This window comes from Myodes glareolus, chromosome 7, assembly GCF_982192425.1.
Source record: "Myodes glareolus chromosome 7, mMyoGla1.1, whole genome shotgun sequence".
Taxonomy (NCBI): Eukaryota; Metazoa; Chordata; class Mammalia; order Rodentia; family Cricetidae; genus Myodes; species Myodes glareolus.
In genome coordinates, this window is record NC_142032.1 from 14,208,464 (window position 1) to 14,315,030 (window position 106,567).

At 44.2% G+C, this 106,567-nt stretch overlaps 2 protein-coding genes across 4 annotated transcripts; one reads left to right on the forward strand and one right to left on the reverse strand.

The window, feature by feature from the left end:
• Positions 1-5,170: 5,170 nt before the first annotated feature.
• Positions 5,171-49,112, forward strand: Col17a1 (collagen type XVII alpha 1 chain). Its single transcript, XM_085694081.2, has 54 exons — positions 5,171-5,677; positions 9,880-9,942; positions 12,637-12,681; positions 13,856-13,960; positions 15,050-15,181; positions 16,087-16,134; positions 17,032-17,067; positions 17,927-17,974; positions 18,504-18,647; positions 20,042-20,200; positions 20,798-20,869; positions 22,151-22,222; positions 22,873-22,941; positions 23,933-24,094; positions 24,473-24,553; positions 24,989-25,033; positions 26,025-26,255; positions 26,833-27,048; positions 27,280-27,309; positions 27,651-27,677; positions 28,510-28,536; positions 28,647-28,709; positions 29,245-29,349; positions 30,133-30,195; positions 30,753-30,788; positions 31,335-31,388; positions 31,623-31,658; positions 32,177-32,212; positions 32,731-32,793; positions 33,719-33,754; positions 34,009-34,080; positions 35,284-35,310; positions 36,162-36,197; positions 37,723-37,758; positions 38,028-38,108; positions 39,009-39,044; positions 39,583-39,660; positions 40,441-40,494; positions 40,610-40,651; positions 40,825-40,878; positions 41,473-41,532; positions 42,256-42,306; positions 42,781-42,903; positions 43,607-43,744; positions 44,219-44,281; positions 44,631-44,771; positions 45,177-45,266; positions 45,364-45,474; positions 46,023-46,169; positions 46,406-46,762; positions 47,290-47,427; positions 47,656-47,718; positions 47,850-47,930; positions 48,228-49,112. Exons 2-54 carry the CDS (start codon positions 9,891-9,893, stop codon positions 48,278-48,280), a joined length of 4,425 nt encoding a protein of 1,474 aa, XP_085550207.2. The 5' UTR covers positions 5,171-5,677; positions 9,880-9,890; the 3' UTR covers positions 48,281-49,112.
• Positions 49,113-50,790: 1,678 nt separating this feature from the next.
• Slk (STE20 like kinase) lies at positions 50,791-103,616 on the reverse strand. Of its 3 annotated transcripts, none has more exons than XM_048438981.3 (19): positions 103,339-103,616; positions 86,711-86,875; positions 84,154-84,202; positions 83,314-83,463; positions 80,644-80,716; positions 80,309-80,503; positions 78,707-78,788; positions 77,291-77,419; positions 75,705-77,021; positions 74,027-74,157; positions 73,695-73,818; positions 68,792-68,971; positions 66,545-66,637; positions 60,174-60,303; positions 59,380-59,504; positions 58,743-58,931; positions 58,109-58,234; positions 57,147-57,260; positions 50,791-54,220 (listed from the first exon to the last, which is right to left on the reverse strand). In XM_048438981.3, the coding sequence occupies exons 1-19, from the start codon at positions 103,486-103,488 to the stop codon at positions 54,074-54,076; spliced, it is 3,669 nt and encodes a 1,222-aa protein (XP_048294938.3). In that variant the 5' UTR covers positions 103,489-103,616; the 3' UTR covers positions 50,791-54,073. The 3 variants fall into 3 exon arrangements, with proteins under 3 accessions (XP_048294938.3, XP_087763950.1, XP_048294940.3); XM_087907824.1 differs by lacking the exon at positions 103,339-103,616 and adding an exon at positions 94,815-94,869; XM_048438983.3 differs by lacking the exon at positions 66,545-66,637.
• Positions 103,617-106,567: the final 2,951 nt, after the last annotated feature.

Sequence of the window (106,567 nt, forward strand, 5' to 3'; positions counted from 1 at the left end):
CTGGATTTGAATTTCGGACCTCATACTTGAGTGGCAAGTGCTTTACCGAGTGAGTGGTCTCCCTCTGTTTTCTGTGCCATCTCCCTGAAGTCTCAGCACTCTATCCCACCGAGCTGTGTGTGCCTCGCTCTCTCGTTGTCGTTGGTCATTCACCCCTCACAGAGCTCACCGCTTCTTTTCCGCCATCACCTTTTGGAAGGACTGGGCTGACGGATCCGAGCCTTCCAGCCTCCCCCCTTCCACTCTCCTTCCCTCGCACGACGCTCAACCACCCTCCTTCAAGCCCTGTTCTTTCTGCTGTACCCTGAACTTGAAGTTCTTTCCCCAACCTCAGTTTCTAACACCACACCACCCTTCAGATCCAGCTCCAGTGATGTCCCAAGCTAGAGGAAAGTCTCCAAAGTTCTGAGCAGTTCCCTCTCCTCTGTGAATACATCTTCCCTATTTGTACAACTGAGGTCCACCTCAGCTGACTCCAGGCACCTTATAAAGACCTGTGGTACACACTCAGTAGGTGGTGGTTTCCTCATTCAGCAAAAATGTGTGCGTTTGGGGTGGATACAGGAATGAATAGATCAGAAGTTGGAACTGGAAGAAAGGAAACCAGGTCCTTTGTTATTATAATGAAGGACGCAGGGAGCCCAGCTGGGGACAGACTGTTCAGGAAGCCTTATAGACGGGAAAAACAGACCTACAGCCACACAGCAAAGGAGGCTGTTCTCAGCTACATCCCCACATCCTTCTGCTGGCCAGACTTCTCCACAAACTGTAACATATGCCCTTATCTTAACCCTTTTTAGATAAGTTCTATTACCCAGAAACAGGCCGTCACCAGGCAAACGTATTGTCACCTAGTGGTGATCATAGCAAAGCACAAAAGGTACAAAATATAAAGAGCGGTTTTTGTATTATATTTTTAATATTTGGGGAATTAGTTCTTTAAAAATCGGTGGATTTGCTGTTCAGTAAAACAGTTAAATCAACAGATACAGAGATTAGAGTGGTCTCACAAATTTTGTAAAACAATTCAAAACTATTCCCCCCCATACCACACACACACACACACTCCCCTCTCAATGTCTTTTACTTTTTTGTTTTGCTTTGCTTTGTTTTTTGAGACAGGGTTTATCTGTGTAACTTTGAAACCTGTCCTGGAATGCACTTGTAGACCAGGCTGACCTTGAACTCACAGAGATCTGCCTGCCTCTTCCTCCTGCGCCTGGGATTAAAGGTGTGCGCACGAAGTCCAACAATGCCCTTTACTTTTTATTGTCTCTTAGGAACAGTGTGCAATGGAAATACTATTAGCATCACTACCAAATGATGCGGCTTTATGGGAGGAAGTACCAGAGCATCTCTACCAACTGATGCTGTAGGACACAGTGATCAAAACCAACCAAACAAAGGAGATGTGTATGTATGAAGATACACGTGTATTATGAAGATAGATGAAGATAGATACATATATATATAGGAGGTGTTTAATAAAAGCCCACCATGACCTGGGTTTATCTGTCACTTTTTAGAAACATGTCTATCATTGACAGTTGAGTCCACCTGTTCCCATGCTGCTCAGTTAGAGAAGAGTCTGGTCATGTGATATCCACCTGCATCACATGTGCAGGCATGGGCTCACCACATGTGAGTGGGCATCCTTTCCCTCTACCTGCTTTAAAGTCATTGGATAAATTTAGGAACAGGACTATTTTTCTAGATGCTTTTTAAGGAACTTGGGTTAGACTCCTAGCCAATCAAAAGCTAAGCAAAAATTGGCCGGGCCGTGGTGACACACGCCCTTAATCCCAGGACTCGGGAAGCAGAGGCAGGCAGATCTCTGTGAGTTCAAGGCCAGCTTGATCTACAGAGCGAGTTCCAGGATAGCCAGGACTGTAACACAGAGAAATCCTGTCTTAAAACAAACAAACAAACAAACAAAATAAATAAATAAATAAATGTCTAATAAAAAAATTAATGGACCTAGCCAGGTAGTGGTGTCACATGCCTTCAATCCCAGCACTTGTGAGACAGAGGCAGGAGGATCTCTGTGAGTTTGAGGCCAGCCTGGTCTACAATGGCTTCAGTTTCCAAAGCTACATCAAAACCCTATTGCGAAAAACCAAAAGAAAAAAAAAGGCCATTACTAGACCTACAGTGATGATCAGTGTTTGTTCAGCTCTCACTGCTGTTGCCAAGGACCAAGATTTGGTTCCCAGCACCCACAGTATCTCACAGCCATCAGAACGTTGGTTCTGGGGGATCCAACTCCATCTTCTGGCCTCAGAGGGCACCTCACACACTGAGTACCCATGTGCATATAAAATGGAAACAAATCCACCTCTTTAAAAAGTTGACTAGTGACTCATCAACATGAGTCTGGCTGTGGACAGGAGAGACGAACACTTTTCCTGCCACGGGGTCTTAGTCACTTCTGCGTCCGGAAGCTGACTCTCTGCCTCTTCATTTCAACAGGAATTCCGCTGTTTTCCAGTTACTCTAAAATATTCCTGGGGCTGAGAGTTTTGCACATGAATATTGACAGACCCAGTTCTCTCTCTTCGTGAACCATGATGAGTCCCAAACAGTTTTGTCAAGAGCTGGAAACTGAAAACCTGGGGGAGGTAGAGGGTGAATATTGAATTTCCTTTTTCTTCCTTTCTCAAAGGAAAGATTCTATACTTAGTACAATCTATACCTGCCCAGGCTCTAGAATAATCTACCCCTTCCCCTCACCTCAGGGATCTCTGTCGTGTATCGATCTAAATGTCACTTATGCAGCCCTACTCAAGATCATGCGCACTCGCAGGGTCCGGAACTACTTTTTTACAGTAGTTGCCGCATGCCTAATTATAGAAACCTACATACATGCTGTTGCTTGCAGATCAAATTGCGACATGCGCGCCCACCCAATCATGTGTGACATCTTAGTCACAAGAGTCTCGGGAATGTGACTGTATTGGATGAAAAGGCCACTAAAGAAGCGATAGATTTAAATGGGCATTGTGGTGGGCCCTCATCCCATGTGACTGGCGGCCTTCTAACAAGAGATGAGGAACTGTGTGGTTCTGTATCTACTACAGAATCTATGAGCGGGACTCAGACACACCCATGAATATGTGGGAACATATTGCTTATAGGTACACATAGGCTGATTAGCTGACAAGTTAGTTCAAGGGCCTGACATTTTTATGGAATGTGTGGAATAGTAATATTATTATTATAAGAACCAAAAGGTGAAAAGCCCAGTTATGTTTATGCAACAGTTGCTAAGCAAGCTCTAATAGCAGCCATAGTTAAACCAGTCAGTTGTCTTAATAAACAGATTTCTATCTAATCTTTTCTTATCAATATCATATCATAGTGCTACTGATGAAAAATCCCATGGTTTGCATATTTTTTATTTTAGGTTGTCATTTGCAATCAGTGTGATCTGTTTGCCTGTCTTCCCCTTTTTCAAAACCATGGATGTGCCGGGCATGATGCTGCACGCCTTTAATCCCAGCACTTGGAAGACAGAGGCAGGTGGATCTCTATGAGTCCCATGCAATCCTGGTAAACAGAGCAAGTTCCTGGCCAGCCAGGCCTATATACATCATGACAAAACTATCTCAAAAACAAACAAACAAACAATCCAACCATTGGTATACTTAAATTTAACAATCTACAAGGAGGCAGTCAAAGAGTTCAAAGGGCCAGGCAGTGGTGGCACACGCCTTTAATCCCAGCACTCGGGAGGCAGAGGCGGGTGGATCTCTGTGAGTTCGAGGCTAGCATGGTCTACAAGAGCTAGTTCCAGGACAGCTAGGGCTGTTACACAGAGAAGCCCTGTTCTGGAAAAAAAAAGGGGGGGGGGTCTCAAAAGTCAAGTGGAATAGAGGTACAACCCTCTGTGAGATATAGGGCCTTTGATCTGATGGCCCAGCTGCTCAGAACTTCACCTCTCTCTGCTGCAAAAGCGAGGACAAGGCCAGAGCGGCAGCTCAGCAAGTGAAGGTGCTTGCAGCCCAGCCTGACAGCCTGAGTGGAGAGAACCGACTTCCAAAAAGTTTGCTCTGAACCTTGGCATGCGTACATTTCTCCAGAGAGAGAGAGAATAAGTACATATAATAATAAAAATCAGGACAATAACAAAATCCAGTTCTTAGACTTGAATACAATTCTTTATGCAGTAGGGATTGTATAAGACAATTTGTGTAAAATAAATAGCATGTAAAAGGCCACGTGAAAATTAGTTCCATCTGTCTCTCCCCCTGGGATCTGCAATTCAAGCACTCAGAGAGTGCCTGTAAAGACTACAAGTGTAAGAACGTTATCCAGGTACCAAAACCCACTACCCTGCCTAGGCTGTGAAGCCACATGTGAAGAGGGGACCTGGCCTTTCTAGCTTCTCTGGCCACCACCCCCTTCTCTCAGTGCTGAACACAATCTGGCCTCATCCCTGATTCTCTAGCTCACCATGCTTGTCCCACCTCAGAGCCTTCTCAGCCACTTTGTTCTCTGTCTAGGCTCTAGAATAATCTACCCCTTCCCCTCACCTCGGGGATCTCTGTCATCTAAATGTCATTTATGCAGCCCTACTCAAGATCACGCGCCCTCGCAGGGTCCGCAACTACTTTTTTACAGTAGTTGCCACATGCCTAACTACAGAAACCTACATACATGCTGTTGTTTGCAGATCAAATTGCGACATGTGCGCCCACCCAATCATGAGTGACATCTTAGCCACAAGAGTCTCAGTAATGGGACTGTATTGGAATGAAAAGGCCACTAAAGAAGCGATCGATTTAAATGGGCATTGTGGTGGGCCCTCATCCCATGTGACTGGCGGCCTTCTAACAAGAGATGAGGGGCTGTGTGATTACCTGACCCTAGCCCTCTTGATGAGCATCTTTCTCCATTATCGGTGGCCGAATGTCCATTCCCAACATGCTGCTTCCTTTGAGGTCATCGTCACATATCAAGTCAAGTCTTTCACAAGAAGCAACCCTTAACCCACCAACTGCTCAACCTCCTCCATCTCGGGCATCTACTGACCAAGGTGAGTCTGGCCTGGCTTGGCCGGAACGGAGGAAAGAGGCCAAAGGCATTGATGGGAGGAACAGATCTTGAATACACATTCTTTGTGGTTCTTCCAGAGCTCAGGCACTTTGGCCACAGATCCCTCATGGGCTGAGTTGCCCTGTGAATCATGTGTGCTGGGATTCAGGTACCCTGTGGTTTGGAGGAAGGAAACTGCTAGGTTATGGTTATTTCCAGATACCTGAGGTAGGAAGAAGCTGTGAAGGGTATTTCCCGTGGGCCAGCCCTTTGTTCCCCTTTCCCACGGGTCTATAAATGGTTAATAAGCGGGCAGGAGAAGTCTTCTGCCTTCTGCAAAGTTTGATTCCTGGAGGCAGATTTTTTTTAAACCCAGCAAGTGTCAGATAATTGGAAGGGTGGAGTGGGGCGGCAAACCTCGGCACACCTTTGTCAGGACTTGTTTGGAAGCAAAGCGCTGAAGGAAACAAGAGGGAGAGAAGAAGCGAACATTTTTGAACGATCACTCAGCTTTAACACACCTTGGCTGGGCCTGGATAAAAAAAAAAGTGGCACCGCAAACTTCTAGAAGAAAGGTATCTGAGGAAGAAAGAGAGGGGTGTCCGCTTCAAGCCATTTCCAGTCCCTCCAGACTCGAAGCCAGGTGAGTCTTTTCCCTTTCTCTGAGACTTTGGTTTGAAGCTTGCTTTCAACTGTAAAATGTTTATCAGGGAAAAAGAGGGAATTTCTGTCTGGAGCTCTGGGTGAAGCCAGAATTGGTCACACACTTATGTATGTATGCTGCTTACGGTTGGTCTTCTAAAACAATACCAAGGAAGACCCACCTAAGGCAAGGAGAAGACCAGCAGAGAGCCACTGGACTCTCCCAGCGGCGACTTTTCTCCATTATTTTCAGAACCGAAAAATGATTATAGTAAGCTGCTCCTGCCAGGTGGCAGCCCCCTTCCCTCCGTCTCCCTCTTCCTACCAGCCTCTGCTGACTGCTCCAAGCCTCTTCTGGATGCCCCAGGCCTCTGTTGCTGCAAGGTTTCCATTAATCTCTGGGGCCTAAGCAGACATTGCTGCTCATCCTTAACTTGCGGAAAAGTGAAATCTTTGAATGGTATAATTGGTCCAGGGATTTCCTAGAGTCAAACTGGAGTGTGAAAGAGAAAGAGAATGAGAGGAGGGAGAGAGAGAGAGAGAGAGAGAGGAAGAGGAACACTGTTTCTATGTATAAACTCTCACTGGCCAATCTGGCCTCTCTTTCCTCTCCTCTCAAAGAAACAATCGCCTTGGCTTTGGACTTTCCAGCTTAGGTCTAACTGGAGCAGAGCTGTAGTAGCCAACACACTGTCCCTTCACGTTTGAAAGCCGGGCAAGCCTCAGCCATCTCACTCCTGTCAGAAGTGCTTACTCCGCAGTCTATAGTTTAGAACTGTTACGTCCTCGAAGGTGCAAAGTTTTTAAGGCTGTGTATCTGAACCCTGGTACTGTTTCGTTCCTCCTCTGTGTCCTCTCTTAGAGCTGAGGCGGAGACCTGAGTTAAAACTATCACATGTCCGTCTACTGATGGATGCCCTCAGATAGTTAGGGAGTCTGCCTTGCTCTCAGGCCCTGCAAAATCTCACAGGAGTCAGAGCAGAACGTGCATGGGTCAGATACAGTGAAAAGGCTCTTTGTTTGGGAAAACGGATCAGGCCTAACAAGTTACCAAACACAGACTGTAACCAACGGTAAGAAGCCTGTTGGCAATGTATGGTTTGTTCACCATCATCAGTGGCGGCAGTCACAGCAGCCAATGGGCTGGCGTAATCGCTGTCTTAGCTGTGGTCATGAAGATCTAAGGTGACCAAATGTACTAGGTTGTTGTTTTAAGATTTACTTATTTATTATGTTTACAGTGTTCTGCCTGCATGTGTCCCTGTAGGCCAGAAGAGGTCACCAGACCTCATTACAAATGGTTGTGAGCCACCATGTGGTTGCTGGGAATTGAACTCAGGACCTCTGGAAGAGCAGTCAGTGCTCTTAACCTCCGAGCCATCTCGCCAGCTTAAATGTACTAGGGAACAAACTCATGACACTACCTATGACATGACCCCATGACATGAGCACCAGGCCTCTGGTTTCCCTGGCCTTCAACCTGCTTGGCTCCTGTAGAGAGTCAGATAAAAGGCTGAGGCATGGTTTCCCCATTCTGCAGCAATTTCCATAATACTTTATTTTAAAATGTAAAATCTACAGAGATTGGAGTAACAAAAAAGCTGAAAAATACTGTGGTTATTTAGCAGAATATAGGAGCATTTATTCCTCTAATTAAAAGCTCAGAAATAAATAAGTGACGATTATCCTCATCATTCTCACCTCTGTATCAAGTATGAGTGTTCTGTGTGTCATTAGACGGTCACGGCCGTGGATTGTTGTCACACTGACAGGAGCTGGTCCTTCCTTGTGTGTGCCCAGACCACATCCCTGTCTGAACGGTCTTAAGCGGATGCGACCCCATCCAAAGAAAGCAGAAAGGGAAAAAATACTCATCAAAGTAGGAAACTGTTTTCAAATTTTGTCTTCCTGCACCAGAAAGTCAAGTGGGATTGTTTGGACTTTTTTTTTTTTAAAGCATTAGCTGTGAAATAAATATAAGGCAGCTCCTGAGAAGAATGGGTGGGCACGTTCTCACGGGGAAGCTGAAAGGTTGACCTCAGAGAAGGGGTGAGGACGGTGATTACTAGAGGCTGAGAAACATGGAGGGGGGAGGTAGGGGATGGGAAGAGACAGAGGCTGGCTAACAGTGGCCAGGCAGGTGGGAGGTATGAATGCTAGTGCCCCACTGCACGAGGGGCTGCCTGGAGCTGGCAGCGATTTCTTATGTAAGGAGCTGGAAATGGCATTCCCCTGGACTGCGTCAGTGCGTGTGTGCATGCGTTTAATCACAGCACACACTGACTGTGTGACTGGAAAATAAATCTGAGAGCCATGTCTTGAATCCCAGCACTCAGGAGGCCAAAGCCAGTGGATCTCTGTGAGTTCAAAGCCCGCCTGAACTGCATGGCAAATTCCAGACCAGCCAAGGCTATATAACAAGATCTTGCCTCAAAATAAACAAACAAAAACGAACAAATATTAGGGGAAATGCAGAAGGAAATCGGTACAACTTTGGAGTTAAAACTTGAGCTACGAATTCTGACTTCGTGCTAGTGAAGCAGCCCATACATCGAGGAAGTTAAGAATTATGTTAGATGACAAAGCTCCCATTAAGTGGTACTTTGGGAGCTCCAGAGTGCAGCCGAGCACTGCCAGGGGTGGCAGGCTCGGGCACGAACCTGACCAAAGTTCCTTTTCCCTGATGTTACACTTTAAAAACAACTACCAGCTTGGAATGATTCGAACAGAAGTTCTGTGAGGAAAACCTCTCTCCCGTGGGACGATGCTAGCCCAGGTCTGGCTCAAAATCACAAAAGTCAGGAAGCCACAAAAAGATCTGCCTTCACAGCAGGCTGTCTATCTCTTTATGCCTCTGGAAGCTGGGGAACCTGTGGCTTTCTGCTATAGGAACAGGAAGTTCCTTCTTAGAAGGAGTCGCTGCAGGGCCTGGGAATGCCTGTTACTGTGTGGATACAGAAACCCCAGCAGACTTGAGACCTCTGGCGCTCAGGAGACTGAAGCCTTACAGAGCTGTCACCCACCCGCCTTCAGTCAGTTCCATCAGTACCCCTCTGGAAGTATCAAAAATGATACCCGGATAGTAAAAGATTCAGACATTTTCCTAAGCTGTGATCTCAGGGTAATATTTCCTATTGATCAAGTACCATTCTAGACAGCCAGTCACTAACTTGGCCAGCATCCAGCTCTACTGAAATGTTTAATCTCCTCAAATCCCCCCGGCTCTTGGTAATGGTCAATTCGAAGAAAAATAATGATGGTGGCAGTGATAATAACACAACAGAGAACGCCTGCGGTCCTGAGACGATTAATTCTTAAGCTGAGGATTTCAGAGAGGATGTCAGCTCCGCACAGACTGGCATGCACAGTCCTATAGGGCACAGCCAGCCTTCCTGCGCAGTCACCAGCCGGGTTTGCTTTAATGAGGCTAGATTTCCTTATTAAGCTGTGTATGGAGCTGTCCCTCTTAGTCCCAGAAAAGACATTTGATGGCACCTCAGGTGTAGCTACGTTTTTTCCATGACGCCACATCCCTTCTCTAGAGCTAGGTTTAAGAACCACCAGTGAACAAGGAGCTGGCATAGCTATCCAGCCAGGCCCTGAAGCGAACACTCGCCAGTCTTGGCTAAGTCCAACAAACTGCTGAGCTGGTCTTATTTCGTCATGGTCTCACCAAGGAAGTCACCTCAGGCTACATTACGACTTGCATGGATGAGTCTTAGACATTTTTGCCCTTGTGTGTTCCTTCTTCCATTACAAACAAAACCAAAAACCTCCTAAGAAAAAGATAATCCAGATTAAAGTGTATTTATTTCCCTTCTGATTTTTAAAAGAAATTAAAATAACTTTATGCTTCCCAATCAACACACACTCACCACAAACAAACAAACAAACCAAAACCATGGTGTGAGGCTGGGAAGACAGTTCATCAGTTAAGAGCCCTGGCTGTTCTTCCAGAGGACCCAGGTTTGTTTCCCAGCACCCACATGGCAACTCACAAGCATCTGTAACTCCAGTTCCAAGAGATCTGATGTCCTCTTCTAACCTCCATGGGCACCAGGCATGCATGTGGTGCACAGACATATATGCAGATAAAATACCCATCCACAAAATTAGGCTTTGAGTGCGAGGGACAGGCTTTGGTTATGAGCGTGAACGTGTTGGGGCGTGGCTTGCTAACGGCAGTGACTTCTGTCCCTGCAGGTGGCTATGGGATGGATGTGACCAGGAAAAGCACGCGAGCAGGCAGCGACGTCACTGAGAGACGTAAGACTCTTTGGATTTCTTTCACTCAAAACTGTTTTAGCTCCTTTGGAAACAGCGGCAATCACCTGCTCCAAGCCCACTGCCACGGCGGCATCTCCGGAGGTCTTCGCAGGCAGACTCCACTCCTTCTCCCAGGAGCACTCTTCTCAATTTCTACTTTCACAAGCTTATAACCTAAGGAGTTCTGCATCTTGTTCCAGGATGAAAATTCCCACTCTGAGCCAGGCTCAGGGCACTGTCCCCAGTCTGAGAGAGAACAAAAGAGAAATAAGGAAAGGAAAGGAGGAAGGGGAGGGAGAAGGGAGGAGGGAAAGAAGGGTTTTCTTTTCTCCATAGTTTCCATGAGCAGAATTTCAACAACTGCCTGGTACTCTGTGGTTTAATGACTACCTAATTCTCTGTGGTTTGCTTAACTCCTTTATTTAACTTTTCTCTACCCAGGGATATAGGACAACAGAACTAAAATTCTAAAAGTAAAATGTCTTACTTATTTTGGGGACTAGGTTGAAATAATGCTGGTGTCACGCTCCAAATCTACACTAAAACTTGAAATCACATACATTTACTCTGTGGAGCTGTCCAAATGATAAATTCAGGGGGCGTTTAAGCTGTCTCTCCAGCAACTCTAATTTAGGAAACTTTTTCATTTATTGTGTGATTTTCATTTATTTCCAACAACAATGAAAAATCCTGGCTCCACAGACTTAGAACTTTAGGCTAGAAATAATTTATTTTTATGCATCAGAAAATCCCTAAGGTCGGTACAGTGAGAGGTTACTGGGAGCTCAAGGGCCATTATTCAAATGGAGCTGTCACCTTCCTATGACAAGCCCTTCCCTTTAATGTCCTGAGTGCGGTCTCCACAGCATTCATAACCCTGTGCTCCTGGGAGGGTGAGAGAACTAATTAGAAACATGGCATGTGAAGGACGAGGATGGATGGACAGCAAGGCTGGAATCCCAGCAGCAACTGACTCCCTCCATGCGGCACACAGTGGTCTGGACCCTCTCTTTCCACCCTGCTCTTTCACCCGTCTTTCCAACAAGCATGCATGCATGCACTCTACACAACCACATCTGTACACATGTGCATGGCATGTGTACACAGAAAACTCTCCTTTAAAGACCAGTGAGGGCCAGTCAGGTGGCTGGTTCAGCACGTAAAGATGTCAGCCTGCTGACGGTTTAAATGTGAAATCCAGTCCCCACATGGTAGAGGGAAAGAACCAACTCCTACAAGCTGTTCTCTGATTTCCATACACATGCCATGGCACACACATGCCCCCGCACGCATGCCATGACACATGCACGTCCCCACACACGTGCCAGGCACGCAATGCCCCCACACACATGTCATGGCACATACATGCCCTACACGTGTGCCATGACACACACATGCCTCCCCCACGTGCCATGGCACACGCATGCCCCCACACACAGGGGCTCCAGCCAAGTGAGGCCAAAAGCAAGGGAGGTAGTGTGTTGATGGCCACAGTCAGACAAAAAGTTGACCCTATTATGGCTTTGGGAATCCACCCAAACCTCCTGTTCCTTCAGGGGACTGATTCCCGAGGAAAGAGTCCTGCTTCTGAACAGTGTTTTCCTGACTCCCGAGGAAAGAGGTCTCGCTTCTGAACAGTGTTTTCCCAGACGCGGGAAGCTGTTAGTGTCTCCGTAAGCTTACCACTAGAAAAACTCGTGGTTGTGTGGTATAAGGGAATGTTCCTCAAAGTCTGCCTCTGGGATTCATTGATGGCTCATTTTACTGACCTCCCAAAGTGGCTTACTCAGGCTTCCCTTCCTCTCTCTGCCTTCCACACTCACACACATCCTTGAGGGTTCCAGAATGAATCATGGTATCCTGGAGACAACTCCAACTTCATCAGGGCAAACAGAGTGAGATCAGCCAGGGTGCTGGCCCCAGCTGGCCCAGGCATCTCTGGGAAGGGACAGAGCAGGGATAGTGTATGTGGCTGTAAGAAAGGAGAGGCTGGCCCTCTTCCAGACTCAGACTTGTGCCTGGACTGGAGCGATCAGCAAGAGGCCTTGGTGCCAAGACAACCCATTCTAGCAATTGGTGGGGGAACTCCTTTGGTACTGTCTTAGTTAGGGTTTCTGTGCTGTGAAGAGACGCCATGACCACGGTAACTCTTACAGAGGAAACATTTAATTGGATGGCTTACAGTTCAGAGGTTTAGTCCATTGTCACCATAGTGAGGAGCATGGCAGCATGCAGGCAGACATGGTGCTGGAGATGGAGCTGTGAGGTCTGCATCCGAATCTGCAAACATCAGAAAAGAATGCCACACTGGGCATGACTCAAGCATCTGAGACTTCAAAGCCCACCCCCGTGACACAATTCTTCCAACAATGCCATGCCTACTCCAACAAGGCCTAATAGTGCCACTCCCTATGGACCAATGGGAGGCCATTTTTATTCAAATCACCACAGGCACCAAAGAGAAAACTTATAGTCTAGGTACATTGACTGTCACTGCTCATATTTCCATGTATATTAAATATTATACATATTTCCATGTATAATAGTTCAGATTTCTTCTCATAAAACACAGCTATGTAAAAAGCTTTGTTGAGCCTAACAATGGGCTTAATTTACGACAGACACTGGGCCCTGCCAAAACCCAACAATGTCAGTAAACGCCACAGTGTCTCCTCTTTTCCTTGTCTTTTCCAGTTATCACGGAAACAGTAACTACAAGACTCACATCTTTACCACCAAGTAAGTGGCTTTGTCCCAGTAGGTCCCCTGTGAAGGCTCCCTGCTGTGATCTTAAACACGAGAAAATCCAAACTTTCTGGAATATATTCTTGCGGGTGGGGGAGGGAAATGGGTGTGGATTGAGATAGGATTTTTCTGTGTGGCCCTAGCTGTCCTGGAACTAATTCTGTCTGTTGACCGGGCTGGCCTTGAACTCACAGAGATGCACCTGCCTCTGCCCCCTGGTGCTGGGGTTGAAGGCTTGCACCACCACGGCCTGGCTTGGGAGATAGCCTTTTGCTAGCAGTTAGGCTGATGTTGGATTATACACCACAACTGCGACCAGTCCGAGTCATGTGATTCGCTGCGGAAGTGCTCAGCAACTGCTTGTTTCCGTCTAATTCGAGGACATTCCCATCACCCCCTGCAATAAACCCCCTTGTTTATTCGCAGTTACGCCCCCCTCCCCTCTGCTACCCCTGACCCTTAAGAACTCCGTCTGCTGGGAACCATGTCTGCCGTCTGTCTTTATGGATTTGCTAGTAGAGTCAGTAAAATATGAGGAATCCTATACTCCCTGAGCATTTCATTTCACTCGGCTTTTGTTCGGGAGTTCTTAAGTGGATTCTAATCTTCCTGGTGGACTCTAATAACAGAGATTCCAACACTATCCCTGAGCCCACGTGGGCCGTGGGATGGGGAGAACCCACCCATCCGTGGCCAAGCCCACGTGGGCCGTGGGGTGGGGAGAACCCACCCATCCGTGGCCAAGCCCACGTGGGCCGTGGGATGGGGAGAACCCACCCATCCGTGGCCACAGCAGGGTGACAGAAGCAAGTCAAGTGGAACCCAGAGCCACACTAGTCCTCCCAGCACCTCTAGCGGCTGCTGTGTCTGGGTCCCAACTTCCATCTGAGATGGGGGCGGGGCTTCGCATCACTCAGCGGCCTGATCTGTTTTTCCTGCGGAATTAACCAGAAAGGTCTCATTCACATCAAGCAGGATATTCTTTCCAGACCTCTGTATTGAAAATGAGGAGTGGGGAAAGGGCCGCTTGGAATTTGGAGCGTGGTAGGCGAGACATCCCAACCAGCGGGATCCTGATGAGAAGGGGGGCGGGGAAGGCTCCACAGAGCCGAGGATGAGGAGACCCTCTGGACAGGCTCCACCTTGAGACTGTCACCTGCTTTAACAGAAGGGAGCACCAGCAATGGATACGCTAAGACAGGCTCTCTCGGTGGAGGAAGTCGGCTAGAGAAACAAAGTCTGACTCATGGCAGCAGCGGCTACATCAACTCAAGTAAGTGGTGTATGGCCTGAGGGTCAGGGTGATAAGCAGGGATAAGAAACAGTGAAAATCCACCGTCTGCTTCTGCGGTCATGGCCCTCTCTGTCGTTCATTCCACATGCCCCCAAGAGTCACCCAAATGACCAGGGAGGGATTGACTCTCAAATCACCAGCTTTGGACACCTACAACAAATGGATTCGATTTTCACTAAGTCTCCAGGGCAGGTGACACTCATCATTAGGAAGCCTGCAAGGGAGGTTGTCGCTCTCCCGTCAAATCCCTCTACCTAAGCCGCATCATAAAGGGAAGGCTGTGCGTGTTTAAGGTTTACAGTCGGACTAACAATGACTGAAAGGTGAAGTCTGATTTGCTCTGCTGAGAAACTCGAATGCAGTTCTCAACCTGTGGGTTGTGACCCTACTAGAGACTGAAAGACCTTTCCACAGGGGTCACATATCAGATATCCTGTCTATCGGATATCTATGTGATAATTCATGACAGTAGCAAATTATAGTTATGAAGTAGCAATAACAATAATTTTATGCTGGGGTCATCACAAAGGGTCTTGGCATTAGAAAGGCTGAGAACCACTGCCCTAATGACATGCAGTTCCGAGCTGCAATATTCTGCTGGATAAGCACCCACAATAGCTCCCTGTGAGGCCATCTTCCACGTGAAAACAAAACACAGAAAAAGTATGACAAAAAGAATAAACCCCCACATAACCAACTCTGGAAGCCAGTAAAAGGTGGCAGAGGAAGTAAAAAGGAAATGTAAGACTCAGGAGAGCCTGCCCTTGTCTCTCTGAGCAGGACTGTGGTCCAGCATCAAGTCCTCAAGAAAACTCTCAGCATCCTTACAACTCCCACGCACTCATGTATGAGGGCATCCTTACCTCTCAGTGTCTGCCTGAAAAGGCAGGAGCAGCAACCCTGCCCTCTCTTCTTCTTCCTGTGTCCCCTGGAGTCCCCCTGCCCCTCTCTCAGGGTCCTCGCTTACTAGCCTGGAGGTTATTTGGCTTATAGAACCACATTTGGATGTTGAGGAAGCATCTCTGGTGAGGTGGTACCACTAGAATTTATACTGTTTCCCCATGGCAGGTGGGAGCATCCGGGGCAACGCTTCCACCTCCAGCTACAGGAGAGCTCACTCACCGGCCTCCACCCTGCCCAACTCTCCAGGCTCCACCTTTGAGAGGAAAACCCACATGACCCGCCATGGAACTTACGAAGGTATCTGCAGAGGAGAGCCGCTCTCTTCCTGGTGTAATGCCGCTCATCCTTGGCACGTTGGCTTCTTAGCTTCTCTTGTGTCTGCACTCCACCCCATCTTCCTCCTCACTGCATGGCTGCTCTTACCGACTGCACTATTGGAAGAGCCTTGCATTCATTTACCTCTCTCATTCATTTTTTTATTCACTTAATCGCTTTCCAACTAGCACATTACCATGTTTTACGCTCTACGAAATGCCTTACGGATCTTGTCTTCAGGGTCCCTATAGTCTATAGACCTTAGGTGACAGGAAGAAGCAGGAATACTGAGTAGAAGGAGGTTCCTACTTTCCACTGAGGAAATCAAGGATGACTCCATGACGGTGGTGCTTGGCCTTGGCATCGTGGTTACACTCATAGATGGAAGGACAAGACAAGGACGGTCCAGGGCTAAAGAGAAATTGGGAGGCTCAGATTCTGTACTAGGCTTAGATTTTAGTCTCTGCATAAGAATACACAGAGGTTTTTGAGGCAAACAGGTGATCATATTTGAGGCCCAGAAAGCCACGGACAGGTGACAACTTAAAAGGAAATCTTCGATAGCTGAGAAGAGAGAAATCTGGGCCACAAGTAGGCTTCTAGCAGTGAAAGGGGGCTGGGAGGTGCGAGATAAAAGAGACAGAATTGGCAGGCTTTGCCACTGATGTGAAGTGTAAGAACCTGGAAATAGCTGTGCCCCTGGGCACAGAGCGATGCCCACAGTCGGGACAGGAAAGGCCCCTGCTTGGGTGAGTTCTGCTACAAGAACAACCCATGGCCTCCCGAAACACCTCCAGCTGTGGGGCATAGTAGCTAGCACCCCGTCCCGTAGGAAGCCTTACAGAGGTAAGCGGCCTTTTGTACTAAGTGTCCCATCTGCTCTCCAGGTAGCTCCAGCGGCAACTCCTCCCCTGAGTACCCACGGAAGGAACTCGGTAAGTCGGCTCCTTACATTTGCTGGTTAAATGCTTTAACGGGGCCCTAGGAAAATGCCTGAATGATGGGATGCTGGTCAGGGGTACCAGGAGCCAAATGGTTTCTTCTCAGAGTTTGGCTCCCGTTGACTTGCTTCCCATTCACCCTGAGGCATTCTTGCCAGTCTATTAACTTATGTCGCCAGCATTTGCTCAGGACACTGCTAAGATGGTAAGCCGTGTACACGGTTCATGCTAGGACACATGAGCCCCTAAGGCCCAGCAACAGCTGTAGGGGGTATTCTTTCCATGGTCTTCACAGAGACCTGCCGCCAAGGAGGAGCACCAGTCACAATGTTCAAATGCTGGACGTCTCTCTATAGCTCCCTCCCAAGGGCCACGTGGTAGACCTGTGCCACACTGAGCTGTGTTCACTTGACCTTAAGTGTTTCTCCTGACCTTAAGTCTTTGGTCTATATTCTTAGAATCTCAATGTACAAATGAACTGAGGTTAGGACCAGTGGTTACATAATGATTATAATTTTCTAGAGTTGCTTATGTTGGGAAAGCCAAGGCAGGCTTTAATAAACTTAAAGATTTAGCAGTCTTTTGGTCCATTTGACAGTGTTTCCACTTGTCCAAATGCATCACACACACACACACACACACACACACACACACACACCTCTGACACAACGCTCTAAGCATCAGCTAGCTCAACATTTGCTCAACTAAATTGCATAAAGGTGTTGCAAGAACATTATTTGCCCTTCAGCATCTGGGCATCATTTATTTAGCATCTTCTATACAGTAAAAAAAAAATCTGGATTTAGACACTGTGAAAATATCCCCGGGTTCAAAAATATTCAGCATATCAAGTCTTATCTGTGCCTGAGGTTACATTTCTCTCTTCCTCAGCATCTTCTGCAACCAGAGGGCGAAGCCAAACGCGAGGTGAGTACCATCACTGAATCCAGTTCAATTCACTCTGAGGAAATAGTACTTGTCAACCTGTAGCCAGGAAGCAGAGCACAGAAGCGTAAATAAGAAGAGCCTCGTCTTGAGGAGCCTGGAGTACGGCAGAGTCTCAGACAACTCCGTGAGCATAGGAGTGAGCATCTGAGAACGACCTAGAAAGCTCCATGGACAGAAACCAAACACAGTGGCAATCCGAGGGATACAGATGCCACATCTGTCTTCACAGCTGGTCTCCCAGACGTGCTCTGATTTTGTTCATAAATCAAGACAAGCAAAAGCCCTTCTTTTTCAAATTGTTGCAAGGGACAGTTTTTATAGCTCATCATCTAGAAAAGACAGAGGAGAGAAAGACTCTAGGAAAAGTCACCCTAGCAGAGGCCTGTGCAACCGTGGGAGCCTTGTATCAGGCTGCACTGAAGGCAGAGTCCTCCGCAGGCTCGGCTCCCACCGTGTGTCATCGGGAGCTGTACCAGCCCACTCCCTGGCTGAAGCTAGCTCTAAGCTGCCATCTTTCCGACTTCCTGTTAGATGACGAAGTGAACACCAGAGGTTTTCGAGTTCTCTTGTCCCTGTCTTAGGGGCTCTCGGAGGCAGAAAGATGCTGGCAGCAGTGAGGTGGGTGGTGGCAAGCGGGGCCTCCTTGCTCAGCCTAGGGTTTGTGAAGTCTCAGGCACCTAGGAGTGAGCTGGCCAGCGCTGTGGCAGAGAGGACATGCCTTCTGTAGCCACACACAGAGTAACCCAGTGAGTCACACTCTTCTCAGAACTCAGGTGCTGGGCAGGGATGCAGACTCCTTCATCCACAGCCTCTCCTTCTCTTCTCTCCCCTTGTACAGAGAGCGAAATTCGAGTTCGACTGCAGAGCGCGTCACCATCCACCAGATGTAAGTGGTCACTGTCCTACTGCAACGACAGCACCTAGGAAACTCTCAGAGTAAAACAGAAACAGAGGAATCACAGAGCCGAGGAGTTAGGGGATAACGTGCGCTCCCCTGAATCCCTTTCGACCCTGGCAGGCGTACCTGGTCACCCAAGACACCATATTCAGGGGAAAGCCAATTGTCAAGCTAGTTTCTTAAAAAAAAAGCCTAGCCCTCTAACTGCCCTATCCCAGATGACAGTGTCTTCCAGGCGCAGCCACCCTAATGAGTCTGGTGAGGAAATACCTCCAAGGACTCTGAGTTGTGTGTATGAAACACTGTATTTATGAGGCTGTCCCAGCTGCAGCCTGGCAGGTTATTAAGAGCTACAAATTGTCAAAATTCAAAAACTACAGCGCTAATGGAAAATGTCCCCACTTACGGGGCAGATACCAACTTCTCTGGTATCAGAATGCCATCAGCATTCCTTCCCTGAACTTTGGACTTAGGAAAGAGTCCAGGGCCTGATGGGAAAGTCTGGGGTTCTTCACAGGGACAGAGCTGGATGAAGTCAAGCGTTTGCTTAAGGGGAGCCGATCTGCAAGCGCAAGTCCCACCAGGAACACCTCCAACACTCTCCCCATCCCCAAGAAAGGCACTGTAGAGACCAAAATGGTGACTGCGAGTTCCCACTCAGGTAAGCGTGACAGCCCCAGGCCGTCATGGGGAGTTGGGGACAATGTGAAAGTTGTGCCTTTTCAGCTTTACCAGAGTTGGAAAAGCACCGAGTGCCTGCTCTTCCACCCTGTGAATGTCTGAGCAGGGCTTTCTAATCCACCTGCTGGGCTGTCTTCTGAGGATGTGGTACCCAGCTAAATCCCTAAGTGTCTCCCCAGCCGGTTCTGAGAGTTCTGGATGTGTTGTCCAGGAGAGGAGCAAGGGCAACGTTGTAGTGCTTTCACCATCAGTGATGAAGTAGTTCTCCTACGCTACTCTATGTCGACCCCTGAGGAAAAAAAATGGACAAGGGAGGCATAGTCAATGCCCTGGTGTGTGTGTGGGGGTCCTCTGGGGGAATTGGACAGGAAACCAAGAGACTAGGGTCACATAGAATGAGGGTACTCAGCAGCCTTATGGAGTGTGTCGTGTGTCTTCCATGAGGGAAATACTTCTTCAAGTGACAGGGAGAGAAGTTAGCAGGGGTGTGGGCAGAGACGAGGGAAGAAGCCATGTCTTTGGATGAAGGTCTCCTGCTGTTTCTGGAAAGTCTTGACACCATGACCTTCCTTGTGTGACTTCCCTGTAAAGCCAAACCTCCAAACACGCTAGTAGCTGTTGGCCAGCGCCCTTTCACGGAGTAATGGGCAGACATGATGTCAGATTGGAAGAGGCATGGAAAGCCGTCAGGACAGAATGCCTGCCTGAGTCTGGTTGACTCGCAGAGATGACTCAGTGAGTGCCTAACCAAGAAGGCCGCTGTGTCCAAGGAGTTACTACACCTGAGCACTCCTTGTCTGATGCATACCCCGCATTTGCTAGGGCGGCCAGAAGCAGCTCCTGACTGAACTACCCCTGGGCATCTTTAAAAATGGCAGAGCAATAAAGGGTTGTCCTCATTGGTAGGGAGAGGCCCACAAGATATAGAAAGAAATGCTTAGAAGAAGATACGATTAGTGGACACTAAAGTAAAATTATTTTCATATTTCACCAAGAACTAGCAAGAATTTTGTGATCGAAGAAATCGATGACTCCTGTCAAAAAAAAAAAAGAGTGCCTTAGGCTATCCCAAACTGAAGGAGTGCCTTAGGCTATCCCGAACTGAAGGAGTGCCTTAGGCTATCCCGAACTGAAGGAGTTCCTTAGGCTATCCCGAACTGAAGGAGTTCCTTAGGCTATCCCGAACTGAAGGAGTGCCTTAGGCTATCCCGAACTGAAGGAGTGCCTTAGGCTATCCCGAACTGAGGGAGTTCCTGGGATATGTCACCTCCAGTACTAAATTCAGGGAAGCTCCAGGGAGCCAAGCCACCTAGCTCCCCCAGCAGGAGTGTCCATCTCTCTCATGGTGAGGTACACGTGTGTTTCTCTTTCCAGTATCAGGAACCTATGACGCAACAGTACTGGACACCAACCTCCCCTCCCACATGTGGTCGTCCACCTTGCCCGCAGGGTCCTCCATGGGGACCTATCACAACAACATGACAGCCCAGAGCTCCTCCCTCCTCAACACCAATGCCTACTCAGCAGGATCAGGTAGGTGTGGGCTGCACCTGGCTTCTCCCTTCCGGAATGGGGACCAATGGGAGCAGCTGCAGCTCTCCTCTGCCATTGAAGAGCTCCCTCGGTGGGCACCATCCCCAGGGCCTCCTGGGAAGGTTTTGCTTTCGGTTTTGTTTTTTTATGCCCAAATATCCAAAGCATTTCCCACTGGAACATTGTTCATTTCAATTTAACCCAGAAGGTACTTTTTATAGAATGAACACATAAGACTTAGTATCAGAAGAACTATAATGTAAAAGAACACTAAAAATAGATAAGGACACCACATATCAATGAGTGTGAATTGATTGTGGAACTCTTGAACCATTCAAATAATATTTAGAGATCCCACTCTATAAAATGGAGCCACTAAGAAGAGAACCCTTAACTGGACCCACTTGTCTACTCCGGGTCTAGCTATCCCAGATAATAATGTAACAGAACACTAGAGCCAGCTCTCAGCATTTCTTCTAGTGTATACACAGCATGTGAGCCTTGCCAGCTCCCAGCATTTGTTCTGGCATATGCACAGCATGTGAGCCTTGCCTTACCCGGGCCTTGCCGTCAACTGTCTTCCCTTTTCCGCTGTAGTCTTTGGAGTGCCGAATAACATGGCATCGTGCTCTCCCACGCTGCTCCCCGGACTCAGCAGCTGCTCCTCAGGTCAGTGCCGCCACCTCGTCACCTCTTCCTCTTATACTATTTTGGAAATTATTTATTTATTTTTCTATTGCGTGAGCGAGCATTCTGTCTGCACGGATGTTTGTGCATCATGAGTGTGAAGCACCAGCAGGGGGCAGAAGAGGGATCACCTGGAACTGAAGTTTTCACATAGGCGCTGGGAGCCACACCAGTAAGGCAATCAAGACCAGTCCCCCACAGACAGGTCGGCAGACCAGCTCAAGGTAGACAATCCCTCACTGAGAGCCTTCCCAGATGATTCTAGGCTATGTCAAGTCGACAGTTAAGTCAACAATCAAGCCTAGGAGTCAAAATTGGGGTAAGGCTTTAGCAGGTGCACACCTTTAACCCCAGAACTCCAGAGGCAGAGATGGGTAGCTCTCTGTGTGGTGAGTTCCAGGGCTGCATAGAGGTGTGCTGTCTCAAAAGGGGATCGTCAAATAAACCACTTCAAACAGAACTCAGTGGTTATTTTATGCTGTACCACCCAGACCACTGTGCCTGCGCAGACCTCGGGGTTAGAGCAGGGGAAGGGGCGTGGTGACGCTTGGCTCCAGCACTCCACCTGCCAACCCCTTAGTCAGAGTAGAACACCCGACCCACGGGAAGCAATAAGAATCCTGTAAAACAGCAGGAATTAAGTGAAGAGCGAGGTCAAAGAGGACTTCCTGAAGGAAGTGGGCCGAGAAACTAGGAAAAGACACAGGAAATTAAGCCCTTCCCCCCACTGCTGGAGAGAGTTGATTTCCTGTGCCCAGCTGATCACAGGGTTCCCCAGCCGTAGAAGCCATCTTCGCATGCTGGCCCAGCTCCTTGGTGCTTTCTCTCCTGCAGCATACGGCTTGAAGAAGATACACTACCTCAAAGGGAGGGGAGACCAGGGAGTTTATGTGTTTGCGTCAGAAGAAAGAGTCCAAAAGAAAGGGAGAAGCGTGCTGTGTTCATGCTTCTTGGCTCAGTGTATCTGCATCCGGTCCCCGCACAGCGTACCTACTAGCCCTAGAGAGCGACAGGGACAGGATATTTTCAGGGGGCGGTAGTGTTTGTCAGCCCTACGTGACATACTTCTATTTACTCGCATGGCCTTTACTCTGAAACAATCATAAACAAAGTTTATTCTGGTAGATGATGACCGCGTTTCTAAGAGCATGCCCTGGTAAAAGCAGTTTTCTGGGAAATGATCCTGCAGCTTCAGGATGCTTGCGGCACCCCAAGGGCATCCTCCCACTCACGACTCTCGCCCGTTCTTGGTTTCTCTCGCAGTGTTTGGCATGCAGAACAATCTGGTCCCCAGCTCTTCTGTCCTAGCCCACGGCACAGCCACCACTTCCACAGGTCGGTAGCCCATGTCTAACCCCTTAGACGCGACAACTCACGACACACCTTTTCACAGAAAGTTGAAAGGACCAAAAGGCCTTTTCCACCAGTAAATCAGCCCCCCGCCAGCCTAAGATGTCAACCCTCATCCCTTACTGTCTCTGCTGCGAGTTAACTATGCAGGGGAGCCTGTAACATCAGCACGTCCACCCTGAGACATCTCGTTCCCATGTGTCTCTCAGCCCAACTCATCAGTCAGTCTTTTGCAGCCACTTGCGATTCAGATAAAGCTCCGTGGTTGTTTTTATGTTGTTCTGCCAGGCCACTGCGTCTGTGCAGACCTGAGGGTTAGAGCAGGGGAAGGGGCGCGGTGATGCTCGGCTCCTGCGTTCAACCTGCCTACTCCTTAGCTGGAGTAGAACACCCAACCCATGGGAAGCTATAACCATCCTGTAAAACAGCAGGAATTAAGATAAGAGTGAGGCCAAAGAGGACTTCCTGAAGGAAGTGGGCTTACGAACTAGGAAAAGACATAGTAAATTAAGCCACCACCACCCCCCACCCCGGCTGGAGAGACTTGATTTCACATGCTTTCTCTCAGCTGATCAGACTGCTCCCACACCACCGTACCACATTAGCCCAACTCATTGACGCTTTCTCTTTTGCAGCATATGGTGTGAAGAAAAACGTACCGCAGCCCCCCACTGTCACCAGCACCGGCGTGTCCACCTCTGCTAGTGAGTGATATTACCAACATCTAGGGCCCCGGTAGGCATATGGAAGAGGCATCATTACAACACACGGTGTCCTGGGAAAGATCTCAACCTGTGCATGGGTGTTCTGAGATCCACAAACGCAACTCCTCTCGAAGGTCTCAGGGATGTTTCTACAGGGATGAGCTGGCTTGATCTTCCTCTCTGGAGTGGGAAGTTCCACCCCCCTTACACCTGCCTGCTGTTATATTCCAGCCACCATACTTATCCAGAAACTTCTGTTACCTGGGGTCTTTGAGAAGCTGGGAGCCCCTCCGAAGTGGCCCGCGCCCTCACTGCTTTCTGTAGACTCTATGGATGTGGGTTCACCCCATGCAACGAGCTATTTCCTCCAGTGCTTAGGTCCTGCTGTGTCTCCTTCCGATCAGCAATTCATTCATTTAAAATAAAATGTTACCAAGCACCCATTTAGTATCAGACGGGCAGTTTGGTTTTCCAGGTGACAAGAGAGGGTAGAGTCGTGTAGTGTCGGGGTGAGAGCAAGACAGTGCCGATGGAGCAAGCAGATGACAATCGCAAAGACAAAGTGCACCAGGCAATGACATGATTCCTAAGCAAGCGAGCGATGAGGTGGACCCAGGGCAGAGCGTTAGCGGGGTGGTCAGAAAAAGCCTCCCCTGGATGGTAAAACCAATCTATTATGGTAGTTAAGGAAGGGCCTGGCTGATGAAAGAGACCTTGGCAAGATCAATAAAGACCCTATGTCTTCAGACAGAGAGGTGGCCCCATAGATCAGTCCCCAATACGTCCATCATTGACCCAACCTTATGATAGCCAGACCTAGCTGGTCCCCAAGTTACTTCACAGCGCTGCTGTCTAAAAGGGGAGCCCCCCCCACCAACACACTGGGGAACCCTCTTTCCTTCCTCTTCCCTGCTTCCTCTTCTGTTCACGGCTTCCTCTCCTTTCCTTGGCATCCTTCCCTTCCTCCTCACCCGTGGCTTTTCCGCTACAGCCTGCACCACCAGTGTCCAGAGTGATGACCTCTTGCATAAAGACTGCAAGTTCCTGATTCTGGAGAAAGACAACGTGCCTGCCAAGAAGGAGATGGAACTCTTGATCATGACCAAGGACAGTGGGAAGGTCTTCACTGCCTCCCCTGCCAGCATCTCTTCAAGTAAGTCAGAGCCTGGGTGCCGTGGGCTTCGAAAGGGCAGACTATACAGGAGGCCCAGGGCCCTCACAAGGCGGATGGAGCCGAGTTAGTCGTCAAGCCACCAGGATTCCATTTTGATGGAGAAATACCTGCTGGACCTGCCTTGAATGCAGATAAGCTAGGAAAACACGGGAGCTCCCACAGGGAGTGTGTGGACAGTGGGAGTCCAGCCACAGCCCCAGAGAAGGAGATTAGCCCAGGAACACTAGACTAGCTTCCTATCAGGCTAACCTGGGTCTTCCCAGGATGGAGGGGATTTGAGCAGGCAGGAAGAGTGGAGAGACAGGTTGGGGGTGGGGACGGGGGGCTAGACCAGGTTGTCACTGGTTCTGCGCACAGCTTCTTTTTCAGAAGACACCCTGAAAAAAGAAAAGCAGGCTGCATATGTGGCTGACACCTGCCTAAAGGCAGATATAAATGGTAAGAGAAATCCGACCCTGCCCACCTAACGAAATAAAGCCACACCTCATTTCTCTGTCTTCTGGGACCACAACGCTCAGAGTCCACTAGTAGTCCCCAAGAATGTGTTAGGAACATAGGATCCAGCCCTCCTCGGACTTGCTGGGTGGGAGGCCACAGCTTTTACGTGGAAATGTGTGTGTGTATGTGTGTTCCTGTGTGTATGGGTGCACATATGCATGGGTAAACACGTGTGTGGGTGCAGGTGGGGGGTACACCATGTGGGGTACACTGCGTGGGTTCATGTGTAGAGGGTGCATGTGTGGGGGTGCCCTGTGTGAGGGTTCACATGTGTATGGGTGCATGCGTGTGGTTGTGTGTGGGAGTACAAGTATGTGTGCGCGTGTGCTTTTCCAGTCCTCGAGTTCAACTCCCAGCTTGTGTTTGTACTTTTAGGAGACCTAAATGCTGCGTCCACAAAGAGCAAGGTCACCTCAGTAGGTGAGTAAGAATGGGGGACCCTGCTGTGAAAGATCTGTGTGGTTGGCCATAGTTAGCGGGACAGAGGTGGCCCTTGCCAGAGCCTGTGCATACATGAGCTACCCAGATCTGGCCTCCTACAGGCTCAAAAGGGAGAAAGATGGAAAATGGGAGTGGACAGGCTGCGGTCACAAAGATGATGCTCCAGGACCCCCTACGTGGCTCCTAATGGCCAGCCGCCACGGTCCCCGAGGCCCAGAGTCTCCCACCAGGGCAGGCACAACACAGCAGGGCCAGGATGATCGTCCTGTGCTTGCTCCAGCCCTCTGCCCTTTCCTCCCCTCCTCCTTCACCTTGTGAGAGAAGTGCATGAAGTTCCCACCTCCTAAGACAACTGCCAGCCCATACCTTTTAAAATATAATTTTAGGTTTATGGGACTAAGTGGGAACCACCAAAGGTGAGCTGTGTCTAGTGAGGCTTAGTGACTAGAGATGGGGGTTTAGGCCTAATCAGAGGTAGGCATCGTGCGTGCATGTGACGCTCCTAACAATGAAGATGTTTTAAAGATGCGCTAGGGCTGCATCTTCCTCTCCTTAAGAATCTCGTTTAACCCTTTTACGAAGCAGGTCATCTTTTAACCTCATTTTATAAAAATTGTCATGTCAAGAGTCACACAGCCCGCCAGGTGGTGGTGGTGCACGCCTTTAATCCCAGCACTTGGGAGGCAGAGAAGGCGGATCTCTGTGAGTTCGAGGCCAGCCTCCAGGACAGGCTCCAAAGCTACAGAGAAACCCTGTCTCGAAAACAAAAACGAAAAAGAAAAAAGAAAAAAAAAGTCGCACAGCCAAATCCCAGGGTTTTCAGACTTCCTTTCCATTCGTATCTCTCTGCTCATGAAAAGCCACACAAACTCAAACCCTCCGGAACCAGACCCACATGACGTCACCAATTTGAAGGGAGACGACGGGAGCATCCTGAATTCAACTCATCCTCCCTGTTTTTTTTCCACAGAAAACCACAGCTATGACCGAGGGGGCGGTGGTGGTGGAGGCAAAGGCGGCGGTGGAGGCGCCGCCAGTGGTGTTGGTGGTGCCGGCGGCGGTGCCGGTGGTGGAGGAACATGGGGGGCTGCGCCTGCCTGGTGCCCCTGCGGCTCCTGCTGCAGCTGGTGGAAGTGGCTGCTGGGCCTGCTGCTTACCTGGCTGCTGTTGCTGGGTCTGCTCTTCGGCCTTATTGCTCTGGGTAGGTGCCAAGGTCACAGAGCCTGAACGAAGTCCCTGAAGTCCCTGAAGTCCCCAGCCCTTCTCACCCTTCTTAGACAGGAAACGGCAAGCAGTCCTGAGTGTTAGGGCCAAGGAGCTGGAGATTGCTACCCAGCGCAAAGACCGTTTTCCTACAGAGAGGAAACAGCCCCTGGAGGCATCTGGTCCAAGTCTCAAGGTCACTAAGCAGGACACTGGGAATCTGAGGTCCTGGCTCCACCCTCGGCTCCTGCACTGATGGCCTTTAGGGCCTCACTGCCTTCTGGTCCTTTCAACCTTTATCTTTCCTGAGCATCTCCATCCTTTTCCCTGTTTCCTCTCTCTCCACCTCCCAGAGGAAGGAGAGCCAGCCTTGTATTCAGCTTGGGTAGTGACAGAGCCAGGCTTCCCTGAAACTCAGGAGGATGTTAGCGCCTATTGACCACAAGGATTTTCTCTGCACGAGTATTCCTGAAATATGTGCCCAGAAGTGTGCAGAAGCCCCTCCCCCCAGCCCAGGGCCCCAGGGCAAGAGCCAGACCCAGTCCTCACGGACGGTCCTTGTGTGTCCGTCACAGCGGAGGAGGTGAGGAAGCTCAAAGCCCGGGTGGACGAGCTGGAGAAGACCAGGGTGCACTATTCCGAAGACAAGATAGAGAGAAGTAGCAAGGACCGCCTTCTGAGTGAGGCACCCGGCCTGGGACCTGCATTAGGCAAAGCTGAGCTGGATGGCCGCAGCCAGGAGGTGATCTGGCTGTTCGTGAGGGACAAGCTGATGAAAGAACAGGAAAACGGTGAGAGCAGGCCAGAAACAAGGCCAGCCAGCCCAGAACTTGGGGCCTGGGGGGTCTTAGGCTTGTCCTGGGGACACTCCTCGGCCTCTCTTCTTCTCCCATCCTATCCTCCATCACCCTAAGAGACAAGACGGAGCTGGGCTGGGATCCCCGCTCTTGTTTGGGTGGTGGTGGTGGTGGTGTGTGTATGTGTTACTGACTGACTGACTCAAGGTCTGTTCTTTTTTGTAGGAAATCTCAGAGGAAACCCTGGTCCAAAAGGTATTGGGGTGATCCAAGCTTTCCCTTGCTCTCATATCTGCAGGGGAGGCGTGATTTCCCGGGATTGGAATCCTTTTCTCTTTATCCAAATGGGAGAGTGCAGATACCACCTGTCTGTCAGGAAGCTGGGAGTTAACTTTCCAGTCCGACCTCACAGCAGGGTTGGGAGCCTAGGCACTGTCCTAGGAGAAGCCTAGAGGTCTGCGCAGGAGGGCCCTAACAGGGCCCTGTCTTCTCACCATGATATGTGGTTCACATGTCGGCAATGACCCTGAAACATGGGTGAGAAAGCAGCTCTTGGTTAATATACCATCTCACAGTATCTGTCTTTCTGGTTTTAGGTGACATGGGGAGTCAAGGCCCTAAAGGTAACTAACTATTCCAAAGACGATTTACCTTAAGCCCTGGGGAAGAGGGGGTTAAAGCAAGCAGAAAAATCCTCAGGCTGAGAAAGGCCTTTTAATAAGTGGTAGTCGGCACCTGCCTGAGGAGGGAGCTGCCCGTCCTGTTGCCCCTCGCTGGACCCAAAGCAGCTTACCCTGAATCGTATCATGAGCGTCTTGTCAACTCTAGAGGGGGAAGGAACTACATAAAGACCCTGGCCCCTCCCAGAACCTCCCAGAATCTCTGATTAAGTGGATGTGGATGGGCCCAGGAACCTTCTGTCATCATCACGCAAGGGACCCTGAACTCAGAAAGGCCTAAGAAAGGCCCACCTCCATCCCTGGCTCCGTTCTAACTCACTCGGATATATAAGAGACCCCAGGCAGGAACTGGGTTCCTCCATTTGCCTGCCCTTCTCCCCTGTGTAGCTCCTTCATGGTTCCCACACACTTCCAACCTCAGTACACACCCTGGATCCCTACCTAAGTCCACCTCCCAAGATTTACAATTTGACAGCCATCCTGACCCTGTTTGGGATGGGAGCTGGCGGTTCTGGAGTCCAGCCTGATGAGTCAGGTAATATACAGGACTCCCGTGTACAGCAGAACTCAGGAAAACACCGTATTCCCACTCCAATTATGTCCCAAGCAACTCATGGAACCCAGTGATAGAAAAATGTATTTGTGGTTTTAGCAACAATTTGAACGTAACTGGATGTATTTGCTCTCTGGAAGTTCCAACCGAACCTTCTAGTGGCTCCTTAGGGGACCAGGCCATGTTCTCCATCTGATGTCTCCTTTTCTTTCACCCCTACAGGAGACCGAGGCCTCCCTGGGATGCCAGGTATGTAACCTGCAGTGATTACACACCTCTCGTGTTGGGCTGGGTACGCTCAGTCGTAGCTGCCAGCTTCTGGAGGAAGTACACGCTGGGGTCTTCTTATATATCCGCAGGTATTTCTGGGCCCCTAGGCCACCCAGGCCCAGAAGGACCAAAGGGACAGAAGGGCAGTGTTGGTAAGACCCCCCTTTCTACCCGTTTGTTTCCTCTTCGCTCTTTTTTTTAAGGATTAAGGAGGTCTTGTTTTAGAAGACAACAATGACCATAACAGAGAAAGGTGGGGAGTTAAATAGGGAATTTGAAGAGGGAGAGGCTGTGGCCGGCTTAAGACCTAAGGACACATTCTGAGCAGAGGGGGCAGCCAAAGCCAAGGCCCCAACAGCAAGTTCAAAGAACACTGGGTAGATAAGGAAGCTGGGCGCTAAAGAGGCAGAAGGGGTGGCCTCGGGCAGCAAGCCACTTGGGGTCTCAGGGTAAAGCCCACATAAAGTACTCCTGGTGTACTGCGGAGCCGCTTGCAGATTTGGGACAAAGACAGGTGGATTTTACATGCTCACTGGGTCACTCTGGTCCTGAGTTGAGCAAGGCTTCAAAGCAAGACTAACAACAGAGGCCTAAAAGAGGCTCTGGGCTATCACTCGGCTGTGGAGGGGCTGTCCGTGGGCCCTGGCATGGGATTCTAACTGTGAGGCTGGCCATGTCCATCTTTAGGAGATCCTGGCATGGAAGGACCCATAGGCCAGAGAGGACTAGAAGGCCCCATGGGACCTCGTGGTGAACCTGGGCCTCCTGGGTCTGGAGAGAAAGGGGACAGAGGTAAGAGGTGACGCCTTTGTCTAGAGGACTAGCTGCATCCTTCCTTCCTTCTGCACGCTTTGGGGCGGCCTGGGCCGAGCACTTGCGGAGGTGGATGGTGGAGAAGCTTGTACTAAATCCTGTAGAGACATCACTAACGATGGAGTATGGCCAGGCTAAGAAACAGGCTGTGATCTGGGGACTTAACCAGAGAAAGAGTCTCAGGGATGTGACCTTTCCAGAAAGGGTGAGGAGCAAAGCCAGGTCAAGGTAGAGAACAGAGGGCAGCAGAACCAGGAGCACAGCCAGGTGTGGGTGAAGGTGAAGCTCCCTGGCCTCTGCGGGCTGGGACTCAGCAGGGCCAAAGGCAGAAGGCCTGAGTCAGAAGCCTAGCACCTCAGAGGGCTGGGGAGGTTTGGAACTCAGTTCTTTAACCATGAGATTGACTTTATAGGGAAAGTGAGAAGGGCACCAGGAGCTGTTTGGTGCCAGAACACTGAAGGGAAGCTTTCGGAGCCACGTTCTCCTAAAAAAATAAAAGGGTCGCTCAAGTAAAGTCACTGCTGGACCCTCTAACGTACAGTCCTCGCAAAGACCCACATGGCCTTTAGACAGTATTTGTTGAGCGCTATCTATGTACCAGACCTCTCTGGGCGGGAAATGAAGGTTATGACTGAAGAGTGGTCTCGCAGGGGTACCAAATGGTCCCTGACTCATTGGCAGAGTGGAAAATCTCACTTCCAAACCTGACTGACAAACTGAGGTGTGGGCCTTTCTCAGCATGTTTCGTCTATCTCTCCTCAGGGATTGCTGGAGAACAAGGCCCTCGGGGCCTTCCGGGTGTCCCAGGTTCTGTGGGTCCCAGAGGTATGTCAGAAAGACCACCCCAAGCTTGCAGGGAGGGTCCACATTCAGAGGAGCAGGTCCTGGGCTCTCCAAGACTTGTACAAGATGGCCACAAAGTTTTCTTCAAAAAGGGAGTTCTGAGTGTCAAGATTCTGGGCTACAATTCTGACTTTATAGTGGGGCTTGGGACATGTTTCTGTTTCCATTCAGTGGCCACATTAAGTGGTGTCTAAGTAACTGGATGGATTATACAAAGACCCAGAAACCTGATGATACCCTGCCCTGACTGGGACCCAGATACACACACAATGCAGCAAGTCCTTGATGGCCAGCTGCAGCCTCTTGTCTTCACCTCAGATCTGCCCTCAGGATCTTAGGAAGAAGCGAATGTCTCTGGACCCTGCCAAGCTCTGGCCTCCCCTAAAGGGAGGACATGATACTAGGGTCAGCACCGAACCCTCTGGTGTACTGTCTTAGCAAGGACCCACAAGGCCCTCATACTTCGCCTGCCCTTGACACTAGGGTAAGTTGGCCCAGCTAGTCCATGGTCTCCTGATTGTCTCTCCCCTGTTTCTCAGGTCCCAATGGCTCTCCTGGTCCCCAGGGACCCCCAGGTAAGTGTGCTGCTTCTTGTGAAAATCCTCTGCTTCTGTGGTAAAGAAAGCGCTGTGAAAGGGAAAACCAAACATTTTTAAAAGCCAAAGAAGTGGTTACAGAGAGAAGCCTACTGTATATACAAAATGAAAGTCCACAGTGTACCCTGTGGCGAGCTTGGGTGTCCTGGCAGGTCCTGTCCAAATCATGTCTGGACTGGTATCAGGCCTGAGACCTCCCAGCAACTTCTCCAATAGGAAGCTCCCATCCTGCCTCTGCTTTGTCCCATCGGGACAGGTAGCCATGTGCTACCCCGAGAGCTTGAGCTGCAGGCGGTGTCCCTGTTAGGATCCTTTGGGGAGTCTAATCCCGAGCCTGGTAACTAGCAGGGACAAGGAATGTGGGCCAGGGTGGGCCAGCAAGAGCAGGGTGAGATGAGGAGTCCGTGGGAAGCAGGCCTCGACTTCATGTGTGCATCTGTGTGTGCACACACAAATATGCATGTGTGTCCATCCCTTCCAAAGATGGGACGCTCATCTGATTGTCTGTTTTCCTCTGTGGGGCAGGCTCTGTGGGTCCCCAAGGACTCCGAGGTGAAGTGGGACTCCCTGGTGTCAAAGGTAAGCTGGGGGAGGAGCAGGGAGTCAAAGGACTCTGTGGAGACCTCTCATTCAAGAGGGAAGTCGGGGTTCAGGGCTCAGAGAGAGCTGATGGACATGACCCACAAGCCACGAAGTGTATGAAGGGGGAGGTGAAACCAAGATGGACGGGAAACTGTCATCAGAGTCAGGCAATGACCCTTCCTGGTCATCCCCACATGAACTTCCCCACCAAGGTATCTGTTTCCCTTGCAGGTGACAAAGGACTTATGGGACCACCAGGCACCAAAGGTATACTGTTCCCACCGCCGCTCACTCTGCTCCCAGGCACCCAGACAAAGCCTGTGCACAGGATCCAAGAGCACATATGAGTCTGGCTCCTGGGCTCTGGGGACGAGAGGGAGCTGAGAGTTCATTCTTCTCCTCAGAAAGAGAAACTGAGGCACAAAAAGGGGAACACAGTACCCACATCACATAGGCAGGGTTGGGTGCTCTCCATGGTGGTGAGGCGGCACATTGCCAGTTGTCTGCCCTCTGGTTTTGCCCTCCTTGTGCCCAGGACACCTGTGTGTGCCCACAACAGAGGTTGTGGGGAACCAGTTGGTGGGTGGATGGTGGGTGGGTTGTGGGTGGGTGGGTGGAGGGTGGATGGAGGGTGGACAGAGGGTGGGTGGCTCCTCTAGCTTCATCAATGCAGGGACTTCCCCAGCATCCTGCTGCAGCTGCCTCACGGGGCCCCAGTCATGGGGGAAGATGGCTTCCCTTGCTTTCAGCTAATGCTTCCTTTTCCATTCCCGTATTTGTTTTAGGTGACCAGGGTGAGAAAGGACCCAGAGGCCTCACAGGTCAGTCCAACCCAGGAATTTAACTCATTTGCAATCTGTTAAGATCTAGCAGTCACCAGAAGTGGGACAAACACAAAAAGATGGGGGTTGAGCATGAATCCAGATGGAATCCATCTAGCCTCGATTTGTGTCTGTTTGGTGCAAAGGTTATACCTGTCTAGGTTTTTTGGAAATCTGACTGGGAAAATTAAGAATCAATTCCCAAAGCAGCACAAAGCCTGCACAGCTGGCCCTCTCAGCTGCTCACCTCCTGCCTGCTGCACGGAAGTCATAATGCTTTGACCACAAAGGGTAGCTTGCTGTTTCCAAGGAGATCAGACTTATACACAAACTTCCGGACCAGTCTGAGCCTGCTGCCCATGGGGTGGAGGGGATAGGCGGTCCTGACCGTGGCATCAAGGCAGAGGGTGTCTCTCTCAGCTCCTCTGGAGGAGGAGAAGCAGGCATATGCATTCTACCAGGGTAGGAAGCAGGCATAGCTTGTCAGCCTCTGGCAGCAGGTCCTTTGTCCTTTGCAGGGGAACCTGGCATGCGAGGTTTGCCTGGAGCCGTGGGTGAACCTGGAGCCAAAGGCGCAATGGGTAAGTGCCCACAAAGTCAGGAGACGGTTCTGAACTGGACACCCTCCTGGGCTCTATAGCCATAGTTTTCTGGGAATTTCTCCCCGCTCTGGAATAAGCAAGGTCCTTCCTTCCTGGTGACTTTCTGTCTGCTAAGAACTGAGAGGGACCCAAGTTTGGTGAACCCCCAGTAGCCCACCTCAGGTGTAGTGTCAAAGCCAGATCCAGACCACCACCTTTTGACTAGCCATTACTAAGGAGCCTATGCCAGGAGAGGGAAGCACCGGGAAGCCTGGCCTCAGGCTTGAGTCCCAGAGAAGCTCAAGCCCCACCAATGAGAATGAGGCCCTCACACCTCCATTCACTTAAGGAGACATTAGTAAATGCTTACTGCCCACAGGACAAGTAAACTACTGGCAAGGGGCACAGCTCGCCCCCTCAAGTTACCACAAAGCTTGTGACGGGTGACAGGGACCGTGAGAGGCACAGAGAAGGAGAATACAGTCAGAGAAGGGATTATGGAGGGCAAAGGAAGTGGCATTTCAGATGTTCCTAAACATTTAGGAAGCATTTCCTTGTGGCCACTTTGGAAAACTATCCCTGCCGAGGAGACAGAGGTGTGGCTAGTGAGACAGGTCCCAGAGGGCTCCACTTTAGAAGGTCAGCGGTTAGAATTAAGCTTAGAGCAGAGGTGACAAGGGCCTAAAGGGCCTCAGGTAGTGGGGACAGTGTGTCCTGGACCATTCCCAGCCGGGGAATGCTGTGAAAAGGAGGCTGTACCCGGGGTACCCCACAACAAAGCTTCTGAGCTTGACAGCCACAGTGATAGCTACATAAGCCTTCCAGCTAGGACGCCATGCACTCCAGACTTACAAGGACAGAAGAGAGAGGGTCACAGAACTACCCCCAAGAGTGTCTGACAGACTTCGCTTTTCTGCTTTACCAGGTCCTTCTGGCCCTGATGGACAGCAAGGCCCCAGAGGTTAGTCACTGCTCGGTGGTCGTCAGTCTCACCAGCCACCTGTGTCCGCCCCTCCCTGCTCTTCCTTCACCCCCACAAGCATACCTGGGCCCTTCATCCTAATGACAAAGAGGCACCCACCATGTGGCGATGAACACAGTCTGGGTTACCAAGCCTCTTCCTGCCTATCTGCCAGCATGTCACTCAGGAAAACCCTTTGACTCAGATGTGCTTTCCCGAGGGAAAGGCATCCCCATTTTTCATGCTCTCTGCAGGTGAGCAAGGCCTGACAGGAATGCCTGGAACCCGAGGCCCACCAGGACCCTCTGGAGACCCAGGAAAGCCAGGTAACGGACAGGATACGGAAGCCACAGTCTTTTGAGTGTGTGTGTGTGCATCTCAGGCATGCTCAGGTGTGTATGTGCACTCTCGAGGATGCGGTAGGCTCACGGGTGCTTCATCGTGTGTGTGCATAAGCCTTATCCCGTCACCCTCTGCTGCTTGGCGGAGGACTCAACAGCAAGTTGTGCTGACTGATGTGGGCCCAGCATCGGTCATCGAGTCTGGACATTTGGGAAAGAGAGACTAACAGATGAACGCTGGTTCTAGGAAGGGACGAGGGTGCGCTTAAAGTTGCAGACCTGAGCAGCCGGGCAATGGTGGTGCACGCCTTTAATCCCAGCACTCGGAAGGCAGAGGCAGGCAGATTTCTGTGAGTTCAAGGGCAGCCTGGTCTACAAGCAAGTCCCAGGACAACCAGACCTGTTACACAGAGAAACCCCCTGTCTCAAAAAACAAACAAAAAAATTGCAGACTTGAACTCAACCTCATATCTTGCCCAAGCTTTTCCCTGTCTCCTCTCCTGGGGCTGTGCCTAGGCCTTCACCAGTATCTACCAATCAAGAGAAGCCTTCTTAGTATCTCCACTGAGGGCCAGACAGCAGGATTCTCGGGTCTGTGGGAAGAGCAAATCAGAGGCAGGCAAGGCGACCATTTCCCCAGGCTCTGAGAGCACAGGACCCCTGACTCCTGGGCTGGTGCCTAGGTGAACTGTAATGGAGGGAATGGTGGGAGCACTTGGCATCGTGTATGCGTGTGTGTGTGTGTGTGTGTGTGTGTGTGTGTGTGTGTGTGTGTAGCTTTCTGGGTTCCTGGCTCTCTATATTCCTGAACCATCTATGAACCCGAATGGGCTTATATCCATTTCCATGATGATTCATAACAGTAGTAAAATTACAGTTATGAAGTAGCAGCGAAAATAGTTTTGTGGTTGGGGGTCAGCGCGGCATGAGGAGCTGTGTTAACAGGATGCAGCATTGCAGCGTTAGGAAGGTTGAGAACCGCTGGCTTAGGAGCATTTCACTGCAAAACTCAGAGCTGCCCCCTGCCGAGTGTCGAGGACTCTGGATTGTACCACTGTGAGGCTTGTCCTCCCGTGTCCTCTGACCCCTTTGGCTGTCATGCACACCAGCTCCTGCTGGCAAGGCTGTGACTCCTCGGCAACACTCCTTCACCCTTCAACTCTTGGCCCTGTGTCTTCTTTCCTGCAGGTCTCACAGGACCCCAAGGACCTCAGGGTGAGTCACCCAGTCCCTCCCAGCTGCCAGACACCTTGGCCAGTGCCTCTGGTCATGTGAGCCTGACTTCAGCTCACAACTCCAGCAACACAGACTCAGGCTCTGTCATAGTGAGTTCTGAGAAGCACCATAAGAAAAAAGCACACACAGAACAATCTAGACGGCTTTCTGGTGTCAGTGATGTCAGATCCTGTTCATGCTGGGTTCTGTCCCCATCTGGTGCAGGGATGCCCAGGAGAAGACCCAAGCCTCAAGGACTCTGCTGGCCAGGAATTCTCTTAGCCAGCTGACCCAGGTTCTCCTGTGGCATGGAGGGAGCACGTGCTGCCCCGCATGGCACTGGCTCTCGGGGTTCCCTCGGGGACGATGGCTGTGTTAAAGCCCCTCCTGTAAAACCTGCTTGGTTTTTATTATCTTCACCACGCCCAGGCCCTAATTTTCTAAAGGCAACTGGACAAAGATTCATAGTGAAATCGAGTCCAGGCTACCCAAAGGTCTGAGCTGCTGCTGCTCTGGACAGGACAGGTCCTGCCCTAGACAGGGAAAGGGACAATGGCAGCTTTGCAACCCAGGGGGTCGGAATCCCCCAGAGCTTCTGCCTGCTTCAACCCATGCCTGCTGTGCCTCCATTGCCCAGACACAGACAGGGCTCTGGGTGAGAGCCCCTCACTCTCACTCGGGGTACTCAAGGCAAGACCTGAGTCCTGCTGCCTGGATCAGGCAGCCAGGGTGGCCCAGCTGAGAGGCAGACCGCTGGCTACTGCCAGAGAGAAGAGAGGGAGGAGGGCAGACACTCACAACCGCCTGCCAGGCTTTGGTCATCCTGACTGACTTGTGTTTAATCACATTAGGACTTCCTGGGAGCCCTGGCCGACCGGGGACTAAAGGTATGTGGCTTTTCCCAAGAAGGTTTTTTTTTGGGGGGTTTTTTCCTTTTCATCAGCCATTTTTACAGCTGGGAGGGGCTGGCAAGAAGGAGAGCTGCTCTGACCAGAGCCTGGACCAACAGTGGCATCTAGTGGCTCCGACTGAAGGCGGGATGGTGGGAGTTCTGAGATTTGTGCAGAGCCCTCCTGGCCCTGAGTCCTCAGGCACCTGCTCTCGCCAGCTATCCATTCTCAGACTAAGACTCATTTTCGTGTTCCCAGGTCCCTGGGGCAGGAAGATAGGACAGGAAGCTGCTTCTCCCCAAGTTTTCCAAGCCCTTGTTTGCCGCTAAAATACCCCTGTCACCTAGGCTCCGTCCCCCCTGACCTGATGCTTTCTGAGACCAGAGCCACCCTTGGTCTCATCCTCCACCCTGTCCCAGGTGTGGCCAAGGATGTCAGAAACAGCTGTCTACACGGGAAGGAAGGAGTGTTTCCACCCCGCTAACAAAGTCAAAGGACTGAAAGGGGTCTGGTTAGTGCAGTGGTTGGCACAATGCTGTACCGCCTGAGCATATGGTGACACTCTAATTCAGTCCTGCCGCACATCAGACCCCAGCCCTGAGCAAGGCCAGGAATGCAGGGACTCAGGGACACACACTGTCTCCACGCTCCTGAACCCTGACATTCTGGCCACAAGCACTCATGGTCACCCTAGAAAAAAAAAATTAAAAACTATTATTTCCAATGAGCGGTTGAACCAAAAAGACATTTTGAGGATAAATGAATGTAACCCTTAAAAAATGACAGTTGAGTTCATACTTCCTAGGACAATAAGTTTCTGGTGGCTTCAGTAAGGCCTCATAGATTTAGGGATAGCGCCACAGGCATCCTCGGTGACTTCCTGTACAAGGGGGCTTCAGGCCCTCTTTGAAGGAGATGCACTACAGAGAAAGCTATCAATCTGACTGTGTTCTCAGAACAGACTCAAGTACTTTCTCCTGCTGTGACCTTGACACCCCACTGGAGAAACCTCAGCAAAGCACTGAGAGGAAACCAAAGCCACCCTTTCACTAGGAGTCCCTGGGAGGACCCTGGCCAATGGAGCTACACTCTTTAGTCCGTCCCCTCGCCCCAGGCCAGTCCGCCCCCTCCCCTCGCCCGAGGAACTAGAATGTACACCTGAGGTCGTGGCTTTTAAGTACCCTTTGACCTTCAGAAAAGTTCTCTACCTGTGGCCATCACAGGAAGGAAAGGTGGGGCGGAGGTGTTGAGAAGGAGTCTCCTTTTAGCCCCATTCTCATGGAAGGACGAACTCTCCACAGCCTCGCAGGAAACTCCTCTCTGAGAGACGAGTGATGCTCTGGGCCCTGGGTCTAAGATGAGAGATAAATGCTCAGTTCTCCTGGGCTCCCATCACTATTAAAATCCCATTAGTTTGAGGGCCAGAGAACCACAGGTGGCTCTCCAATGCAATCAGAAACGTGGAGAGTGATTTATCAAGCCGCTGATTGATCCTCTTGTCTACTCTTCTTGTCCTCCCCAGGTGAACCTGGTGCTCCGGGCAGAGTCATGACTGCAGGTAGGCAGCCCGGGAGAGCCCCTCCCTGAGTTCTATTTGCCTGGCCTTCCTGGGCCATCCAGCCTAGCTGGGCCTCAATGTCAGCCGCCAGCAGGTGGGTGGTGCTTAGGGAGGGACAGAGGTGAGCTCTGTGGGTTAGCACAAGGAAGGGGGGAGATGTCAAGGGTGAGAGGCAGAGTCTGGCCTGCCGCCCCTGCGGCCTACTGGGGTGCTGGCACCACTGAAGGGCATGAGTGGGGCTCAGTGTTCCATGTCCCTTCTGTTTCCAGAGGGGTCATCAACAATCACTGTCCCTGGACCTCCCGGACCTCCCGGTGCCATGGGACCCCCAGGACCTCCAGGGACCCCAGGTCAGTCTGTCTGCTTGCTCTACCCCCAGTCAGCAGCATGGGTGCAATGGATTCTAACCACATTTGTTCAAATCCTGACAGCAAGGGCAGGAACTAGGGGAAGAGAGAAAAGGGGGCTCCAGAAAGCCCATGCTCACAATATGGGGACCCTGATGCTACCCTCAGCATCTGCAGATGAGAAGCTGAGACCAGAGTGGGTGAATTACATGCCTAAGGTCACACAGCAACCAACAGCAGGGGAGGCTGTCTGCCCCCAGAGCTGGACCAATCAGAAGGAAGGCTCTTGAACTCTTTGCTTCTTAGAAACACAAATGCCAGTGCTCTGTGAGGGGGAAGTACCCCCCAAATCCTCCAGCAGAGCGAGATGGCTGCAGAAATATGGGGGAAGCCGTGAGTAGGTGGTAGCGTTATTTAAGAGTTTCACTGTCAGGGTCCTGTGAGAGTGCTGTGGTTACAGCTACATAATCTTATAAAATAGATGGTTAAAAACCCTGCTGAAATGAAACAAAACAAAATGCTTGGGAGCCAAGCACTTGAGATTCGTTTCCTGTTTTCCCAAAACCCTTGCTATCTTGTTATGTGTCTTAATTATTTAAAATACTTATATCCAAATTAAGTACATGATTTATACCCAATGCCAGTATGCTCCCGTGAGTGGAGGACATTTGAGAGACACTGATGTCCCCAGCCAGCTCTGCCTACCTTGGGGTCCCCTTCCTGTCATAATCTTACAGGACTGACCTCGGGCCGCTAATCCATCCTGACACAGCCAGCGAGTCCCCGCTCCGGGAGGGAGGACGCCTGTGGATCCCCAAGCCCCCACCCTTTCCTCCACTTCTCCTGTGACCCCTGGAGTGGAGATGTGATTTAGCCTTTTTTGTAATTCATAACTGTTTCCAGGTCCCGCTGGCCCTGCTGGTCTCCCAGGACAACAAGGTATGTCACATCCTGTAAAATCACAGGCTGTGGGCTGAGTCGCGGGGCCATTCTTCCCAGGTGGGGTTGAAGTCCCTGGATGTTAGATAAAGAGGGAGATGTGTGCTTTGGAAGAAATAGCAGGGCCTTTCAGGCTCTTCACCGTGCACAGACTCCACCATGGTGGAAACCACTCCTCTCATCCCTCCCCATTTCTCTGAGAGGGTCGGGGTCCTCAGGAGGCCTGAGGAGGCTCTGTGGTATCCTGGCCAAGGTTAGGCAGACTATTTTCATAGCCTTACTGTTCAGAGATTTCGCCAAGTAATAGAAGAACAGTGAGCTTTGGGAGAACTGACTCAAGTCATCACGGGTTTTGGCCACAGGCCGAAGGAGCAGCCATCAGTGGCCTGGCCCTGCTTCACTTACCACTCTTTCTTTGGTTCAGCTGGAATCAGCCTCTCTTCTCCAGGTCTTGCCCTTCCTTGACTAGGCTCTACCCTGTACCGGTCCCACCTCGGAGGAGGGCAGTATGCACCCTAACTCTGTGTCCTCCCCACAGGCCCACGAGGGGAACCGGGACTTGCTGGTGACTCATTCATAAGCAGTGGTAGCTCCATCTCCGAGGTCCTCTCAGCCCGTGAGTGCAGTCGCTGTCCAGGGCAGTCGTCGCGGGGGAGGGGATGGAAGACGTGACAGTGGTGTCAGGGCCTGGGCAGCTGTACCAGTGAAGTCATTGCAAAGTCTCATGTCACAGTGATCATGTTCCCTGCTCTACCATGGAAGCTGGGAAGAACGGCAGGGTCTGTCTGCCGTGAGGGACACAGTCACACAGATGGGGCAGCTGACAGGCTCTGGGCTTCCAGCAGGACCCAGGTCAGATCAGACCTCGGGAGTGAGTATGGTTGGCAGGACTCACCTTTCTCAGAACAATGATGAGGAGCCTTGGATTCTCAGTCACAGGAGGTCTGACACTTGCGGCCTCCCGTCCACAATCTTTCAAGAGCCCAAGGGGGATTGCAGCTGGGCCTCCCCCCTGAACACTTATGTCGTCGAGACACTAGGGGCTCGTGTTTGGTGGCATCTTACTGAGTCTGAGTCACCCCAGCACCTCTGTGGTGCAGGTCTCAATGACCCTGGTTTCTGGAGGAAACAGACTGAGAGATGGTGAAAAGTTGCCTTGAATTACCAGCTGGCTCTGCAGAAGTGGGGACTGAGCTCTCGTTGGCTGATGCAGAAGTTCACTCCCTTGATATCAGTTTGCAGTCCACCCTGCTTCTGCCTGGGGGGCGTTTCAGCAGATGGGGTCCTAGGGGGTGTTGTGCAATCAGGGCCTGGATGGCAGCCCCAAGACTAGCCATCCTGGTGAGAGATCAAGCATGGTGAAGAGCCTTCAGTTTCTATTCGCTTCCCTCTACAGAAGGTGTTGACTTACGGGGTCCCCCTGGTCCACCTGGCCCACGAGGCCCACCAGGTAAGATCTCGTTGATCTTTGGGAGGTGGGGACATGAACATTTCATGGGAAGTCAGATCCTGCTATCAGGAGTTAACCAGCCCTCTAAGGCCAGCACTTTCTCTGCCTTCTACAGGGCCTTCCATCCCAGGTCCACCAGGACCCAGAGGCCCTCCAGGTGAGAACTGAACTCCTTGCTGGGAGGGGACAAGGACAGGGGAAGTGGGAGACAAGGAGACCCAGAGCCTTGCCCTTCTGGCTCTCAGGAAGAGTGTCCCTGCCTCCTGCCTCAGGCAGAGGGTGCTTGACTGGTCTCCTGGCTCTACTGAGTCCTGGGCTTCTTTACCCTAGGGGAAGGTGTGCCAGGCCCACCGGGACCACCAGGATCTTTCCTGACTGACTCAGGTAGGTTTGGGGCATCCAATCACACCTATTCCTCCCTCAGACCCAGCCTGACTGTGGTCTCAGCAGTAAAACCTTTCTGACTGTCTCCCCATTCTGAATTTTGAGGGGAGAGTGAATACAGAATCCCCCTGTTTTCTGCCGCATGTGGGGAAAATATGCTCCGTCAACGCAGCTACACTGGGAACCTGATTACAAGGAAGAGTCAGGACTGCTCTTGGGAGACCCTAGGGTGACCAGGAGGCCTGGTTCCTGTCCTCAGAGAGCAGGGATTTGATAAAGCAGGAAAGGTGTCCACACACAAATATGAACAACAACGTTAACAAAGATGTATGGAAATAACCTAAGACTAAGCACTAGGCCAGAACAAGGTCCCTGGAGAAGATCCATCCACCCATTATCCCCTCCTACCCACCTGTCTATCTAGTCATCTTTTCATTCAGTCACTTGGCAACCTTTTGAGCATGCAAACATCTTACAAACCCACACGCGTAGGACAGGCCATTGACTGAGCATCTACAGCGTGCCCAGTGCTGTGCCAGCTGCTGCTTCCCCAAAAGCACCTCATCCACACTCCTGCTGTTTCTTTCCTCGCAGAAACCCTCTTCTCTGGCCGGCCGGGTCCACCTGGCCCCCCGGGTCCCAAGGGAGATCAAGGTAAGATCAGTGTCTCGGGGATCCCAGAAACCAGTGTCCTCTGCTCATCTGCCTGGTGGCCAAAGCATTTAGACAGGGCTGGACAGGCAAGGGCACTTCTGCCAAGCTCAGCAGCCTGCAGCGTGGGATGGGAGGAGGAGAGTGGCAGGGTGGTCAGGAACTCTGCCAGCAATCTCCAACTGATGAAGATGCCCCAGGCTGTCTACTCCAACGCCAGCCTCCATCCCTTCTCACAGTATCTGGTGGTAGGTGTCCTTCTGCAAGACCCTCCAGGCCTCAGAGGACATCAGCAAACATCAAACACAACCTGAGGGAGGGGCGAGGTAGCCAGAGCTGACCCCCCAAGAACTCTGAGCTTCTTCAAAGTGCATTTGGTCCACACAAGTAGATCAGAGTCCCTGTGAATAGCTAAGTATGTACAAGACTGAATGAGGTGCTGGTGTGCATGTGCATGTGTGTGCGTGTGTGTGTGTGCGTGTGCGTGTGTGCGTGTGAGTGTGCGTGTGTGTGTGTGTGTGTGTGTGTGTTACTGCTCAGAGAGGGATGCAGGCCCAGCGATTGTGGATTTTAGGGCGCCTTCCCATAGGGAAGCGTGGTATTTTTGAAAGTAAGGCTGCAGTAGACAAGGAATGATTGCTGAGCCACCCACGAAGGGTGCTGAACCTAACTAGGCAGCTGCCTGGAGGAGGTGGTACAAACAGGGCTTCTCGGTTTGGATTGCAGGTGATCCTGGTGTCCCAGGTACTCCTGGCATCCTTGGTGGTCACTCTCATGGTAAGAACTAAAAGAGAATAAAGTTCTTCCTCCTCCAAGTGAGACGGGGGGTTCCAGTGAGGATGGTGATCCCTCCATTCATCTCCTCATCTCTGATTTCCATGGTAGCTCCTTAGAGGCTCTATATGAGCTACCTTTAAAGAGACCACAAACTTGTGGGGGATGGAAGAAAAGGTGCACACGCATCTGTAGTTTGCGGACCATGCCTGGGGACCAAAGCTGAGAATGCAGCAGGCCCTGGGAGCTACAGGTGGTCTGAGAAGAGGGAGGCTGTGAGGCGGTGAGAGACTGCAGAAGGAAAGGGCAGGTCTGCCCTGGGACGGCACCCAGCTCTGCTCCCTTAAAGATGAGGCCTTTCTGTTGGTTAGCCTCCTGTTTTCACTACAGAGAAAGCCTGAAACCAGGCAGGGACACAATGCCTGGGCCCGACCCAGAGTGAAGAAACCTAGTCAGGACCCTTTCTCCTCCCTGCAGATGGATCATTCAGCACTACGTACATGCAGGGCCCACCTGGCCCTCCGGGGCCCCCTGGGCCTCCAGGCTCCTTCAGCGGCTCTGGCCAGGACATCCAGCACTACATCGCAGAGTACATGCAGAGTGAGTGCCCGTCACCCACCTTGGGAAGGAGACTGAGGGAGAAGAAGAAGGGGTGTTGGGGTAGTCATCTATGTGGCAGGCCCACGTCTTCCACCCATGAAGTCTGGCCTGCAGGTCCGAGAGCTAGCCAACATACCTGTCCATAAATATGGTGCATCTTCATCCTACCTGGAGATCTATGTACACATACTACACATATGCATGGAAATGAATATACACATATGCACACACACATACACACATACCCAAATGTGTTCATGCCCCTCCTATCGCTGTGTGTAAGCGATATATCACATGGATGGCTGACTATAGAGTCTTGTCAGCCTATACCCTCATGGACAGCACAGGCCTTAGCCTCAGTTTCTCTATCAGCAGCAAAGCAGTCCAGGCCACTAAGAGAGACTTACATAGATCTAATCTACATGGGAAGTAGAAAGTAGAAAAAGACAAGATCTCCTGAGTAAATTGGGAGCATGGGGACCTTGGGGGAGGATTGAAGGGGGAGAGGAGAGGCAGGGAGGGGAGCAGAGAAAAATGTAGAGCTCAATAAATATCAATTTATAAAAAAAGCAGTCCAGGCTCCCTGCTGGCCATGGCTCAAGCCCTGTATGGACCAGGACAGACTTTCCCTCCTCTGCCTGTGACCATAGGGAGGTTGGATGCTCTTGGCGGCAAGCTTAACTGTTCATTCCTTTGTTGGCAGGTGACAGCATCAGGTCTTATCTTTCTGGAGTTCAGGGTCCTCCAGGCCCACCAGGCCCTCCAGGGCCTGCCATCACCATCACAGGAGAGACTTTGGACTACTCCCAGCTGGCAAGCCAGGTGGTGAGCTACTTGCGGAGTAAGTCTGTCAGCCTTCAGTGCTCTGATACCCCCCGTATCTCCGGAACCTCCTCTCTCAATTCACTGGGCGTCATACCCCTCCCCTGACTGTATAACCTTTGATCCCACATTCGTCATAGTTGGGTCACAGGGCCCAGCTTCAGCAAACAGTGTACTGCTGGGAGCAGGCATGATGGGGCAGGCGTGAACAGCATTTGACTAGCATGCTCCCAAGGACAGGCCCATCTCTGCTCACTAGAGACCCTTGCTTGGCAGTATCTAGTAGGAGTCAGGCTAAAGCATATTCTAGAACATGGCATTGCCTACAAAAAGCCAGAGTCTCCATCTGGCCTCTTCTGACCTCCCAAGTAGCCTGAAATGCTCCATCTGCTCATTTTGCAAAGACCATAACAAGCTGACTTGACTTTCAGAGTTTGGACCTAGAGGGTCTGCTCTGAGACCAAGGGGGTAACCTGAGGTCTTCTTCCCACAGCGTCTGGCTACGGTGTCAGCTTGTCCTCTGCCTCCTCCGAAGAGATCCTGGCCATGCTGCGACGTGAGTCACCTACCGTGGGCTAGAGAGGGCCTCTTTGCTCTCTTCTGACTTCACTTGGTGGGCACCAGTCCCAGGCTGAGCTCTGTGAGGCCTGCAAGCAAGAGGAAGTCCTCTGTGACACTCACTGTTTCACCTCACATGCTGGGTCACAAATGCATCATGGGAGAGTAAATCTCCCATCTTTCTCCACTGCAGATACCCAGAAGTAGGCTGATTTCCCCTGGCCTGTGTGTGTGTGTGTGTGTGTGTGTCCCCCAAGGACCAAGACCTAATACTGGGAGCCAGGCTGAGCAGGTGGACCTGACTGGGCTTCTGGGTTGATCCATAAAGCATACCCTCTCCTTTCCAGGGAATGATGTGTGGCAGTTCCTGCGTCAGAACCTGGCAGGCCCCCCGGGTCCCCCAGGGCCACCAGGAGTCGGTGGAGATGGGTCCCTCCTGTCCTTGGACTATGGAGAGCTTAGCAGACACATTCTCAACTATATGTCAAGTGAGTGGTCAGAAGGGCACAGAGCGAGGACTCGGGCATCCAGTGTCACTGAGATGACCCCACTGACCCCTCCTCACCCCCCTGCCAGCTGCACTGAGCCCTGCAGGGATTGCAATCTCCAGGGCAGCTCAGAGCAAGCCTGAGCCGCGAGCACACTTGTATATGTGTGCTCATTCCACATCCAGCCGCTGTGTGACCCCGCGCTCTGCTCAGTGCTCTCCCCAGCGTCACTGCCCAGACTGTCTGCATCTCTCTCCTATTCATCTTCTTTCCAACCCCTTCTCTCCCTTCCTCAGACCCCGCTTCAGTCCAAATGGCTCTCTGCTCTCCTTCCCGACAGGCCGTTTGTATCTGAGCTTCCCTGTCCTATGTGAGTCCCCAATAACTTGAGACCTTGTTCCCCAGGTTCTGGAATCAGTTTTGGGCATCCTGGCCCACCAGGCCCCCCTGGCCTGCCAGGGACATCCTATGAGGAGCTGCTCACCATGCTCCGAGGTAAGGCCAAGCAGGGACTCCCATCTATAGGTTTGGGATGAAAACTGAACCTTTGATTCAGCTGGGACTGACTCCTTACTGTCCATCGACGTCACAGGGTCTGACTATAGGGACATCATTGGGCCTCCAGGACCCCCCGGGCCACCCGGGATGCCAGGCAGCGCGTGGTCCAGCATCAGCGTGGAGGACCTCTCATCCTACTTGCACAGTAGGACACTGGGGAGCAGGGAGAGAAGGGCAGAGGACTGCAGCCTGACCCCACGGGCATCCCTAATCCTCGCTAGGGCCACCAAGGAGAACTGAATCAATGTGCCCTTCCCCAAAGGAGTGTGCACAGGGATGGACTCTGGGGCCTGAGGGGGCCACGAGCCATGGCAGGGGAAGACTCAGGGCTCTTAACTCATGCAAGTAGCCCTTGCAGAACTCATGAGCCATGTGATCAGTCATGGGATAAGGGCTCTAATGCCTGGTAGTGAAGGTCTAGGAGGACAGGATGTGGGTTGTTGGGTAGAAGGGCCTCTTGGAAGCAGCCATCCCCAAATGATGTCAGAAAGGGGACACCTAGTCCTTTCTCCTCCAGCAAGCAAGGGGCCCGGTAAGCATCCCCCACCCTCCTCTACTCCACCCTCCACTTCCCATCTGCTTCTCTCCATCCATGGAGGGCCCACAGCAGGTCAAGGGAAAACTGAGCATCTAGTTTTCTCTGACCCAGGACCCAGGACCCTGACCTTCCTCGTTCCCTTTCCTCCCACCCAGCTGCTGGCTTGTCCTCCATCGCAGGCCCTCCAGGCCCTCCTGGACCCCCAGGTCCTCGAGGGCCCCCAGGTGTCTCAGCAGCTCTGGCCACCTATGCAGCTGAAAACAGCGACAACTTCCGCAGCGAGCTGATTAACTACCTTACAAGTAGGTGCCTTGACATTGGTCGCCTACTGTGCCCCCCCCAGGTCTTCATTACTCCTGTAAGTGGCACAGTAGGCACAAGATTGTCAGTAGTTCAGACAAACCAGTTTCTCTACTCAACTGCATTCTTCTGGACATGTCCCCTGGCACTAAGGGATTTTATTCAAACTCCAGAGACCCCTAGTTCCCAAGTCTTTTGTCCATTGCAATCTGGGCTAATGCATCTTCCTACCCCACAGGTCCTGATGTCCGTAGCTTCATCGTTGGCCCTCCAGGCCCTCCAGGCCCCCAAGGACCACCTGGAAATGGTCACTTAAGAGAGAACTACAGCTGGGGTAGCAGCTCCTCAGCCAGACGAGGCACTTCCTACAGCTCTTCCACAGGAATAGGGGGAGCCAATGGAGGCTCCCTGGGCGAAGGTGGAGCCTTCGGTGCAGGAGATGGGGGTCCCTATGGTACTGATATCAGCCCAGGAGGAGGTTATGGGGCCGCTGCAGGTGGCATATATGGCACCAATGGTGATTCGTTCGGTGCTGGCTTCACTGGAGACCTGGATTACAACAAGCTGGCAGTGCGGGTGTCGGAGAGTATGCAGCGTAAGTTGGAACCCTTGGACCTCAGAGGGGGAGGAGCATGAGTACTTCTTGGCACATAGTCCTCACAAACTGGCCCTTGTTTTTAATGAATGTGAAGATAGAAACTCTAGAGTCAGATGAGCAGGGATTGAAAGAGAGGAGACCTCGTCCCAAGTCTCCACCATCTCAGTGCAAGGAACCCCAGTATTGACACCCGGGCTGTGGGGAACAGGGCACACGGAAGAGCTTGGTATTCTGCTCAGAGCAAGTCTGATAGTAACAGATGCAACTTGTCAGTTGTTAGCCAAGAAGTCCTTCCCCCGCTCTAGTTATCAGCACAGGTCTGCAAGCCAAATGCCCCCGAGGAATGTCACAACAGGCCAGGCCAGTCTCGAAGAACAGAGAAGGAAGCTGCAGGGCTTCTTCCTCAGGGCAGTTTCCTCTAGTTTAGCTGCTTTGAGCGAGGCTGTCTGAGGATACTGTCCTTCTGCTGCAGCTTACCACTGTGAGTGGTATCTGCTTCCTACCTGCATCCTGGTGTTCTGCAGGTCAAGGCCTGCTACAAGGGATGGCCTACACTGTCCAGGGCCCACCAGGCGTTCCTGGGCCCCAGGGCCCTCCTGGCATCAGCAAGGTCTTCTCTGCCTACAGCAATGTGACACAGGACCTCATGGACTTCTTCCGGAGTAAGCATGCCCTCACAGCTTCCCCAGCACTAACCTGCTGCTCAGTCTCACAAGGGGCCTGACACACAAATGCCTCCTCCCCATAGCTGAGATTCCAAAACCGGTGAAGCCAGCTTCACTTCCCTGTACAAGCCCAGATTCCACTATCTGTGGCTCTGAACAAACCGCTCGACCTCCCAAGCCTCCGGCAACCTCTAGTCTAAAACCAGATTCTTTCCTTCCTTGCAGCTTATGGAGCTATTCCAGGCCCACCTGGGCAAAAGGGAGAGGCGGGAGCCCCAGGACCCAAAGGTAAGTGGCATCGGGGATCATGTGTAATGATCACCTCTTACTGACAAGTAGTAGCACCTTTGCTGGCACCACACTGTGCCACGCCTTCAGCCTTGTATTCATACATGTCACATCTTCTCTGTGCTTTTTAGGTGACAGGGGTCTTGCTGGACAACGAGGTCCTCCTGGGCCACCTGGCCCTCGAGGGCAAAAAGGAGAGAAAGGAGACAAGGGTAAGTCCTAATCTTGTGGCTTCTGAGGTTCTGGGGCTCAGCAGAGAAAAAGTAATTTGCTTCCAAGCTAGTCTGAGAAATTCAAACAAAAACTTATGCAGAATTTAGCACAGCTGAGGAGGAAGACCAGAGCTGCCCAGAGTGAGAAAGAACCTGGCAACAAAAAGGGCAAATAACTTGAAAATAAGTAGTTTTACAAAGTATTAACTATTCAAGCCACTTTTAGCAATCATTGTTGGTATCACTGGTCCTATAGATCATGACACATTTAACCCCTACTCATCTTTGGACTTTCAGGCGACCAAGTCTACGCTGGGAGGAGGAGGAGAAGTATTGCCGTCAAGCCATAAGTTGCACTTGGCAGAACCACCAGGTTCTTGGACCAGTTCTTGCAATATGCTCGGGTGTCTGTCCAACTATCCCCTGTGGGTGAAAACTGGAACTGGTTTACATCTTGTCGAGACCAAGTCACCTAGCAACACTTGTTCTAGTTGGAACAAAATATATACATACAGAAAGTTCAAAGACACACAGTTGGAAACAGCTTCATTGATTGGGTGGGCCTTCAGAATAGCTGCAAAATTTAATATGAGATTTAACCTCTCTGCTATATAGATCTGAGCTCCCTGGCTTCTTTAGCTCCCTGGCTTAACTCAGGCCTAACCTCAGAAGCCAGATACATAAATGTTGGTTGGGGAGTCTTGGCGCTTTGCCTAAGAAAATGAGCCCAGAAAAATGGAAAATGGGAATGGGGGCCTTGGCGGGGTGACACTTGATGGGTTTCTGGTCACTGTTACCAAGGCTGTGCTTCAGTTCCTTCCCTGCTCACTCTGCACTCTCCAGAAGTTCCCCTCCTTCAAGGATAATTATCACAGCAGAGATGCCAACCACCTCCCACTGGAGCTATGGCCTGTGTCCCTGTGCATGCTGGAAGTCATGATATGACAGTACACTAGACCACAGCAGACAGTACAAGAGGGGCAGCAGACAAGGAAGGAAGAGGAAATACCCATGCGAGGGAAACATGGCCTCCATACCCCATTCTGCACATAGGAAAGGGCATGGGTGCAGCTGGTTTTTAAGCACTTTTCACTGTCTAAAAGTATTTGTATGTAAGCTGTAATATGAAAAAATCATTTCAATTGTAAAATTTTCAATTAAAGGTTTTTTTTTTCTTTTTTAGTATGTTTACTATGAATCATGTGAAAAAGAAAGCTAAAAAAAAAAAGAATCTGTGTTACCTGGGTCTGAGTCTAACGCTGTTTATTACAACATTAGCAGAGAAGACTGGTTGAATTTTAGGCCCTGCTTTTTAACATTTTATCCCTGAGAGCTCTAAAGCAGACTTTCATCTGAAGCTACTAGCTCAACCAGGACACACCGGTCAAAGAAGTTTGTTTTTTCTAAGTTCCTTGAAATAGAAACACTTACACAACAAATTAGCAAGCTTCTTTGCAATTAATGCATGACTGGAGGCCAAATATATAAACCACAAAAATGTCTACTAAGGAAAATGTACACATATCAGATACCCCAAAGAAATGCATGGTAAGATCAGAAGAGTCTGCACTTGGGCAATGGCAGTTTGTTAATTTGTTACAAGCTGTGACTCCCAACTGCTGGGTAATTAAGCATGGGATTAATATAAATTCACTTCTCTGTGTAGCCCTGGCTGTCCTGAAACTCACTCTGTAGACCAGGCTGTCCTCAAACTCAGAGATCTGCCTGCCTCTGCCTCCTAAGTTCTGAGATGACTTTCTTTACTTTTCTATGCTCTCTCCTGAATATCTGACATATCCTAGAGAAAGGACATGATTTAGTTTCACTCCAACAAGCAGCTGCAGCAGTACCGATGTAAGCGCATCAACAGAACGTTGCATGGTCTTCTGGCCGGGCTGTTATATCCTGATGGCTACCCATAAGAATCAACATGGGGGAATCTTTGCACATGAATTCATATAGCCTTCACAATTTCAGATAACTTGCTTTATCACCCACAGGGAACAATATCCATTGTGGATAACAATGAATGCAATGCATCTTTTAATTTTGAAAGAATTTATCAGTTTCATAATGAAAAGCTTTTGAAGCAGTACTTTTTACTTTGGGGCTCAAGTATTACATGTTAATGATTGCTACCATGATTAATCAGACCTAGGAAATGTTCCCTTGTTAGACTTTACGAAGACACCTAAGTCTTCACAGAGTTCGGCACTCAGAAGAAATGGGAGGGAAGTCCAACTGTGCAGTTTTCTTCAGACAAAACCCAGAGAGGACGGACACATGAGCCATACTTCAGCTGGACAGCAGTGCATCTGAGGCTCTTTGTTTCACTGGGAAAGGGGGCAGCGGTCAGGAATGAGCTCAGTAGTGCACAGCACTCTGAGATTAGAAAATGACATCACAGCCTCCCTCTAGCCAAGCTGCACACATGCCAAGCAGGGTTGCCAGTGTCCACTGAGTGGTGTTGAACAAATCAATTGACAAATAACAAGAAGACTTTTTAGTGTATGATTTTTCATTGGATTTGAAACACTTGGTGAAACAAATACTCTATTCCAATAAGAAAATGAAATTAAAGCACACACACACTTTATGTCAGCACAGACATTTGAAGTTCCTCCCAGAGGAGTCCGCATATTGGAAGGTACTTATCAGCAAGTTAAAAATTACATTTGTCAGGAGGGAGAGACTACCACAGATGACTAGGATTGATGATAAACACAGAAGGTCAGAAGACTAAGGAAAGTGCAAGTTTAAAAATGTAAGTAGGACAAAAAGGCAGGGGGACAGACCTGCAAAGTGTCTCAGCAGGACAATTTCTAAGATTTTTTTTAATTTAAAAAAATGTTTCCCAAAATAGATTAAGAAATAACTTTATTGTTTGACAATCCCGTGATTGAAAAGACATGTTTCTAATCCCAAGTATACAAGAAGCATAACGTGAAATGAAATTCTCTTCGAAAATTTAGCTTGTGAACTTATTACACTGCAAAGAATCACATTTTTAAGCTGCAGCCAACATTTGAAACTGGTCAACTCTATTCCAAGCTTTGTAGCAGAAATTTTAAAGCATTATCAAAACTATGTCAGCCAAAGAACAGCAACAGCAGAGGCATTAACTGTTCCTCTGACGTAAGAGACACACTGAAAATATCACCCGTGTCCTACAAGACCATTTCCCGAAAGGACCAGAAGGCCATTAAAACTGACACCTCTTCTTCAACTGCAGTTCCCAGGCCGGGCAGTCTGCAATATCTCTAGCTATTAATTTGGCCGAATTTGGCTTTTTAGAAGAGTCTCTGTCATATAATTAGCACAGTGTGGAATGGGGAAAGTATGAGGGCACAGGGGACCTGGAAGAGTATAAAAAAAGTTACTTCTGAGACGTGCTGATGCTCAAGAAATCAGAGAAGCCTGCACGGGGAAGGCCTCATGTGCCTGAGAGCGTGTGCTTGAGACACTGCTTCGAGGTAGCTCCGGTTCTGCTTTTTACTTAGTTACAATCTGTCATGTCCTGGCATGTGGGAAGGTTCCAATATTTTCAGCAAAATAAAAGCACTCTAAATTTGCTCCTCACCCACAGAAAAGGGTAAAAGGGAGCTTACTGTGACTCCAACTAAAACAGCAGCTAATTCAGCAACCCACAGCCTGGGGGTCAACAGGTCTGGGAAACCCTGCGCTTGAGCTCTAGGAGCCGGACCTGCAGAAGTGTAGTGGGTGGAGGTGTGGCGTAGCCAAAGCATGCAGGGAAAGGGGAGGCGACCGCATGGAGAATTTCCTTTATGTGCTGAATAGGGCATTCTGCCACAGCAACCAAACAACTTCATCAGGAGATGGATTGACTGCACCCTCAGATTCAAAGAAGGCGATGCCCTCAGCCACTCCCCACCTATACTTCACCCAGCAAAGAATGATCACTGTTATCTACTGGCATAAGGTCTTGAAGGAAGAACAAGTTTAGAAACTGCGTGTTCTATAACAAAACACTTTCTATATATAACCTGAAGTGTGGAGAGGAGTGTCCCCTCTACAAATGTACCGCAGGACAGTCTCTGCATCCACAGGAATACAACCTTGCTTGAAAGAAAACTCAAGGAGGAACGGGGAATCCAGAGAGCAGGCTTCAGGTAGACAACCCCTCCAGCCTCCATTCCAGATACAATGCTCTAAATGTCAAGCTGAATAGAAACAGGAAGGAAAGATATTCAGACCAAATTGTGTCTACAATTACCTAAATGATACTGAAAATAAAGCCCACTGACTGGAGTATTCATTTGTAAAAATCCAATAAGCTGAAAATTTCAAAGGAGAAAGTGGTGGATAAGAGCTTTCCTCCCCTCTCCCTCTTCAAATAAATCATTAAATACACTGGGCAACAGAATTCTGTCTTTTATCATAACAATATAAACAATCTCCATCATCATCCTAAATATTACTTTATAAAGATATATTTAAAGGCTTTCAAACAGTTTTCAACCCAGCATCTGAAAATAAAGCATTAAGAATTCTGTATACAGTAACACATTCATGTGCTAAGTGTATGAATTTACAACCATACATTATAATATATACGTATATATATTTATATAAAAAACAAAATTGGCTGAAAGTTAAGGCTACCTACAAGGTTGTCCAAGAAAATTAAGCTTGTCAAAATAATTATAAAGTTAAAATTACACATGCATTTTTAAACCAGATAAAGTCCAGCATCCAAAGTTTTCAAATAAACGGCAACAAAGTACTACAGACATCTACATTTTCTTAATATGAACTGGTGTTTCCACATTACATTGACAGTTCTATTTTTCCACCAACTTCAAAATATAACTAAAAACTGAAACATTTACAGTTTGGTACCTAGCACTCTGAGAAGAGAACAGGATGCCAATGGCAGGCAGCAAGCATCGTTCACAAATGTGCTGTTTATAATACTGTTGACCTGACGCGGCTGAGATTCTGAGCTTCAGAAGGAACTAAGAGTGAACACTTCATTGATGAGCACATGTACCAGCAACCACATGATAAAGGTTTCAGGCTTTTCCTACTCAAAGAAATTAATTTAAACATGGAACAAAATAAAACCAAAATGCACTTGAATAACCTCATCTGAAACCTTACAATATCACTTTGCATGTGTGTCTGATACTGAATGAAAATCCTTTGTGGACGACGCTTCTTCTAAGACTAGCTTCAGAACTGTAGTTGTGACTGCAGCTCGGGGCACAGAGGACCTAAGCGTCACTGAGACATAGAACTTCTGAGATGGAGGCTTCGGACGTGGGCGAGCTCGGTCTGTGATATGACATTGTGGTGAGCTCTGTTAAATTCAATCTGCACATTTTAAAGCTAGTTCATTCATCTTTCCATACTTTGTACATTTGTTTTAGAATGAATATTAAATGGCAATATAAACACGTTTTTAAAACAGCAATGTCTACCAGTGAGAAGGGTATTTTGTTCCTGCTGATCAAAAAGAAAACCCTATTTTATATATGATTAAAATTTAGTGTTTTAGGCACTATCTTAATAAAATTAGCACCTCAATTATTGTTCCTGCCCACACAGGCTAATGTTTGTGACAGATTACTGAAACAACCTTTCTCTTTTAAAAGACTTTGATCCTGCTTAATGATAAAAAATATATCTATGTATTGAATCAATAGCATATTTCTGTAACTCATGGCTTTTAAATAATAGTTGGTTTACCAAAAGAAAATCACTCCAATTCTACAGCAGAATTTTAACTATAGAATTTAGCATCATTGAGAAATCAAGTAAAATGATATTTATTAATACTTAGTGATGTAACAGGTTTGGTTTTTTTTCCCCCAAATAACTTTAAACATTTCTCTGGCATTTTTCAGTACTATGTCTAAAGAATACAATATTTAAGGTCAATATACAAAATCACCTTAGGGAATTACTGCAAGATGCTACTTGCCAACATGGCCTAGCATCTGTCTTAGTTCATTTGCCCTTCATCTTTGTTTGCTTAACAAAAAAATCCAAGAAACCAATTTTCAAAACCACCGAGAAGATGGACAGGTGATTGTCTTTGTGAGTCACATGTGCTGTGGAAGATGAAGAGGACACAACGATGCACTTAGAAGCCAAATCCAGACAGAGAATGCTTGCTGTCGCTATGACCCAGTGGAATGCAAGGTGGGAATAGGGTAGAATTTGGAGATACGGCTCTGCGCTGATGGATTAAGACACTCGGACTCCCCAGTCATTTTAAAAAACACTTCCTGCTCCTGCAGTTTCCTGGCAAACTCTTCTTCCAGTGTCTTAAAAAAGAAGAGACAAACAATTATGCACTGTTTTACACTGTACATGTAAATCGGAATTTACTCTGATAGCCAAGATTAAACCTACCAACCCCAAACATTTTATTCAATAGTTAAGACCACACACTTCCCACGGTCACAGGTTCAAGACTCAGTTCAGTTAGTCCTCTGCTATAGAAAGGCACTGCCTAACTTACCTTGTTAGCATGCCATGTGAACACCAAACGTAACAAGTGACCACTATTAGTAACTGTCACCTACTTTTTGTGTCAGTTACTGACATACATGGTTTTCTTCTGCACTGAACTACAAGTCATATAAACCTAAGATCTAAACTATATTCATCTCAGCAAAAATACTTGCTGTGTAATTCCCCTCTGTACACTATGAATATGTTTTATTATCATTGGTTAATAAAGAAGTTGCTTCTGCCTATGTCAAGGCAGAATAAAGCCAGGCAGAAAATCCAAACAGAGATCTATAGAGAGAGTAGGGAGAGTCAAAGAGACACCATGTTAGTTGCTGAAGGAGACTGATGTGAGCACCTTGCCCAGTAAGCCACAGCCTTGTGGTGATACAGATATTAATAGAAATGGGTTAACCTAAGATGTAAGAGTTGGCTAGAAATACAACTAAGATATTGGCCAAACAGTGTTGTAATTAATATAGTTTCTGTGTGATTATTCAGATCTGGGCAGCCGGGAAAAGAACAAGTAGTCTCCGTTTACAGAATAAAGAGCTGAATTTATTGAAACCTAACCCTGATAGTTTCCTGAGGTTAATCTTTTGAGTGGTGATTAGGTCACAAGACTGGAGCCCTCTAAATGGGACTACTATTCTTTAAAGGGGCATGCAGAGAGTTCTTTCCTGAAGAAGGTGGCCCTCGCCAGAACCTGACCATGACAGAACTCTGGACATGGCCTTCCCAGGCCTCCATCTTATAATATTGTTTTAATGAACTGAATGGACAGGTATCAGCGATTATAGGTATGTCATTTAAAGAAAAATGCTATTGCTTAGGTTGAAACAAAGCACAAGACGGTTTCTCAGAAATACAACATGAACTTAACCATGAAGCAGGGTCAGGAATTGACAGGCAGGACGGAGAAGGTACGCTGGGAAGAGCAGGTAAAAGTGACACAAAGACAGGGTGGCAGAAGGAACAGCTACTCTACCCATGCTGCAGCACACTGAGAACAAAGCGGCTAGTGGGTGAAAAAGTCAGAAAGACTACAGCCCAAGTGTATCACTGTGAAGGCTTCAGAGCCAAATCGAGGATTTATGTTATACTTGATGGAACTGAAATTATCAACCCCTCTACGACATCTTCAGATGTTCATGGGGATAACTGGCAACAGCCAGCAAGAAAGAATAAGGAGGGAACTAAGGTCAGAAGATCCATGAGGACATGGTTGAGCAAGCTCGGCAACAGGAAAGAGAATACACACTAAAAGTGAGTCACAATTAATACCTGCTTGAATGCTGAGTGCCACAGGTTAAGGTTCTAACCTGGATGTCAATTAAGAGAGACGATGAGGGAACACGCCATGCTGGTGGGGCTACTGGAGGAAGGAAAGGTGAGATCAATACTGAGTTCACTCTGAAGTCTGCTGTGACGTCCTCCATTAGCTTCAACAGCGGAGCACTAGTCACTCAGAGCATTCCAAGAACTCCTCTAACACCAAGATACAGGTCAGCGAACAAAGAGAGAAAGTCCCTGCTTTTTAAGCAGCTTACATTCTCATGAAATAAGACAAGAAATATATCTGGTGATGAAGACAATAACAAAGAAAAATAAATAAGCCAGGATAAAGAACATTTGAGATGGTAATCAAGTGAAGAAACAAAGACTCAGAGACACAAGGACACTGGAAAAGAGGCCTAGATGAAAGGAGGAAAAAAGTTCAAACTGACAGGAAGGAAACCAATGAGCTGGATGGAGTGCGCATGCCTGTAGTCTCAGTGTCCGGGAGCCTAAGGCAGGAACACAGCAAGCTTGAGGCCAGCATGGAATACAAGCAAACCCTGATTCAGAATAGCAATAGGCATGGCACCAATGAACAGTCACAGCACTATAACCACCTATGGCCCCAAGTGCTGAGACCCTGCGATATGCACATCACCTCTTTTAACTTGTTTTTTTCTCCTTCTTTTTGAGACTGGGTTTCATGTAGCCCAGGCTAACCTCAAATTCATCATGTAACTGAGGAGGACCTTGGACTTAAGACATGTACCACCATCTCTGAGATGTACAGCAGGCAGAAAGCTCACAAAAAGAAATGTTGATGTCTTAAGGGTTAATAAAGGAAAGTGGACAATAGAGTAACAGCCAGAGATACAGTGGTTAACTCATGAAATCAGGCCAGCAGGGAAGCCCGGTTACAAACAAGAGAAATGGAGGAAGGAGGAAATAAGCCATTCTTATGCTTTGTGTCTTAAGTGTAATTAAAGAGACCTGTTCCTCAGCAGTCACTGCTTCCTTCCTGTGCTCCTTCCTGATGCCCCACACCCTAGCTACTCTGCAAGGGGAAAGAACTATTTGTAATTTTCCACATGCAGTATTTTTGCTCATTCTACTTTCTCTGCTTGTCCTATTTCTTTCCAATCTACCCACCTGCCTGCAAGTTATTATTAATGGCCACTATAACATAATTATAATATAATTAAAGCCCTCCTCACAGAGACTTCGGCCCTCCTCCTCCGGTGCTCATGTACTCTGTGCCCTGCGTCATGCTCTAACCTATGCCCCAGCAAGGGTCCCCCAACCTGCAATCACTTCTCACACACCCTGGACTCAGGGAATAGGGATATTGTCTTTTCATCTCCACATCCATCATGTCACTGCACCTGATACAAAGAAAGTACAGAACCAGGGGGCAGGGAACGGGTGAGCCACACACAGCACTGCAGGAAGCTTTTAAATCACCTTCTTCCTCGGTCTCAGTCTCTCTCTCCACTCCTTTAACTCTTGGCTGTGCTCCTCATCTAACTCCTTCAGTTTCTGAGTCTCATGTTCAACCAACAGGTGGCATTTTTCATTCTGAAAATAAAGTTGGTATTAAAATTTTTTTCGGGTCAATGGAGCAATTTTTAACAGATATAAGTTTCCTCCAAAGTAGCAAATTATTGGCTAGATATCATGCTGTTATGGAAGTTCAAATTCTCCTTTAAAACTAAGTGCCAAGAGTTGTGAAATCATCTGTTTTATAAGTGTATAAATACCTTAACTGTTTTTGAAACTTTTATATCTTCTTGCAAAAAAAATAAATATCATATAAAGCTGTTAACATAACATATATAAAAAAGAACTTAAGTAGAAATACGTTGGGCTTTTGCTTTTCCAGTTGGTAAAAGATTTGGAATTCGTAAGTATTCTACTCTAGTAAATTAATCAAGTATACAGAACATCGAAGTTACCTCTGAAAGTGTAAACATTTTGGGCACTCATCTAGACGGACTGTGCATTTCAAATACATTTCAGAAACAGTCCTCTCTAAGGTCTAATTTCCAACTGAAAAAAGTTCCCAATGTTTACCTTTTTTTCCTCAAAACCAGAAAAAAAAATCAGCCAAATCTTTTTAAATTAAAAAATAAATAAATTCAGAATCTTAAACACACCATGATTTAATAATAAAAAGCATATTTGATGATGCTTTCTCAGGTTTTAATTTAGCTCATGCTTACATTCATCTTAGTTATATGAAATAAAAACAAGGGTCTACGGCACTGCACAGCTCTCCCTTGAGCTCTATGCAGCAGCCAGGCATCCAATGCTCTATTCCTTTCCTAAGCAGCATGTGCAAATTCTGGTTGGTCTTATTTTCTCCACATCAGTTGTATAAGCTACCCGGCCACCATGCATCCCGTTGTCAGGCTCCAGAACCTAACCTGCAGCTGATGTAGTTCTCGGACATTGGCTTCACACTGCAACTGGAGATCCCGCATTTGGCTCTCATGTTTTTGATGCTGAGCCATTCTCTCATTTTTCTGCCTCTTTTCTTCTTGTGCAGCAAACTATAAATAAGAAAAACAAAAAATTTAGATAGGAAGCAGGGTAATCTGTACATACTCTAGAGATATAATTAATCGATTTAACAAAGCTTAAAAAACAGTAAACTAAAGCTGTAATCCTACGCTGTAACTCAAACCTGTAAGACCTAGGTAAAGGGAGAGGAAATGACCTCTGGTCTAAGGCCTCCGTGCTCTAATGGCTTAATGATCTCCAGTGGCAGAAGACCATTTGCTGCTGCAGAAGTGCCACAGGAGGACATGGTTCCACTTCAAAAGTTGTCCAAGTTATCTCATTCCCACGGTCTAAGATCTGTCAAGGGAGAGATGGCTTTGCCCTTTATGGTCCCACACAGGGAAGACTAAGTTGGTACATAACAAGTACCCTGCCCCATTCCAGAAAGTTAAAATAACAATCCCGAGGTAAGACTAAATGTCTAAACCCAATTATGAGGTACTTTTAAAGGTCATTCAACTTTGTTAAACCCTGGAAAAGAAGAGAATTCTTAAGTACCTGTTTAATTTTTTCACGATCCTGATCTGGTGTGGCTGTTGAGTTAATTCTTAGACTTTTCTTAAACATGGCCATCCGTGTCTTGGCTTCACTTCGTTGAATCTTGGGCAGTCTCGCTCGTTCCTGAGTCTGTCTGTTTTTCAGTTCCTCAATAAGCCGTTGATTATAACGCTGCATTTGTTCTGTTTCCTAAGAAGATTTACACAGACTTGAACAGTTGCAGATACAACCTCACTCTCAGCACCCACAGACATGTTCCAAGATGGCATCTGTTACTGTTTCTCATAGGTACCCTCTAGCTGTACAATGAGCAACAAGATATTAGGAAAAAATAATTTATAAGAAAAGTTATTAATGACAGCAGTGTTCAGGAAAGGAATGTTACAAGATACTTGAACCACATTGGAACCAGGAAGACACAAGATGAATATGACAATTTATAAGGTCTTTAAAACACTGTAATTGATAGAAAAGTTTACAATCAAAATAAAGATTATAATCAAGTACTTAAACTCAAAAAAATTAAGGTAAAAGAAATAAAGCAAAGAACCTACTCTCTAAGAAATTAAGCTACAAAACTGAGTAACTTTGTAAAGTAAAATGAACAAAGAACTGAAGAAATTTCCCTTTCGTTCACCTTCTCATGGCGTTTAAGCAGCTGGTGTCTCTGCATGAAGTACTGATCCTTAAGCTGCTGTTTAAGCAGCTGGTGCTTTTCCTGTAAGTGTCGCTCTTCAAGCTCCCAAATCGCAGCTTCTCGAGCTGCAAGGAAGTGGTTTTCAAAATGTCACTTAGTTCTTTTAACTAATGTCCAACGTTATTCATGTTCTTCATTTTAATACTTACAGCAAAGCGTATTTATATATAAATATATAAATTTACACAAATAGATATTCTAAGGTATAAATAAAAGGTTACCAATGTAAATAGCATTTATCATCACTTTTTGTTTTAATGCCCCAAACTAAGAATGTCCTACCAGGAATGCCAAAATCCCACCTTAAAAAGAAAGGAAAAAATTAATTTGTTAGGAGGAATAAGGATTTAAAATCCTATCCTATCATCCTCTCACTATGTAATTATATTCAGATAGATTAAATATTTTAATTTTTAGGTAGGGTTATTTGTTTTTGGGGGGGGGACTTTGTTTTTGACATGCTGAGAATTGAGCCAGGTCCCTCTATCCGGGGCTCCATGCACACACTAAGTACCACTAAGCTGCATCTCCAGTCCATGTTTTAAGTGTACTTTTAGGGACACTTCTGCTATACCTCACAGTATTTCTCAACTTTAAAAAAAGAGAACCTCTTATTTTATCTTTCCCTTGGCCACCCCAGCAAAGAAACAGCACTCAATACTCTGCAATGCACACCTCAGGCAATGTTTGAGGTATTTTTGTTGTGTACACACACAGTGTGGACTCTCACATACCTCTCATGAGCTGTTGTTTGTTATTCAAGCACTCTCTCTCGATATTGGCCAACTCTGCCTTCTGTTGTTGGATGATCTTCTTCAGAGAGCCATCTAATTCTTGTTGCTGCTTCTGAACAAATTCTTGTTCCTAACAGACACAGTTAACCATCTGTTAATACATATCTACTAAATTAAACATTCAGTTATCTAGTGCTTATGTATTAGTGGTTAGTGAAGCTTCTTCCTCTCTGGACGGGGAGAGTGATGTGAGACTGAACCAGGGCCTTGTACATGCAGGACAAGTACTCTAGTACTGAACTGTATCTGGTGCTTATGAAGATTGCTAAGTGAAGTTTATAAAGCTGGTGTGGTTTTAAAAATCACTAAAATTATATTGTACAGATACAGCACAAATTTAGAAATGTGTTAGAATGTACAACATCTAAATTCACTATTAAGAATGATACACATAAAAAGCATACATCCATTCACAATTAAAATGTCCTTTTTCATTAACAGTTTTGGAAAAATAACAAATTCTAACTTCTGAAGCTGACCATTTGCTCCACTATGGTATAACTAAAAAAGTAAATAAGAAATTCCTTTTAAGAATAGAGTCAACTAATAAATAAATAAATATTTAAAAAAAAAGATCATCACAATGTTTAATCCTATTTTTCTAAGAAACAGACAGGTAGAAAGACTTTGCCTGAACTAACAGTGGAGGACAGTGTTCATCGTCTATAGCATGTGCCTAAAAGAACACCAGTTTCTCAGTGAGAAACAATGCACGGCTAGAGAGATTTAAGTTAGGGCTAGGGAAGTGACACTATGAATCTACACACAAAATTCTTACAATGAAGGCATTCTATCAACACTTTTGAGACTCACTACTTCACTTGATAAATATTTGTTGAATGCCTACCAATTGCCAAATTCGTGCTTTTAAAAAGGCACAAATTAAATTAAATTAAAATGTATGCATCTCTATCCCCTTTTGGCAGTAACAGAAGAAAGTGTTTAGTTCAAAGGATACACAAATAAAAACTTTAGGTTTATATTTTAGGGTTGAAACAACACTTAACCTACAGTCCTTTTCTCTTGTGCACCCAGTGAACAGTCAAGTCCCAGCTCTATTTCAAAATTGTTCTTTGGGACTTGAACAGAGTCAGACAAGATCTGGACCACTACCAGGCGGTCCTTAATGCACACAGGCCAACAAAGCTCCTCTAAGAGTTGACCTATGGCAGTGCCTCTGGAGTTGGTCATTTCAGGTTGTTGTGAGGGAGTAATGTGGAGCTGCAAACGTTACCACCATTTCATCTGCATAATCATGTATGTTTTACTATAAAACCAAATACACAGTGCACAAAGAAAGACTAGTGAACAGTCACTATAAAATACAACTAGTACTAGGCAGTGGTAGCACACACATTTAATCCCAGCACCCGGGAGGCAGAGGCAGGGAGATCTCTGTTAGTCTGGGGACAGCCTGGTCTACAGAATGAGTTCCAGGACAGCCAGGGCTGCTATACATAGAAACCATATCTCAAAAACAAAACAACAAAAACCTATTTATTTATTCATCTAGAATAAAGAAGTCTTTTAGATTTTACTCAAGAGATGCAAAATCTCCATGCCACCTTTTAAAAAGCACTTAAATAAAAAGGCAACCTACACTCCTCTTTTTCCTACAGCAAACATTTGTAATAAAAATATTGTTCCTTTTAACCTCTGATACAAAGTTTCTACTTGTAACCCTGTTCAATAAACGTTTAACCTGGAGATACAGTTAAGAGTTTCTTGTGGTTAACAATTTTATCATTGGGTTACACCATAGATTTTTAAAATATCTGTGCAAACAGCTTAACTAGTATATATGTCAACTTTATATTTAGACTCAGAAGTTAAATATCAAAAGTATAAACTCAAGCCAATAAATATGTGAAACAAAAAAAAAGATAAACAGAAGTTATGCCACTAAGTACATATGATTTCTGTCCATGCCATCTGTGGGTATGTCACTGTCCTTAAGATCTGGATTACACAAGGTGGGAGGAGTTCAGTTCAAAGAGAAGTTTCTTGAGGTACTCAGTATATGCCGAGACTGCTAAGTACAGTGCAATCAAAATCAATAAAAACAGTCCCAGAAGACAAAGAAGGGATCAACAAGTCAAAGTCAGTAGGCAGTGAAAGACTAATGTGGGAATGCTTCCTGACAGGAGCTAACAAGGAACAAGGTTGCCACACAGCTGAACAAACAAGCAGAGTTTAAATGACTATAAAATTGGTGAGCACCACACAAATAGTTTATATTAAAGTTAAATTAATGTAATTAATTACCTGAAAAAGACTCTTATACGCAAATTAATATACTTTTTTACTTTAAATGAATGTGATTTTAATATTATTGCCATTCATTAAATTTCTCAACTTCAAAAGGCAAATACAATATGTTCACAATGGAATTTGTTAGTAGAAATTGCTCTTAGGAACAGAAACTAAGAGAAATTTCACGTTCTAAAAAGTCTGCATGTATTACATTCTGCCTTTAAAAATACCCATGTGTGTATCAGTAGAAGCCACAAAAACCAACAACAAAAGAACCAAACTAATAAAGCCAAAAGTTATTTCTAAAAATGGCCTCATACACTATGAAGTCAATGACCTTTAAAAGTACAAATTCAAATTCTGGTAAGTAATTTTATCATATCAGTTAACAAACTGTAAGTATTAAAACTGCAGATTTGCATTTAAAAAACTATCAAAAAAGGTTATGACAAGTTGAACTATTTGTATGAAAATTGATCACTTACTCAACAGATTTACTCAACAATGGTAATGATCAGAAAAGATTAATCATAATTTCTTGTTTAAAAAAAGTATCTGCCAATTGCTTTTTAAATCTAATTTGGAAATGTGGGAAACAGAAATGGCTGAAATCAAGTAGTTTATATCAAATATCACAAACAAAAATTACCATGTTATATTGGCTAGCCTTTTCTATGAGAACTGTGAGAAGGAATACAGTTTGGAATTTCAGACATAATTTCAAACTACAATGGAAATAACAACACCTCAATATTTACTACTGACAATTTAAATAAATTGAGACAAATTAAACCAAAGTAAAATCACTACTTTTACCATGGCTTTTCTGACCATATCCATAATTAAGACATCTAAAATTATATGTAATCAAAATGTCACTTCACACAAAGGTAAAAATCTAATCACAGCATTCAATTTCTCACATGTGCAGTTTATAAAACTCTACCAGAAAGATATTTTACTTTCTTAAAAATCATGAAATTTTCAAGTTAAAAATCTATGGTGGGCAGGCAGAAAAATAGAGCCCTCCACTGCAAGTGTTCTGCTTCCAGGTCTTCTGCTGATGCCATAGAGACCACTGGTCTGTAGCAGATCACAAGCCTCCTGTGCCCACATACTGCATCTGGAGAAAGAATATACTCCATCTCTACATGAGGATGGTGCCAGTGAGAACCAGATGTAAAAACTCTGAAAAACACTGTTAATACTAACAGTATTACAAACTATTATTACTGTTATTGTTGGCATCAGCTCTCCATATTCTATAATTGAGTCAATGAAGTTAATAATGAAAGGCACATGTGAGTCAAAGAAGCCACAAGTAAAACAGAAGGCAGCTCCCACAGCACGCGGACTTACGTCCTGCATTTGGGCGTTGAACACTGCACAAGATGACAACTGAAAAGACTGAATCATGACCTGAGCAACACCCTGTGGATCAGAATACAATGCACCTCCCAGGTGAGAAAACAGACATCTGAATGACTCTGTGTAAATGGAAAGAATAACTGCACAAATGTTGCCCTTTGGGACTAGGTCAAGTCAATTAACAGAGGGACCTATTGTCCATCTGCAGAACAAAAGGTGAGAATTAGGTCAGTGGTTTCCAAATTCTAATGTGTTACTTACTTCTAAATCAGTGACCTCCTTTTTAAAAGCCTATCCATGATAGATGGAAGGATGGATGGATGGATGGATGAACAGAGGGATAGATGAGAGACAAACAGACAGACTTTAAGACTTCAAGGGGATTTGAGTGGGTACAACACCGGCTTAAGCCCCACATGTAGGAAGGAGGAAAGACTCTCAGAAAATGCTGCCTTCTAACAAACCACGGACAAATGACATATGAAAGAAACAAAGGGAGGGAAGGAGAGAGGGAAAAAGGGAAGAAAAAGGGAGGAGGAGAAAGGTGGAGCAAGGAGGAAAAGAGAAAGTCCTCAGCAGCAACACCCTCAGCCCCACAGCCCTTGCCGTGAACAAGAGCACCTAGGAAAACAGCCTGAAAGCCTGAGGAGTAGGTGTCAAATATGTGCCGGCTCCACGGCTCCACAGCTATGATTTAAGAACTCTGAAAAAAGTCTAAAACAAACTGTAAAATTATCAAATTTTAGTAAATTTATCAAAGGAATAAATACTTTTGAAGTGCGACATCTAAATTTACACACAGAATTTACCAGTAATTTTAACTTTCATGGGAAAACAACTCCCCCAAATTACATGGAAAGTCATTTGAGAAAAAAAAAAAGTAAACTAAAATTAGAGTATAGGATCACTCAATTCATTCAACAATAAATTCTTATTCTCAACTCTTAAGTTTAATATACTTTTGGAACTAAAAACCATCTGTTATAGTCCTTAAGGCAAAACTATATTGCTATTACTTAGTATCTAGTTTGAAATCTAAACTAACCAAAAGCTAAGGTGGAGCCGGCAAGGGCTCCCTTTCACTTGTTCACAATAAACGGTAGGCCACATGATGAGCATCCAGACCAGGCAGAGTGGGCAGTCTTGACACGAGGCAGCATGGTGTGCTGTCTGGCAATTCAGTATTTGAACGTGAAGCTGAAACTCTCTGGGCAACAATTCTGATTTTACATTTCCCTTTCTGTGCTTGTTCCCAAACTGCTAAGACAGGGGTGATGCTCAGTGTGAGACTGAGCTGTGATATGTGGAGCATCAGAAAAAGAGAGAGCCACACAGCAAATGCTATGTCTGCCACCATATCCTCCAACTAGTCATTCCCACACCAGGACAAGACACAATGTCTCAGTGCCTTACAGCAAAAAAAATACTAATTTTATTCAATTAAACTGGAATTAATTAAAACTGGAAATTCTAGATCAGTTTCCTTCCTTTTCATAATACTAAAATGTTATCAGCTCTGAAATAACAACAGGCGAACAGTTTTAAAAATATATTTACTGCACACGTGCACATACACACAAACACACACACTTCAGTTGTAGTATATGCCGTGGTCCCTAATGGATTTTTGTTACTTCTGTGTTTCTTTTCAGGGACCTATAAAGTCTAAAAGTTTAGGAATCATTTTTTGTTGTTATTACATAAAAACCACATTAAAAGGATAATACACTGCAGTAACTGGAAAATTCTGTTAAAATATTCATTTATCTAGTTAATTCATCTTTCTTGTAAAAATATTCTGTTCATTTAGCTGTTGGATTCTAAATAAAAAATGAATATATGAAAAATTTGTCTTTGAAGTTATGTTTTTGATCTTAAAAGTAATTAAATGATGCTAGATGGTAGTGGCACGTGCCTTTAGTCCCAGCATGTGGGAGATAAAGACAGGCGAATCTCTGTGAGTTTGAGACCAGCCTGATCTACAGTGCAAGTTCCAGGACAAGTTCCAAAGCTACACAGAGAAACCTTGTCCCGAAAAACCTAAAAACAGTAATTAAATGTATGATCTACCATTGAATAATAAAATTTACCATTTTTATTCTAAATGGTTTCTTAATAGGCATTCTTTTTCCAAGCACAGACTTGGAAGGCTACCCCAACTCTGCCCTAAAGGTCTTCTAAAAGCACTGGCACCACTTCTTAAAAACATGGGCTTCCAGTCAGGCGGTGGTGGTGGCGCATGCCTTTAATCCCAGCACTCAGGAGGCAGAGACAGGTGGATCTCTGTGAGTTCAAGGCCAGTGTGGTCTACAGAACAAGTTCCAGGACAGGCTCTAAAGCTACACAGAGAATCTTGGGAAAAAAAAAAACAAAAACAAAAACAAAAAACATAGCCTTCCATCATGATAAAAGTCAGATAACAGTAGCCCTTACATTAAGATGTTTGTTTCTTTTATCTGGAATTAACTTTCTAAACATTTCAGCTACTTTCATATTAGTTATTTAAACGTCACCAAGTACAAATTCAGCATTATTAAAAAAAAAAACAAAGATCCTGGGTATCTATAGATGGGGAAAAGTTTAACATCAAATAATAATTACAATTAAAATCTCCTCTTTCAACCATGGTTTCCTGAGCCAAGAGAAAAGGCAGCTTTCTGGTTTTAGTAGCATTACACTGCTGCTGTTACCTGAGCATGCTGGCTTTGTGCAAGCTCCTCTTTCCTGCGTTTCATAAACTCTTTTCTCAGCTCTTTGGGTGCTTTCTCCACTTCATTCATAACCTAAGTGTATGAGCATGCAGGAGGTGGGGAAATAATACTTTCTCCACAGAAAGCATATGAGTATGTGAGCAGAAAGCTATAAGTCAAAATTAAAGTTGTTAAGATTCCTTTCAACATGCATTAGCACAAGCGTTAGTTGGTGGAAAAGAATAAAAAGACAGAGCAGAAAGGGACGACGCTGCATGCAAGGCTCACTCGCTGCTTGACTATCCCCATGCACCAAACAGTGAAGAAGTGCTCAGCACATTCGACTGCCTTCTTGAGGGGTCAAAAATTACAAACATTCCTATCGATACTCTTTGAAATGCTAAGCACATAAAAAGCTAACTCCATTTATAAAGTGCAAACTTTACAACTGACTTGACGACACCAAAGGAACAGTTCCAGTTGAGCCACTTCATGACAGCAGGGGAGGAAAGGGAAGGGAAGTGGGACTTCAAATGGACAAGGGAAAAATAAATAAACACTAAACTTTTTTCATAAAGCATGCCATTTTATATATGGTGTGACGAAAATGAATATAGCTGATGACCTTCTGTAGGATTGGGTAATATTCTCTTTGGTGAAAACTGAAGCCAAGCTGGTCAACTTTCAAATCAGTAATGTAAGCACTCTTAAAGTTTAGTAAACTATAATTTCTTACACCAAACAAAGTATGTTTTTAAATGAAGTATATCTTTAAATTCCTTTTTTTTAAAACAAAAGTCTAAATATGACTTTCACCCACCAAAAGATCTACAGTCCAGATCTGAAAAACAAGCATGTGTATACAAGTAAAAGCACCAAAAGAGCCCGGATTCCAAATCACCACATGCCACTGGCACCCAAGAAAGAGTGATTTTGATTTAACAGTATCCTTAGTTCCCATCAGTAACTCCTCACGAAACCAAATCACCAGTAAAAGCAAGAAACTCCCCAAATGCAAGAAGTTTAGCAGTAAGGAAAAAACACACAATAAGATTATTCAATACAAACACATCATGATCTCAAACATAACTAGATAAAATTCAAAACAGTAACTATAGACTTATTCATCTAGAATTAAATCTTTTAATTTAATCTAATACAAAGATTAGTTTCTCAACAAATGACCCAGATTTTTTTAAAAATTGACAAAGATCTTTATCATAGTATATGAAGCAACTCTATAAAAGACATAATGACAATAAAAACAACCCTCTAGAAATGGTGGTTATAGGAAATGAAGCTAGCTACACACCAGTATGCACATTTGGCCTAAGGAAAACATCAAGTACTTGCTATTATTGTTTAGACCTACTTGAACACATCCTTAAGATTCAATAATATGATGTTCTGTTTTCTTCCTAATTAAATGCTGAACTCAAATGCTAATATAATGGCAACTGAAATATGTAACAAAAGTGAAACTACATTTCCCAATCTGGCTGAGATATTTTCTTCCAATCCTAATAGAACTGATTATAATTATTTTTCCCCTGGGGTTGTTTATTTATATTCTGAAAATGTAAATCCTTCTCCTGCACTGAAGATAAGAACAAGTTGTAAATTATCACTGAGAACTGCCTGGATGTATTTTATTTTACGTTGGGTACAAAAGGACAACACGTGGGAAGCCTCTACAAGACGGTGACAATCAGCTCTAGAGCAACATGGAAGCAGCTCAGAAAAGCCAAAACCTTTTTATAATCACATGGCTTGTGCTGTTTTGAATATCAAGCTATTCAATTCCTGCTTGGCAAAATGTCTAAGAAAATGAATAAATCTAACTGAGAAAAATTTAAACATCAAGTAATTCATAAATTATAATTCTTGTTGCTACCCATAAATACCAATGATGTTAAGAAAAAGTACTTCTAAATAAAGCCCTAAATAGTTCATTACTAAGAGGTAAACGGCAGAATGAAATACAGCTTGGATTTTATTTGAAGATTTGGCTCAAAGTTAAGGGAGACAGGTCACTGAAGCCTCTTTTATTCCCCATTTTCTTGGCAGTAAAATGAGGATAATATCTGACCTCACTACCTGCCAGCCCATCGTTGTTTGGAATAAAGAACCAAGGCATGAATGAATGAGTGCTATTCAGTTACTAGCTATAATTCCTAATTCCTCAGACAGTCTTCAATTTGTATTTTAAAAACATCTGTGATAATTAACAACCGTAGCTACATTTACCTCCTTCTTGCGGTTTCTTAGCATATTCTGGAATTTGGACAGCTCCTTCTCTTGCTCTCCTTTGATTCGTTTGGCTTCATCTCTCAAGCGGTTTGTATGCTCTTGCTCTAATCGTTCAATTGTCTGTTTCTGCTGCTTCTCTAGATTCTCAATTTCTTGGTCATATTGTCGCTTCTTACTCTGTAAAACAATGCAGTCTATTACTATGCTAATTCATCAAATAGTCAAGTAATTATGTAATTTTGAATACAGAAATACGTAGTATAAAGTATGAAAGGAGGAAAGAAAGAGGTTAAAGCTAGGTATAACAGCAGCACATGCCTGTAATCCTACCACCTGAGAAATGGAGGCTGGAATGTATAGAGGGAGACTATAAGGGAGACACTTGTCTCAACACAACAACAAACCCTCAAAAATAAAAGAATTTGAAAAGGAAAACATTTCAGATAAATCTATGAAGGGCAAAGACAAAATTTCTAAAATTCTGGAAAACAGAATGAAGAGAATGCAAAAGCAGTCAGTGAGAGCGTCCCTCTGTTTCCTCAGGAGCCTGTGGTAGTGACTGAACACAAAATCAATAACGTCACACAATGCATGCAACAGTCCTCAACACTTGCATTACAAAACTGCAAAGGATTATAATTTAAGCTTCAATATTATTTTAAATTATCTTTTTTTCTAACATATTTTATGCTAGATATTCAATTTAAATTTTGTAACACATTTCCTAAATTCCCTTCCTAACAGTGGACATAAGTGAAAACTGAAGGCCTCAGACTTAACCACAAAAGCCAGTAAAGAAAGTACCTGTGAAAAGCCACCAACAAGTTCTAACATTCAGTCAGGTGATGTGGGATTCCCCTCTGTATGCTGTGAATACCATTGGTTAATAAAGAAACTGTCTTGGGTCTGCGCAAGGAATAGAGGTAGGTGGGGAAAACTAAACTGAATGCGGGGAGAAAGGAGGTGGAATAAAAGAGAGAAGCCATGGAGCTGCCACCAGAGACAGATGCGCTGAAACTTTGCTGGTAAGCCATGACCTTGTAGTGATGCAGAGATTAATAGAGATGGGTTAAATTAAGATGTAAGAGCCAATAAAAAGCTAGAGCTAATGGTCCAAGCAGTGATTTAAATAATATAGTTTCTGTGTGATTATTTTGGGGCTGAGCAGCTGGGAACAAAACAAGCAGCCTCCTCCAACAGTCAGGCTTGGAAACAACTGCTCTAGATGACCTGGAAACTTCAGAATCTAGAAAACATAGCAGTGTGTTCTCGAGAGAGGGTGTGGGGAAGGACTTTCTGAGAAGGACCCCATTTGCCCATGAATTAAGGCCAACAACTGACAAGTGGGATTTCATAAAACTAAAAAGTCTCTGAACAGCTAAAGAGGAAGACCACAGAATGGAAAGAATCCTTGCCAGCTCTAACTTTGACAGAGGATTAATATACAGAATATATAAAGAACTCAAAAGAAAAGTGTTAAAATAACAAACAACCCATTCAAATGAAAGCCTGAGACTAAACAGAGAGTTCTCAAAAGAAAAAAAGAGTAGCTAAAATATTTCAAAAAATGTTCATCAGCCCTAGCAATTAGAGAATGCAATTCAAAACAATTTTGAGATATTTCATCTTACCCCAATCAGAATGGAAAGACCAAAGGAATAACTGGTAACAAATGCTGGAAGGGATGTGAAGGAAAAGGAAACCCTCATTCACTGTGGGTGGGACTACAAACTACTGCAGCTACTATAGAAATAAGTGTGGAGAATCCTCAAAAAGCTAAAATAAATCACCCACAGGACTCAGCTACCTACTGGACAAATCCTACCCAGAGATACTTGCTCAGTCACGTTCATTGCTGCTCTACTCACAACTGCTAGGAAATGGAACCATCCCAAATGTCCTTCAGCTGAGAAATGAATAAGGAAAATGAGGTGCATATACACTATAGACTACTATACAGCTATAAAGAAAAGTGAAATCACAGAATTTGCAGGAAAATGGATGGAAATAGAAAATACCGTATGAGTGAGTTAACCCAGTCCCAGAAAAACAAACACAAAATGCTTTTCTTTTCTGTTTCATTATGGTTTTTAACTTCAAATCTTCAGATTTGAGTGTATAATCTGGCGTAATCCAGAAGCCAGGAAAGTATTAAGGGACCGTGGGAGAAGGAAAGATGTAACAAAGAGGAGAACAGCAGGGTAAATGTAATTGGAAGTGGAAATGGGAGAAATGAGGCTGAGGGAGGACTGGGAGGTGGGAGAAAGGTCAACACAGAAGAGGGAGGATAACAGTAAGAATGTCTGAAAAAGCTGTAAGAAATCATTATTACCTATTTACCTAAAATTACACATATAATACATCTAAATCTATGTATATACATATATAGTCTAAATGAAATTTTCCCACCTGGGTTGACAAAGTTTACCACAAAAGTAACAGGCAATCTAGCAAAAACTCCCAATATCAGGTCTCAGAAACCCCCTGATAAGCTGTTGGTAAGGGGAGTCCGAGACACTCCCAAACACTATAGGTTGTTGCTGTTGCCCTTGGTTGCCTCCTAGAGACTGAAGATGAGCTCCTGCTGCTGAGATCAAGAAAATCCAAGCTGGATCTAACTAAAGCCTCCTCCCTGAGAGGCTAACTTTCATAGCACCAGAAGGGTCCATGCAAGCTTATTCCTTGTCCTACCAAGCTATGACACCTATGAACCACAACAACCAGCATGGCATAATAACCACAGTGGCACTCATATTTTGGTGGTAAACAACAACTCTATAATTGGATTTAAGACTCACTCAACAACAACAAAAAAAGAACCATGCCTGATTCTAGAAACTTCAACAACTTACCTAGTCATGAATCTTAGAGGAGGACCTACAACCACCACTTTACAAAACCAGCATAATTCCAGGTTACGTTCTAAATATTTATATTTATACCTACATGTAACTTTAGCTCTTACCCCTCAAAAACAACAAACACACACACAAACAAAAATATCTTTGCAACAGATGGAGACCGCTACAGAAAACAACAATTAATTAAAATGCAGAGAATAAGGGATCATGTGATACCCAGCCCCAAGTGGGACATCTATAACACAACTCCTCCACCTAAGGCTCAGAGAACTGCAGAAGAGGGCAGAAAGATGGTGAGATCCAGAGGACTGGGATGTCTGCTGTGAGACTGAGTCTCGCAGAAAGGTTGGGAAAACTATACCCACAAAGTCTCAACAATACAGTTGCCAAAACAATTCCTGAAGGACCACAACATCAACAGATAATGCTAACACGGAAGAGGAAATCTCATAGGGCCCCAACCCTAAACAAAGAACTACAGGCAACGAAGAAACGCTGAGAGTGGGAGAAAGGTTATCTATACCAAACAGTTAGACCTGAAATCATACACATATAAGCAACATTATACAACTGAACATGCTGTATTTATATATTTCGGAATACACACACAAACCAGCAATTAAAGAAAAATTAAGAGAGGCCATAAATTGCTGTGGGACAATGGTCTGTACCCTGTCACTTGTATTTTACATAAACGCTGACTGGCCAGTAGCCAGGCAGAAAGTCTAGGTGGGGCAACCAGGCAGGAAGTAGAGGTGAGGCAAAGAGGCAAGTTTCAGTCTGCAATCATCACCCAGACAGAGAGAAAGCCAGATACAGAGCAAGATATGACTGCCTTGCCGAAAAAGGTGCCAAGCCACGTGGCTAACACAGACAAGAATTATGGGCTAACATAAGTTATAAGAATTAATAAGAAGCCTGAGATACTAGGCCAATCAGTTTATAATTAATGTAGACCTCTGTGTGATTTCTTTGGGAACCAGGCAGGACAGAAACCTCAGTCAATAATGAATATAAAGGGGGAGAAGGGTGCATGGGAGGAGGACTTGGAAAGAAGAAAGGGAAAAAGGGAAATTACATAATATTTTAATCATAATATTTAAAAAAAACTCTTAATATTGTAAGCTGAAAGATGAAACTGAAACACTGAAGCAGCATTCAATAATAGAAATATCTAAAAACCTGGTAAACAATCTACCAGTCTCCTAATACTAACTTCTCATGACAGATTTCAAATGAAACGTGGTACACTATAAAATCGGTAGTAAGACAGGGATTGGAGATCCCTTTCAAAAAGTTTTTGCTTATAAGAAGTACCCAAAACACCCCAGAAACAGTGGTTACAGTAATAGACCACAAAACCATGAAAAATCTTATCATCAGAGAGCAAATTTAATAGCCTACTCTAAGACTCTTCCTTCCCTCCTTCCTTCCTTCCTTCCTTCCTTCCTTCCTTCCTTCCTTCCTTCCTTATGTATTCAATATTCTTCCTCCATGTATACATGTGGTTGCTGAGAATTGAACTCAGGACCTCTGGAAGAGCAGCCAGTGCTCTTAACCTCTGAGCCATCTCTCCAGCCTTCCAGGACTGTTTCTAAATCACTAGATTTCATTTATTGACAAAATAACACTGATGTAGAAGGGTCTTCTATCTATCTGTTGCTTTCATTGGTTAATTAATAAAGAAAACTGCTTGGCCTGATAGGTCAGAACATACGTAGGCGGGGAAGACAGAAGAGAATTGTGGGAGAAAGAAAGCAGAGGAGGCAGACCATGAAGCTCCGGCCCAAGATGGACGTAGGCTAGAATCTTCCCAGTAAGTCACCACCTCGTGGTGCTACACACATTAATAGAAATGGGTTAATAAAGATGTGAGAGTTAGCCAGTAAGAATCTAGAGGTAATGGGCCACGCAGTGTTTAAATGAATACAATATGTGTGTTGTTATTTCGGGTGTAAAGCTAGCCGTGCAGGAGCCAGGCAGGATAAAAGCAGGCCTGCTTGCCTCATCACTACATAACACAAAATCAAAGACTTCACCATCATTTCTTGCTCAAAGCGCCTGAAAATCAGCTCTCGCTGCTGCTGCAGTTTCCCATTGAGCTGCTGCTGGGCCCTCTGCTCTTCTTTCTGAAGAAATCTCAGCTCTCGAAGTTCCTGACGCCTGACAAAGCATAACAAAAAGAAGCAAATTATACTCTGGAGTAATACTTTTAAATAAGCTTTAGCCATAAGATTTTAAACTTTAAAAATAAATTTTCAAATAATCCAAAATTAACCAAGAATTTACTTTTGTTTCTCTATTCTACATAATTTTTAGAAACAGCAATAAACGCAATTAAACTCATGATAATTACAGTTTCTCTACTCACCTGAGAAACCGCAATTCCTCAGTTTTGGAGTCACTATCTGTAACTATCTTTGACGTTGTTACACTTACTTCTACGCCATCAACAATAAATTTGCGTGTTTTTTTCAATGTTTTCTTCTGTCTTCTTGTCTCCTGAATGAGATTTCATTTGGGTTAGGTTTTGTATACTATATGTGGAAGACATTTTCCTCTTTAAAAATAAAAATGCCTGGAGAGCCATCAAGACTGCACATATAAAGCAGCAGGAGTCATCTGTGCAGCAGTTATATCATAGTTAACACTGAAAACTCAACTTTGCAGGTGAAAAAAAAAACTTTTTTAAGTGAAATTAGGCATTCTGGCCATGAGCACACACAACCTGTGACACTACAAAATTAGGTACAGCAGTAATAACATTCCATAGATGACGTTTACTATTAAGCTTCTCTTCATCTCTGACTGTTGTGGGTTCTCACCACTACGTTTTATACCAGTAAACAGATTAAATAGGGAGACAATTACTTGGTTTACTGGGGGACAGGGTGGAGGTGCAGAAAACCAAAGAAGCCCAGCACTCAAAAGTTTGGGGACTCTACAACTAGACTCTGGGAAGTAAGGAAGAGAGGGAATGGGGGAGAAAAAAGGTGTGAAAGGAGAAGGGGAGGATGAAGGGGAAGGAGCACAGGGAAAAGAGAGAGAAAAGGAGTACAGAAAAATAGGAAGTGTAAGAAAAGGCAGAAAATTAAAAATGTGCTAGAATTCAAGTTTGCTCTGGCACCTGTGAGCATCCCCTTACTTCCCCATTCTCCAGCTCCAGGGTCCTCATGTTCACCCAAACCTGAACTATGGCTGCTTCCCTAGCATTTCTCGAAAGTCTAACACTGACATGCTTTAAAAAAAAATAAATATACCTTCTTTAACCTACAAGCGTCACAAATTTTTTCAGCTCCTACAATAAGGCATCTACAATTAACATTCCCTTAGTTGTCACAGAAGCACTTACCACGGAAGAAAGGAACTCACTCCCACAAGTTGCCCTCTACCCTCCAGGCGCTTGCTATGGCACACATGCGTCCCCACACATAAACTTTCAAAGTAATAAATAAAATATAATTTTAAAAAATACCTTTTACTACATTACTGACCCGCAGGAGCCTCCTAGGTTTCTACAAAACTGCCCATGTGACTCGTAAGTACCCAAGAGTTGAGAATTATGCTCTAATGGCTCCAAGTACAGGGTAATATTTTGGGGTTTGATTTCCCCATCATGGCAGTATTAATTACTAGGAATAAAGAAACAAAGGTGGACGTCGACAGGAGCCAATGGTTAAGAATTACACTTTAAAACACTTTTCGAAAGAAGACAGTTCTTTCAGCTTCTCGTTCTTTGGGATAGCAGCAATGCTTGCTAAGATTGCATCCAGATATGTTCAAGAAACACTAAATGAGACCAAGAAACTATCCTGTCCTGTTTATCTACCCATGTACCCATATTTGCAAAAATGAGTAGGCACTATGAAAAATCTTTAAAGATGATTCCCAGAATCTCTCTCTCTCCAGTTCTTTTTGATTACCTTATGATCCCAAAAGAATTCATATGGTTAATATTACACAGATTTAATAGTGTTTTAAGACAGCAATGAAATAGAAATTACCAAAATGGCAAAGCAAAACCCAAGCAAGGCCCCAGGCACACTTACTTGTAGAGACATTGACCCGCCGTCTTTTGTTTTGCTTAGGAAGCTGGAGATGGACAAATTCAAGTCACTGCTGCTGTTCTCCACAGTGGACCCAGTCCCCGAGTCAGTGTCATTTTCCTTTTCACTGTCAGGCTCGTGTGACAGGATGGTTTCAGTTTTTGGGAAAGCATTCATTTCTCCTTTATTTTCTGGGTTTTCAGAGTTAATATTTATACTGGGTATTAGGACAGGATGAGGCTCATTGGGCTGCGAGGTTGCAGGGGCTTGGGGCTCTGTTTTAACCAGCACTTCCTGTGCAGTTTCTTTTCTCTCCAACTCTACCTCAGTAGCAGCGGCCTCAGCTTGACTTCCGAGAGCCAGTTCCTCAGCACCACCAGCCAAGGCACTCCTCTCTGTCTTCTTAGTGCTTCCTGACTCACTGACTTGCTCAACCTCATCTGTCCCTGGTTCCTCAATGATTGCCCGTGTGATCTCTGACACTGCAGACTGTTGACCTACCTCCTTATCCTCAACTCTTTCTTGAACAGAAGGCTCTTCCTCAGCACCATCAGCCTCAGGGCCCTCTGTGGGCTTCCCTGCTGACTTGGGGGCTCCTTCCATTATGCCCTTCCCATCAGCACTCTGTACATCCTGGCTGCCACCTTCAGCAGCCGTCTCAGCAGCATCTAGTGCCTCGTTTGTCCCTGCCTCGCTGACTACAACTCTTTGAGCTTTATCATCTTCTCCCAGTTTCTCTTGGGTGTCGTCTATCAACTCAACTGCATTGTCAAAGGCCTGAAAATCAGCCTCTGTTTCTCCAGTCTCTTGAGACACCAAGTCCATTGTTTGAATATGTATATCTTTAATTACTTCAGGCTGTGTAAGTTTATTCTCAGATATCTCCTGGTTTTCTTTACTCTTGTCGTCCTCTGGTTTCAGGTGGTTAGTATTAACTTCTGAAGTTACTGTATCACCCTCATTTCCTCCACAAATTGAATTAACACCCACAGTTTGTTGGTCTTCTGTGTCAGGTAGATTTTCCAGCTTGGGTCTCTTCTCTCTCCCATTCTCATGGATTCCAACAGTCTGATCATTGAGTTCAGCCACAGTTTCTAAGGTAGAATCACCTGCATGCTCATTAACACCCTCCATAGCCTTCTCAGGTTCCTCAGTGGCAGATCTTTCATTAAGAACTCTGCTGCTAAATTTATCATCAGGAGTACTGTGTTCTATTCTTTCTGATACAGATTCCAAAATACAAGCATTCTGTGAAAGTTTATCTTCTTCAGAGCTGGCAATACTGAGGTCAGAGGAGGCACGTTTATTTGCAGGTATTGGCTAAAAAAGATTTTATACATCATTAGTATTAAAACGTGACCACAAGATGATCATCAAAATGGCTTTATATATCTATACTCATATGTGTAAAATTTAATTGCTATATTCTATAAAACTTGAAATCATGTAAGTAACTTTTAAAAGTGACAGTCTTCAATACTAAAGAGAATGGACTGCCTCATTTGTTCTCCTCGGACACATGTGCAACCGCATCTCAAACCTATCTATCTCTACAACTCTACTAAGGAAACACCCTAAGTGACACTGACCAGAGCATTTTCTGTTTCCTCATCATCATCTTCCTCTTTGCCATCTTCAACTTCTTCTGTTACTTCAGCCTTTGCCTCAGCAATCAATTCTCGAACTGGTTTGTTGGAATCAACAGTAACAAAGGGATGCTGTTAATCACACACAAAAAAAAAGCACGTTCAATGAAATGCTTGTAAATTTGAACACATAAATAGATCCTTCTGTGTCAAAAAATGAATTATGGATATGAAAAACATACACAAGAAAAAGAGGGAAAGGAAAGTGAGCAAAAGTAAAGACTATATGAACTGGATTTTATTTTATTTTATTTTGTACAATTTAGTTTTTATTTTTTAATAACACCATTATTTACTTAGTGTGTGTAAATGTGAATGTGGAGGTCAGACTTTGGCAGTCAGTTTTCTCTACTATGTGGATCGTGGGGATCAAACTCAGTTTACCAGGCTTGTTTGCAGGTCCCTTTACTGAGTCCTCTTGAAGACCCTATATTTTGTCTTATTTTAGTAATTTGAAGGAATTTGTCAAAAATTAAAGCAACTTATTATGGCTGAGTAGAAATTACATTTGGTTTTTCTGTATGTTTGAAAAGTTTCATAAATAATTTTTAAATTAAAATTTAAAGCAAGTTGTAAGTTAAGGCATCACTTCATTAAAAATAACTAAAGGAGGCCAGTGAGGTGGCTCTGTGGGTAAAGGTGCTTGCTGCCATACTAAAGACCTGAGTTCAGTCAGCACCCACATAGTGGAAGGAGAAAACCAACTTCTGAAAGTTATCCCAGGCCCATTCCTTCACTAGCATTAAAGCCTGCTTCTGGGGGATTCTAGCACACACTGAAGACAGCTGAGACACCCAGCCTTGTGGACTGAACAACTACTTGATTCTTGGACTTTCCATCAGGAGACAGTCGTTGCTGGAAGACTCAGACCACTCTAACAAAAGCTGTTTAAATATACAGAGATTAGTTCTATTAATTTGGTTTCTCTAGAGAACCCTGTCTGTTATAGGCTAAGATCTTCAACTACAGGAGCAAGGAAATACTGGGAAAAGGGTTTTAGGGACATAGAGATATACTTGTTGAACACAGAAAGGTAATTTTTCCCACAACCTCTCCTCAGATCAACAGGTCAGCTTAAAACACTACCATACTGGCATTACACAACACACATCCTTACAGCAACTGCCCTAAGATTTGTTATTTTATTTATCTATATTATTTGACACACTTTTATTTCAAATATAAGGAACAGACCCTGCTTTAAAGTAAAATCAAATTTATCAAACCACCTTATATCATTTGTGTGCATGCATGTGTAGTGTTCACGTATGTGCAGTGCACATGTGCATGCAGAGGCATTCTTTTAGACACAATGTTAAAACAATCTGACCTGCTGGTGCCACACTATCCTCATCTTACCTGTAATAGCTGAGCTGTGGTCCACCGGGCATCTACATTCTTTTCCAAGCACTTCTTTAAAAAATCCTTAAAATTTGAAGACCTGAAGAATAAAATGTCAACAATGGCATTTTATTTTACTTTATAATTATTAAAAAAAAAATCAAACTAAATTCTTTAATAGATCATGCTTAGTAGCTAGGCAGTTGTAGCACATGCCTTTAATCCCAGCACTCAGGAGGCAGAGGCAGGCAGATATTTGTAAATTTGAGGATAGTCTGGTCTACAGAGCGAGTTCCAGGACACACTCCAAAGCTACACAGAGAAACCCTGTCTTGAAAACACCCCCCCTGCCAAAAGAAGATTATGTTTAGCTTCATTATGCTTAGTATAGATTAGTATTGATTTAGTATAATGATAAGAGAACTAATGAGAATAAGATTTTATGAAAAATATTCTGTGAATACATGTTAGATATACATGTAATAAGGCACACAGCTGATTGTAGGCAGAGTTTTCCTGTCCTGACCGCCTGCTCCCAAATAACTGGCAACTGCTTCACAAACAACTGACTTGGAGGCTTAATATAAATTATAAATGATTGGTCAATAACTCAGGGTTATTACTAACTAGCTCTTACAACTTAACCCATTTCTATTAATCTATGTGCTGCACCAAAGTTCATGGTTTTTACCTCTATCCCATTTTGTGTGTCTGACTTGTTCTCTGTTGGGGTGGCAACTCTTCTGACTCTGCCCTCCTTCATCACACCATTCTCAGTTTGGCTTTCCCACCTAACTTTATTCTGTTCAGCTACTGGCCAGTAAGCTTGTTTATTAAACCAACCATAGCAACATATATTCATACAGTGTACATGATTATTCCACAGCAGGTAATCAATGAGAAGCAGCCATATCTTTACAAGTTATCAAAATGTTACAAAAATTGTTACACTAAGTTCCACAAATACACATCAACTGAGCATGGCCTGACTGTTTATAGTACAGAAAATGTCTTCTCCAAGCAGACCCAGTTCACTCTCACTGTCTAACACAGGAAAAATAATTTACAATGGTTTCCATGATCCTCAAGTCTTGTATTTGTATTTTATGCATAGATGTGAGCACCTGCCATTTATATATCAAGTGTGTGCCTAGTACTCACAGAGGCCAGAAGAGGGCATCAGCTCCCAAGAGACCGGAAGTACAGCGAGCTGTGAGTCATCATGTGGGTTCTGGTAACTGAACCCTGGTCCTCACAAGCAGTAGAGGTGCCAGTGCTCTTAATCACTAAGCCACCTCCCCAGGTCCTTAAGTCTTGGGAACACACCTACCTCAGTTTCCTCATTCAGTCTTCATGCCTCATCTCCAAACTTAAACTTACCCTTAGCAAACTAAAAGAATAGAACATCAAGCTGGACAATGGTGCCACACGCCTTTAATCCCAGCACTTGAGAGGCAGAGGCAGGCAGATTTCTGTGAGTTCAAGGCCAGCCTAGTCTACAAGAGTTAGTTCCAGGACAGGCTCCAAAGCTACAGAGAAACCCTGTAAACAAAACAAACAAACAAAAAAGAACAGAACATCAAGCTTTGGTTCGTTAAAAACTTTGTTAAAAGAGCTTACCATTTTGACGGCTGTGCTAATGTTGGGGGCTCAGACTTTGCTATTTTTAGCAATACTCGCATTGGATTTAACTCATGGTGAGGTGGCTCTATCTCAGCCATTTCTATTAAAGTAATACCCAGGGACCAAACGTCAGCTTTATAGTCATAAGGTCTGTCCTTTGATGTCTCACACATGACTACTTCAGGAGCCATCCTATGAAGACAGAAAAATGAAAAGTTAAGATGTTTAATTAACAGTTATTGCAAACTATAGTCAGTATAATGACTATGTGTGGACAAAGTAGTAACTGCAGACCCAACTAATAGTATAGATTCATAAAAATGAATACCTACCAATATGGAGTGCCAATAAAGGAATCCCTCCTTTGAATTGTCCTGGTGTTTTTAGCCGATACTCCAAAATCCGCTTGAAATAAATAATCATACAATAACATTAATGACAGCTTTTAAGCATGGCAAATTGTGTTTAATGGAGTGGGAGAAGGGAGCATTCATGTCTTTAGTAAGGTCAACCTTATTAAAAGTTAAGCACATCAGGAAATGATTTCTCTGTCATTCTAATTATTTTTTAATGTCTGTGTATACTGTGTAGTACATACATGTGTTCATGTGTGCATGGCAGGGGTGTGTGAATACATGCTCATGGAGTTCAGAGGTCAATGTCAGGTGTCTTCCTCTACTGCTCTTAACTTTTTGAGACATTACGTCTTAGTGAACTTGGAGCTTACCATGTTGGCAAGTCTAGCTAGCTAGGGAGCAACAGAATTCCTCCTGTCTCTGGCAAGCCGGCACTAGTTACAAGCATCTATCACCCAGCCCAGCTTTTACACAGGTTCTTGGGAACCAAAATCAGGGCCTCATGTCAGCAGGCACTTCACTCACTGAGCCATCTCTCCAGTCCCTACCATGCTGATCTTAACCATCATCCTTCTACCATCTTCAAAAAGTGTTCAATATTTAATCACAAATACACTGACCACCATCTAGATACATCTTCAAATGACAGTAAAAAATGACAAATCCTCAGAATTGAAAGCAAAAAGCTGTCACTTTAAATTAAAATCTTATATACACTTCAAAATAAATGCCAAATGTTGTATGCTGCAATAACTCAATAGAGGTATTTTCCTATAGTGTGAAAAAAAACAGAAATTACAGCAAAGTAGCCTTTATGACAACATTCTATCTCCTCAACATCCTCAAAAATTAGACTACAAGAGCTGAGCACAGTGGTGTGCACCTGCAACCCAATATGTGGGGGGCTAAAAGGCAGGAGACTCTGGAGTTTAAAGCAACTCTAGGCTAAACAGTGAGATTAACTAAAAATAAATAAATAAAACCTTAATTATATTACAAAGGAAAAAGTGAGAAGCTTTATGGTTTCTGACTTAAGCTAAAAAGAACAACAGCAGTGTAACTTTAACAATGGGTAAGCCTACCATTTTAGCTTAGAACTCAGAACCAACTAATTGTCTTAAAAACTAAATAAACATTTTCTTTTGCTTTTGTTCCAAATAATCAAACAACTAAGAATCTCTTCTTATAAAATTGTTTTTAACTTATAGTAATAAATGAAGAGTTAATTAATAATGAAGCTATCAAAAATAACAAATGAAAAAATGGTATAATTCATTTTGCAGCCTCAATTAAAGAATAAATCTAGATTTCAAAAACAAATAAGCTTGGGATGCTGGTCTTGATAGGATGCTTTCCTGGCACATGTGAGACCCTGAACTCAATACCCAGTAGTGTAAACAATAACAACCCTAACCAAAGCAGAAGGCAAGTCTCACACTCTGCTAATAGAACAATACACAACCACCTGCTCTCATCCAGGCGCCAAACCTGAGACTCACCAAGCATTATCAAGCCTTTGCTTCATCTACTAACTGAAGGAAATACAGAAAGAAACTAAAATCATGACCACATAATCAGCAAGTGCAGCCAAAGGCTCCAAAGCTACACAGAGAAACCCTTTCTGGGGAGAGGGAGGGTCAACAGAGAGTGTGGGAAGGGGAAGGGTGGGGACTGAAATTAGCTGGGCATGTGAAAGGATTTGTAGGGTACCTGGCTGAGTCTAACTTCTTCACTTAAGAAATAACTTCAAAGTTCTTGTCTAAAAATTTTATACAGCTTTTCTGGTGGATTTCCATGTCTCTTTATGGTACAGTAACAGATAAAATTTAGCATATTCCATTTTGATGTCCCATTATGTTATGACAATGTAAAATACAATGGTTAAAATCACTGAAATCAACACCGCTTTTGAATAACTTTACTTTTTCAAAAACCATAAATTTAGGCATCACTGTTCAATTTTTTTAATTGTCTTTTTTTTAGAAAAACTTTTTAAAAGGCTGTATCTTCTACTTGTATTTATATGTGTGAACTTAACTAACCTCAGTCTAAAATTTACATCTAATTCTTTTTATGACATACATCATTCATTCCTTTGGTATAAAAGACAAAATTAAATGCTAGTCCTTAAACTTACTTTACTTTCAAACCTCAGGTTACCTGTTGGCTTAATAAGCATATCAACAAAATAAGAAACTGAGGGTGGGGTTTTAGTTTCAGTGATAAGAACACTAGCTTCAAGTTCAAGGCTCTGAGTCAAAGAATGTGGAACAAAAAAAAAATCTATTAGATATGTTGTAATTAAAATAAAATTAAGTTTAGTGTTATATTATACTCCAAATACAAAACATTTACAAGTGTTAAATCTATGTTCAAAAACTTACAGGAGGAAACACTAACTAGTGCTTTGCCAAGTCTCTGCTTCTGAAAATAAAAACACATCATCTTTTACTTCCTCTGTGTGTCATTAGGTGCATATACTTAGGAATCCTAAGAACTGGGGAATGTGTAACCACTGAAGTGTTTACAAGTGCAGCTGGGAGTAATTCTCCCTGTTTTACATGTCTGTGTAGGCCAAAACAGCATCAAGTCACTACATTCCAGAGTAAATCCCAGAGCACAAATTCAAATGTTTGAATAACTTACCCAACTTAATGTCTCCATCTAAGGTAAAAAGAATATTGCCAGCTTTTAGATCTCTGTGGATGATTTTATTGTCATGTAAGTAGCTCAATGCTTCTAAAGTCTGCTTGCAAACTACTTGGATTTGGGACTCAGTTAACGGTCTCTCAAGTTCTATAAGGAGAAAGTGAAAAAATATATACATGTATGTATTTTTATGCAATGAAAACATAAAGCTAATTAAATATTTTCAGTACAGTCTACCACTGAGATCTTGTCAAAGATCATATACCGTAAAAGAGCTAAATTTCTACAAAGATTAATTTCTTGACATATTCAACATTACATCTCAGAACTATACTTATCCAAAATACAATTAAATTGATTTCTTAATGCATTGGATTCTAATATTACATATGTACACATACAGTTGAGATCCTTTGGTGTGGGAGGTCCTTCTGTTGATGCTTCTATTGGTTAATGAATAAATAAATGAATGAATAAAGAAACTGCCTCGGCCTGATAGAGCAGAACTTAGGTATGTGGGGAAGGCAGAACTGAATGCTGGGAGGAAGAAGAGAGGCAGAGAGAGAAGCCAGGCAGAGAGAGAAGCCATGGATCCTCCGCCTGAGCTGGTAAGAATCTTGCTAGTAAGACACAGCCAAGTGGCGATACACACATTAATGGAGATGTGTTAAATTAAGATGTAAGAGTTAGCAAATAAGAAGTTAAGAGCTAATGGGCCAAGCAGTGATTTAATTAATACAGTTTCTGCATGGTTATTTTGGTTCTGGGCAGCCTCCTCCTACAATCCTTCTATCTGAGAACAATCTAAGCAGCAAACATAGGAACAGAGGTACTTACCAAGCATCACAGCATCTACTGCTCCCCCTGCACAAAATTCAATGAGGATCTGCACATAAACAAAAACATGTGTCTATAATTACACCAACTTTCAGAAACTTAGCAAGACAGATAAATGAAAAGCTACTGGTTTATCTAGGCTCTAAGAACAGTGTCTTGCTAAACAAGAAGGATTCCCTGCCATCAGTTACAAGTCTTAAGTATGTTCTTCTGTGCACACACAAGGAGAACATGTGATAGAAGTACATCCTATCTCCCCTTTTCCTTTTCTTCATTTATTTTTTTGAGTCAGGTTTTCCTATAGAACAGGATAGACTCAGATCTGCAATCCTCCTACCTCCGCCTCCCAAATGCTGATGACAGGTATGTTTCACCACACCAAACCATGCCCTATTTTATAAATAACAATTTTTAGTAACCTTTTCTAAAATTACCAAATATAGGTTGTTTAATTATTTTAATATCTACACATTTAAAAGATTTTATTACTGAAATATCTTACTACCTTCATCTTTCAAGTAACTAATGCAATGTTAGGTGACCAAATATATTGTTTAACTTTCAATAAATAAACCCTGAAAAAAAGCAGGCTTATTTTAAACATTCATTTTATTTTTAATTATGCTAATGTTCATGTACTACTGCAGTGGTATGTGCACATGAGTGCAAGTGTTCTGGAAGGCCAGAAGAGAATATCAGGTCACCAGGAGCCAGAGTTACAAGCACATTATTACCTAATGTGGTGTTTAGAACCAAACTTGGGTCCTCTGCAAGAGCAGTACATGCTTTTAAGCACTGAGCCACCTCTCCAGCCATTTTAATTTAAAAAAGAGAGAGAGAGAGAAGGAGGGATAAGGCAGGCAGACAGGCAAGCAATACAACACACAGATTTGAACTCAATTATCACCATCATGTACCCATCCTTCTTCACTGTTACTAGTTATAATTTTGTACTATGATTATTCTATTTATAACTTTGTCTCCCATTAAATTGTACCTCATAGTAAACCAAATTTTTATTTTGCAACAGTGCCAAGTAAAGGCATATCTGTTAAAATGTCTAGGAGTTTTTCTTGTAATATTTAGAAATATTCAGCTAGAGCCCACAAATATTGTTCACAATTATTTTAAGAGACATCACACCAATAATAACTACACTTTTTAAAAAATAATATTTTAATAAGTAGTGTAATTCCATACATCTTCCTTCTTGCTAAAAATTTTTTGTTTTGTTTTGTTTTTGTTTTTACTTTTCGAGATAGGCTCTCTCTATATATTGCAGGCTGTTCTGGAACTCACTATGCAGACCAAACTGGCCTCACACTCACTGAAATCCACCTGCCTCTGCCTCCTGAGTGCTTCAATTAAGGTGTGCACCACCACACCAGGCTACTACACTATTTTTGTAAGTGTTTGCTGATTACAACTTATTTTCAAGTGAAAAATAATTCGGGAGCTAATTCTTTTTTCATCCTTCAGAGAAACAAAGACTCAAGAATGAGCTTACTCAACCACGGTCCTAACTGGCAGCAGTTGCATCTGAAAAAACAGCCTTTTGATTTCAAGTCAAATGGTCATTATTTTAAGAAAAACATCTAAAACTCTATTTTATAAGAAGTTTTTTTGAGAGGCTGTAGAGACCACACAACAGTTAAAAGCACTCACTGACTGCGCTTCCAGAGGACCCAGGTTTGATTCCCAGGACCCACATGAAAGTTCACAACCATCTGTAACTCCAGTTCCAGATCTGATATCCTCTTCCAGCCTCCACAGGAACCAGGAATGCACATGGTATACAGATATACATACAGATAAAACACTCACACATGTAAATCAATATTTTTTTAATTTATAAAAAAAGCTCTTGATAAAACTGTTAGTTCAAGTAAATATTAAAATATTATTGCTTTACCTATTTATACCTATTTTCTTAAAGATAAACAAAATGTATACAATTTTAACCATTTCATCATGCAGGAAGGCTGAGCCTAATGTAAAATTTAACATTCTCACAGTTTATAGTATTACATGATTTATAAAAACTTTAGGATAAAAATTATAAATAACACAGAAAAAAAGAACCATCAGTGGGCAACGGTGGCACACTCCTTTAATCTTAGCACTCAGGAGGCAGAGACAGGTGGTCTGAGTTGGAGGCAAGCCCAGTTCATAAAGTGAGTTCTAAGCCAGTCAGGGTTATACAGAGAAACTGTCTCAAAAAAACCAAGAAGAAAAAAAAGAAAAAGAAAAGGAAACCTTCAAAAATATTTAATACTTAAATTGAAATTACAAACACCGACATATTTTAGAAATTTATCTCACCCACCTAGATCCAGTGTCAAACAATGGTAATGAAATGGTATAATCTGAAGCTAAAGCTGAACATCCATTGAAACTGAGGATCATTATCTTGTTACTGACTCTCATTGGCAGATCAACCCTCAATCAAGTTTGTAAGTAACTAAACAGAAGAGGCAATGCACAAAATGTGTTTTCACAACCCTTTTAGGACAATTAACTCATTTCGGCTACCTGTAAAGGAATGAAAAGTACGTACCCAAAGATTGTTCTCATAATAGAAGGCATCTAGAAGCTTGACTATGTTTGGATGATCACAAGATGCTAATATGTCAATCTCAACCATATAATCTTCAAGTTCTTCTTCAGATTTGGTGTCAATCACCTTTGCAGCAGCTAAAACATTGGTCTCTTTATTCTGGGCCTGAAAATAAAATTATCAGAAATGTTTGTTGCACTTTAAATGCTTACTTTTAATTTTTTTTTAAGAAAATGTTTACGTTGAAAACAATATTGAGCAGCAGCACAAAGTTCCTTTGTATCCCCCAGAGTGCCACCTCACAGTCTACACCAGCCTGGTACATTTGTTGAAACCAAAGAGCCTGCATTAACATACCACTACCACTTCTTCGCACAGCTTACATTATGATTCAGTCCTGGTGCTTCACATTCTAAAGGATCTAACAAATGTGTAATGAAATGTAGCCACCATCTGATCACACGGATAGGTTTTATTGCCCTAAAAGCACTCTGTGCCCTATTCTTCTCTACCTCCCCTGACAACCACTGCTGACAACCACTTATCTTTTGCTACCTTTTTTTTTTTAAAAAACATTTTCCAGAATAACATAGAATTACAGACTTTTCAGATTAGCTTTTACTTAGTTATATATATTTAATGTTCCAGTAGCTCTTCTCAAGGTTTGAGAGCTCATTTCTTTTCAGTACTAAATACTCTTCCACTGTCTCGATGTACCAGTTTGTTTACTGTTTCACCTAATTAATGATATATGCTGTTTCCAAGTTTGGAGACTATGAATTAACCATGTGGGTAAAGACATCAGTATAGATAGTTTTCAACTTATTGAGTAAAGACCAAACAGCATAGCTGCTGGAACAGTTGGTTGAGTTTTGCAGAAAACTGCCACACTGGATTCCAAAGTGGCTGTGTCATTTTGCATCCCTACTAGCAATGAATGAGAATACTGCTCCACATCCCAGTGCTGCCTGTGTAATTACCAAAAGACTTATGGGTGTGTTTCAAATCATAATTCCCTTCAGACATATGTGGAATATCTCTATATATATCCTCTTTGGTGAGGCAGTTGTTCATGTTTTGTTTTGGTTTTTGTAATTTCTAAATATTGAGTTTTAAGAGTTTTCAAACCATTAGCTTATGTTTTCTGCAAATATTTTCTCCCAGCCTGTGGTTTCTCATTCTCTTAAACACTATTTTCAAAAAGTAACTTAAACATAAATATTAATTATGCAGGCTGGGTGAGGTAGTTCTCATCTGCAATTCTAGCAGTTGGAAGGCAGAGATAGGAGAAATAACACTAGTTTGAGGCCAGTTCAGTCTACACAGTTAATTCCAAGCCAGTCAGACCTACAAAGCAAGATTCTGTCTCAAAAAATAAATAAATCCCACTTGCTATGCAAAGAACCAAGTACTTCTGTGCTTTCCATGCCAGGAGGACAGCACTCACTGCCCAGCACTGGTTCAGCTGCTAGGGGCTAACATGCTACGATGTCACTTCCAACTGTGTTGTTTACAGCAACTTTTTAAAAATCCCTGTTTTAGTTCCATTACCATTGATGTTTACCTACACCTTGCAAGTTTGTGAGAACTAGATAATACATATTAACTAGGCTTAAAATGCATACAAGCATTTAATATAGCTGACATATATAGTAAGAATTCAAAAGTATTAGCTATAATTATTACTGTTATTTAATCCTTTGAACACCAGATATTTTATTACCCCACTTCAACAGAGAATATAAACAAACAGGAGTGGTGGTCTAAATAAAAACAACCCCCATAGGTTCATAGGGAGTGGCATTATTAGGCGGTGTGGCTTTGCTGGAGGAAGTGTGTCACTGGGGGTCAGCTTTAAGATTTTCAAATGCTCAGGACAGGCCCAGTGTTGCTCTCTTCCTGCTGCCTGTGGATCCAGATATAAAACTCTCAGCTCCTTCTCCAGTACCATATGTCTGCCTGTGTGCTGCCATGTTTCCCACCATGATGATAATGAATTAAACCTCTGAATCTGTTAAGTCAGCCCCAATTAAATGTTTTCCTTATTAAGAGTTTCCCTGGACATGGTGTCCCCTCACAGAAATAGAACACACACACTCTCTGAAATTGGTGAAGTGAGAGATGTTTTTGTCAGTGTCATTTTATGATGGCTGTTGGCCAGGTCTTTGTCACCATGTAGCCATTTCTGCATCACAAATTCATGTGTCCTAAGTGACAAACAATTACAATTCCTTGGTCTCTCAGACTCTAAACTTTTTTAAGGATCTCATGAAGAAGCAATGTAAATCCTACATAATTAAAACTTTTCTATTATGTGAAACATTCAAGAGAGCATCAGTGTGGTGATATTTTGTTTGTGTTTTAGCAAATAAAATTTGTCTAAATATCAGAGTGCAGATCTAAGACACTAGAATTCAGGCAGTGGTGGCACACACTTTTAATCCCACCTCTTAGGAGACAGATGGATCATCTGTGAGTTCAAGGCCACCCAGGGCTACACAAAATTGATCCAGTTTAAAAGAGAAACAGCGGGGCAATAGTGGCTGCCACCTTTAATCCCAGTACTTGGGAGGTGGAGACAGTAAGGATATGGCTTGGCGGAGAGGGGAATATAAGGCAGGAGGAGACAGGAGCTCATGCAGTCTGAGGCAGCAGTCTGAGGATGCAGTCTGAGGACAGGATCGCCCCTTTGGTATGAGCACTGGTAGCGTGGCTGGTTGCTCTGCTTCTCTGATCTCTCAGCTTTCACCCCCAAGTTTTTGTTAAGAACAATTAGAATTTGTGCTACACATCAGCATTGTCACCTGCAAAATGAGAATCATTATCTTCCAAGATCTTAGCGAGGATTTTGGAGTACTTGTTAAGAAATGCTGGGCCTCAGTGTGGTATTGTCAGGCTAGCCTAGAATACTGCAGCAAGATCCCATCAAAAAGCCAACCAATCACCCACCCACCCAGCCAGCCAATTGACCACAATGCCTCATTACTAATGCTTTTAATGATTAGAGGATGACAGTACATGGAAAACACAAACATCAGATAATGGTCATTCAAATGTAATTCAGAGAAGTCAAATTTAAATTTTCATTCACTCACAGAGATAATAGATACAGAATAGCAATTTGGATGAAATACTCAGGATTCTTGGCAAAATTTAATTAGTATTTTCTTCTTTTGTCCAGAATAAAAATAGCACATCTTTTTATTTGGCTTTTATTTTGGAGATAGGGTATAGTTTGGATTGTCACTCACTGTGTAGCTCATCCTGGCCTCCAACTTGGAAAAATCCTCCTGCCTCAGTTCCCTAAGTGCAGGGAATGCAGGCATGTACTAGTATACTCAACTTTATTTCTTCCAATAATAATATATCTTAAAGCAATTCTAAACTGAATAAAATTTGATGGACTATGCTACCTACAGTAGCAGAGTAGTAAAGCTGACCTGCATTGCAATCTTTTTATCTAAAACATATTCTCTGAACCCTAAACCTTAGTAGTAAGTAGTATCTGGTTTTTTTTCTAAAGGAAATAAAACTTAGTCCAACATAAAGACTTCATGAAATAACTAAGCAAATGTTCATCAAAAATAAGAGCAAGTTAATAAGTAACAAAAATTAACTTAAAATGTGACTTCCTTTGTTAAAAGGTTTCAAGGATCAACCATGGGCATTCAATGTTGCTGTATTTTTATTTTCATAATGTATCAATATGGCATGGCTAGGCTACTTTACATAAACAAATAGAGGACTGCAGGGGAAAGTTTAATTTACCTGAGTTCTCTGCTGATTTTATGTTCTAAATGAAGGAGGGCCAAAACTAAACTCTCCTACACTACTGTTTTAAGAACTGTTACACTTCCTGGGTAGTGAGAAATTCTTTTAAATCCCATTTTCCTTCCAAGGTCTACATTTTCTGAGACTACATAATATTTTTATAACAGGCAAATTTTAGTAAGAATCTCAACTAGAAGTTAAAAGACCTAAAAAAGTGAAAAGATATTTTAAAGACCTATAAGAAAATCAAGTGGATTCCAACCCCACAAAGGTATCAATCTAAAGTGAAAGGTTAAAACCCATCCAGGATAAATATGAAAGAAGTCATGAACAACAAGTTCAGAAAAAGAAAAATGAACGCAGTCTCTTCACTAATCCTAATACTGATCCTGCTAAGGCAAAGGGTTTTCTTCTACCACCCAAACAAGAAGTAAGACCCCAACTGTCCGGAGCATAAGGACATTTAAAATGTCTACCGAGTCTCAGATTACATCACTGTCCCACTTACTTCACAGACTGCTGACTCTGAGTGGCCTGAACATGCTAACAGCAACACTGAGAGCTATCAAATGGAAAATGGAAACTACAAAGAATTTCAAGATACATACTTCACAATAAAACAAATGCAAATTACCTTCTAGAATTAATTCAAGAAAATAAATGCTTTTAAATTTTAAGGATCTTAGTTACATTTTCAACTGCATCGCAAAAAAAAATTCTAAATTAATGAAGAAGACAGAAAGCTCGTACAGTGAAAAAACAACCAAACACTACTGAAAAGAAATGAAGACAATAAAAAAAAAAAAGGAAACACGTTTGTTCATGGACTAGAGTCAGAATCGTTAAAATGTTAATATTGCCCACAGCAATCTATACATTCAATGTAAATTCTACCAAAATCTCAAGGTTTTTGCAGAAATAAAAATGGTCATGATAAAATATGAAATTTCAAATAACCCTAAACAGCCAAAACCTTTAAAGAACAAACCTCAAGAATTCATAATTCCTCATTTCAAAATTTACTACAAAACTACAGTAATCAAAATAGTGAAGCACAGGCATAAAGACAAACACAGATAAATGGGATCTCAGAGAAAAGTTTGGCATGTGTGGTCATGATCTTCAGCAAGGGTGTCAGCAGGTCAGAAAATTGTTTCTATAAACATGCCAGGAAAATTAGTATCCATGTGCAAAAAATTAAGTTGGTACCTTGGTATGGGAAGTCCTGTATATGTGTGGCTTTTATTGGTAATTGAATAAAGCTGCTGTTTCAGATGATGGCTTAGCAGAATAGGGCAAGGTGGGATTTCCAAGCAGATAGAGGAGAGAGTAGGCAGAGTCAGGGAGAAGCCATGTAGCCACTGCAGGAGACAGACACATCTGCCAGAGCCCACTGAAACTTTGCCAGTAGGCCATGACCTCATGGTGATGCACAGATTAATAGAGATGGGTTAGTTTAGGATGTAAGAGCTAGCTAAAAATTACGCTTAAGCTACTGGCCAAACAGTATTGCAAATAATATAGTTTCTGTGTGATTATTTCAGGGCTGAGCAGCCGGGAACGAAGGAACAGCCTCTGGCAACAGTACCTTATCCAATATCACAAATAAAAATTAATCCAAAACATAAAAAAATCTAAATATGAGACCTAAAACTATAAAACTCTGAAAAGAATATATTAAGGACGATAAAGAGATGGCTTAGCATGTAAAGGTACCTGCTTCCGCCTACATAGTGGAGACTCCATCCCTACAAGCAGTCCTCTGACCTCCACACGTGAGCCACAGCATGCAAGTCCACACGTGCACACTCATACAAAATAAATAAATACAAAGTAATTGTTTTTAAGAATACATGTGGCAAAATACTTAATATTTGAAGACCACTGTCGACTGCTCAGTAGTTAAGAACACGTACTGTTCTTGCAAAGGACACAAGTTCAGTTCCCAAGTACCCACATCAGGAAGCTCACAACAGTCTCTAACTCTAGTTCCAAATAATTGAACACCTCTGGCCTCCATGGACATATGCACTTTTGTGCTCATACCCCATATGGAACACATAACTAAAAGCTTTTAAAACAGAAATATAATTCAAGATGAGCAAAGGAGAAATTGGGGAATGGTTCAGTCAGTAAAATGCTTGCCGTGCAAGGATGAGGACCTAAGTTCAGATCCCCAGTGCCCATATAATCTGTAACTGCAGATTTGTAACTGCAAGGCTGAAGAGGGAGAGACAGGATGACCCCAGGGTCTTGCTGGCCAGACAATCTTGACCAGTGGTTCTCAATTTTCCTTGTGCTGTGACCTTTTAACAGTTCCTCCTGTGGTAACCCCCTCCATCATAAAATTATTTTTGATGCTATTTCATAACTGCAATGTTGCTACTGTTATGAATCAAAGTGTAAATATCACTGTTTTCCAATGGCCTTAGGTGACCATTGTGAAAGGGTCACTTGACCTCCCAAAGAGGTTGCAACTCGCAGGTTGAGAACCACTGATTTAAACAAATCTGTAAGCTCAGGTTTAGTGAGAGGCTGTGTCTTACATAAGGTGGAGAGCAATTGAAGGATGCACCAGACAATGACTTCTGGCCTCCACACGCACGTATGAACACATATACATGCAAACAGCAACCATATACATATAAATAAAATATATATATGAAATAAGCGAAGGACTAGAACAAAATTCCTTCAAAGAAGATAAGGGAATGGCCCATAAGTATATGATAGATGCTAAGCACCACTAATCATTAGAAAAAATGCAAATAGAAACAACAATAAAATATTACCTCATTCATTAGAGTGACTAACTTTTAAAAGAAACAATATTGGCAAAGAAGAGGAGAAAGCTGAACCACTGGGTACAGTTGGGAGGAATGTAAGATTGCATGGCCACTGTGGGAAATAGAAGTTTCTCAAAAAGATTAAAATGAGATTACATTCGGCCCAACATCTCCACACTATGCTCATATAAGCTTTATTTACAATAGCTAAAATGCAGAAATGACCTAAAACCCCATCAACAAAGGAATGTCTAAGAGAAATATGATGAAGATACGCAAAGGAACTTTTTAAAAAGTGGAGATGCTGATAAGTTACAAATAGGTGAACCAAAGATCAAGGCAAATGAAACAAACCAACCACAAAATGATAAATATTATAAGATGCAATTACAGTAATCAAAATCATAAAGAAGGTAAAATAATGGGTGCCAAAAACTGTAAAAAGGATAGGAAGTCATAATTTAATGGGTAGAGTGTTAATTTTACAAGATGAAGAGAGCCAGGTGGTAGTAGTGATTGAATATTTTTGTCATATTTAATCTCAGTTAACAGTACATATAAAAAAACAGTCAAGGTGTACCAGGAATAGTAGTGATGCATGCCTATAATCCCAGCATTAAGTAGGTGGAGAAAGGAGGACTGAGAGGGCAAGACTAGCCTGTGATATATAGTAAGATCCATGCCAGTCTGGGCTATTTAACATGATTCTGTCTCAAAATTTACCCCACATCACCCCTGCAAAAACAAAACAAAACAAAACAAAACAAAAAAACTGTCTAATACTGACAGGGGAGGTGGTGATTATTACATATATTTATTATATCTATTTTACCACAATAAAAAAATAGAAAAAAGCTGGGAAGATTGTCCACAACTATAACTGCAGCACTCAAGAGACTAAAACACAAGGACTGCAAGTTCAAGATCAACCTCGGCTACTTCACAAGAGCCTATCTCAAAGAGAAAAAGAAAGGAAAAAATCTTGGGAAAATGTAAATAATGCATAGAACTTTCCAAAAGTATTTTTATAGTAAGCATTAATAATCATTTCATCCTAAAAGTTTTCTCTTTCTAGGAATTTATCAGAAAGAAATAAAGACTGTCACAGAAATAAACCTTACACAATAGACATGTGATGCATGATTAAAGCAATATGAAAAAAGGAGAGGGTGAGCTGCACAAACACCATGCTGTGACAACAGTGTGTCTACACAAAAAAGTGAATCTGGAGTCCCACCTCACACTAGAAACAAAATTCAACATGTTTAAATATACACCTAGTGAAGAAGACTACACTACCAATTTGAAGAAAACAACAAAAGAACATCTTCATTGTATTAAGTTGGGAGGAATTTCTCCATACAGAAGCATTCAGCATATACAAGAAAAGTTAGCAGATTGAACATTAAAAATGTAAAAGTCTATTTAAAAAAATGTTAAAGAGAATAGACAACCCAGAGGCAAAGGAAATGTGTAGACCACATATAACATATAACAATGACTCCCGTAAACCTGTGAGAAATAGGAAGAACTCAGAAGACCTTTACCAGCACTTCCGGGAAGAAATGCAAATGGCCAATCAACATAGGAAAAGGAGCTGGTCTCCCTGAAAAGGAAAGATAACACTTCACAGCCATCAAATCATAGACTAGAAAAAGGAGCCAACAAATCTAAAGGTTCTTTCAAGACAATTCAAAGATACGAAATTATTTATGTTCTATTACTTTTCAGTCATCCTTTATGAAATTTTGGCAGGATATTCTGAAATAAATTAGTTATTACTTGTCAATGAATACTAATAAACTATATATAGTCAGACCTTTAAATTTTTAAATTACTTTATAAATCTCACACTATACAAAACATCAACAGGAAATTTACAAGTAAAATTAAAACAAGTTATATTAGTTTCTAGTATATTTCTTTAAAACTGTAAAAATGACAACATACAAAGAGAAATAAAATGTTTGGCCCACATTTTTCAAGCCATAACATTAAAAAAAAAGAGCTAGAGAAAAGAGAAGCAATGGAGGGAAGAAAGAAGTTAGGGAGGAAGGGAAAGTTAGAGGGAGAGAAGAGAGATGGGGAGAAGGAAGGGTGTGAAAAGAGGAAAAGAACTGATTCAAATATTTTTCCACAAAAAAAGGCATTCTTACCAACATTCCCCCACTAATTTATAGGAAGACGTGTTGTGGGATATCGGTACACTGTGTGAAGATGTGTTACTGTGACTGGTAATAAAAAGCTGAACGGCCAATAGCTAGGCAGAAGAGACAGGTGGGACTCCCAGGGAGAGAGAGGAGAGGCAGATAATCAAGGCACAGGAGGAATGAGTCAAACACCTAGAATTGGAAAGGTAAAAGCCACGTGGTAGAACGCAAATTAATAAAAAAGTATGGGTTAACTTAAGTTATAAGAGCTAGTGGGACAAGCCTAAGCTAAGGCTGAGCTTTCATAATTAATAAGTGTCCATGTAGTTATTGGTAGGCTGGTGGTACTGATAGAAGTCATATTACAAAGATGAGTGAGTCAATACAAGGATAAACTGGCAAAGTTGATTATCTTATAGATTAAAAGAAGAAAAGGCTAAATATGTTTTACTCCTTGTATGTTCACTGATATAATTAATTATATCCACATAGAAAAGCAGAAATCGAATAAGAAAATGGAGGGGTAGAAAGCAAGCTGTTCTGCTTTTGACATTTTTTTCTTTCCATAATCTTAAAATAAATTATTCACTTAAAACCTTCTAAAATAAGAGTTTTAGGAAAGAAAATAAATTCAGCAGGGTTCAGATTAGTATTAACCATTAAAAATCTGTTTGGAAGCTAGCGGGTGGTGGCCCTCCCCTTTAATCCCAGCACTCAGGAGACACAGACAGGCAGATCTCTGAGTTCAAGACCAGCATAGTCTACATAGTGAGTTCCTAGATAGTCAGGACTACACAGAAAAGCCATTTCAGGGGTTGGGGAGAGGGGAGGGAGGATGTGTTCAGAATTGGAAAAATAAAAACCTTTCCACTCCCATTTTAACATATAACAACACCAGCTTTTATAATGAAGATGAACTTTTAAATAGCAGCAGCAGCACCTTACATCCAAACAGCCTTGGCAAAAAAAAAAAAAAAAATGTTTCTCTTACTGACTTATGAAAAATCTGGGTAAAGTGATGTGTCTGTCTGTATGCACACACACACACAAGCACATACACTTAAGTGAGTATAGGTACCTGAATGCATGTGTCTGTGGGTGGAGACAAGTAGACAACCTCACTGCTGTCCCTCAGGCACTGTTGATCTGTCTCCTGCTCCTTTCCAGCACTGGGATCACAGTGTGCCCAGTTGTTTGACAGGGGTTCTCAGAGACTCTAGTCCAGTCCTTGCAAGCATTTTACTGTCTGAGTTTTATCATCTTAGGCCTAAGAACACAGGACAGCCTGGGAAAGTCTGAACATATTCTCCACAAACTTCCTATGCTAGAAACTCAATCCCCATATTTACACATAAATGGTATTTGAAGGTGGGACTTTAGGGTGACAACAGGGTCATGAAAGCCTTGCTGTCCCATAAAAGAAGCTCCCTTGTATACACTCTGCAGCCAGCACCTGCTTCCATAACCAGAGTACACTGATGGGTTAACGGATGACTGGAGAAATAGGGATTAGGCAAATGTTGACACATTTACTGTCTCCATGTGATGGTTCTTGCCATAAAAGAAGGCTTTCACCAGATGTTGAACAGACGTGCCAAGCTCTTGGATAATCCTAACTCCAGGATCACAAGCCAAATAAGCCTCCATTCTTTATACTCTGCCATTTATGATATTTAGTTATAATAATCAAAAAAATTACTAAAATACTTCCACAGTGTATTCCTGTTGGGAGTGCAAATTGTCGTAACTACTTAAAAGCAAAAAAAAAAAAAAAAAATCCATTGCTAGGTACACATTCAACAGAAATGAAAGAAGGTATGCACCAAAAAAACTACACAATACTGACGATGCCAGGCTAGGTGGCCTAAGCCTGCACTCTCAACACGTGAGAAGCAGAAGCAGAAGATCACAAAGTCAAGGGCAACCTGGGCTACAAATTCTATGCCAGTCCGGACTACAGAGACCGACCTTCTATCTGGGGAGATAGCTCAGTGGTTAAAGAGCTTACCAGAAGCACGGAGATCTGATTTCAAATCCCCAAAACACCATTTTATGTGGCAAGATGGCCTGTGTGTAATTCCAGCTCTAAGAAAGGGTATACAAGACCCCTGGAGCAAGTTGGCTAGCCAGACTAGCTCAACTAGCAAGCTCAGAGTTCAACTAAGAGATCTCTGACTTTGCCTGTAGAGTGTAACCAAACCTTGAATCTCTGCACACCTTCTATTGGCTTTTATTTTCCCATTTCTTCTGTGTCTTCGCCTTTCCAGGGTCCTCTGCTAGTTCTTTTGCTAACGAATATTTCAGTGTTGAATTTCTGAGGATTTGAGTGTACCATTTTTGGTTTTTTTCTTTCTCCTTTCTCACTCCCCTTCTCCCCTTCTAGTCCCAGGTGGTCTGGAACTCCCTGTGTTAATAGGGCTGGCTTTAAATTTACAGCAACCCTATGTTTCTGCTTTTTTTTAAAAAAAAAAAAAAAAAAAAAAAAAAAAAACTGCCAACAGGTCTTGCTTTATACCCGTGGTTGACCTTGAACTGGCAATGTAGTCTAGGCTCCTTAGCCTCCTGAATGCTGGGATTGCAGGCTTGGTGATGTAATGTATGTGATTGGCAGTAATTTATAATTGAGTTGATGTCTAATAGATATTTTGAACAAAGTTCAGGATATGAGTTCTTTATTGTTGGTCCCTAGTTTATTCCTGTGGTCTGTTTGGTATTTACTATCTGGGGTTACCAGGAGCTCCTGAGAAGTCAAGTAGGATATTAAGTATCCACTGAATTTAGAAACAGAGATCTCAAAACCATGACAAGAGCTATTGGGGACAGGGACAGAAACTGTCTAATAAATAATATAAGAAAATGCCACAGAAGGGAAGAACATGAGCCTCTGCACTGAAAGAAATAAGTCCAGCAAAATGGGTGGAAAGTGGAGGGTGGAGATCATAGTATCAGAAAACCATATAAAAAGAGTAAATCCTGAAAGCTATGAAGAGAAAAATATCACAATGAATCAAACAATAAACTGGCATCAACTCTTCAACATCAACACTTGAAGCCAAAAGACAATGAATGGAAAAAAGTCAAAGAATTCTCATTCTTAAAAATTCCAGGAAAACCTGTTTTGAAGTAGAATTTACACACTACTCTCTGCATTATAAAAAGATGGTACTCCAACAAAGTCTAAAAATATACTTTCCATGGATACTTTCTCTGAAGGTTACAAAAGGTTTCACACAAAATTAAGAAAGAAATCCTAAAAGTAAGGACACTTTTGAAGTAGTTTGTGTTCCAAAACTTCCAGGAAAAAAAAAAAACAAAAACAAGAACTCATTACTGAGGAAAGGCATGAACATAGGTATAATGAATACACAGAAAGACATGTCAATTTTCTCAACATTGATTCATAAAATCAATAAAATCTCTCAAAAATAATACAATGGTTTGTGGTTGTTTTTTTTTGAATTTCAATCAAGGTATTTCTAAAATACACATGAAAGGGATAAGAGCCAGGAATATCCTAGACTACTGAAAAAAGTAGGAGAATGTCTTACTGTTACAGAAACTTACTTTAATGCTTTTCTAATTAGGATAACAGAATAGTGAGAGGAATTGACTGATAAATTAAAAACTGCAGAAATCCAAAGTTATATAGTAGATAAAACACTTCAGAGCAGTAAGACAGCCCCCTTGAATGGTTCTGAACTTTAAATACTCATGATGAAAAGAAGGGAACACATCGCACAGGACTGAATCCTAACCTCACATTACACATAAAAACTTAGTCTACACAAACTGTGAACTTGTTAAAGGCAAAATTCTGAAGCTTTTGGAAGACAAGTAGATTATCTTCATTATATTGGTTCAGGAAAGAATGCCTTAAAAATAAACATTAAAAAAAAAGAAAAAACTGAAAAATTCTACTATACTGACATGAAGAAGTCTCTCAGCCAAGACACTATAATGAAAATAAAGAGATAAGTCACAGAATAAGAAAGCATTTATGATACCATAACCGAGAAATGGCTAAAATTCAAATACATATATATAGATATAGACACCATGTTTATAACACACACAAATATATTACAAGTACATATACTACATATAGGCAGAAAATGACATTTATAAGAAAATAAACAAGAGAATGGAACACAAAGAAATTTAAACCATGATAAACATATTAAAAACATTTATTAATAATCAGATGGTCAAAAATTCTAATACCAAATGTCAACAAGAACAAAGAGCAAAGGCATCTTTATACACTCCAGTAGCACTATAAAATAGCTTAATCAGTTTGATATCAACTAGTAAAATTAAAATCATATTGCTCTAGAAGCATAGCCATGCTACTCCTGAGTCAAGTCTTGGTGAAGTATTCTAGTGTTTTATATCAGAGTCAAAAACTAGGAACAACCCATTTGCCCACTAACAGTAAAATGGCAAATGACTGTGATACAACCTGTTGCAGGATACTTGTACACTGTACGGAGATGTGTTGCTGTGATTGGTGTAATAAAAAGCTGAATGGCCAATAACTAGGCAGGAGACATAGGTGTGACTTCCTCGCAGAAAGAAGACACCATCAGGAGGTGAAACAAGGAAGACACACAAAATGAGAGAGGTAAAAGCCATGTGACAGAATGCAGATTAATATAAATGGGTTAAGTTAAGTTATAAGAGCTAGTAGAACAAGCGTAACCTTATGGTCAGCTTTCATAACTAATAAGACATCTCTGTGTCATTATTTGGGATCTGCCCAGCAGAACAGAGAAAGACTCGCTACAACAATCCTATTACTGAATGCAATGCGACAATGAAAATCAACTAACTGCAGCAGTCAGCGATAACAAAGACCGTGTAACAAGCATAACACACTAAATATGATTCTATTTTCACAATGCTGAAACACATACAACTAAGTTATGTTTAGAGATGCACACCGAGATGCTAAACTATAGAGCAGATAAATGAGTAACTTAAGGAGAGTCTGAGGTGCAGCAGAATTTCTTAACCCTGATGCTGTCAACAGACACCTATTTTGTTACCTGCTAAATACATACACATGTTTCAGTATTTTCTTTAATACAAGAATTACATATTTTCGTACTTTCTGTCAGTTGCCACAGAGCAGTCAGGACTCAGCTTCAACAGGTTAAAAACAGACATGTCACTCAAAGCATATTTTTGTTACTATTTTTTGGTTTCTGATAAGATAATGCAAAGGATATTAAGTATCTTAAATTACACCCAACCATACAACATTGAAAAGAAAACTTAAACTAGTGCTGATTTTACAAGCACTAGGAACTCTGAGAGCTGTACAGCTCTGGACTGAGTGCAAGGACGGCAACTATATGATGGGAAGCTAACTTAAATTAAGAACACAACACAATTTCCTAGAAACAATCTTGGCTGTCCTGGAACTCACTCTGTAGAGCAGGCTGGCCTCAAACTCACAGTGATCCCCCTGCCTCAGCATCCCAAGTGCTGGGATTAAAGGTGTGCACCACCACTGCCCAGCCAATTTAATATTTTTAACAGTCCCCAATTTCCATAAGCAAGTGGTAGCTAGAATCAAGCTTTAAAACAGCTGTCTACTGAACACTACCATAAATTTTAAGGTATGACAGCATTCACATCACAAAAATAACTTTAGCTTCCTTCATATAAATTTACAACTTCCAGAGAATCTTGAAAATTAAACAATTTTTAGAAAAGGAAAAATGAGGCCAAAAAGTCAAACAAGCTTAAATTTACATTTTTGTTTAAAAAAAAAACAAAAAACCCATGCCTGATTCCTCAAGAGCAAATGCAAAGAATCTGTGTTCTTCAGTACCATTGTAAAAATAATCCCACAGGAATTATGCTAGCCAGTTTGTAATGTTAAACTACATGAAGTCTCAATTTTTTCAGGAAATTTCAACTGACTTTGCAATAAGATCATACATGACCCTCTGCAGAGTAAAATCGCACAATCTGCCTACACCATAGAAAGAGCCTGTTATCTTCTGGGTCCCTTTTCCTCTCCCATACCACGTTTGGCTCTATGACCTCTACAGATAATGACAGTAATTTCTACCATTCATTGAACCCCTTCTAGATGCCTTACACTTTCTATATATTTACACTACAAATACTGAGAAATAGGCCTTCCAGTGAGGGAAGTTACTGGATATACAGTCACTGTCAGTCACTGAATACACAGCAGGTAACATGCCCAAGGTCACAGACTGCTGTGTGGGAGAGCAAGAAATATTCCGGTGTGAGCTCATGTTCTTAATCCTCTGCTGTTTGCTATCTGATGAAATGTCCTCACACCACAGCAAATACCCATGGTCACCTACCCTTCTCACCACAAGCTTCAGGTGCCTTATGGGTTTCTCTTGGCCTCTCCTCAGTAATTGTATATGCAGAGGACATTAACAAGTGGAAAGAGTCGAAGAAACACTCAAGGAAACTATGGTTTTACAACTAACTAAGCATTAGTCGGAGGAGGTGATTATTTTGCCCATGACCACCAAGCTGGCTCTGACAGCCAACACTAGTGTCCCCAGAATGATTTTTCAATCACACTAAATGCCCTTCCAACCATGCATCTTAGAGAGTAAGCTCTTGTTGAAACCAAATTCTGTACCAACTTTCAATAGCATTCTCTGAAGAGAACATTTCATTTCAACAAATAATGAGGAAATGCATATGCTGAGAAACGATTCAAATGCGAAACTTTGGACCTCAATTTTATTATATAAATATGAATGTCAATTATAATACATGACAAGTGTGACAGTAGCCATGTGAACAAGATGTTCCGAAAACACTCAGCGCAAAGCAAGTGTGCCTTTCAGACTGGATAAAAGATGAGGACTAGAATTTTGACAGAATGCATTCAATGCATGCATACATTACAAGATAAAGTGTAGTATGCTTAACAACTAGGAGAAATGCTTTCTACTGAATGGACGTTAAAGTAAAAACACACCACTGCAACTGGGAACAGAAGATCTGAGTTCAAGGTTAAATTGAATCATGTGGCCATGAACTAAGCTTCCTGGGTATCCAACCTTGGAAATGTGGACGCTACTACTGACCTGGCCACTTCCCAGAACTTTCATGGGGACCAAATTACATTAAACTGAAAAGTTCACTTCTAGGCAATCCTGTGGGTCCTTCCCCTAAACTGTGCCTCATAAAAACCTCACCCTTCAGGAAGTAAATATTCCAGTGACATCATTCATATACTTCCTAGGACAGTATAAACATTTAACATTCACACCTTCATGTTGAAACATCAAACCTCTACTGAAATAAATACGCGTGGAGTTTTTAATTCTTCAAGTGCTGGTCCTGCCTTAGAGCCAATGCTCATTATATTTAGAAACTAGGATGAAATGCAGATTTTCTTCTGGAAGTTTTCTGTCAGAAATTCCATCCCATGTGGCCAAGCAAGCAACTCAAGAACAGACAGACTGCAAGCTGGCAATCACTTTACTCTTGTTTTATTTGAACTACAGATACTGCCCGCTCTCTGTCCCTAGCTCCCAAAAGTTACCTGTTTTGGTGCAGCGTACCTGCAAACGCCATTAGTAAACAAACATGCGCACACTGAAAAGCCTACTGAGTTTCCGATTTTACAATGAGGGCCACAACCGCCTGCTCCTCCCATGAAATTACACTCGTTTCTTTCCAAGTTTGACAGGGTGGACTGCCCAACCATCACTCTTGAAACTGCATCCGGGCCCCCTGTATTCGGTAAACCCTACCGTCGGAGCCACTGCTTTGATGCTGAGGTGAAGTTTCAACGTTCAAAGCCCAAGGAGAGTGGGCAAGATACGGGAAGGGGTGTGGGGGTGAATTCCTCGTGCCACCCTGGACGGGCGACCGTTTCAGCTCCAAAGTCAACTTCCCGTTTTCTCCCTCTTACCTTATACACTTTCCCAAAGGCTCCGTCGCCCAGTTCCCCTATAATCTCCCAAAACTCTTCGGGGTTCAGGTCTCTCTTCACGTGTTCGTACTGCTTCTTCTTCTTCTCGCTCCCCAACTTGAAGATCTTACGGAAATTGAAGAAGGACATTTTTCCTGCCCGGCAGAGTCCCTGGCACTTAAAGAGCTAGGAACAATAAAAGGCAAAGTTTGTGGCGCGTCCTCTCCCGCGCGAGCCCGGGGTCCGGGCCGCTCCCGCCTGGCGCTCCCCGAAGAAGGCGGGGCAGGGACCGGGCTCCGGCCGCGGAGGGGGGCGCGTGGCCCGCGGGGCCCGGACGGGCCAAGCGGCGCCGTGGACACTTCGCTCGCGAGCCCCGGAGGCTGCACCTGCCCCGGCGCTGGTCCGCGCCCAGCCCCGCCGCGCACCGGGCCGCCCGGGTCCGAGCGGTGCGGACGCCCGCGGCGCCTCGCCTTAGGCCCGTGTCACGGTGCGTCTCCCGGGGCGGCGGCCACTCCGGGCCCGGGAAGCGATCGGCGCCCGCGAGGCACGCAGCGGCGAGGCCGAGCAGTCCCGCCGGGGCCCCCGCGTCCGTTCCGAAGCCGTCCGTTCCCGCTGCGCGAGGCCCGCGCGTCCCTTCGGCTCTGGGGCGCCGCCGCTTCGCTCGCTGCTTCAGCCCACACAGCCTCGGCCCGCAGCGCGCGCGGACACCGACGCCGACTCGCAGCGCGCCCGCGCCCTCCGGCCGCGCGCATGCGCGCGCGTCCCGGTCACGCGCCCCGCGCGCTCGCGAGGGCGTGCCCTCTGGCCCCGCGCACGCGCACCAGAGCCGCCGGGCTGGCTGGCGGAGGGCTCGCTGGCGCCTGGGGCGGGAGTTGTGGTGGGTGCGAGAGCGCTTCCAGCCGCCGCCGGAGCTTTGAGTTGACCTCCGGGAACCGGATCCGGGTGGTTCTCCGGCGAGGACGGGGAGGTCTCCACCCGCACGACCCTGTTGATTGCGCTGGCGGATGTTGCCTCATTCTGCTCGGGGTGGAGGGGGGGAAGCGGGAAAGCAGGCTGTGCTGGTTGGTGCCTGAAAGTGGGGTGTTTTCTGCTCCAGAACCGGTACCAGAATACAGTGCTGGGGAGAGCCGGGAAACTGGGCTTTCAGCCACAGTTCAGTGACTTTGAATAGAGCATCAGATTCCGGATTGCGATAATCCCGATAGTCCTTACTGATGGTGGCGGAAGGTTGTGGTTTAGATCAAAAGAGACAATAGATGGGAACCCTTTGCACGGTGCCTACACCAATAAATGCTTAATCTCGAACTCTGCTAAGTATAGAGGTAATGCAGACATAGGTTGTAAAAACTGTTTAAAAGGTACGTGTGGTGGAGCCCGGGGAGGCTGAGGAAGGAAGACCACAATTCGAGAGCAGTCTCGGCTACATAAAGAAACCGTATCTCAAAAAAGTGAAAAGTAAATTATTTAAGACCGCTCCTGGAGTGGTGATTCTTCCATGAGAGTAACCTCTGGGCCACCTCCACAGCAAGAAAATTGGTGCCGCCCTTGGTGACTCTTACCTCTGCTAATAAGTACCAAGATTCCAGATTTGCTGGGGCTTTGTGGGTGTTGCCCCAGAGTTTGTCAAACGATTTACCTTCCTCCTCCTCCCCCGACAAAAGCCCTTTCAGGGCAGAGGCGGGGTCGCCCATCAAGGTGTCCAAGGGCTGGACCACATTCCAGGATACGAATAGAAAACAGAGTGGTAACTAGAACGAGGAATGGGTGCGTGGGTCTCATGAAACCGTTTTACAATGAAAATAAGGGGCATGTCCAAAAGATGAAGGCAGTAAGTGTAAAGTGACCTGAAGAGGGGATATTAATAACAAGCTCTAAAATTTGGTCCTAAAGAGATGCCCAAATCCGCAGTTAAGAGCTTTAGTTCTTAACCACTTTTTGCTCTGACCCCAAAATGTAGCAAAATCCCTTTTCCAATAAAGTACTTAAAATTGTTTTTTGAGGATCCTTCTAATTGTTTTAAGTGTTTTATGTATAATTGATTTACAATGAACTGCATACATTTAAAATGTACACTTTCGTGTATTTACAGATATGAAACCCTGAAAATGACGTAGTCAGTTTTAATTATGGTCATTTATGGACAAATGAAGAGAGGTATAAAGAATAAAATAAAAAGTATTAGAGTTCCACTAGCCAAACCACTGATAAGATTTTCTTGTATTTCCAAACAATGTTTTTTACATGTACTAACGTTATTTTTGCATAAATTAGATTATTTGCCATATAAAGCTTTTGCATCTAGCACTTGTAGGGTTCTAGTATAATCTGTAATTATTCTCTGCCATAGTGAGATATTTGGATTATTTATGATTTTTTTGTTTAAAATAAAACACTGTTAAGTACCTTTGTATACAAATCCTTTCTCATATTTCCGTATATTTGATGATTTCCTCTGTGTGAACCACCGGAATTAGACTTAGGCCAAAGGGTAGGTCTGTTTTCTTCTTTGGTGTTGTTCATTTTAAAATAGGAGTGGCTTTATTGTCTTCCCAAAAGATTATATACATATATATTAAATTTTAAGAAATAAGCTGGACATGATGGTTCATTCACCCCTGTAATCTCAGCACTCTTGAGGCTGAGGCAGGAGGCTTGCAATGACTTCTAGAACAACCTGTAACATATAACGTGTTTAAAAAATATAAAACAAAATACAGAGATTATATTCTAGGAAGCTCCTCATTCAGATTCATTCCTGTTAGAAAGTTAAAGCTGGGCTCAGGAGATGGTCCAGTGGGAAAAGTACTGGCATGCATGCTTGAGGAGCTGAGTTCACTCCCAAGGACCCGTGTAAACGTCTGAGGAGCACATTTATAAACCCAGTGCTGGGGGTCGAGACAGGCTGATTCCAGGGCTCTCTGGCCAGCCAGCCTAAAACTCAAACTCCAGGTTCAGTGAGAGAGTCTATCCCAAAAAGCTAAGGAGGGAGTAACAGAAAACGTTTGACATTGGCACGCACACATGCACACACACACAGCTGAGACTATGTAGATAGATATGTTCCTGGCATAGACTATGATTACAGCTTCATGAACACTTCCTATCTCCAGACAGCTCATTAGCTATGAACATATTTGTATGTGTCAATCATACTTCAGTAAACTCTTTTTTAAAAATAAGAGAAAGAAAGAAAAATTAATCGAAAAAGAGCCAGTGTAGTAAAGCAGGT

Coding starts and splice junctions, on each gene's coding strand:
- Col17a1 (XM_085694081.2), top strand. CDS start 9,891: ATGGATGTGACCAGGAAAAGCACGCGAGCAGGCAGCGACGTCACTGAG. Junction 33,755..34,008: donor TGGACAGCAAGGCCCCAGAG/GTTAGTCACTGC, acceptor TGCTCTCTGCAG/GTGAGCAAGGCCTGACAGGA. Junction 42,307..42,780: donor CCTTGGTGGTCACTCTCATG/GTAAGAACTAAA, acceptor TCCTCCCTGCAG/ATGGATCATTCAGCACTACG.
- Slk (XM_048438981.3), bottom strand. CDS start 103,488: ATGTCCTTCTTCAATTTCCGTAAGATCTTCAAGTTGGGGAGCGAGAAG. Junction 80,504..80,643: donor TTTATTGGCACTCCATATTG/GTAGGTATTCAT, acceptor CTGTCTTCATAG/GATGGCTCCTGAAGTAGTCA. Junction 77,420..78,706: donor CCACAGCTCAGCTATTACAG/GTAAGATGAGGA, acceptor TGTGATTAACAG/CATCCCTTTGTTACTGTTGA.